The following is a 144,179-nucleotide window of genomic DNA, read 5'->3' on the forward strand; positions in this document are numbered from 1 at the left end:
TCTATCTATCTATTTATATATCGATATATTTATATAGATATATATACACACACAGAGGCAGTCTGTTTTGGCAAAATGTTCATTCAGCTGGGACTCTTCGGTTCCACCTTTCGAAAGTTGTGTGTGTGTGTGTGTGTGTGTGTGTGTGTGTGTGTGTGTGTGTGTGTGTGTGTGTGTGTGTGAGTGACTTAGCATTGGATTAGATCCAGATGAGCAGTTTAGCACCTTGAATGACAGGCTCTGTGATCAGTGTATGAAAGTGAATGTGGTGAAACTCCAGATAACTTAACGAGATAATGTGATACGAGATAACTTGTAAAGTTATTTGTGATATAGTCTCTGTCACCCTAACTTTGGAAGGAAGGATTTTGCCTTTCAAACAACAAATGTCTTTTTATGTTTCATTGTCTGTTGATTGCACTTTCATTTGAACTACATCCAGATATTTTTGGATACTACTGCATGTAAAGGTACATATAACTAATACATTAGTTATCTGTTACTCTGTTGTGTTCATGACATTTGCTCGTATCTTATTTTTCATACTGCAAGCTTTTGTAGCTATCAGTCTGTCCTTGAGCCGTGGGCTTTACTGGGCCAAAAATATGCTAAAATGCTGATGTGAAGTCATTTGACAGGTTTCATTCAGCTGTTTTACAGCTCGCTAGATCTGTCGAGAGGGACATTTTGACTGACCTTGTACCACAGCCGGTAGAGAGCGAAAGCAGAAGCTCCTCTGTCTCTTTCTCATTCTATCACTCACTCCTACTCTCATCTCTGCTAAATGTTATTGTAAGGGACATAATTGAAATACAAAAGGGTAATAACTAAATACCTTGAAAGCACATTGAGGATTACAACTAAAAGGTATCTTAATAACAGCTCCAAAGCCAAATTCCCAGCAAAAAACAAAAGTTGCCACATACTTTGCATTTGAATATCGTCTCTTCTCTTTGATTGTCATGAAAACAAACAACATAATCTGTAGAAAGGCTGAAACTTTTGTTACATATTTAGGACCTAACCTAATTTGCTTAAAAGGATTGTTGTTTGCTCCCCGTTTTAGAGTTTTACAGACAGAACACGTTCAATCAACAACCAGTAAACACTCATTGAACTGTATGATCTGCAGGGTGACCGGTGCAACATTTTTGAGACCATAAACCCAAACATGATAAAAAAAAAACAATGGTTTTGGTTTTCAGCATACTCAGTGTGTCAACACTTGGCCACTTCTGGCAGGAACAGTTCTCCACAGTCCACACAAATTGCGCTCCACGAATGTTCCCTTCTGTCCTGTGGCGGGCCACCATCCAATCTGCCATATCAAACAGGGATCTAGAAAGCAGCTGACTAGGAAGCAAAATAATGGTGTGCTACCACCCAGTGCTTTCGCGGGCCAACCAATTGTTTGTGTTTGTGGTTCTGCTTTGTCATCACCAGCATGGCTTTTCTAATCTCTGGCACAAAGGCAAACAATAACCTGTGGAAGGCCCCAGGCTCGTAATGTGCGCGGTCACAGCTAGAGGGAGGTTTTGGGAGCTATTTCGCCAACAGCCAGTGCTGTGCAGCGTTTAGTCTAGCATGAGACAGCCAAGGGTGAGCACCCAAGTTTTCACCCAATAAAGGTGCGGAAGGGGACCAAGCACTCCGGGGAGACCACCAGCCCACGGGAGGGAAGCGTACCACCATGTACAAGACCAGCTACCTGCACGAGGTGCGCAAGGAAAAGTATGAGCGTTCAGATGTCTTTGATGAGGAACCTGCGGACTTTGAATCCTCTGCCGGCATCTCGGCCATCCAGGGCTGGGAGAGCCTTCAGGAGCTCAACAGCCGCTTTGCCAGGTACATCAACAGGGCACGAGTCCTGGAGCAGCGCAACGCCGTGTTCCGCAAGCAGCTGGAGACGCTGCAGCGGATGGAAGAGGCCAGCGGTCTAGAGGAGGCCTTCACAGAGCAGACTGACGTCAACAGGCGCCGCATCCGAGAGCTGTCCTCTGACCACGCCAAACTGGAGCGAGAGCTGAAAGATGCTTGCCGCATGCTGGATGAATTCACCAGCAAGTAAGAGGGTGGAGTGATTAGACATCTATAGGAATGAAGGGATGCAGAACTGCTATCCTCCAGAAGTGAAGATGCTGGCTTTGAAAAAAAAATCTGATAATCGATAGTTTTCAGCAAATCATATCGACCAATACAATCAATATACAGAATGGATGCAATCTTGAAGGTCAAATTTTAATTTACTGCCCTAAAAGCAGGTAATCATGCAACTTGTTAAAAATGTATTTATTCTGTAAACAGTTTGGTCGTCATAAAACAAGACCCTAAAGAAATAATGCTGAAATTAAGGTTCCGTTCAAACAAACAAAGCAAAAAACACATTTCCCCACTCACACTAGCATATCCAAGCCTCAACTAAGTAAGTGTAATGGAGGTACATGGGATCTAATGAATAAAGCTCATAATAATAATAATAATAAGGTTGCGGTTTTAAAAACATAGCCAATGTTGTGATTTGAAACCAAACCACTTGGTTAGATTTTTTCTTAAAGATCACGGTTTCCATTCAGTTGAGAATATGTTTGGTTTCATAAGGGACACAAGTAGCTGCCTTCTGAGTGAAAGTCCAACATTTATTTAGTTGACTAACTTGCTATCTAGATAGACTTTGATTAGAAACAATTTTTTTTAAAACAAACGTACCTCAGGAACAAATAAGGTTCCTTTGATATAATTGACAGGACAATTTTGTGGAAAAATCCTTTTTAGGGAACATGTCCGCAGAACTCGCTTTTTTAATTTTTTAATTCCTTAGTTGCATTGATGTGGTAAAAGGAATCTGGGTTTCTTAAAACTTGAGCAATAATATAACATCTGCAAGGATACCATTTGATGGAGGGTTTATCTGTCCTGTCTCACTGCGATGATACCTTCTCCTGCTTTTATATAAGACTAACACATAATCCAGATGTTTTATGTTCCAGATATAGAAATGAATGTGATTATCAAGAAGAGCTGCGCGGCACACTGGAACAATTGAACAAGGTACTGTATCAAATAAACTGGATTGATCAAATAAAGTGTTCCTTATAAAAACTAATCTTAGTAGTATTTTATTGTACTTCATCATAATTCTCCAACATTTAAACATAGAAAACCCTGCGCATGTGAAAGAGACAGTGTACATGATATAAAGTCAGGATTTTACATGGTCAGGATGACACTGAAGCGTTTTGTAAGACTGCAGTTTGGCTCTTGATGAACTAAATACACTTGGGTTCAGACACTGAACCCTCCACAGTTTGGTTCCTATTGTTGTTTGTTTTTCTCTCTTCCGGCAGGAGGCCGACAGTTCTCTGCTGAGAAACCTGGAATACCAGATCCAGTCGCAGTTCCTGCAGGACGACATCAACTCCACCAAAGATAGACACAAGAAGGTCAGTGGCGCAACTGGTAAATGTTCAATAGGAAACTACTGTGCAACTCCTTGGCCTCAAATAACCCGTACAATACAATACAGATGTTGAAGAGGAATCCAATACGATCTCAATGAGACCTCAGTATTGCCATGTTCAAAAGACTAGTTTTGATTACATCAACATAAATACATTTCTGTAATTGTCTACTTTTTTAATAAAATCTCCTTCAAATAAGAAATTCTTCTTTAACGTTAACAGACATGTAGTTATGGATTGTCCAGGCTCCTCCTAAAGATTTGATCTACTTTAATGGCATCTGTATTGTATTTTACGTTCATAATGTGTGTTTTATTTCATAACTGCAGATGTATTTTCATTGGACAGTCCACCTGTTTCATTTATAAAAGCCCCAGAAAAACTCTGCATCCCAGAAATTATGTTTCTTTTTGTTGTTTGTTAGTTTTGGCAAATACATTTTGAGGGAAACATTATTGCTGCCAGTGTAGTCCTGCTATTGGTTAGTCAACAACAACACCAACCATGTGGTTAAATTATAGGAAAGAAAGTATGTCCTGTCTCATAATTCTATTACTCAATTAATACCAAAACACTTCTAGTTGTATCACAAAAGGGTCCGACAACTAAGAATGTAATTTACATTTCAGTAGGTTGGAGTTGCACTGAGACAGTACTGCAAATAATCTTAAAAATACAGCAGTAAATGCGAAAATGATGTGCTATTTGTCTATTCTGTGATCGTTCTAAGCTTATTCACAGTAAACAAATTAAATATTTAAAAGGTTAGCATGAATAAATATGTTTCGTCAGTGACCAAAGAGTGTTAATCAGTATATAAATGAATATGTTTTGATGTTGGAGTGAAGACAATGTAAAAATGACACAATCGTTTGATGCTCACATCATTGAAGTCCTTATCGATGGCTTGCAGAAACAAGACCCATATGAACCACTCACTGAGCAATGGCTTTAATAGTTTATATTTATTGTTCATTGCAGTTTATATCGCTGACATGTTGCTCTTTAAAGGGCAATCGTAGCTGGAAATGTGTTCCCATATTGTTCTTTTTGACAGTATCTTTAATCTCTGGTTGGCTATATTTTACATGGATTTATTGGATAACTCACAGTGACTCGAGAAAATGAATCCACATCAAAGAATATTAGTTTAAAATAGTATTTAGGACTCCGGCTTGTGTTTTCCTTTCAATTGTGTTTGAACACTCCTGGCTTCAGGCCGCTACTCCTCAAATGACAAGGTGTTATGATGTATCTGAGGCTTTCACAACAATATACCTTCTGTGATGTGAGTGAGGAAAGCGTTACAGAGAAAATGTAACACTGGTCTTCACATGCTTTGACACGTGGCAGGAAGGCAAACAGGAAACACAGAAACACTGAAATATTATCGTCTTTAGTGGCTTTAAGGTGCAACACAGTGGCCCCACACACACCGAGACAAATGACAACTGTTACATTATGCATCAGGCATACTTATAGACTTTCTTTTCCAAGCAATTTAGCCCTTTTTCATTTCCACCCAGCACTGTACTTTAAATGATGAATTAAACCCAGACTCTGCAATATTGAGATAGCATATCAAAGGGCACTGCTGTCACTGTATTATGTCGAAGAGAATAGGGAGTCTCACATGAATATTAGGCTTGTGGTCCTGAGCTTTGAAGTATCCCTCTGGAAAGGGGAAATATGTCTCTTCTTCTAAGAGTCTAAGAGTTTAAGATCACACTTGTACAAATGGAAATTTAGAAGAAACTCCCTTTGCTGTAAGGAAATTAGAGCGCCATTTATAAATATATTTCAGCTAAGTGAAAGCCTTTTATTGGATATTTTATTTTTCTCCGCCGAGTGCGAAGTAAATATGCAAGAGGTTTGCGTGCAGAGGAGATAAAATGCTTCAACATAGGGCTTAGGGATGCCTATCCTTTTGCTGGGTTGTATGTTGTATTTTATGTTTTCCTTTTATGTCGTCTCCCTGCACAGAATCTTGCTGAGATCCAGACCTATGTAAACATTTTACAGCAAATCAACCAGACACTTCCCCTTGCTCCTAATGTGTCAGTGGGCATCTCCGAGGTAAGGTCATTCATGTTGGCACTGTGTGTGTGTGTGTGTGTGTGCGTGTGCGTGTGTGTGTGTGTGTGTGTGTGTGTGTGTGTGCGTGTGTGTGTGCTGCAGTCCCTGCAGGAAGAGGATGCTGTTTGCATGTGTGTCAGCACTGGCCACGCTTCTGGGGTTGATGAGGTTACCATTCTCTCAGTTGGTCGCCTGTGCATGCGTTAGTTTGTGTTTTGTTGTGTATACGCGTGTGTGTGTGTGTGTGTGTGTGTGTGTGTGTGTGCATTTGCAGACAGTCAAGCAGTCCATCGGCCACACAGACAGGCCTGCAGGTTGAGAGCGTCAGGACACATATTGAAGCAAATAGCAGGAAAAAATGCTGTGCACGCTAATTTTTTAGCAACCTTGTCAGAGTGACAGGCATTTGTGGAGGAGATTGGGGTTTTATTCATACAAACATTTCTTAGAGGCAGAGCAGCTCTGGATGCAGAAATTGTTTAATTGCTTGAGCTAAATCTCAACAGGCAGAGCTAAAGAGCCACATTTCTTAGCTGCTGTTTTGAGCTCAAATTCAATGAAAATATGACAAAGGTAAACAAGAAGAGACATAGCATTATGAAGCTACTTAATAATCCAGTTGTATGTATAGAGATTAAAATAAATGGGTGTAAATCAGAATCAAATCAGCTTTAATGGCCACGTACATTCACACATATATGGAATTTGATGCTGGATTCTGTGCTTCAGACTTCTTTTCAAGCGAGATATAAAAGATAAATATGAAGCGAGACCAGCAAAATAAGACATTGGGAAACAGTTAACAGTAGTCCAGAGAGTGCAGGTAGTGCAGGTGTAAGTTGGTGATCATAACGATCCTTTGTTTTTGTTTTTTTTGTTTGTTTTTTTACCACATACCACAATGAATACATGTAAACACACCGTTTTTGGCTTTTGTGCATTCATCAGGGCAGCAAAGTCTGCGCTGGTGTTACTAATGACATTAATGCTCATCAAGTTTACATAGAATATGGAATGCAACATTTCACAACCTTAATATTTAGTTTAATTACTTGTTTTTCAACATAGCAGTCTTATGCATCGAAGAGAAAAATTCAGAAGATAATTTGCAGTAGAGATGCATCTCAGTCTTGTATTATGATTTTTAATGAATGCAAAACTTAATATTGTTGCTTCATACAAAAGCCCCCTGCTGCCAATGTATGTTTAAATACTGGAAACTCTGTGCATTAAGACTACTGAGAACTATGACTACCTCCAATAGATCTAGCAGGTGTACAGAGTAAAGCTCTAAAAACAGCCACTCACGTCATTTGCATATTATTAATTCAGTTCCTGGATAGTGGACACTACACACTCAAGAGGTTCATTTTAAGACTGGATGAAACATAAAACATCACTGCTGTAGGCAATGCAATTGTTAAAGACACATTACATTTATGAAAAAATCAATCATTCAAGCTTTTAATAGAAATAGACTTCAGGAAGAGCCATGACTGATGGCTGTGTGAGTCTGTGTGTAACATTCACGCGTCCAGGCAAAGTGTGCGTGTCTGCATGTCATAATTGATTTGTGCTCCATGTTTAAAGGAGCAGGAGAAGCTGCTGGCCCAGAGGAAAGTGCCGGGGCTGCAGAGTCAGCTGGAGGAATATAAGAGTGCCCTCTGTCAGCTGCAGGCCCAGAAGCATCGCCTCCACACCGAGGTGGGTCACACGGTCACCATGACAACAGGTTACATGTTCGGGTTTTATTGTACCACCAAGACAATATTAAAAGAGTGGCACATTAAACAGGATTTCCATTATTCCGTCAGTCCAAGGGTTGGGCAAAGATTAATCGCATGATTTGGAAAATTATTTTTCTATAATTTTTCTATTATTAATTGCATTAAATCGCATCCTGTGAGGGACAAGGCACTCCTTCTTGTGTCCATGTTCAGTCTGTTGCTTACCTTAAAGATGTATGTGAAAGACCAGCAATTGATTCACTTCATACAAAAGCAATATGTGCTTTTCATGTTTTAGTTCAATTCAGTTTTTCTTCCTCAGTGAGAAAAGTCCAGCCTGTGTTGGCTTGAACAAGTGCACTGAACATCGTCTGAGCATGCCTCCTCATGTGTGGAGATTTCGTCTGGGAGAGATTTAAAGTGCAGCTGTGTGCGGCAGTGATAAGACCAACCCAATGGAAAAAAATGCAGTTAACACCAAGACATTTCACTTTGAGTTCAAACTAATAATGGAACCCTGCAGCCTCTGTACCGAGATGCTCATAGCTAGATTCTGCAAATGCACCACTAGATGTCAGCCATGACCACCTTATGACAGACGGCGAAGACTGATTTGACTTTTAACTCAAGGGGGTTTGCAATTTTAAACAAAAATCCCAATTCCTTAATTAACATTGCCTCTGTCGTGTCTTTTAGACTACAGTGTTGGAGCAATCCATCAAAAACACACAGGAGAGTTATGACGATGAGATTCAAATGTACAACGAGCAAATTGAATCTCTACGGAAGGAGATCGAGGAAGCTGAGCGGTCCCTCGAGAAGTTCACCAGTGAATGTCGCCACCTGGCCATGTACCAGACATCCCTTGAGAATGAGCTAGAGAGGTACAAGAGGATCATCGAGAACGAAGACAACAGGTAGACAACCTTCACCTTGCTGACACACACAGAAAACACACATGAACAAGGATGCAATGCCTGACTGAAAAGGGCCAAAATGGCACAGAGCTCTCAACTGAAGGTTCTTAATAATAGCTGAGAAATCATTTTGACCTCAATTGAATTAAATATACATGTAAAGGCGACGCAAACTGCTTTTTACATGATCACATTATGGATACATGGGTTAAATCAAGTTAGACATAGATCAAAGGCTGCAAAAAAATTGTTGGAAGATTTACATTCTTTCTAAATTATCTCTCGAAAGAAAGAAAGAAAAACATTTGTAATCCCAAATGTTTAGTCATCGTGGTATGATTTTTACATTCAATTAAATGAGATTTTTTCTAAATTTGATCACCCTGCATGAAGGTCATGCTGTTTACTGACCTCCGCACATCCAAAAAGGTAGAATAGGGAAAAAGTGTTTTCTCACTTCTTTGTGAGAAAACAGAAAAGCTTAAAGCTATAACTCTCAAGAATATCAGGACTAGCCTTTGAACAACATCATGGGTAATTTGAGTGTAATTGTAAAATGTCCATTCACATGCTGTTGTAACTGGGTTAGTGTAGAGTGCAGAATCCGCCAACAGATGGCACTGGGTGACACCAAACGGTTTTCTCTTATAAAAGATGAGCTATATTTGCTTCTTATTGAAAGTTACCAGTTGTTTCCTGTTTTTGAAAAATAGGAATTACCAATGCAGATTTCTATGCATAGCTGCGCTGTTGAGTTCATGGCTGTTTCATTGCTGACATTTCACTGCTTTCTTTCCTGTAGGTTGAATTCAGCGATAATTGGCACTCCTATTACCCTGTTCACCGCTAATTACCGCTACACTCACACACCCACTGCACCAAGCAGGGGGAGAGGTGAGGGCTCCATGAGCACATCACAGCTGGTTTACATTGAGATTCACTTTTGAATGCACAAGCAATCAGCTGCCATTGCTGCTATGTTGGTCTTTTCTTAGTTCACCAGTTACATCTTGTTGACTTCTGGCCTCATCTGTGTCCAGATATCACCCAGGTTATCCAAGATATCACCAGCATCAAGCCCCGCCAGAAGATCCTGGCCAAGAAAGTCCTGAAGAAAAAAGAACTGACTCCGAAAGACGTGATGGACAGTGGACAGGAGGATAGAAATCGAGGAGCTGCTGGAGAGGCGCCAGATGAAGAACCGAAGGAGGTCCTGTCTGTGGACGTGCAGGAGGAGAGGGTGAAGAGGCCTGTGTTCACCGGAGTGTCTCCACAGGATGTCCCAGACGGAGCTCAGATCAGCAAGGCCTTTGACACTCTGTGTAACATCGTCAGAGACAGAATGAGGAAGTACAAGAAGCCCGAGCCAATCGCTGACTTCTACACCAAGGGTCGTTATGTCCTTGTCACTGGCGACGGAAGCTACCCAGACCCATGCTTCTACACGTCCACGCCATCAGCCGGCCACATCTTCGTTACAATCAGAGATGGAATGATGCCTCCCTATGATCCTTACGCACCCATCATACCCATCACACCTTCTCCTCCACCTCCACCTCAACCTCTACCTTCACCTCAACCTCCTCAGCCCATAGTAGATCCCAGGCCTCCTAAGCCCCCTACGCCCTCCAAGGGAGGAGGAGGAAAAGACGATGATAAAGGTGGAAAAGGTAAGGACAACGGCGGTAAAGGTAAGAATAAGAACGGAGATCCTCAACCGGAAGATCCAAGCCCACTCCCATCACCCTTTCGCCCAAAAGATCCCACCCCAGCTGCCGATCATCCCAAGAAAAGCCAGGATGACATTGGGCCCATTCCAAAGCCTGCGCCTCGTGGTGCCAGCAGCAGTTCCAGCTCCAGCTCCAGCACCAGCACCAGCAACAGCTCAAGCAGCTTTACCCCAGACGCAAGGAGCTACGAGAAGCTGGAGGTGGTGGAGTCTGTGGAGAAGTTCTCCAACGGCCGCAAAGTTAAAGGTTACGAGGAGACTTCAATGGTGGTGGAGACCATGATCGAGAAGTCCAGCAAGAAGAAGCATTGAAACCACGTAACCTGACATGAAGAGTCAGTCAACTCCATTTGGGTCCTAGATGGTTCAGGTTCAAGAAGACAATACTGATAAATACCACTGTTCCTCAAACTACCATAATACATCTAATATGTTTTGTCTCTGAAGGAAACCAACCAAGCTTAAAGACCAACCAAACATTCCTGTTTTGATATTCAATGCTCTTCCATTTGCTTGCAGTCTCTGGTCTTGCTACAAGAATACGTACTGCTGGTTCCATAAGTACGGCTGTTGTTGTTCGACCCTAACACTCATGGTCATGCCATGAGTCCTTTACTGTCTGAAAACTTGGGACAATGAAAAAACGAAGCTCCATGCCACCGATACAATTTAATAAGAAAAAAAGAGAAGTTGTGCCACCCCTCTGAAATCTGTCTTAGAACTTTGACTTTCCCCTTTGAGCTGATTTGTTCAATTCGATGCCACTGCCTGCCCTCAGCATTATTTTGCTGTGTATTAATTTGCTTTGATATATTGAATAATAAAAAAGATTCAACAATCAATTAACACCCTGGTCTGCTTTTTAGACGGACGCAATGCACCAAGCACCACACACACATAATTAAAGGGTCCTAAAACCACTTGTGCATGTGCATGTGTGGACATGTACATGTACATGTCCACACATGTACATTTACAATACTCCTTAGCATTTAAAGATGCACCCTTATTTTTGATGTACAGAACAGATACAGATGTTGATCAAAGTATTTTCACTTATTGGTTAAGAATTCTGCTGCAGCATCCACAGGACATTGAAGTAAAGTCAGGAAAGTGACCTTGAGTAGTTCGCAATGTCCCTTCATTCATTTTGACTATTCACTCTGACTCCTAAAAGAATAGATTAGTGAGAGGAAAAGAACAACTAATACGATCTCATATATGAAAGACCAAATGAGTAAAAGGTGTGAGAGAAGATTTTTGAGGAAAATAAGACATCTTTGACCCAATAAAGCAGCGTTGTTGTTTGTCACCTTAAAGAGAATACAACTAATGCATGAAAAGAAGAAAACAGCAGGGGTGGTTACTCTCCTTACCGTAACAAAGTATTTTATGTGTGCTTATAAGGTACTTTTTTGAGTATGTTTTTTTCCCCGTAATTTTGCTCTTATTTTTGTGCTTTTTAATCACAGCAATGGTGTGTTCGTCACTGACTTTACACAAAAGTGTCACGAAAAGGCCTTAACAAATGAGCCAAATCAGCAGCAGAGGAAAACACTGCTGGTGATTTTGTGGCCACAACAGGTCAAAGGTCTAAAGAGGAAACACTGCATTCTGCTTATGTTGGCAAAATACATGATGATATATGATGATTGTTCACGTTCCGAGAGGCCGGGTGTGTGAAGCTCTTCTGGATTTTTACTTGATGTAATTCTGCCAAAGCGGCGATACAATTGAAAACCAGGTTCTTTTGAGGTACGGTTATGGTTAGGGTAATTGTAGCAGTTAAAAAAAGGTTGCATCTTCCTTAATAAATCACTGATTTATTGTTGCACCGACATGCTACGTGATCCAAATCAGACACACCTGCCATATTGCGTCACCGAGAGGTGTATCCTGGGTAGCTAACGTTCTAAAGGTCTTCTGCTGCGGTGTTCATTTTCTACTTTCCTCATTTGGCTGCAGTCGCTGATGTGGCATTTGTTGTCATCTGTGGTTTGTATGTCACTGTTGTGTTTTATTCTGCTGTTGATTAATATTGCTTTCACCTGCTGACGGTTTCCATAATGGTTTGTATTTACTGGGGGGCCTTTTTGAATTGTAAATTTAATATATAATTTGATGCAAAGTGGCTGCAAAGTGTCTTCTCAAGAAACATAATTTAATGTTGGTTTGGACATTAGGACTTGATGATGTTGTTCTTCTCAAGCTTTAATATTTACAAAATAAAATAAATAAAAAGTAAAGCACTAATGTTTACTTAGAGTACATTATAACTACCTGTTTTTCACTTTTATCTCAGTAGAACTTTACACCAGTCGGCCTGCCTTTACTTTTGACCAAGTAAAATATATTTTAAGTAACAGTACTTTTATTTGAGCATGATTATAAGCCACAGGAAAAACAATCCCCTGAAATATGATCACCTTTTTAGTAGATATGGTAAACGATTGCTTTTCACACATCCAGCGATGCACAGCAACGTTGTCATTCATTGTTTTGTTCAGCAACAGTTTGTTAAATGTTTGGTGCTGCCCACAGTGCGTCAAGTGTATTTGTTTATGAAATCTATTGATTGATTTTACTGCAAAATCCAGACAAGCAATAGCATATATTCTTTAGATGCAGTGAAACAGCGTCTTCTATACATTCTTTAGAGATTTATAGTTAATGTATTGTAAATTGTTGTGAAAGTGATTTTATTGATGCTACATGCAGCACCATTATCAACAACTATATAAGTGTAAAATAAAGTCAGAATTACTTTGGCAAAAGTAGCTCAGGCTCTGCTTCCTAAGGAGCATCCTTTTATATATATATATATATATATATATATATATATATATATATATATATATATATATATATATATATATATTTCAGAGACTTAAAAACTAGGTAGAAAATGGTTATGGCAGATGTTTTTGTTCCACTCTAAGACTTTACGTTTTTCAGAGAACGTTATTTAGGCTTTATCATATTCTTTGTTGTTGTCTATATAAGTTTTGGCCTCTGAAATGACAGAAAAGAGCATTCTTCGTTTACTCACTATATTTGGTAGTGTGTTGCAAATCACTCAAGTGCTTAAATAAACAGCTAAATAGATTTATTATAGCATACGTCAAAGATTATGAAATATGAACTGAGAACCACAGGCTGCAAAATAAATCACATATTCCTTTCCTTGTTTATATAAACAGTGCATGTCACATAAAAATATAAACAGAAAGAAGTATCACTGCTCTGTTTGCAAGATATTAAACTTTAAGTAGAATGACACAGAAAATCATTTACAGTCACAAACTGTACAACAGTTGGCAGAATAGAGGTGCTGAGCAGATAAAGCAAGATCAATGGAGAGTGGATTATATTTGGTTCAATGTACAATTCTGTAAAGTGTAAAAATTCTGGTGATATAGTTTGCTTTCTCTATGTAGAACAGATTAATAAAGGTTTCACTTTTATCATGATTGATTACAAGAAACATTCATTGAAGGTTGGGGGCCTAATTGAAACACTTGATAACAAAAAGCAGAGTGAAGAGAGGTAGACAAAAGGGAGGACGACGAGACAGTGGGAGGAGATGTGGTGAAGGATGGAGCAGGATAGAGGGAGGAAGAGAAGAGAAAGTGATGGGGTTGGCAACATGCAAATGCAACTTTAGTTGTTTTTTCTCAACAAGCTCTTTAGGCTTCTCTCTACAGCCTCATCCAGCTCCTCCTCTAGCTCCTCCTTTTTGGACATGGCGAGTTTGGACTGATAATCACGTACTATCTGGTCTATATAAGGGGCACTTTGTGTTCCATGCAGCATGAGAGTCCACTCCTTCAGGGCGCCGCGCTGTGGCTCCTCGCCCTGAAAGCCCACCTCCATGACCCAGGTCCCGCGGGGGTCCTCTCCCCAGGTGTGTGTGGTCATGAAGGGCCACTTGTCGAAGCCCACCTTGGAGTCGTCGTCACGGGGCCTTCTGCTCAGCAGGATGGACTTCGTCCCCATGGGCGAAGTCATGTTGATGTTGAGGTCGCCGCGGCGGGTGGAGTTGACAGTGACAACCGCCTGAACGTGCTCCAGGTAGCGGACAAAGTTGTCCTTCCCCTGACAGGCTTCAGTGGTGATGGTCAGCACCACTTTGTTGCCAGACTGGACTTTACTGGAGGAGAAACAGGTAGAGGAAGTAAAAGAGAGAAAAGAAAGTTAGGTATCGGTGTTAAAAATGAGCAAAAGTCAAATAAAAAGACACCAATTAAATGGACAGATCACAGAGAGGTCATTTGGGCATCCGTGTATACAGTTTAGACTGTGAGAGCAGGTGAAAAACATATTTTGGTCTTGCAGTCAACATCCTGCAGCGCTCCTTTAAATGTCTCTTTAAAGAAAGAACTTGACCTGGTTTTCCTCTCGCATCATCCCACTCTAATGCAGAATCAAGCCACTTTTTGAACATTCTCCCTGATTGCACAAGAATAGGGGGAATAACTTACTATTTGGTCTACAATACATGGCCACATTTTATATTTGGTGCCACATGTTTGTCACATAATGCTGCCTGTTTGAAGTGCTTTGAAAACAAAATGCTTTTTTATCAAATGTCTTATGGTTTCATTCAAAATGTATATTTTCTAATTGACTTCAATACAAGTGACAGAAATCTAAGTAGAATAAGGTCTCAGGACCTCAGTTTTCATAAAAATCCACCAATTTCCATTTTTGTAGAATGTGTTTAATATACAGCCAACCGTAAAGGCCGTTTGTCAATAAAATACATCTGTTGCATGCTGTGTGCATTGGACCACTTCGGATGAGGTGCATGAGGAGATCCGGTCTCTTTTTGTCATGTTGCATTGATTTCTGAGTGTAAAAGCAGGCTGGTCTAGGTATTGTTGTTGCTTCGTGCTAGAGAAGACATACTGCTGTTCCCATCTCGTTGGGTGATGGAAAAAGAGAGTGAGAACACAGCAGGGCCAGGGTGGGGACCAAAGGCTATGAGGAGGCTTAATAACATTATTAGAGGCCGGGGCTGTGCAGCAGGCGGTGGGAAATGGGGGCGGCTGGAAGGAGAAAAGGCAACAGCGACAACACACAGAAACTGAGCGAGAGAGACGTATAGAAACAGCAGTTTGAAAAATGATTAATACAGCACTATGCTGAGCACAGAGAGGTGAGTGCAGCAGTGATCTGCAAGGCTGATGAAGCAAATTACTATTCCCAGAAAAATAGAACGATTCACAGTGGGGTGTTTCACAGGAAGTTACACCCTACAATGCATGTTGAGTAATTGGAAGTAACCAGATATTGAGCAGTTATTCTACTAACAGCATAGATGCAAAAAAGGTGGATGTAGTTACGGCAATGTCACACATTGGTTTGTGGACAGACGTTTGGAGCCTCATGTTCGGCGTTTTGGTCGAAAGTGTCTTGTTTTTTTTTTGCAACAAGAAATGAAACTAGAGGGTGGAGCTAAGAACAACCGACTAAGACATTTTTAGGCAACCAAAAAGGTTATGCTTTACTCTCGTGAACTGAAAACACAGTGAAAGGTTTCAAATTTTAAGATGAAAACACAGACAACTTCCATGCCGGACAAAGCTGTCAATCACAAGATAGCCACGGCCTGAATCATATCCTGCTTTAACGTCTATTTTACTGACCATAATTGACTAAATAACCATCATGCTGTATTGAAGAAAATTTAAAACTAGCGATTGACACCGTTAACTCAAGTTTGCAATGTTTACTGAGGTAATAAATCAATTGAAAGGTAAGGTCATTCCTTATAGACTTCTACACAACCACACTACGTTTTGCAAAGTCGTTGCTCCAGTGAATTCCAAAAAAAACGATAATTGTTCTCCATCTTCATTATCATTAAATTGTTGGTCTTTTGGGCCATTGTTGGTCTTGTATAATTACCATTATTAGTTTATTATCATGTATGACTGTTCCTATTTCTAAGTCTGGGAATGAGAATCAGATCTCACTTTTGACCCCCAAAACGATTTTATGCGCAGCAGGCACACGGTTCCCATCAGATAATACGCGAGAGTGATAACAGCAGTCGGTCATAGAGCAGGGAGAAGGAGGGATGCCTCGTGAAGGGCAGCGTAGATTAAAAATAACCCCACCAGCTCCACTGATGATGAGACGTTCTCCTCCAGCTCAGTAAGCCAGAGCCAGCGAGAGCAGCTATCAGATCAATGCCGAGCAGTGTGTATGCGAGCATGACTATGTTGTTGTTTATTGCTTTTTTCTGGTGATGCAGTATCACAGAGGTGGGCTTGTTGTGATTATATCTCTGCAACAATAGAGGCAGTGGAAGTCCTGTGGTGCTGCTGTGGAGACAGTGAACTGATGAAAAAGACGAGAAATTAGTATTTCACTCTCATAAATACTACCTTTACAATCGTTTAATCGCTCTTTAACATATTTAAGGTTTATCTAATGCCACTTTCTGCAATGGAACGTCTAAAGGCACAACCACGCTGCAATAATGATAGCTGGGTAAGTCGTCAGAGATGCAATAAAACCTGGGGATGCTCTTCTTTTATCTGGTATTGTTCTCAAAGGAGGCGTGCACACACACTCACACACACACACACACACACACACACTTTCACACCATGTTGTCGTGACTGCGTCGTCTGTGTAGCACTGATTAGAGACTAAAATAGGGTATAACAAGTGTTTATGGTTGCAAAAAAACACAGATGCACCGCATTCAGTCTTCTTTTTTGTATCCTCACCCACACATTGACACTTTCACAATGTATATGAAAGCTTTGTGTTCAGTCTCACACAGCTAGAGTACACAGTTGATCACCTCCACCTGGAATCCCTTCCCGGCTGTCAGTCAATCTGATTGACATTGTTTCCAAGGCACGCCATACTGGGGCGTTTGCGGTGCTCTAATTAGAGTGAATAAGAGGGTTAGCCACAGGAAATCAGGCATCGCACATTGGGGGGGCTCAAGGCACCAGGATGTGAGGAAGAAGAGGTGGGGGTGGAAAGCAAAGGATGACAGGGAGCAGAGAGGAGGAAGTGAAAGTAAGGCTGTGGACGGAGGAGACGCAGGAAAGAGGATCTGGTGATGCAAGGGGAGATAACATGTAATGTGACTGAGTGAAAGAAAGAAAGATGGGGGCAGAGCCTGACCACTCCACCCAGAGGTCTGACAGCAGGAGTTACCAATACAGGATGTGAGAGATATCTTGTGTTTGAAATCTAAAAGTAATTTTAAAGGAATCCACATCCAATACAGAACGCGGAAAACTCTAAATCAGTGCAGTGCTTCAGAATCCTTTGAACCAAATCTCATGTTTAATAGGGACAGTTGCAGAATATGTGCCTACGTAATATGTGCTCATGTAATATGCAGTGTACCAATAAACACGTAGAAATATGACTCACTGGGCATCCTGAATGGATCCGGCAACACAGTGGAAACGCTCAGGCACAGTTTTCCAGTCCTTGGACATTTTCACCATGCCCCCGGCGTCCAGCACACCGTAGCCAAACAGGTGGTTGAACTCGAGGCCCACGCCATTCCTCCTCCACTGGTGAACCTCGTCATGGAGCTGGTTCCTCTTGGAGGTCAGGACGGACAGGTGCTGCATGTCTCTCCACGTCAGGTTAGGGCTGGGGCGGACAAACAGACGCAGGATGATAAAGACAGGATGGAGTGATGGAGGAGAGACAATATTGTAATTCAGAACCAGCAGGCAAGCCAGAAGGAAAACAAATAACATTTAATAATGAATATAAAAGGGATCTGATTCATAGATTTGCATTCATGACATGCTTTAAATGGTTCAATATCATAGTGTCAGTCCTGTGAGGCAGATGGTTGCCTTTGTCTGTGTCTCCCTCCATTATTTCTGCTGTGTGTAGTGACAGCTTTGTTCTGGCTGACTCACTGACTCCTGCCGTTGGTTCAAGTGTGTTTGGGCAGTGAAAAGGCGAAACAGCCTTGTGGGATATTTGCCGCCGGACAGGGTGAGCATCCGCTCCTCCCAACAGCAACATCATTACTGTGTGTGCTGAGCAAACACTGTTTCTTTACTCAACTCCACTAACTGGTGTCAGTTAATGGCAGCAGAATGGTGTCAGCCTTTAATGTGAGAAATGGAGCGTCTGAGAGATAGGAAAGGCTCCCCTCTTGGATATGAAAAGCAGCAATTCTCCAGGTTTTATATTTGTCATACCCATTTAATTATATGTGGGCGGATGTGCTTAAGTCACGTGTGTTTCCAATTTATAGAAGGGACAATCTGCTCTGAATTCACAAGGATTTAAAGAAAAAATTCCAACTTGTACCACAGTGTTAATATGACACAAATAACACTTTCTTGTACACATTTAAAATATAAGCTCTCACCTCCAGCCTGCATACAGTTTACTACAGTGTGTTTAATCATCCCAGTCTATCTGCTGCATGCATATATGAAGTAATAAATAAAACATAAGAGCTGGGCCCATCTTATCAGCTTATGAACTTTATCTTTCTAGCCTTGTACCGAGATAGAGAGCACTGATCCAAATATGATTTGTGTCATTGACATAGTCTGTACTTTGTGGCCGACAGAATACGTGCTGTTTTGCTTTCCACTTAGCTTACAGATGTGATAAACAAGCAACTCTGTGAAAAGTGGAGGAATTATTTCTGCTTCTATGGAGTATGATTAAAATTATAATAACGGTTATGTGCTCTGATGAAGATTGAGACATTATCGCAGTGTAAAAGCTCAAGGTTGAACTTAGAACAACTCACAAATAAATAGAATAACTATTATTTCAAATGAAACATTACACAGATTTAGTGGTTGAAACCATGTTATTGTGTAATTATGCCTTCTGACCAGTATTTTCTTCAGCAGAGAGAAAATGAATGAGTTACGTATTAATGTTTTATACGAGCAGACCATCTAAATCAATAATCACAAATACGTCAGGCGTGCGGATGGGGCCGTAGAGTGCATACTTAGCCTCGATTGCCAGAGCAAAGACACCAGCAGCCTCTGGAGCTGCTGCTGATGTTCCAGAGTGACGCAGCGTGCAATTCCCATACAAGTCCGTGGTGGCCTGTAATAAGTAAATCACAGAATCCTTCAGTCTTGAAATACTAGTTGTTGCGCGTCCCGAAGCTACTAACTCAGACATTCAATATATAATTATCTGGGAAAGCGTTTTCAATTAAAGGACGTGTGTGTAATCACAATACTCCTTTTGCTTTACAAGTTTGAGAGAAAAGACAGAAAAGGACACAATGGAGGGCCGAGTGTATGTCGGCTGTACTGTTAGATACACACATCAGCAGACAAGTTTCTATTTACTGAATGAGCATTTCATTATTTAATTTAGGGCTTAATTAGAAGTGATAACAGATTGACTGAAATTAGAGGGGAAACCCTAGGGAAGATCTGTGGCTCTGTAAACAGCCAAAGGTGATTTGCATAATCGCAAACACAAACACTGCTGCCTTCGTACACTGGGAAATTATTTTACACACATGGTATACAGTGCCGGTCTGTATTCTCAGATGTGTGCTGTGCAAGCTAACCAACAAAAGCATTCCTTTTCCTAAAAGTAAGCATCAAGGTCAGGGAAGTAAGCGTCCCCTGTCACGCTTCAGCTGTCTCTCTTTTCAAAGACGGTATGCTGTAGGTTTTTCTGATTCTGGAGACTCATCCATTCCCTCTGTTTAATGATTGCACACTGGTGACGTAGTACTCCAGGTCCATGTTTCAGTTATAGCCCATTTGTGTATGCTAAGGGTCAGTCACGAGATCAACTTTGGTGTCTCACTTGTTCGCTTGGTTACTTTTCTTTCCATTTATACAGAAAAACACAGTAAAGCCACTTTGGAAAACACACACACACACACATGCACACACACACGCACGCACGCACACGCACACACACACACACACACTTTCTTTTCTTTCAGGAGGTTCAGAGAGCAGGATGAGACACGTCAGACGTTGGAACCGAACAAAGGCGACAGACATATTTTGTTTGGATAAAACAGATTTTCTCACAACGAGAACTAATACAAGGGATTATTTCTCTTAATAAACTCCATGAATGCTCTGACTACCTACAGTATAAATATACATCTTGATGTCCAGGAAGGAAATCAAAGAAGATCTATTCCTCCACCTGAACCTTTAACAAATTACAACATAACAGCTTCTTAGGCTTTATCCCTGGTTTCATTCAATCTCCTGAAAGGCCAAGGACACAGCGCCTGCTGGACCAACTGAAAGAAGCTATTTACAGTTCAGTCCATGAATGAGGACACAAACAGTATTGAGTTGCCTTTTGAATGCTAAAAGTGCTTGTACTTATTGGTAAAAGGCAAGTTCAGTGACAATGAAATGTCAAAAAACATTTAACTTTAGTCCCACGAAAACATCCGTGGACACAAACACACTCACAACGCCAGCCTCTGGGTTCCTCTTGCGGCCGTTGCTGAACGTTGATGCCAGGGTGGAGGAGCAGCTCTCGTCGTACAGGGCGGTGCGTCCATCATTGATGGCTGAGTTGATGGAGATCGTCCACATGCTCGAGGCATAACCGTCGCAGTTGCAGTCGTCGTAGCTACCGCCATCTCCTGATGCCCACACGTAGATGCTGCCTTTTCCTCCGCGGCCCTGAAACAACATCGTCATCACAGTTCTGTTGGGGATGTTGGAAATGTTGGGAACTGTAACTCTGCTATAATTATCAGTGTACGCCAGTTTACTAAGAAGAAGAATAACATTGTATTATTGATAATTATGAATTATTTTATTCTATTTTACTGTATTAACGTTTACTTCGAACACAAGTTTGGTCAATCAACTGCAACACTTTGACGTGCTTCATTTACCTTATGTTCAAATATTTCACAGCAAATTTGTAGCAAAAAGATTAAGAGCTCAAATATATCTTTTTCTGTGTCAAGAAAATAAAAAAAAATGTATATATGACATGTTCTTGTTGTCTTTAAAGTACTTTTAATAATAAAATATATAATAATTGGGCTTTTCCAGTACACGTGCTCACTGACCTCTCAAGTCATCTGCTGTTTGTTAAATCAAATAAAATCAAGATGGTGAGGTGAACCTATCGTGTGTACGTGTGTCTGTCAGCGGGAATTGTGTTTATTGTTAAATATATGGAATATTGATATTGGCATACAACAAACAAAACAAGTTTAGGATCATTATAAACCTACAAAGTTCATTTAACGGAGAAATGATGATACTGATTGAATTAGTTTCTCAGGTAATTATGTAGTTGAAAGGAACTTTACCATCTATCATATGTAACCAAGATACAGAGAAGATTAACTTATGGTTGTGGTCAAGTAAAGGCCAAAAGATAGACACAACAAATAGACACATGTGGTCCTCCATGCAGCCTTCTGAGCATATCGGAGGTATAATATGTCTTTTAGCCAAGGAATAATAAAACAAAAGCATTTATGTCCATTTTGTACAACATGTTTGCAATGGAGCATAATGTTGTGTGTGCATTTAAACACAGTAAAATGTCATGTTCGTTGCCGATAGAGGGCCTTGAAACATGAAACAACTGCCCGTGGCTCCACACAGAGAGCATCCTCTTCACCAAACGCTGCACCTGTTTCTACAAAAGGCCGACGGTTTCCCTAGAACAAAAGATCAAGTGGAGTAAGAGCGGCATGTCCTCCCCTCCGCGATGCTTATTCATGTTGCGCTCTGTTTGATTTGCAAAGACAGGTTTGAGCATTGTCGAGCTTCTCGCCATCTGCCTTGTGTCTCCTGCGCGATCCAAACATACTGCTTTAATTTTGTGCGCAGTGTCATTCATTTCCATTATCGTTATCAATTTGCAAAACCACACGGTTATGTTTAAGATGCCGACTTAAAGCCACTCTGTCTGACGCGGTTGTTAATACAACATAAGAATTACATTTTTGATGATTTCCTTTTCATGCACGGTGAACATAATGTTCAACCCACACAGAAGCTTGTGTAAGACATTATTTGAATCTAAGAGGCATTACGTTTGAGTGGCTGCTTGATTAGTTGTGTTTACATGATCAGAGATTACAGTTAGCGTTGCTCCTACACAGCTCCCCTGCCTGAGACGGGGTCACTTCAAAGCAACCCACATTAATCATCATGCACTTTGTGCACAATGAATAATCAAGTAAGAAATTGGCAGTACGAAATTGGCAGTTGGATTGTTGGCATGTTACCTCTGTGTGTGTGTCTGTGTGCATGTGTGTGTGTGTGTGTGTTTCTGTCAAAGACTGCCCTTCAACCAGAAAGACGTAAATCTACATTTAAGATTCAAGCCTTGAGAGAAATTCCCCCCTGCGGAATTGTCCTTGAGCAAGACAACAATGCCTAATCAGCTCCAGAAGACCTGAATCTCCACTTTTTTTGGGGACAATAGTTAATCAATGAAAAAGAACATCTGGTTTACAGCCTTCAATCAAACGAAAAAATACAAATCTAAACAAGCAGATTTTATTTAGTGAAGGGTGACTTGAAACAAGTGGAAAAGAGCATTATAATTTAATTCCACCCTTGCTTTTTCTTTTTGAAACCCTTTGCACAGCGCGCATGACGTTGCCCCACCTTGTTGACGCCATCAGCCATAGCCTGCAGCGTGAGCTCCCGCGGTCCATCCACCGTCTTTCCGTCATCGGTTGGTCCCCAGCTGGCACTGTAGATGTCAATAACCTGGGGCATGTGGCTGATGGATGATGCCTCGATAATGTCAGTCATAAAGGGCTGATCCAACATCCTGATACCTGAAAGAGCAACATCTCCATTAAAATCTGACATAAAAATGTTGTCTAATGGTTTACTGTATTGTTACTGTTACAGGAACACAGTAGAGTTTAGGGAGATATACATGGTTGATATATAAAAAACATTTGAAATGGTCAGGTTTACAATATCTAGACTGTGAAGTTTAGTTGTGTATTTTCTTGTATGTGTGTTGATAACCTCTAAAAGTGAAAGTATCTGCAAGTACACACACAGCTATAGCTCTGCTATGTGGCCAGACATCTTGGTTGAGCTTGTGTTTAAGTTTGAATGCAATGTGTTTCATGATCTATTGGTGTCTAGACAGGGAGTTAGCCAATTGTGGGAACTACTGAGTGTGTTTATACTACTGTGTTACTCCCAGAGCAAATGTCATGAAAAGTCTATGAAAACGGAACATGGACTGACCTCTGCAGTCATTTGTGTTTTGTTCCATTTGAGGTACAGTTTATATACGCTTCAATACCAAACAATGCTAAATTGTTCCTTCACATTCATTTATATGTCACACTTAAATCATACCGAAATGTTATTTGCTGGCATTGCTGACTGTTTATTGTCATTCACCTCACTGTCCAAACTGTAGCTCAAATATGACACAAACCTGCTACTTTGGAGTTGTAGGCAACTCCCACACCGCAGATGTCGTTGTTTGCTGCTGCAGACACCTCTCCAGCACATCGGGTGCCGTGACTGGTGACAGCAAAAAGCAGAGAAGACACCTCGGAGGATTTGCATGAATTTACAAAGGATATCTCGTGGGTAAAAGTTGGAGATAAGATTCATTAGATTAGATGCAACTCTTTTGACTTTGTGCAAGACTAGAATGAGGCAATCGTTCATGGAAGAGGTTGAGCATTAGTGCCATGAATCAAGTAAAATGAACAAACACTCTGTGACATGTAGAACATTACTCGTGGAGAGACAACAATATTAACCCATCCATTTATCCATCATCCATCTGAGTCCCCCTGAATATGTTTGCACATATCAGTGTATTGTGTGCACCGTGTAATGTGTCTATCTCTCCATCCCTCCGCTTTCCACAGGGACACTGCAGAGAGTCAACCTCTCTCTCTCCCAGCATGCTTTGCTACAGACAGCTATTTATAACAACCAGCTGATTAGCCAGCGAGTTGCGCCCGACAGTCAGCAACTGCTACACTGGCGAACCCAAATACTCCCCTCTTACTCCCACACACAGACACACTGGTACATCTGAGCAGATGGAGGCACGGTGGAGGAGGAGAAAGAACATATTCCTCTTTGTTCCTTTTTTCCCCGACATGTGTTGCAGTGGATCACCCAGAGTGATTGGGAGACTACAGGCAGATAAGGCTTTATCAGACAGGAGGTCGCCACTGTGAACACTGCCACTCTGAAAGGAGACCCGTCTTGTGCAAGTCCTCCTTTTGTCTCGCTTATCCCCTCCAAGTGAGCGTGTAAAAATAGGTATCATGTGTTCTATTGTGTTGTGTTGGACGCCAGCTCTGTTTATACTGCAACATTATGTCCTAATGGAACTATGTGAAGAGAAAATCAATAAAGGCGAGCTGCCAGACTCCAGGGAGAGCACACACAGAGTATGCGTGTGGGGTCAGCAGGGTGAGCTTTACCTGTTGAACCAGTCGTCTGTGTAGCGTGGAAATGGGTACGGGTCGTTGCTGCTGAAGTCATAGCTGGCGTCGGCATTCTGAAAGGACCAATTGGACGCTTTTACAATAACAACAACAGCATCAAGGTAGAAAAACAAAAGGAGAGAAAGCAGAGAGGAACATTTCCCCGGTGATGTGGTGACCTTATCACCGCCTGCTCTGTCATCTAGATGTGCTTTTGCTTAGGTACACCCCGACTAACTATAACTTGTCTGGGAACAACACACATCTGTGAGCTCATTTATTTATTTGACTGTCCCTCGGATGTCTGTTGAATCTTGAATCCAACTGTTCCTGTGTTGTGCTGTGTTTGAGACAAAGGCCGTAAAAAGAAGCCCTGGTGAGTCATTATTTTAAATTATATTATTATTATAATACACTAGCTCATGGCCCTTGTGTATATAAACCCCAAGTAAAAACACACTGTTATATTGTTTGTTTATCATATTCTATTGCAAATGTTCATTTTCCTTTTTAATTATGTCTTATACTATTGCACAATTTATTGCCATCCATCAATCACCAATTTATTGTATTTGCAAACATACTGAAGCATTTATTATTATGATTAGGCTGCGCTAAGTTAACCAGATGTCGGTGGTAGCATCAACTTTGACATGAGAATATTATTGATCACTTATTACCAGGGAATATGTGTATTTTGCAAAATGTCAAGTTATTTCTTTTTTCAATCAACTTCAGATGTTTTTATTAAGTAAGGTTGATTGAAACAAACTACAAAATCTTTCCTCTGCGGTGATACTAGAATAATGTGTGGTCACAGCGGGGATTTCAAGCCGAGAAAATAATGGCCCAATCACTGCCAGCATTTAATTCCACATGGCCAAAAGTAATAGGATCAGAATGAACGGCAATTGAAAAGCAGGAGAAACAAGACGCAAGAGACACACATCGGCCGGAGAGACATTAATGCAGTCAACGTAATTACCAGAATAGCCATGTCTGCAGGATCGAAAACACACACACACACACACACACACACACAGTTGGATTCAAGATTCAACCGACATCCAAAGGAAAGTTTAGCACGCGTTGCTCTAGTCTACACTCTTCCAAAGCTCATTCAGGCGACTGCAATGATCTCTCCTTTCCCCGCCACTCAAGCCCCTTGTTGTGGTATCCATTTTACCCTGTAACAAAGTAACAGGTGCTTCATGTGGTCACGAGCATGGAGAGGCCACAGCCGTGTTCATAGAACTGAACACATCACATCCATCTGGGGGCTGTTTCCACGCACAGGCCTGACAGCTCTGCTGGCTGACATTTTGAAGCGATGACTCAGTCAGCGACAAAGAGAAAGCTAAGCGGCAAAAGCTTCCTGATCCAATGAAGAAACACGGCAATTATCACGACGTGGACCAGGTGACTCGAGGAAAGTAGCGCCGCGTACGGTGACTGGCGTGCACCAGGAAGTGTCGCTAAAGGGAGGTTCACACCTCTGTGGTTGCATAAGAAGTTGTGTTGATGAATACAAAGGTTAATGTCACCCGAACCGTTTCTCTCATTTGTGATTCATTCTACTTCTCTCTCTCTTTTTTTATTGTACATGCATGTCAAATAAACAATAAAAAACAAAAATGTATATATATATAATATAAAAAGTGGCTTGTAATTGTTATCATTATTCACAGAAAAATATTTTTCAAAGGAGAACATGCAGGTTGTGTGCTCACGTCACGAGCAGGAGTGTGTGTGTTTTTTGTTCATTAAATGGAGTGAAAAGTGCTGAGTCCCAGTAATAAATGACCTAGAGGCCTGTCCATGAATCACTTGTTGTGCTTCTCAAGCTCATATCTCCTGCCATCAATCAGACTCTGTTCTTCCTCTGGTGTCTTGTGAGCGACCGTGGTCAGAATAATGGATCGTGTCGAGGCTCAGCCACCTCACCTTTCCCCGGCAACCCTTGTCTGTTCACCTTCCTCGGAGCAAATGGCACTTGAAAGAGCAATGACTCAAAGCTGCTCTAGCGGAGGCCGTATGACCTGTTTTCCTCGAGATAATGTAAAAGAAAAAGTTTTTGGAATGGAATAAACTAAGTACTGTGCTTAAGTGTAACTTCTGAAATATTGTACTTTACTTTAATATTTCCATGTATGTTTCTGACACTTTCAACTTCGAATTCACTACATTTCAGAGGGAAATATTGACCCTTTTACTCCACTACATTCACCTGAAATCTGCAATTACTGGTTCATTTTCTTATTTAGGTTTTACATGAAAGTAATATGATGTTAATAATATATTCCGTCGATAAAACCTTTTGGTTTATGACCCTTATATAATAACAGTGTCTAGTCGATGTCTATGAGTTGCTCACAGTTCCACCACATCAAAGATGAAAGAAAAGTAATACAAATTTCGACAGCAAGTCTTTGCTTTTATCATCTCACAAAAAAAAACAGGATGAAACACCGTAATGGAAACCAAAACAGGATCTCTCGCACATGCTCATACAAACACGCCCTATGGATCTATGCACAGCGTGGTGCTCCGTTATCACCAGCTGAGACTGAGTGTTATTTTTGGGCCAAAGCTCATCTCTGTTCATAGGCAAGAAACAGGCAAACATAGTGGTAAGTTGCCTGAGAAAAAAAACCAACACTTATGCAAGCCACTTTGTGCACAAGAGCTGATGCGGAAAAACAAAACAGAGATCACACTGTGCCGGTGTAATCTTTATTACGTCTGCAAATCAGTGAGAAGGGTACACAAACTGCCGGCATTGATAAATAAAATTAACATTAAAAAGCATGGATATAATGGTCGAAAGGGGTTACTTTATAAAAAAAACTTCAAGGGCTACTCTTTCACAGCGCCTCCGTTTGTCTGGAAGGTTTATTTGAACGTCCTGGATTCAAGACAACGTGACAATGTGCAGTTCCACTGACGGAACTGCAAATTATGTAGTCAAATGAAACTAAGCCTTCTGCATTTCCTTGTTCCATTTAGCAATCCCTCTTGTCCTTTAAGGTTGTTTTTTTTTATCAGTATTCTGAGGATAGAGCGTCACATTATGCAGCGCCAACTACCCTGGCATTATCTCTGCTTGTGACAGATCGGCCTGCCATTGTGCCTGCCACAGTGCAGTGTGCATTAACATTAAACAGCTTGGCTAGCCGTCTGCCTGTCTCTGCGTCCTCCGGGAATACAAGGATACTCAGCAGCCATGAAGGCAACGTGGAAAGCACCTGTCACCGCCGATTGCACACCACACATGAAAGCCCATGAAATCCACCACCTGAACCCCTGCTTTACTCGTTAATAGCACTTCATGCAAACGAAGAAAAGTATGGAAAGTAAGGAAAGTTCAATAACACTGGAGTACTCACATAATTTGATGCCAGGTCTGGATGCAGATAGTCGATGCCTGAAATGTGATGTTGACAGTTATCAGAGGGTGTGCTTTACAGAGGATAATGTGACCTCTAACGTCGCGTTGCTGTTTCACCACCGTTTTATATTTATTTGGGTTGGTTCTCGATGACATGACAAAGGAATAACAGATAGCGGAAACAATTAGTTGAATAAAGCGGGTGTTGTATCATGCAATGTGATAGGTGCAAAAGAAAAATGGAAGTCAAACTTACTGTTTATATTAAGGATTATTTTACTTTTATAATTATACTTTGTTCTACATATACATATTAATGAATTGTTATGTACTATCTATTTAAACACATTATTCCTAAATATACTTTTGTACTTATACTGCCAATACCTTTGCTGCCAATAGTTAATGTCATAAATGTACCATTTTAAAAGAAAGCATTAAAGACAGGAAGTAGGTGCAGGCCTTGCATTCACAAGTGTGTAACATCTGGTTGAAACTCTGAGACATTTTACCCGCCGTACAGTAACACAAGTTCTGCAGAGTAAAAGCTGACAAAAAAATTCAGCAAAATTTGGTTTTACTTCACTGCATATTTGGTGATGTTCATTTACAGACAATAGAAATAATTAAATGCTTCTGTAGGAGTTGAAGAAATCCCACTACTTCTTAAGCTTGAGAAGTGAAAAATGATGGAGATACATCCTTTTCATTGCACAGTAGCATGTCGCTTTGTGTTTGGTCCTATGCCTTACATCACAACTTCTAACTTACCTTCAACAGAGAATGGCAAATCAATCTGAACAGTTACATATTCTTCAAAACAAAGTATCAGTGACCAACGTTCCTAATTTTAAAAAAAAGCTAACATTTCAGACTATATTACTGTATATAAAACCGATGTAAACAAAGAAATGAATCAAATCAGCGCAGCAGATATATGCGTGCAGGTATCACTGTATGTTTCCATCACACTCACCGTCGTCCATGATTGCGATGGTAACTCCTTTGCCCGTGTAGCCCAGTTGCCAAGCTTCAGCCACATTAAGATCCAACCCAGGGGTCCCGTCTGCCTGGCCTGTGTTTACCTAATCACTCAGACAATATGGAGAACATCCGTGACTCACAGCACCCGGTGAGTCGCCATTAGAAAATGAGTAAACATGTAGGATATGTGTGTGTGTGTGTGTGTGTGTGTGTGTGTGTGTGTGTGTGTGTGTGTGTGTGTGTGTGTGTGTGTGTTGGGAGGTGTATGAATAAAGACTACTTGGGGAGGGGAGAGTGAAGGTGAGAAGAAGGGAAAGTAAATGTCAGCGATACGACACGCCAGATGACTGACAGCAGGCTTGCCGCGGCATAAAAGTCACGCTTGCCAGTTAGGGTAAACAAGAGGGGAGGAAACTAAGCGGCATGAATGCAGCGATGAGATGGCTTGGACAGTATTGGCAAGGCAAATTACAGAATGAACAACAACGTTGATTCGGAAAGTAGTGGGGAATATGCCTGGCCTGAGTAATTAAGGTGTGATGGTGCTGAAGGTCAGGCGGCGTACAGGCTGCCGCTTGGCTTATTACTCACCAGATACCACTGTTTCGAGAACAGAGGGTCACTCATGTTGACTTCAATATCATTGATATCTCTGTAGCCTCGCTTTTGACGACTGAAACCCTCTTGCTCAAAGACATTCTTCACCTGGGGACAAAGGCAAAAGAAGTACCAGGTCAGGATCTATTTAAAAGCGACACATTACCTCACAAATCCTCTTCTTAAAGAATCCAAAGAGCAAAATGAAAGTGCACACAAGTGAAATTAGAAATGGGATTTAATATGATGGGTGAGATATAGGCGTGTACTGCACTGTGCACTGGAAATCAGCAGACCCAGCTGTACTCTACTGTACCATGAAGGCAGAACATCATGTAAATGTTGTAAATCAAAAGGACTATTCTTTTCCTCTTAATCGGGCTACAGCTGGATCCACGGCTTCCAAACTCACCTACTATGCAAGCGATAGTTTTTTTTGTTCTCTTCTTAGTACATTTTCAACAAAACGTGACGGCTATAACACTCATAAATACAGTTGTGTTACTTTGAATTGTCAAAGAGGCAGCAGGCGGTTGAACAGCTGTGTTTTAGATTACAAATACTCACTGAAAGCTGCCACGCCAACATTTATCAAGCAGTAAATGATAACATAGGACAGAGGACATAGATGATGGGGATTAATGTTGGGAAATGTGGGTTCTCAATTGCCTGGTTGCTGACATCAAAAATGATTGGATGTCTTTGACAATGGTGCATTTTCATTTCTGTTGCATTTAGAAATTAAGCCAAGAAGAAGACCAATATTTCACTGTGTTCATCTCCATCTGCAGTTGTTACGACGACAGCAATCAACGGTAACCAATCGATTCAACCGTACTAATTTGAAATCACATCCCGTTTCCTGTGAGGTTTCATCAAATAGGCACCTTCACACATTTGGAAAAACTGAAGAGGTGGAGGAAGCACAAGTCATTTGGTCTGTAACAGTCTGGTAATACCTAAACCAAGCCTGAGGTGAAGTTCTCCATTGGAAATGTAATAATGTATATTATATTTATATTAAGACCATGATTTCATTTGAAGGTTTGGGTCCTTTTCTGTTGCTTGACATAAACATTGCAGAAAAAACATACGTAATGTAAATGTGTTTTCATACATAAATTGGGGATGCTAAGGCTGAAAAAAAATAAATCATTTCCACGGTGTCAAAGCTATATTTTGAAAACAAGTCACTACATGGTCCTTTTTGTGTTACCTTTAGCATATTCCCGAGTGTGACGTGAGAGAAACACATATTGTCCGCTGTGTTTACCACCACAGATAAGAGAGCAGAGCACTTAAGATGATCTTTTAAAATGGCCGAAGCCCATTCATTCAGATCTGTCTTTTATGGCATACTCTAGGCAATCAGGAGGCCCACACACTGTAAATCAACACAGGTTATTGAAATGACACGTCGGTTATGAGGAGAATATGATCACTACATTTGCATATGTCCTTTTTCAATTGGCCTCATGTTACGTTTGTCCTCAAAGACTTTCATTCGCATTCAGAGGGAAACTACCAGCACTTTCTGCATTATCCCCCCTCCCCGCCCCAACCCTTCTCTCCATCCATCATCAATTTATTCCATCACTTGGCAGGAAAGCTGGAATTTCCTCTGAGACAGCATGTCATACTGCCCACTCACAACATCAAACAGTGCCCATGCACTCTCGTTGCCTTTGTCCGCTGCCTGCTCACAACTCACAATGCTCCAGTTCACTTCAAATAAAAGAGCTGTGCCGGCTATCTCCTCGTCCTCAATTTCCTCCAGGCTTTCCCGGGCATGTGTCTCTCTGGGTCAGGGGATGCTGCTCATTCACAAAGATGTATTATATTTCCCACCTGTATTTATTTCTCACCTCCTTCCCCGTAGGACTTAAATAGATTTGAATGTATTTGTGTAGTAAAATAAAAACATGGGAGGGTCTGGAGGAACCAGGGATGGATGATTTGGGTGAAGGCACGGATGTGTGGATGAATAGACGTCTCATTTGAATCAATGTGGGACATGAGATGTAAAAGGACAAGGGAGGACAGGGAAGCATAGAGAAAGATGCAGAGGAATATAAGGAAAAGCTAGTGGGTGACTTAGAAGTGGGTCAATGTGGTCCACTAATGGAGTCCAACAAATTCCAGGGCTTCTGGGACGCCACGAAATCCATCCCATACACTAAACACTGCATTCAGTGCTGCTGCTGAATTAGAGTTTCAGTATTAAATCAGTGTGTATGGACACCTTTAAATAAAGAAACAATTAACAGACTACTACAAAGGCCAAATATGTTTTTCCTTCTACGTCTACGTTAGTGTGCAACAGAATATTTCCTTTCTTTTTACCAGAACTGCATGTGTGATACTGAGATATGTCCTCTGTACCGGTTTGAAACATGGGAGGAAGACGGTTCAGAATGATAAACAGGCAACATAAAATCAGATGAGCTGACCTCATCCTTTCTGGAGATGCACAGAAATCAATAACTGCAGTGTTGCACATGAGCATGTCAAGCATCTGATTAAAACCCAGCATCTGGAACGTAGACCTGCCCATGTCCGTGCTGTCTCACTTTCATTAAATGTGTTAGCTCGGTGGAGTGGCTCGCATTTATTTTCATTAGCACCTCTCACAGCTGCAATTAGAGAGGTTAGTTAATTGTCTGCAGCAAGACCTCCATTGTCACCGACTCCAACTGTGGACAGAACTAAACACACAGAGCCTTTTTTAAAAGGCTTGGAGACACGGCGGGTCTTTGTCTTTTTATATTATGATATATATTAACATAATTATATCGAAATAGCATGCAAATACAGTACCACTGCTACTCCGGGGTCAGGTCCCAGGGGCTAAGCTAAGGTATTCCAGACATCCCTCTCCTCAAAATCATTTCCCTGCTCATCCTTAAGGACCCAGAGGCATTCCCACGCCAGACGAGAGAGTCTCTCCAGTATAGGTCGATCCTTGAGCCTCTCAACTAGTCCTATTTTATGTGTGCCATGTCAACACCCTTCATTTGGAAATTTCTATGAAAAAAATGGAACATTATATGAAAACATATTCAAAGCATTAGCTCTTCCAAAAATCTAAAACCATCACCAAAAGGCACAGTTATAAAAGGCAGTTTAAGTTAGTGAGTTAGAGTCGGGTATTGAATAAGTGGCGTTCCACACTTGACAGTTTCTATAAAAAGCGCTCATCATCATTGTCATCTGTACACCACAACATTTTCTAAAAACAGATAATACTTCACACTCCAAATGAAAGTATCATTACTGTGCATCAATATTAGCATTATAAAGCAATACTCCCTTCATTACAGATATTCCCTGCTTTTGCATTTCAATCACACCGTCCTCATGCTATGTTTATTTTTTCATTAGTTTCAAAAAGAACCATTGTCATGCACAATAAATGGGGAGCCATGCTCTCCTCAGCAGATGCAAGCATGCTTTTCTCACTGTGTGTGTGCGTGTGTGCGCGTGTGTGTGTGTGTGTGTGTGTGTGTGTGTGTGTGTGTGTGTGTGTGTGCGTGTGTGTGTGTGTGTGCTTACCCTGCGGTCTTTTTGGAGCCACTGTCTGCTGTGGGCACTGCGTTTGCTCCGCCTCTTTGAAGTGTCCTGAGGATAGAAGTGAAAGAGCCCCTCTCCAAAGGAAAGCTGGATAAAAAAATAATAATAAAACAAGAGATGGAAAAATTATTAAGATAAGAAGCAGAGATAAGAACAGAGGCAGCAAACTACAAATATATTCAACAATATATGCTACATAAATGGAGGAGAAAGAGAGCTTCCACTGATTCCCTGTCTTTTTTTTAACAATGATCTATTTTAAGGCATTGGGGAACAGTGCTGGAATCAACCATAATAAATCACATGGGCAGGGAAATGAGATGCATCATCCAGAGCTTTCCCTCCAGCACAGTGCACAGATTAAAGACTCCCTTATGCTCGTAACAGCCAGGGTCAATCCTCAGAATAAACGCTTTCAGATGCGCCTGTCAGACCTAATGTGAAAAAGAAATTATCATGGAAGGATGAGGATTATCTTTCTTCCACTGCTCTTGAATTATATCGCTGTTGCCCCAAAACATGTATGCTGATGTAAGATCTCGTCCTCTCTCTTTTATCCCTCTTTGTGCTCACATTTGTGCGTCTCAGTTCCGGGTCCTGGTCTAGTTAATTAAGCAACAATAGAAGATAATTCAAACGACACAGACATTGTTTAATGATGCACATCCTATTAAGATAAATATAGCTGCAGATTACATAACCTGGGAGGCAGAGAGGCAGCGAATGGGTTGGGGGGTGATCTAGAGCAACAAGGAATGGTACTGGTGATGCTGCGCAACCACCACATAGAGATTAATTTAAGATTGAAACATGTTTTTTTGTTATTGTGGAGGTAAAAAAAAGAAAGATTCCCATTCAGAGCGGCGCAGACAGCCCTCTGTTCACTGCTACGCCTCACTGGCTATGGCTCCGGCCAATTTCACCCACACATTTATTTTGACATGTGACAAGACACACACACTGTCAAGGAATTATTTCCATTGGTCTGCCATAAATGGGTTGTTATGCGTCTTTTGACATGTTGTGATGTGTGATGTGTGCTGCATTTGACAAGCTATACTTAAAACAGACATATTGTTTCAGGTGTCTGCAGTGAAGGCAATGTATATTGTCTTATGCAATCTGAATACACTATGTGTGTGAGTGATATAAAATGATGTCTTTTTAGAAATGTAATAATTCAATGTTAAAATGGTGACTGCCTTAAATGAACCAGACACGAAGATACGTGTGATGTTAATAAAGGTAAAACAATTATCCTCATCCATTAATGGTGTTTAAGGACTTAACATTCAAAGATTGGAATTCATAACATTCTCAACTCTATGTTGTCCTGGATGTAATGTAAAAAAAGAAGCCTATTTTACCAAAGATATTCACACAAATGTTATATTTCACACAAAAGAAATCCAAGCTTCATTTTCTTCATTTTTTTTATAGGACACTGACGTTGGATGTTTGGCAACTTTGAGTCCCCAGGGCAATAAGCCAATGGGCAACCTAACCAGGGCGTGCGATAGAGTGTGAATGACGTCATCAAATTAGCCAAAAGTGGAATGAAGTCAAACAAAAATATAACCATGAGGAACCTCAGTATTGTTCTATAAGCTGCTGGACTGCTAGTGTTGCAAAATACGGTCTAGGCTATGTTTGACCATTTCAAACATCTATATCTATTTTATGGATAGAAACCTTGCCAATATTGCCACAATGTACATTGTAGCATTAAATGATACATCATTATGTTGTTGTTTTTTTAATTTAAAATGATAAATCATATTTTCTTTCTTTCTTTATTTTTTAAAGTTTTTCCTCGTGCAAGCAATGCGTGACAATTCCCTCCGCGCATCCCTACCTTTCGGGCACTCTGGAACCCATGTTGTGTTGCAAGTTGGTGCGCCTCATCCTGTGCGTCCTCGTGCAACTGAACCAGCAGATGGTCCGTGAACGCTCTCTCTGCAGCCTGTGTCGCAAGCAGCAGCGCGTTCAGCAGCACTATACATCCCACCGCTGTCCCATGTCGGGGAGATCCACGCATCGTGTCTGGCTTGTGTCAATCCGCCTGCCTGGCCGTCGAGGTGGAATCAGTGTGCTGGGCTGCTCCTCGCTAAAGATGGGAGGAGGAGGAGGAGGAGGACGTGAAGAGGGTCGAATCAAAGCTTTTGCGGACGCATCTCCTCGTCGTCAGCTGAAGAGACTAGTGGAAGTTGTCTTTCGCCGAGGTGGAGCCGCTCCTGCTGCGTGCTGAGAGTCGGGGGCTTGTGTGTTTTGGACCAAACCTGCATCCTCGGCTTTGTATCTCTCTTCTTCTCTTCCTCCTCCTCTTTCTCATCGGTAATTCATGTACCTTACTCGCTCGGGTAGTTTCTGCTCGTGACGTCGTACCAATGGGCTCCGGCGGGTGTGCCCCGTTCTTTCCTCCCCCCCGGATGAGCTTTTCAGCACCTTGGAGAATTCCTCCCAGCACCCTCGAATTTACTAGGGATTTGTATTGATTAGTATCTGTTGCTGGAATTATTGGAATGGACACGTGTTTACATTTCATCCCAACTAGGGACTAGTGTACCATACAGCTCACGGTGACCTTTTTGAAGGGAATATCCCTTTAATGAAATACAATTCCTATAGGCACAATTCTACAACATAACCTACTACTTAGCCTGCAATCCTCTCCCTGTTTTTAAACGACACACCTCTATTATGACCAGCCTGACCTTTTTCTTTTTGGAATGTAAGAACAGTCCCATTTGACTATAATTGGTCATTTGGATGTGGACAGCAGGTTGTTGGAAGGAACCCTGCGGAAATACTTTTCTTACAAAGGCTGCTCATTATAGGACTCCTGCTCTCAGGTTTTCAACCTGCTTGCCTGCTGCTCTATGCTACATGCATGGGTTAGAGGGCTGCTGCAGACTGATATAACAGCGATGCGCAGAAGTGAAAAAGTAGAGAGCGAGAGGGAGAAATGTGTTCCTGTGAATGTGATGCGGCACACCTCATGCAGACAAGGTTCAGTGCAAAGGGGCATATTTGATGACTGCTGCACAGCTGGTCTTTTTAGTTCAGCCATAAGGACTTGACAAGTGACAGGTCATTGCGCTCGTTTAAATAAAGGTGCCATCTGAGCCCATTTTAGAATCAGCAGCTTCTCCAGTGAACAGAACTCTAAATGTGTTTTACATATGCATATTTACCAGGAGGTTTTTGTTTTTCTACTTTTGATTTAACACCGCTGTTATTATGTCGGAATTCATCCTGTCAGCGCCTAAAACTCACAGTGTCTTGTTGCATAACTGCAGGGTTTAAGTATCCCAGCTATCTCAACTAAATGGACTAAATTAAAGCAAGATTTACAAGAAACAGTCCTCCTCATCAAGTATTTAGCATTGCATACATTTCAAGACACAGCTTCATTAAAACTAAATTCCATTTTGAATTCACTGGAGAAATGATTAGTTGCCATCGTTTCACTTGTTCAGTGAGATGAAATATCGCATGGAGAGAATAATAAAATCCTCATAAAATCTGCATGTGTTATGACCGGTGTTTTGTTTTTAAAGTGTTTATATCTGTTCAGACAGTGTGGACCTCTTTTAAAGATGCTAATCCATCATCTGGCGTACTGTCACTATTGCATAATGTTGTTAGAAAGGTGTGGTAACAAAAGAGCGTGTGGATCAGTTCTCATAGAAGTCAATAATGAAGGTGGATTTTCTAAGTGGTTCTGCTTTTAATAATCACTGTTTCCATGCTCCCTGCAGACCTCCTCCCACACTCCTGAGATTCTAGCCCAGAGATTATTTATTTTGTTCATGCGAGCCAGCAACCTCCCCATTCTACGCTGAGTACTGCTGATTCACACGCAAAGTGTTCCCTTCATCGTAGAAGTCTGGGGAACCTGTAAAGAAAAGCTTCAACATCCTCTGCATTTTTTTTCTCTCAGAAAAAAAATCACTAAGAATTGATGTTGTGAGAGGTGTGGGCGTTTGTATGCTTTTAAAGCGCTCCATCTCCCACTGTGTGAAGTTATACTCAAAGACTATACCTCCTGTGCTTAGTAGAGGACAAGCCTGTAATTTCGACAGCAGAAAATGGAGTTAATTTGACACAGTGGAAATCTTGTCACTCATGTGTGCACTGTGAAGTAGATCATCAAGTTGTTTAAATTGATGATGTTACTCAGTGCAAGTTGTTACTGGTGTACAAAGAAAAAGCTAAAGAACTAACTATAATACAACATGTTCTAGTTATAATACCTGGTAATTCTGGATGTATATTCCATATTTAGGTCTTTTCTGAAGCAGCAGCTTCCGGGCCTGAAAAGTGAAGCCGATAGGAGGGAACTTCAACTTGCATTCTTTCTCAGAGCCTCTGGTTGCAAAAGATGTCTGTGAAATTAACCTTGAACCACACATTATGTATTACATCTGTAAACATAAGTCTGAATCGCGATAGTTTCAAGTCTTTTTTAATATACAGCAGGATGTTCATTTAATAAATGGTGGTCCCATTTAGAGTAAATTAGATTATAAAGGAAGGGTTTGCTTTAGGGCTTTGCTACCTGGTGATTTGCTCGTCGCTATCGCGGTATTGTTTAGTTTTGAGGTTATCTGTTTTTTTGTCTGACAACTTTGACCCTTTCACTGCATGTTTTTAGTCCATGAAAGTGAATTGTAACCATTTTGGTTATGATAATTGGTTAAACATAGTATTTTTTAACTGACCACATGAGGTTTCAGAGAGCTGCTTCAGGAAATAAGTAATTACTTTGGTTTGGGGTCTCAGCTGAGGTTAAATGCGTTCTGTCTTGATGCACAAAAGGCAAATATGTCTCATTTCGTACATAAGGTGTATTGTTTAATGGACACAACTAATATTAATGGTTTGCACAGTTTGTATTTATAGCAGGAAAAAAAGGTATAGAGTATACAGAATATTTAAACATGTATATGCTTGAGCCTACAGATTAATGCCTACAAAACAGGCCTTTGACTAAACAATTCTGAACAGTCTAACTTGTGTGTTGTTTCTGAAGCGTTAAATCCAGTGGTCTGCAGTGGATTGTTTGAAAAAAAAGAAGTCGGATTTTTAGATATTCCACGTAAGTACAGGTCTCCCTGGGAAATACGAATAAAGTTCCTAAAGCAATTATCCAGATTATATTTAATAACCAAATGTTGCGTGATTCTACGAAACCGTATTATGAGTATTTTGATAGTTTCTAAAGTGATATATGAGACGATATCTTCATCGAAACAGAATATTACATTTGTATTTTCAAACTTGAAATACATATTTCAAGGATAACTGCACAATAGGAGTTGAGACAAAGGGTTCAAAAGTCTTGTGCTCTCTAAACCCTCTCCTTACATTTATAAAATGCATAAAGATATGTGTTCAATGCTTTCCTGATAGCACTGAGAATACTTTCACTGCATTAGAAATGTTTCTGTCCTCCTCATCTCTCATTTTTCCCAATGGCTTTGGGACCTTGTTTTTCAAAAAGAGGCTTCACAACACATTCAAGATGGAACTGTTAGTAAGCTTTCGTTTTGCAGACTTCATTGGAAACAGAACAGTCCATAATAATAGTAATAATATATTTGCATGGCAGCACTTACTGTTTGTTGTACTTTGTTCCAGATACACATATAATATAAAACCACTATGGGTTGATTGTTTATTTAAAGCTCTAGAGACTTTTGGAAATGAGATATTTACAGTGCTTGTTTCACACCTCATCATTCGAAAACCCTATATCACAGGGTGTGCAGAGTTGACATTACATTAATGGAGTTGTTAGAATCTGTTGATGTGTATCTGCGGCAGTGTCAGAGGAGGAGTAGAAAAACATGGATCTTTAATTTTTCATACTCGCCCGAGGCTGGAGTGGATGCAGGCTGTATGTCAGTATTTCTGCTGCGAGTTTCTGTGAAAACAGGAGAGATTAGACCGGCAACCACAAGCTGCGTGCTGCGTTCCTACAAGCTGATAAGCAATTGCACACACCAAAACACAAGGCTCACAAAACCATGACAAAGCCTCTGCAACCTCTGCCACCAAACCAGACTGGAACTGTTCGCTAGCTGTCAAGAGACAGGAGTATGGATCTTTTACTCCTGCGCTGTGTTTTCAATGCTTAAGTAAATCTAGAAACACTCAATACATAAGCAACAGTGCGCTTTTTAAATGCATTTTTATATGCAATGTTTATGAATAATGTCTGATTAAAGATAGATCTCATTCCTCTGCTCTCATTTTCGATGCTGAGTTAACCAACACTCTTTAAATGCAAACAATCACTGATGGAGAAAGTGAGGGTAAACTTAATTCCTTATTCATAATGGTAAAGACCTCCAAATGGACTCATCTTTTTTCAGTGTCCCTCTGTTGCATAAATTAAGAGCGGTGCAGAGGAAGGCACAGATTAAAAAAATTAAAAAAATAAAAATAAAAAGACAAACGCAAAAGGCCTTTCATCCCTCCCTGTAGTTAAGCTGTCATTTCAGAGAGGCAGCTCTATACTCTACTGCTCCAGTGCCAGCCTGCCAGCCAGTGATGTGGGACGGGATGTCTCTGACTGAGTGGGGGATTGTGGGTACTATATCCGCATTGATTGCAGTGCGGATAGTGCCGGTAGCTGCTCCTCTAATGGTCTATCTTTTTCTCTGTGTCTCTTTGCTGCACTTTCTCTATGTCATAGGACGCTACCGCCTGCCTCTGGTTTTGTGAGATAAGAGGCCAGCCTTCACAGGTAGACAGATATTAAAACCCCCAGACTTCCTTGCTCCTCATAATGGCAGAGTGATGACATGATCACTACTCCGGTGTCATTCAATCATTCAATTTGGCTTCAACGATGGACTTCTGGACACAAGAGCAGACTGTTGAAGGATTCTTGGTTCAGTCACCTGTTTTATTGTGGCAATCTGGATCCAAACGATATGCTATGTGGAAGTTTGCACAAAATATGAAAAGTCTCCTGGATCTGATGTTAATGAGTAATCTCAATGTGGAAGTAGGATTAATTTGCAGCTACCCCTACAAGCACTTTTGTCCATAACACTGCACAGACCTATTGCTTCCATCAGGCCAGCTGGAGAAGAAGCAGGGAGCAGAGAAACAACACGAGGTGATGTTGGGTCTGATGTGCTGTGAGCCGTGGCAGACAGCAAGGCCAACTCAGGTGGAAACACCGGCTCGATTTTTCATGGACCAGAAGAAGATTAAATTGAACTCATCACTCACCCCAACTCTTCTCTCTCTCTCTCTCTCTCTCTCTCTCTCTCTCTCTCTCTCTCTCTCTCTCTCTCTCTCTCTCTTTCTCTCTTTATCTCTCTCTCTTTATCTCTCTCTCTTTATCTCTCTCTCTCTCTATCCTTCTGAAAATCTTTATATTACCTAAAGTTTCCTCTTCCCTCTATCTCCTAAAATGGTCATGTTTGGGTTCTTCTGGGCTAAACATGTTTCATTGTGAGTGTTTCATGTATTTAGTGCAGGCCCAACAAGTCATTCAGCTTACACAAACATACTTAATGCTACAGCATTCTGGCACAATGAACACATGTATTCAATCAACTGTGGCTATTTTATTTACATCAGAATTGGAATCAGCTTTAATGGCCATGTAAATTTTCACGTACATGGAATTTTCTTTGAGAAATATAAAAGACAAAAAAAAAGGCATTAAGAAAACAGAAAACAGTAAAACAGAGATCTCATGTTTTAAAACTACAGTCATTTCTTGCTACTTGGGCCCAGCAGAAACAAGTGAACACCTTTAAGTAGATTTGGGGAAATCCTGGGAGATCTGGCACTTCAGCTGGCTGCTAAATGCTCCGCCGGCGAGTTACCAACTGTTCACTTAATGCCCCCCAAACTATTTCTCACTGCCCTGCAGCTGTTTGATGCTCAGCAGGTACACTGGAGTTTTAAAGCTTTTTCTGCCTGCTCCAACAACAACAACAACAACAAACACCAAAAGAGTGGTATGAGTGGACCAAAACATTCAAGTTGAAAACACTGTTTTGATTGATTCTATGTTAATTATACACCTCTTGCCCATGCAGCAGGGAACAGACAGATCAATGCAAAATATGATACTGCAGACCTTCAAAGTCTGATTGCTGTTTTGTCTGGGACAATAAACACAGTGTATGATACTGCAAAACTTGCTTTAATAATTGTGTCATAGTCACCATTCCCTCTAATTTAAGCTACAATTCCAGCTCTTTTAGCTATATCTGTATCTGCATGATGAGATCACAATAGGTGCACAGCTGCAGCTGGTATGATTAGAAGAAGCCGGCAGTAGCGTTGTGCTCATGTTGTCGCTGATACAAAATGCAGAGCACCAATGTTGCAGCAGCCACTCGCTGCGCAACAAATCAGAGGTAAGCTCTACGACGAGAAATGAGTGTAATATAATATATATTTTATTCTGAAAATGGTGAACACACATCCAACTCAGCATAATGTTATTTCACCAGCTACAGTATGTTTTATTCACCAACTGGGGATATAGAGCATGCAATTGTTTTTGTCTCCAGAAAAACTCTGTCAATAAATCCCTGTACAGATGAAACATGAACTTGCTGGTTTCGTGCCAAGACTCAGCACCAGTATGGGGGAAAATGTCCTATATTATTAATGCTCTTTGGAAAAACAATCCACCATCGCAGCCTGTAGCATTTGCAGTTCTCACACAGCTTTCCTCGCAAACAGCAGTGGTGGTTGAGCACGAGCAATGGTAGCACCTGCTTTGTTATTCAATGCCTATTCTGAATATACATTTAGTTTAATTGGAAAAGAAAAACAACTGTGCGGGCAAAGATTATGCATAATCACAATAATTATTTCCCTCTGTGTATTACTTATTTCGAGGTGAGTGTTCTGTGCTGCCTAATGAATGCACCACCTAGGAGGGAATAAAAGGATCATGCAAATTAACGTCAGAGATGAATCACATTCATCAAGAGACAGGATGAAAAAACATTCTGATTTGACGAATTAGCAAACTTATGCACACTTTGAAGCAAAATAGCATATTTAACCAGAATAACCTTCAAGAAAATATCAATATAATGTGTAGATCTACAGCAACTTACTGCAGCAATTTGTTCCCAAATTATGAAAATAATTTTGCTCATTTTGGAACATTTGGTGAATCTGTGAAACTGAACCTGATCCTATTATGCTGTTATCTTTCCACACATGCTGTACAGTCATTCCTTTGAAATGTCCTTGGGTCGCCGCTTTGCTGCTGATGAAACACGTCAGTGCACCAAGCTGCATTCATGTGATTGCTGTCAGTGTTTTGTCATAAAGCAGTTTGGAAAATGGGTTTTGATCTTTCATTTTTAGGTGGAAAAGCACAACATGGTTTGGGTTGTATTTTGAGCACAGCCCATTTACCAAGAGCTGCTACTCGATGTCCCATAATCAGCTAAATGATGTCAGTGGGCACTTTAGACGCCACAGCAAGTTTGTGAATGAGCAATTCTCATCTGGGAGGCAAACATTCGTGCCCAGCCTGTATTCAGAAATGATGTTGATGTCACGTCTGCAGCGGTTTGATTGCCATTAGTGTATCATGCAGAGTGCCCCACAACATGCCAGAATTCACATCAAACACATTTGCTGCTGCTGATTTTTGATTGGACATTGTGGAAAACATTACCTCAAAGTACATTTTCCTAATCAAGCCTCCAGAGCTGGACCTGGTCCTCAGCCGTTCACAGCACTGCCAACTTCCCCGTTTCCTTTCAAATGCTCATTAAGTCGTCAGCCACCTCCAATCGGATGTCTGAGCAATTATCACCTTGTGCTGCGCTGTGACGTTTGACGGTGAAGTGTTTAACATTGCATGCCTTTTTAGTCGGATGAGACAGCCTGACCTTTGCGGCACAACAGGAAATAATCACCATGTTAACTAATGTCACTGTCATAAACCCTGCCGAGGGTCCATGTCCTCATTTAAAACATACGAAAAAGAGAAGAAAAAAACCTGACTCACTCTGAAATGGTATAGTTTTCTTAAAATAGGCTGTGCTTTCCATTTGTTAGGTCAGAGTCGTTAGGAGCTGTATGTGTGAGACTGTGTGTGAAAAATCTAAACATTTAACAACAATATATCATGACTGCACAGCTAGAAATAGCTAAATGAACACCATTTAGAGAAAAGTGCCTGTTTTGGGGCATATGTGACTTCAGGAAAGGGACAGACCAAGTGACCTTGGCTAGCAGGATATGATGACAATGAGACTGTACTACGCAAACAGCATCAACAGCGTGCACAGCAGTCTCTGTGCGTGAGCTCTGATGCTCTTTCCATTTTAAAAGAACATTAGGTCTAATGGTAATGGTATCTTAGGTTTCCAAGCCCCTTTCCAGTACTGCCCTATAGAGTAGCTGCCAAAGAGCACAGTCCATTAAGAAAGCAAACAACAGATATATTTCATAAACTACACAGGGTAAACATGCCACAAACAGTTAGCAACATAATATGTGCTTTAACTATTTTAGAAATGTTTAAAGTTCCGACATTATTTGATAACGCAAACAAATGGCCGGGAAGAAATGAATGAAAGGGGAGATCTTTGGAGGAAAGTCGAGATGAGGAGTAAACATTTCCGGGAATTCAGACACAAAATCATTAGCACAACAGCTTTAAGTTTGAGCGTCAGTTACTGAGAACAAAGGTTAGTTACATTGGCCAAAGAGAAATGCTGTGTAAAAAAAACAAAAAGAGAAAAAACATCTATTGTGTGTGTGTGCATAATGTGGATGAGCATGTTTTTCTATGCAACGCAGCTGAGAAGGCTCTTTCCGATTACGCCCTTTGTGTGAGAACGGTGCACACTTAATCTGCAGCTGTGACTCTCATGGAAACGTGGATGCTGACACCTTTCATCAGACTCTTAACACAGATGTGAGAACCGGCATTGTTTGATCCAGCCTGGGCTTAGTGATGGCCACACTCTCCTTATGGCTCAGTAACTGCACCGAGTTGACAGCAGCTACGCGATAAAGCTGCCATTCTGCCCACTGACTGTGAAGTCAGTGCAGCTAATTAGCAGTTTGGTCCTGCATGGACTGATTCATTTGTTCAGCGCAGCCTCATTTACTCAATCGCTAAAAAAAATAACGTTATCAACGTGCTTTTATTGTTTTCACTTCCCAACTTTACAAGCCAGAGCCGCTTTATTTTAAATATGATTTCAAGCTTTTCACTTCATTATGACTAGTCAACTGTGATGATGAACAATACCTCAACACCTTCTTCAGATCCATCGAGCCATTGTAAAAATAGGCTGCAACCAAAGTGTGTAAATAAACCGTGCCCCGGCCGCAGCAGGAGGGTCAATAAAACTACGAGCTGAAATGCATTTAGAGATCCTCAATGAGGATCTCATCGTTCATTCTACCCCTGCGATTTGCGAGGATACCCCAGCCAATCAATACAAGGACCATTAGGCTTAACAAACCTGGTTTGGCAATAAACTGCCCGCAGGCTCTGTAAAGCAACAACATGCTTACTGGCACAGCCTGCCTACCTGCAAGGGCTCACAGGTGCTCACAAAGTGGTTTGTTCACAGAAGGATGCCATTTTATTCTGACCCAATGCATTCTAACAGTCATTTGTCATGCTCACATTAATGTACACATGGTAAGTAACAACCCTAACTAAATGCAATAATTCCTCCAGTGTATAAGTGTGCATGTGCTCTGTTTATACCGTATACTGTTTGCTGTGATTTGACATTTAGCAGTTTGGGTACATGACCATTTTGTTCCATAATGATACATGAAATTACAGGAGGTTTTATTAAACACTGTCAGTCATGTCACACTCTCTGGCAACAAGCTTCAGGTGGCTGCAAGAGTGAGATATGGAACTTGAAAGAACCGGGACGAAAACCTAATGAACGAGCCGCAGCCTCATGCAGCGTGCTGACACAGTACACCAAGAACGAGAGCTGTGCTTCAACAAACCTGCAGCAAATAATAATTCAGTGATCAAAAGCAACTTTGGAGGAATAGAGTAGTTTGAAGTATATGTATTCTATTTGGATGGACACATCATCATCTCAAAGTATGAATCATGTAGGGCCATTCTTCCCACTCTTTGTGCACAATGCCCATTGACTATATATATATATATTTGTCTGATTGTTACTTCTGAAATAGAAAATAAAACATGTTAAATTGATGTAAGCAGCAGACAGTTTGCTTATGAAACATGCAACTCTATAAAACATCACACTGGAACATTCCGCTGTGTGCTCACCCACATACCTATGTGAGCGGAAGAACACTGAGAAATCCTGCAACACGCAATTTAGTTTCACCACTTAATTGCGTTACTTTGCCTCATTGCTTTTGTAATGGGTAATTGGTTGTCATGACAAACACTCAGTCTATTTATAGCTCAGAGGATTGTGCAAAAACTTCTGGAGAAAAAAAAACAGTTAAAGACGAGACGTAGAAGATTTCGAATCAAAGCTTTCCACGACTCCAAAAGGTTTGGATAATCCGTCAGCCTGATTCCCTGAGACATGCTCGGGACAACTTGGACTTCAGCTTTTCGTCAGAGAACAGAGAACATTATGTCTCTGTTGGTGTTTGAATACCAAAAGAAAATGTTTCAAGGAAGTGAACAGGCAATGCAAGGCCGGATCTGTATTGCATGACTATAAAACAAAACTGGAAACCATTGAGGTAACCTCTCAGTCACAATCTTGCATTAAGGAATGAATGGAGGATGTATTTTGCTGACAGCTTCCTTGATTAGTTTGTTCAACAAGGTTAGTGGATATGTTCTTAAAGGAACTTTTCAAAGCTTCGTAAGACTCCGGGCAATATGTTCATACTGAATAAACCCCACAGAGATTTATTTCATGTATCTAAGTCGGTCTCCGTAGGTTTTTATTGGTATAATAAGAAAAATAAGATAATTTAGACTTCAGTCTTCTGGAACTGGACTGTTTGTTAGCTTACCAAACAACACCAACAAGTGGCAGAAGATTTTATTTAGATTTTTATTGTCTTGTGTTTAACATGTATATCTGCTGAACACTTTTGAGCCACATGAGGGAGTCTGATTGCTCATAATGTTCTGATAATTGTGGGCTACTTTTAATGTTGAATCTAAAACAAAAAGCTAGTGTTCAGTTTCTTTAATGGAATAACAGTTGGGGAAACACTGGTTTACAGTATGATCACTGTTACTAAAGCAGTAGTAATTGAATTGAACTAAATCTTAAGGGTCCTGGAACAAGCTTTAAAAACAACATTATCATCTCAGGTTGCGTAGTGAGCATGTTGACCAACAGTTGTTTTTTTACGCATCCAAGACACATATCACAACAGCTGGAGTACTTTGGATGGCAGTGCCGCTCAAATGCTGCACGTCTTATTTTTGCCCTGACGGGCTCTGATTGTTGTTATAAGTCTGTGACATTATGAAAAGATTCTCAACAAGGAGAAGTTCAAGTTTGCTTGAGTTTTAAAATACAGCGTGTGGAAAACACAGCAAACCAGTTTGTTAGGGGACACAATGTATAGGACCTCTGAGAGTTTAAAGTATTTTTTTAACAGTTTGGTCCCTTTTTTAATGTCTTTTATTTTGAAGTTGTGTTGCCGCAGTCGGTGCTTTTCCAGTGGCACTCTTATTTTGAAAGTACAAAACCAGAAGTTGAAAGTATGAAACAGGACGTAATAAAAAGTTGTTCGTTTTAGCGCCTGGACGATTTGGGCACAAGCTTAGTATCTGTTCAAGTTCATTTTTGAGAAAATATTGTTATAAATTGTTACGTTTTTTGTTTGTGTCAGAGCTTAAGCTAACCAACTGCTATTTCCGTTTGTTTTTTTTTAGTTCTTACGGTGAATTCAATAAACATTTATGAACCATCAGTTACAGACTCCAGACCATAATTCAGCCGGGGATGCTACACTGAAAGCTTTGCTTACTGCTACCTAACAATGTTATGACTGAATATTCAAATGATTTCAAGAATGTGGATGGGATGTTTGCATTAAACACCAAGACTTTCCACTTTCCCTATGTATGTATCTTTACCTATATCTGTAACTTATACAGCATGTCAAACCAGGTCTCTTGTTTTTTCCTTTGTATCAACAGGCTAATGGCTTAGCCTAATATCCTTATGGTATTATTCATTTCCTGTATTTTTCTTCTAGCTCTATTACCTTTTGATCAACATCTTTATTAACAAAATAAAGATTTACACACAGTGTCTTTTGGATCATGCATTATACACGACTAAGCCCCCAAACACGCACACACGCACGCACACACACACACACACACACACACACACACACACACACACACACACACACACACACACACACACGCACACACACACACACACACACACACACACACACACACATGGAAGCCTTTCCCTGAATCTTTTTGGTAACCACAGTGACAGGCAAAACAGACGGGGGGGAAGAATGGAAGGAAGTGGATTTCCTTGTGTGTGGAAGGGGACAGAGGGTTTATTCAGGTGTGATGGAAATGTAGGCGACTGTAACGAGGAAGAGGAAAATCGGAGCAACAAGAAAATGATCAATACCTCACTCACTTACACTCTGGAATGATGTTATTTGACTTTGTCTTACAGTTTCCCTCTTCTTCATCCCCAGTCCTCCTCCACACACACTTTTTAGGAATGAATATGCTGTTTCTTTTATTCCAAAATACAGGTTCAAATGGCTTCTCGAAAACAAATTTTTACTCTAATACAGCAGTAACCCTCAAGTAGTAGATAGGGTTGAACACACAAGACATGAAATGAATGGTTTCTTTGTGCGGTTCTGTGCCAGAGAAAATTGGTTGAATTACACTAGTTTGTGCAATTACATGAGTCAGTTAGATAACAGAGACAGAAAGAGAAAGAGAACAAGAGAGTAAGATCGTAAAGCAAAGAGAATATAATTGAAGCTGCACTTTCTCCTCGAATAAACATGGCTCTTGTCATCATATTATCCTTGGCATATCTCAGCAATATAGTCTAAACATGATCGTGACTAGTTGTTGGCCACACATCCTCGACAGCAAACCGGACGCACAAATACACTTTTAAATGTAAAGGATATTAAGCAAGTGAGACGGACGGCGCTGATCCTCAGGGTGTAGCGGTGATTGATTCCTCCTGACTGATTGATTGATTTAGTTCAAACAAGCATCGAGCTGGCATTTTCTGACAAACTTGAGGAGAATCTGGAGCGACAAACCCCATTATTCAAGACCCGCGAAAGCACTGATCTTTAAGTCAGTCACTACAGGCCACGCGTCCATGCTTTTTCCTCTTGTCATGCATGACGCAAAGTCTTTCATCCCATAGTGGTGAATGAATCCAGAGTAAACATCTCCTCTCAGAGGGACAAAGCCTCTTGTTCGGAAAAAAATTAGCTGTTTTATGAAAAACATTTACCCAGTCATGCTGCGTTCAGGGACCAATTTGTTTGTGCTTCCAATGTTCTTTTAACCTTAACTTTTTTTTTTATCCCCCATTCGTTCATGAATTCTGCTCAATCAAAGGCTGCTTTTCTTCCAGCACACTGCTCTGGAGTGCTTTGTTTATCCAGGAACTTCTGTTTGTATAATTATCTTTCGCTGAAATATTTCTTTTGCTTTCTCTTTAACAAAGAATCCACAACAAGTGTTGGAATGAAGAAGACATTTGAGTATTCAGATTAAGCGCCAGTTGGACTACATTTTTTTGTTCTGCTGTAAGTTTTTGGGATGTCAACAAAAAAAGCCTCATGTTTCCTTCGTCTTAAATGTCACGCTCAGAGATGCTAACCAGAGCTGAAGCTTTCTCAGCTTTACAGGGCTCTGTGCTGCTGGGCTTAGAGGTGTGGGTGTGACACCGGATGGAAAAAGCAAAATGCATCTACTGTGGCCTGCGTTTGGCAGCTGCTCCTCTAAGCGCGCACACACACACACACACACACACACACACACACACACACACACACGCACACAAACATGCACACGCATCATTTTCTTCCGTCACGATATCCCTGCCAGTCGCCATGGTAACACCCTAAAACTACAGCTGTCTGACGGGGGATTGATGGTAGACATAAGTAACTTACTGTGATTTGTGTATTTTGAGGAGAAACTACAAAAGATGCTGAGCTTTGGGACAATTGTTAGTAATAACCATTGAATTCCACATTCAGTTGCAAACTGTGTAATGATGCCAATTTTATTTCAATACCACCACAAATTGAGACAGATGCTGTTTTTCTGAACTGAAATGACTTCCAGAAATGCTGAATGAAATATTCAGTCTTCTCTTATCCTCCCTGGTCTAACAGACCCCACAGACGTGCCCCGGGTATGTTTTTGCTGGGTGACATTTTGTGGTAGATGTCACCATCCGAGACAGGTTTATATTGATCTGGGCTGAGAAGGGGCAGGGAGATTGATCGTAATGTGTGACAGCCCTATTTCCTAAACTCGTAAGCCTGCCTCTAAAAATGTCTCAGGTCAAACAGAAATAAACTAATGAAAATGACCCTGCAAATGAATGCATGCTGCAGTTATGTAAGACTTCCTCACATGGCATACATTTCTTGAAATAATCTTTGGATCTGATAGATGGAGAACATTTGATTGCGATGTTACATGCACCACTGTCTCTGGGTGGGTGCTATGACGCATAAAGAAAAGATACTAATGATTCAAAACCAATCATAAAGAGATTTGAATCATCCTTTGGAAAGAGTATTAACTGTGACAATATGTCAGGCCATATTTAATCACAATAGTTCTCTGGAGGTTGCGTGTGTCAGAGACAGACTGGCAGACATAGATTTACAGGGATTTAGAAGGATGTTATGTACAAAATAACAATCACACTTACTTGAATGTACTGTCATGAAACTTTACCATGACATATCTTCATCACAACTAAAAGCAAAGTTACGGAGGTCATATAACTCTGAGTGGCAGATTGAAGCCTTTGTGAGCTTTTAAGGAGGTCTGGCATGAGGAACTGCCATTTCAAAGCAACATGAGACATCTCCCAGAGCTTTAAACTAAACTGCAGGTGCAATGGTCTAAATTAATACTAAATGTGTGCTGCTGTGTGATCCAACACAGGACACCTCAACAAGAAACAGTTATCATAAATTGTAAATACGCCAATGAGGATGACATACAGTATATATCTACTGTTTATAAACTGCTTGTAGTGATGCAACGTAACAGGGGTCCACTTTTGTAACAGAATTGGCACAGAATGCTGATTTGGATACTTCAATATAAATAACCTGTAATAAAGTGTTTATGGTATTGTATGTAGTCCACCCAACAAACCCTCCCCATGTCTGGTAATGAGCATCACTATATACAACAAATGGTTTCAGTGTTTTTTATTTCGTGATGCATCTTTCCCCTGATTACTGTCATTTACCTTTGATTGATATGGTCATCATACCATTAAGAAAGAGAGAGAGAAGTGACGGCATACGTTGTACGGTACAATAAGATGCTCCGGTTGCCTTTGAATGGGTCTGTTGCAGAGGGGATTGTAGCACATTACTGGGCTATGAGAACGTAAGACATATTATCATGTGTTTACTAAGAGCTATATGACTAATTGGGTATAGATAAAGAAAAGATTTTATGATTGCCGATGTGCAATTATTTCTCCGAACGACTGCATGTCTTTTGAAAAAAGAGAAGTACTTTTCAGACAGCATGTATCAACAAACTTTGAAAATGCATTACAACGTTCTTTGACATTGCAAATTGAATTTGTTGGCAACAGGAGAATATGTCACAGCAAATCAAAATAAGAAACTAGATGTGTCAGCAGAAATGTACTATGTAAGTCAAAGTGGCAATCGGCAAAACAAACACAAATTAGTGTCTTTTCAAATCATTAACATTTTGGATTGACATGCATGAAAAATAGTTTATTGTGTCTCATTAAGTGTATTGTAAAAAAGCAATACAGTCAGGCTGGAGAGGTTGGAGAGGACGAAGCAGGATGTACTGGGACATGGCCTGAAACGCTGGCTCAAGAATAATCTCCTTTTTAAAAGCCAGAAACTAAAAGCAAGACTTGAAAAGAAAGAGGCTTCAATTTGGCACGTCTTATTCACAGAAGAAGTCCATGTTCTGAAAAAAACAAAAGACAAAACAAAATGTAATAACGTGAGAGAAATGTTGACAACAACCTATTTTTGTTTAATTTCAGATATGATACTCACAGTTGTGGGAATCTTCACTTTTTCTTTTGTAAACTTCTGTGTCTCTTTCACCATAGTTGCAGGAAAGTATCCAATGATGCCCATCTGGTGCACATACTGCTCACTGTAAACCTGCCATTGACAAACAATGTAACATTTACAATATCATATAATACTCTTTATACATGTAACCTTCCTTACTAAACTTCATGTATATTCTTGTTCATTTTAGCTACAAACATTGCTTAACCAAATGTCTTTCTTGACATTTTGCTCTTTTCAAAAAGGCCAGAAAGTTCTCATTTGTATGTCATAGCTGCAGCTTATCCTGCTTTGCATTTGTAACTGATTTGTGAGCTGCACTCACAAATCAGTGACTGTTGATAAAAACATGTTGAATAGTCACATACGCTGCCTGACCAGAAGACTCCGGCGCCCTCCTCTGGAACGAGTTTAGAATACACATAGACAATCTGACCCCTCTTGATGTTGATGAATCTGCAGTCAGAAGCTGTGAAGTCACCCAGGGCTGTGGCCATGGAGAGAACATCTAAAAAAACACAGAAAACAAAACAGGAAAGTCTATTTGAGTCTGTTATCAAATGAGTCTATTTGATAAAAAGGTAAGCAGTACATGCATTGCATTGTATTGCATTTTTTTATATATGTTACAGTTTTCAGGATACATACTGTGTCATGCTTCTCCTTTGCTGTGACTTACTTGAGCATTCTGCATCTCCACATATCTTGTTGTCTGCTAGTTTATCCATACTGACGGCACTCACAGTCTGGTGCAGAAGTCCCACACAAAGCAGAATCCCCAATGAATAACTCATGCTGACGGAAAGAGCAGAAGCAACAGAGTGTTGTGTGTGCATATGGATGTGAATTGGGGCGTTTAAAGGAACTTCAGGTTATACAAATCCCAAAACAGTCCTCTCAGCCAGGAGTGAAGGGGCTGAGCCTCTACATCAGAGGTTGCCTGACCAATCAGAGTTGAGTTTCATAAATGCCAGACTGTAGAAGTATTCATTTCCTGTGAGGGAGTTGGCTGACTTTTCTCAAATATCAGTCTCTTTGCAGAAACAAGCAGTTACAGTTCATGTCAACTGTTTGTCTTGAGCTTTGTAAAAAATAAAATTTGTTGAAATAATTCATGTCGTTCTAGAGATGGGTCTTTGAATATGCTCCATTTTTTTTCTTCGAAATAACTAAATGTCCTACTCCTATGCAGAACAATAAGCATATTATTAACAATAATAAGCAGAACAATAACTTTTAAGATATTTATGGAATTGGAAGTACAGCCTAAAGTGCATAAAAACAAGTAATCTAAAATAAGTTTGAAAAAAGTTGAGATTGATTAGTTATTTAGTCACTGCACAGGTTGTGATGATGTTATACCAACTAACTACATCCACCTTAGTTATAACAACAGGAGCAAAAGGAATGGAAGCTTGCTGGCATCAACAGATATTTGAAAAACAAATGTGTTAACAAATTGACCGAGCTCAGTCAAAGTTACATTTTTAAATAGTCTACCCAATAAGGAAATGGTTGAACAGAGGAATCAAGTGATACACAGACACTGTCGAACGGTGTTAAAAACTATGGTTAACATCGTCATCTTCACTTCTTCTAAAATAGTAAAATGTTGCATTGAAACCATCTGTGTCCTCTCACTTTGTCTCTTTAAATTATTAATTTTGTACAGAAGAAAAAATGATTGCCTTGCAAAACCAAATCTGTGGACTCAATACTCCTCTGTAATGCTACTTGTAGATGATAATGCTTGTTAACCGAAAGGCTGAGGAACAGGCCTTCAGCTTTGAAAGTGAAAGCATTTCAGTCACGTCAAACTGATCACAGCAAAACATTGATATGACAAAAAAACAAAACAACAACAACAAATAATAATTTTTAATCGTTTTGAGCTCGTATTTTTGAGCTCGTGTGAATACCATATGGTGTAATCCCACGGGGTAATTCAATATAAATATAGGCACTGAATGCTACCCAAGTCACATTTTGTAATATGTCCAAATTGATTACACGTCTATTTATTTTGTGGCATCATCCTTTGCAAGAAACGTTACACAGGCCGAAGAAGTAACTGATGTAATAATAATTTCCTTTTTCGGCTGACGCAAAGCTCTGCAAAACGGTGCTCGTGTGTGTGCGCGCGCTTTTCTGACATGGACAGCTAAGCGGGCGGAGTTTAAGCTTGTGCGAATCAGAAATAAAATAGAACCGCCCACTTACGCTCTCCAGTTCAACAAATCAGGCACACCCCTTGACATTCAGGGGTGTGACGTGGGCACTGTAAACTCAGAAAGAAGACGGGCTCGGACGGCGCTGTTATTGTTCGGTTTGAAGAGTCGGCGCTTTGTTTTTTTATTTTGGGGGCCGTGAGTTACCACGAGCAGGCCAATTCCACTCAAATACCCGCATGCCTGGGCGGAGGTTTAATTTAATAGCAGAGTGTCGTTTGTATCCGGGGTAGTGGTAGGCGAGCAAGTTAGGTCACAAAGTAGCCGATGGATGCGCGGGCATCGGAGTTATTTGGCTCAGGAAATGGACACTGCTCCGGATCTCAAGGTCTCGCGTCCAACCTCAAGCCGGGGAATGGCTTCGGGGTGGCCCCCAAAAAAGCGTGCGTGAAGAACAACAAGAAAGCCAAGACTCGGTTCTCTCGCAACTTAAAACCGAGCAATAACATCCCGTATCTACCTCCGGAGGTAAGGCTGACATTACGCGCTAACGTCGCCAAGCTAATATTCTTCAAGAGCCTTAACACAGTCTGCTAATGTCACGATGTGGGCGTTTGTGTGTGTGCATGCTGGGATATGTAAACATAACCCCCCCTCCCCCTCCCTCCTATTTCCCCTTCTCCGGCTCGAGCATACTCTGACGCGTTGAACACCACAAACACGTCACAAGGGGAACAACAAAACGAGAAGGATATGATCAGCTAGCATTGCTACTAACTTACAAATCGGTCACCTGCTTAGTTTTACAGCTGTCATGTAGTGTGTGTGTGTGTGTGTGTGTGTGTGTGTGTGTGTGTGTGTGTGTGTGTGTGTGTGTGTGTGTTTACGAAAAGCAGCTCGCCTTAGCGGACTGGTAATTTTCTGGACCAGACGATCTGGCCACTAGAGGAACAGCTGTGTTTGTAAATATCCATTAGGGGTGTGTGTGTGTGTGTGTGTGTGTGTGTGTGTGTGTGTGTGTGTGTGTGTGTGTGTGTGTGTGTGTGTGTGTGTGTGTGTGTAGTGTGTCAACCTATATCTAGCTCTACTTTCATTACTTATCGTGTTCCTAACTCGAACTTAAACTCACTCAACAAGTTGACGTGACCCTTATTTATTGTCTATGGAAACGTGACACAGACTCACAGCACTGTGGTTATAAAACCCTCCACGTCAATTGGGCAAGTCTCAACATGATCCATGGCTGTAGTTCCAGCTGATCCCCTGCATGCAAGCAGCTCCATTGTCTCAATTGTTAGTAAACAATTAAGACAGTTGTGGAGAGATATTGACCAGTCTAGCTTGAATGTATATTTATACATATACTGTGTGTTAAGGCCCACAGCTGACCGTGAGTCAGTTTGTGTAGCTTTCAATGATCATCTATTCACAGTATTGCACTGACCGCCCATTCAGTAGGATTGCTTTTCTTTGTGCCTTTTTGGAAATCAATAGCCTGTTGTCTCACAGTCTCTACAGTCTAACGTCTGTTGTTCATTCTCTCTCTCTCTCTTTCTTTCTTTCTTTTTTCTCTCTCTCTCTCTCTCTCTCTCTCTCTCTCTCTCTCTCTCTCTCTCTCTCTCTCTCTCTCTCTCTCTCTTTGTTTTTCTCCCTGTCTCTTAGGCTGAAGAGGGAAACATAGAGTACAAGGTAAGCAAATTAACTGCACAGACTGTGCTATGTTCAATATAGATAGATAGATAGATAGATAGATAGATAGATAGATAGATAGATAGATAGATAGATAGATAGATAGACACGCACAGCATTTTAAATGGGCTAGTTGACGTATACCACTACAACAATGAACAGCTCATGGGTAGGTCAGCCTCTAAATGGCAAAAGCACAGAGGTTATAAGTATAAGTTCATCATCAATACAATAAGCAATATGCAGGTAATATTTCAGAACATATAAGGGCATATTGTTTACCAGGGAAAACCCTAACCCTAACACTGCAGTGGTTCAGCAAGATCATTTTCATAATCTGGACAGCTGCCTCCCCGGCTACATCAACTGAACATGCAGCACTTATTTCAGATTTGTATTGCCTCAGCCCTACAGTGATCCTTTGTAATGCTTCTTAATTGCACTTTAATTGTTTGTGACTGATTTAACTTTCTAAATTCAGGTTTAATCTTGACACTGATTAACATATTATTTCCCATTCCTAGCTGAAGCTGGTGAACACCACCCAATACCGCTTTGAGCATCTGGCCACACAAATGAAATGGCGACTGCAGGAGGGTCGAGGCGAAGCTGTCTATCAAATCGGGGTCGAGGACAATGGAATGCTGGCGGGACTTTCAGAGGAAGATTTGAGGACATCACTGAATACGCTCCATAAACTGGCGGAGAAGTAAGTCAAGATATCAAATACACATTTTATTTTAACCTTATTTTATTGTCAATGTTAAACATTGTTATCGTGTACAATTATTGGAAGCCTGGTGTAGCCTCCAGAAGAATTCAGTTCGACAACTTCTCTCGTTCTCGTAATTTATTTCCTCAATCACAGGTAAAGTACCAAGCTCTGCAGTTGCAAAAGCAGGGAGTCGTCCAGTCAACGCGCAAGTTAACCGTCTAAAACAACACCCCGAATAGCCGGAAGTTCGGCTCTTTAATACACGGTTGTCCGTCATCAACATATCATAAGCAAAGTAACATTTAATTGTCTCGAATCTGTTAAGAGGAGGAGAATCCATGTTCTCATCTTTTCTCACAGAAAAGGACGTGCAATGTCCAGTTTGCTTCTCTAGTGTCAACATACTGATAAACAGGTGCGTGTGTTGAAGAGTGCAGGTGTGTGACTCAAGTTCCCTTGAGAACTAGACATTTCTAGACACATCTACAGCTGCATAGCTGTGTTGTACCTTGCTAACTTACCCTGAACTTTACTAGACATGAATATGAAAAGCATCTACAGAAATTTTAGATTTATATCATCAACATCACCCTGTAATGGTGAATGTGGCTTTACAATCAACGCCTTTGTCCAATTTGCATGTGCCTGCTCTCAACAACAGGTAATTATTTTGTAATTGTGAGAGAAAATAAACGCCACATTTAACTTGTGTTTCTTTTGTCTAACAGGGTTGGCGCCGACATCACTATTCTCAGAGAAAGAGAGGTCGACTTTGACTCTGATTTGCCCCGAAAGATTGCGGAAGTTCTCATTCGCAAAGTGCCGGATGACCAGCAGGTTGGAGGAGTTATTTTTTGGTCATGTTGTTCTTTCGTTGTTGTCGTTCGTATTTTAATTATACTCTGCTTATTCTTTGTGTCGTTCCTGCAGTTCTTGGACTTGCGAGTAGCTGTACTGGGTAATGTGGACTCTGGCAAGTCCACTCTGCTGGGGGTTTTGACACAGGGCGAGCTGGACAATGGACGGGGAAGAACAAGGCTCAACCTCTTCAGGCACCTACATGAGATCCAGACTGGACGCACTTCAAGCATTAGCTTTGAAATCCTTGGCTTTAATAGTAAAGGAGAGGTAAGAACAGATCTAAAGCTATAGCATAAAAAATGTGTACCCTATTTATATACTTTTACATAATCTGTTCAAAATAGCAGCACAAGTTTAAATCATTACATCATAGCTCTCACAGACTTTCCTAATAAAGATGTTCAATTAAATCAGACAAGACAACATTGGTTTTGGTAATAGTGGTTTATGGAGGGAAAAACAGGTTTATACAAGTTTTATACAATGTTGTGTATCAGCTAGTAATGTTAATGACTGATGTCTAACATGACCTATACTTTCAAAATATCTGAATCGCATGACAACATATTCCTCAGTTGATGACACTCCAAATATTATTGCTTCTTTTCCAAGGTTGTGAATTACAGTGATTCTCGGACAGCAGAGGAGATTTGTGAGAGCGCCTCCAAAATGATCACATTCATTGATCTGGCGGGTCACCACAAGTACCTTAAGACCACCATTTTTGGCCTCACCAGCTACTGCCCGGATTTCGCTATGCTGGTCGTCAGCGCAAATACTGGCATTGGTGAGTGTGGTTTGATTAGTTTACATTTTCTATAATTTTGTAAACGTTTGAGCATTATCATCATAGGTCAGTTAAAATGCCCTGGCGTCTGTCTGTGGACACTTTGTCCGGTCGCTTTACGATTCAGATAAGACGAGCGGAAAGCGGATCTGTCACAGGCTCACACGCTGGTAATAGACACTTGTGGGGCCGGTCTGACGGAGAGTCTTGGTTTGTATACACATACAGCGGTTATGGCCAGCTAGGACTTTGCAAACATGTGATATTCAAGCTTATGTAATGGGCCACCATTCTCACCTCACCACAGCCGCTTTACCCTCACTTTTTGTCCTGGCTTGCCACTGCTCAGACATCTCAAATACCATCCATTCTGAATTCAGATTCCTCCAAGCCACTGAATGGAGCTTTATTCACCTTCCTCAGTGCAAAAAGTTGAACATTTTTCATATTTTGACCCTTTCTGTTTTGTATAACTGGTTTGTCTCGAGTCGCCTGGAATCCCACAAAGCTTCGCCACCTGTAATGGGTTTCTATCCCCATTTTGACATTACATTTGAGCAATTATTACATCTGTAGATTCTGTATTAGCACATGATATTCTTTCACCAAACCAGACCTTTTTTTTTAATTATCATAACCACAAATGAATCTTGAGTGCAATAAACATGTACGATACTCAGGTCACCTTAGACCTCCCAGTCATTCTGACATACTCTCAAGAAGTCACCTCCGTGGTATGGCTGGAATGGGAAAGGCTTTGACAGGCACCGCAAATTGGCTCAGATATATGAGCATGTTGTTAAAAGCTTGTGACCCCTGTAAAGAATAGATGTGCTGTAAGCAATAACCTTAAATGACATAATGTTGTTGAAAAATCTGAAGTTGTGTTATATTTTTGCAAATGGCAAGGAGAAAAGTGGATATAATCAGAGCCTTGGATGCATTACCCATTACAAATAACTCCAGCTCTTAGTATGCTTGAGTAATTAGGTAAACTATATTCAGCTGCAGTGAATCTTTAGGCCATTTTGAATGTGATTTTATTGATTTGGCAAATGCTGTAAACAAAAGTCAGACCCAACTCTTGTGTCAGATTTATGTTTGAGACCTTTGTTTCATTCTGAACAAAGTTAACTAACAAATGGTTATTTGACATTTGTAGTGATGAACAATTAAACAAACGGGATGTCGCCTGCCTCGTAGTGGAATAACACCCTATAGGCGTTGCTGCGTTTGTGTGGGTGTCTGTTCTTAAATTGGGCATGCTGGGAGAATTGGGGTCAAGGATGAAGACCACCTTAGCTATGAAGGAGACATTAAAGGGTACACAGCGTGTCTGCAACCCAAGAGCAACTACTTTAATTATAAAACAGGGTAATGGATCTGTGTAATGCATAGGGCCTGCTTAAGTTGTGTCTGTGACGAGCCAAAAAGCCAACGAGCGGGTCATCATCTTGTATCATTCTGTGACACTTCTCCAAATATCTTGGCACCTTCATGAGGGATGATAGGCTTTCGTTTTCCTATGGACCTTAACCTTGGATGCACTGAAAATAACACACAGCAGGCAAAACAACCCGCTGCTCAGCTGACGAGAGGACACGTGTATTTTAAGTCTGTGTCAACATGTAAACGTGCGTTAGAGGTCAGCGCCCTTAAACTACTTCGCGACGTCGGCCGATTTCAGACATATATCCAAACCAAGAGATCGTCAACTATCAACCACAAAAATCATGCATACACATATGGCTTTTTTTTCTCCACGTCAGCATTGTTTACAAAGAAAGACAATCTACCAGACACTGCCGTGATGATAAGAGATTAGTGTGCTTGTAAAAGTTGCCTTTGACATTCTGGACAGCCTGTGACATTGATTACATAAATGACTGTATACTATATGGTCCTATCTTGTTTCTCAGATGGCATAAGCATATGTCATGGTAAATTCTACTTGGTCTTATCAGTTTGTGTGCATGCTCTCTTTACCCTCAGACTTGCAGTAAGTGTCGGCTGATAAGCAGAGTTATCTTAGGTCACAGCAGTCTTTTCACAAAAAGGATGTGGAATTCTTTTTTCCAAATAAATGTTTTCTGAGGATGCTGGATCCATTTCTGTTCCTTCAATGCAAATGTTTATGTAAGAACTTCATGCACAACACCTGAAGTGTGACCTGCTATTGTTATTCCTTTTAGAAGCTCTTTAATGAATCTACTCATTCAAATGCAGAGTGACCTGCATCTGAATGAGTAGATTCAAATGTCATGAAACCCTCTGACTCAACCTTCTTTTCCCTCCATCCTGTTTTCCAGCTGGAACGACACGGGAGCATCTTGGACTGGCCATGGCCCTGAAGGTGCCCATCTTCATCGTCATCAGTAAAGTGGACCTCTGTACGCGTGCCACAGTGGAGCGCACTGTGCGGCAGTTGGAGCGCGTCCTAAAGCAGCCGGGCTGTAACAAGGTGCCTATGGTTGTCAGCGGTACAGACGATGCCGTCACAGCAGCACAGCAGTTCGCCCAGTCGCCAAAGTATGGAAAAAAACTACAAATACATTATTAAATGTGAATTGTTTAATATTTTGTACCTGTTTAAGATTAAAAACCCTTCCAAGTATAATACAAGCCAATGTTGTCTGTGTGTCCTGGTTGTCCTGACATGCTTGTGCTCTCCATGGCAGCATCACGCCCATCTTCACCTTGTCCAGTGTGTCTGGTGAGAGTCTAGACTTGCTCAAGGTCTTCTTCAACATCCTCCCTCCTCTCAGCAACAGCAAGGAGCAGGAGGAGCTTATGCAACAGCTTACTGAGTTCCAGGTATGTCTGCATTAGCTGTCACATACACTAAAGTATTAAAATTCAACCCACAAGGGATTCATCTCCAGAGCACATTGACATCAGTATGGGTCATTACAGGTGGATGAGATCTACACAGTGCCGGAGGTGGGGACTGTGGTGGGAGGGACTCTGTACAGGTCAGTGTGGGAATTGCTTCCTTCATGTTCATCTTGGTAAACTTGCATTGTTTTCTGTTTGGCATGGACTCTCTCTGACCCACTGTTTCCTTTTGAATGTGCAGTGGTATTTGCCGTGAGGGGGATGATCTCGTAGTAGGGCCCGCAGACTCGGGCCATTTTTACAAGTTGACCATTGGGAGCATCCAAAGGAACCGCTCGGCATGCAGGGTACTCAGAGCCGGCCAGGCTGCCACACTCGCCCTGGGAAACTTTGACCGCTCACTACTACGCAGGGTCAGACATGTTTGACTCTTTATTTCTCCGAATACTGTCTCAGTGTGTGTTGTCCGTATTTACACGAAACAAAAATGTCATATATGTATATATATATATATATATATATATATATATATATATATATATATATATATATATATATATATATATATATATATATATATATATATATATATACATATATATACATATATATATATATATATATACATATATATATATATATATATATATATATATATATATATATATATATATATATATATATATATATATATATATATAATTTTTTTTTTTTTTTTTTTTTTTTCTGTGTTTTCTGCTCACAGGGCATGGTGATAGTGAGTCCGGAGATTGATCCTGTCATCTGCTGGATGTTTGAAGCTGAGATTGTGCTACTTTTCCACGCCAAGACCTTCCACAAGGGCTTCCAGGTGACTGTGCACATTGGCAATGTGAGACAGACCGCCACTGTGGAAGCTGTATATGGCAAGGTTAGTCCATCCACTGAGCTACAACTGTTCCTGTCGGAAAGATGTCCTCTTCATCCAAAACCTGTGCTTATTATATATCCTAATGTGTTACATGAATAGGACTAAATCCAACATTTGGTTTATTCCTAATGCTGTCACTTTCCTTTCTGACGATACATCCCTGAACCACAGGACGAGCTGAGGACAGGGGAGAAAGCAGTGGTTCTCTTCAAGTTCATCAAGCACCCAGAATACTTGAAGGTAGGAGCTAAAGTGCTCTTCAGAGAGAGCGTGACTAAAGGTATCGGCCACGTCACCAAGTTGCAGCCTATCGCCCAGTACCGGCTATCCCACAGCGAGGATGACGAAGCCTAAAGTCTCTTGGTGAAAACAACAGAAAACACCGTCCCGCCCCAAAAGCAGGTTCTTTGAAAACCTCCTGTTTCCCCCGAAGGCCACTCTGTCCTGTTCCCCTGCATAGTAAATCCCTGTTACAGAAGATTGTTGTTTTATCAACCTTTTCCAAAGCCTATCCTTCTATTTGGTCCCTTATGCCTTTTTAAATAACTGCATTTTTTTTTGTCTGCCTTCTGATATTGAGGTCTTACGAGTGTTGCTTTACAAGGCACTGATAAGAAGACCCTTCAGCCACCTCTGTAACACATTCACCCAGCAACATCCACCAAAGTGATATTGAGTGTCAAGAACACTTGCAAGTGGCAAATTTCCTGCACACGGCTATGTTGACGGTCTGCTTGCAGTTCAGGCCTAAACGCACTCCTAACACACTCACTTGCACTGCAACGTACCAACATGCCAGTGTTGATATACCTTTGGCGGATAATAGTTTCCGAACAGTTGCAAGCGTGCGATTTTTGGACATGAAGGTGTATCGCCATTGTCATTGTTTTCGTCGCTCCACACCAGCTCGTCTGTGTGACCACCGACCAGCATAGTGCCTCACTGGTATGGATAAGCCTCGCTGTATTTTAATACTCTACCCTAATAGTACATTGTGGTTCTCAGACACAGCTTGTCAGCTGTATATAAGCTAAACCACCTCGCTTTAAGCTATTATGTATCTGACAAGCGCACTTTATTAACGTAAAAAGGAGTGTTGCGATGTATGCAAGTTTGAACTTGACCCAGTTTGTCTGTCAGCCTGCCAACATAACTCAGATTGGAAATCACGTTGTACGTGGTCTTGTTATGTCTCAGATATTTGTGATTATAATGTTTTTTTATTCACAAAAATGCCTCACGATAGTGCAGTAAGATGGTAATGATCTTGCTGCCTGTCTTTTCAAGTGCTTTAGTTACTCAGGTCAGTTTAGGCATCGTGACAGACAGCAGTCTTCTCTCTCAGAACCACTTCAGTGGAGGTCTCTGGGGCCGACTTGTGGGTGAAGGAGGTTCAAGGTTAAAAAAAAAAAAAAAAAGCAATGGTGTGGCTCCTAAAGAGATGTTCAATTACGGATTATATAGTATAAAGCTGCTGACAGATGCAGTTTTGTTTTTTAAAAAAAAAATGGTTGAGGTTTGAAGTTATTGATGTCACTAAATCAGTGCCTAATGGAACTACCGTTTGAGTGGCCTAATTACACCCCACCGTTCTACCACTTAGTAAATAAATGTAATTAAGTTGCTGGGTGCTATTCCTCCAAACGGCTTTTGATATTTAGAAGACAACCGGGAAAATTAATGCTAATCGCTACTCTATGCTCATGTCTTACTCGAGCATGTTTGTATGACATCATGTTGTCTCACTGACATCAACGAGGACAACTGAAATGTATGGCATGTTTTGTTTCACCCACATTATTGATTCGCACATTTAGTGTAAACTCAGAGGAAAACTAAGAACGCATTTCAACCAAAATTTGTATAGCCTTTATGAAGAGTATCAGGTGTTCGTATTTTATAGATTTCTAGTGGTTTCAGATTTTACAATATATTCAAACATGTTTTTCACTGTTCTCGCATTCTTAATAGCACCAAAACGCTTTCACATTTTTATAATCACCTTTAAAACCTTTTCCTTTTTAAAAAAAAAAAAAGTGTAACATTTTGATCATTGTTTGAGTGAAATGCAATCTTTATGTACAGATCTAATTTGTGTATCATGTTGTACATGGATTAAAGTTGTATTATCTCTTTAGCAGGTATTGAGTTGTGTTGTCCTTCAAGTAAACAACATGATTGCTCCAAGTTTTCAACCATATCATCATACACCCAGCGTTTGCTCTATCGGCTCAGATGTCACAAAGCCATGACTCACGACACAAAATTGAGTTGGGAGTTGTTATTTAATTTCACTGTTCTTCTAAATCAGAATCCGAGCTGATGCAAGCTCATGTCATTACAATTACCTCATTCACAGTTTCAACGCACTCCCAGAACAATGGGTTCACCATGGTAGTACAGGATCAACCCAGTAGTGGCGCAATTGCTCTGATTCTGCTAACAATCGCACATTTCATAAGTTTTTCAGATACATACTCTCTGATTCTTGAGCTAATAAGAAAACTTGATCGTGACACTCGAGTGAGGATTCCTGCTCTTTATTCAACTCATTAGTGGCATCTGCTGGCACATCAGAATACTGCAACATAAAATATGCTACTACAAAATATAAAAAGGATCTTTAATATGTGCTGTTCTGCCATTCCCTTTGTAATAAAAGGTTATGTGACAATGTGTGTAAAAAATACACTGTTTTGTACACTTTTCTTTCATAGTAACACAGTAAAACATGTCTTTCCATTCTTTCACTAATACATTAACTTTGTTTGTGATATACTGTATATGTATTATCAGTAGACTCTATTACATTCTCCTTAAAAATACAGCTTGACAGCGCACCATCATGTCCTCTTGAAAAAAGAATCCAGAGGTCCTGTGCTGCCACCTTGGGAGCGCTGCTTTTTCGGTTGAGGTCCAGACTGGCCTCCGGATTTTGTCTTTCCGCGTAAGGACTGAGCTCTAAGAGGAGTTAGAGAGACATTGGAAGAAGCCGAAACGGTGAAGGAAGAGGAAGCGATGGGTTCTGGGCCTGTGGATGAAGAGAGTGAATTCTGGAGGTCCAGGGCAAAGTGATAGTCATTGTGTTCAGGCATTTCCCAGACCAACACTTCCTGGCCACAGCGTTCACAGTTTAACAGGTCTTCTCTGGCCACACTAGAAGGATGGGGATTTATTTCTGGATTAATGCCCAGTTCAACCTTTAATTCTTCACATAGTGACTGCAGAGATGAGCTTTGTTTTGACTGTAGCCCTGACACAGAACCAACAGCGTCTTCTCCTATATCGTCAGGACCGGGGTCATGTCCTGAGGCTGAGGCCTGTGAGTTTCTTTCAATACTCTTCTTGTGGAAGAAAGAAGAAATGCCATAACAGGGGCTGGCTGTCCCACCTCTAGAGTGAGAATTAAGTGTAAGGGAAGAAACGGGGCAATTGGTATCTACCTCCAACTGACTTTCAGTACCAGGGGTTCTCTGAGAAGAGAAAGACGGGGGAATCCCTGTGGAGCCGATATCGTAGTCCTCCTCGTCGCCGTCTTTTGTAACTTTCTGTCTTTGTTTCTCAGCTGCCTTTTGAAAGAACGACTGGATGGTGCCAGGCTGTTTGCATGCCGAGTCATTTTTCATTTCTGAGGGTGTCTGGGTGGAGGGCTGAGTGACGGAGAAAAGACTCTGGGTTGAAGTGACATCACTGGAAAGAAAGCCAGCAATGCCCCCTGCTGACGGAACGTCGCTGAATTTGCTCGCCGAGAGGTGCAGCAGGGTTAGGGGTGGAGTCCTGGGGACATGAAGCAAGACGGGAGTATAATCAGTCACACGGCCTCCCTCACCCGACTTAATATATTTCACAGTGTTATTACCATGCTGCCTGGTGGTTTCCTGCTGTGTTGAGACTCTTTATAATGGCGAAGCTGTCATCAGATAGTTTGGTCGCTTCGTAACGCACTAAAGCACAACAGCGAGAGAAGCCGCTCTGCCTCTTGTCCCCAAGCTGACGGACACCAACCGTCAACGACTTAGCCACACGACCATTCTGCAAGATGAGAGATGAGAGGCACCGATGTGAACTCATGATACATTTACTGTATTTAACATCCACATGAAATCCAGTTGAGGAAGTAGGTCTGTTGTAAGATGGGAAAGTAATAAATTACTCAACCACAGTTATCTCACCACTTCTCTGTCCTTCGTTAATCTTTCTTCCAGCTCAAGTGCCAATTGATGAAGCCAATACTGGACCTACAAAGAGGTTGTAAAAGTAATAATGCAAATGTTTCATGAAAGGGTAATTATGGAAAAGACGGCATATTTGTGAACAATATTACAAGAAAGTGTCTCACGTCATCTTCCTTGCACATCTTGATGGATCAACATTTTCTCAAAGTTTACACAATACCTGTTTTGACACAGGGGAAGCCCGAGACTGATGGGGCGTACCTGCTCTTTTGTAGCTAGTGAAGTCTTCCCAGAGAAGTTTTTACTGCAGCCGATGGATTTAGGAAGCTGTCTGGGTTTCACCGTGTCAAATTCGATCCCCCGACACAAGTCATACAGCCACTGGCTGAAAGCAGAGAGGTGGCAGATGTGGTTGGTAAAACTCATAGTTCAAGTTATTTGCTGGAGCGCTTTCATCAAACAGTTTTGTCTTTGTGGGAGAAATCTTTGCCAGAATGATTTTGTTCAACAGGAACACCAGGTAAAGTAAAAGAGTGAAACAAGAAGGCCATGTAATGACTATGCTAAACATAACGTCCCTTCCACTTGATGGTTTGACCTAAAAAATGCTAATACTAAGGAAGCCTGGTGTTCAGTCATCTTATGACAAGACCTTTAAAGGAATTGGTGGCTTGTCTTACCCCGTCTTTTCTCCAAAGTGCTGACCCAGTTGAGCCTGAGAGAAGCGGGTCAGATCTCCCATATTCTCTATTCCCAGAGTTTCAGCAATGGAGGCACCCAGCTTACCCCCAAGATTACGGCTGCACAGGTGAAATAAGAAGTGAACAGTATTGTTAGTCAGCTTTTGTTTGACACTTCTACGTTTGAACACGAGTGTAGTTTGTGATTCGTAAATCATTTATGACAAAGTAGTACTCTGAACTCACATCTTGCTGATGCGAAGAGAGCTAAAAAGTTCTGTCACAGAGTCCAAAGGCAGAACAGTTTGTCGGTTCGGTTTGTTCAGACCACAGGCTAATTTGGACAAGACCTGAAAGAGGTGGTTGGTAAACTATGACCCATGGTAAAGATAAATGCTACTCTTTAACGTGTCACACCAGCATTTTGTTGGAATAAAACTCAGAATTGTTCCTACCTTATTGTGCGATATCCCTGCTGAACATTGGTAACCTGTGTCTTTTTCCACAGCTGCCCTCATTTCCTCGATGATTACTGCCCCCACGGTTAGCTGCAGTTCTGCAGGGCTCTGTTCCCCAAGTAGAGCGACAGGGACGGATGCTAGCCACTGCTGGAGACCTCTGGACCTCAGCTCCTCTAGGGATAAACTGCTGTTAAGGGCATACATCCTACCAGAGTCTTTGAGGATTTGTATCACATAAATAACTACAAAATATAAAATCTTCCTGTGTCCAGTGTTGAGGCAAACAGTTGAAAAATCAATTAGTAAAATTTTGATCATAGCCTACCTTTATTCAAGGCAGCGTCCTCTGCAAAGGCTTCCTGTTCAGGTGACGTTTGTGGGTACCCCTGGATGTAGGTCGCCCCCAGCAGCCGAGGCTCGATTTGTTTGTCTGCCATGTCTTTCAGACGCTGCTGGACCGCAGCGGTCAGATCCATGTAGGCCTCATCAATGCTGGCTCTCTCAATCACAGCGAAGCGAGACATCACCTCAATCACCTTCACACTTGCATCCCTATAACTACACAGGGGGTGAGCAGGTTACTTACTTTACTGGTCACAGGATTGGTGGAGGTATTAAAGTAACATTTTCTATTCACCACACCAAAACGATAATTGTTTTATGGCACAATACCAACTGTGAAAAGGTCTAGAGGATGTGCAGTGGCTTGCACACACACACACACACACACACACACACACACACACACTTACTGTGTCAGGTCTGCCTTGCCATGTGACTCACGCACTCGTGCCACTTGGAGATCTGGGCAAAGTGTCTTTGCATCGTCCACCCACATGTTCTTGGTGACACCATGGGCCCTGGCCTCGTAGCTCACAGCTATGATACTAACAAAGATTGGTATTAAGTTGAGAACAACATGTTAACAAACCTTTAGATCACGTCAATAGTGAGCTCGAGGTGATCATCTGTGGGAGATGAAAGCGGATGAGTTGCCAACACAGAGACAGGAATCAAAAATGATCCATGCAACTGAACGGACACATTCTTCACAGTCACAGCGCTGACTGGGGAGCACAGCCTGAGAATGCTCAAGAAACATCTTTGAACAGAGCGAACGAGGGTAAAGATCTCCTGTCAGCTGCATACTTAGGTCACGTGACGGCAACAGCTACTGGAGAAGACTTTTTAAGATAACTGAAAGGCCTGAAAACTGTAGCAGGTGGTATTTAGATGTTTAATTAGTCCAAAGTTCTGCTATTTCTAGGTGAACGAATGGACACACATCAGGTCATTGTAGTGAATTATGCAGTGTCTTTTATCTCATTATGTAGCTCTTACTTTGAGTATTATATGCTGATGAATTGTACATTTATTTGTCGGATAATAGCTGACTTCATCTATATTTATTTAAGCTCCGACCACTTTTCAATATAACCAAGTAGCGTTGGCAATATGGAGTCGCTCTGCCTATGTTTTATAACAGTAAAACTGAGTTTTTTGAGAGAGAAAGAAGTTGTGTATTTTGCATCACTATCTGACAACAAAGACGAGGCGATTTTACTTTCTGACGTCATCCGACAGGCGAAACAACCCCGATTCAGTTGCGTTGATCATGAAAATAAATGTCTCTGTGTCAGAAACTCACCTGCCTCCTTTCCACGTCTTGTACTGTGCCACCACACATGGCGTGTTCCTCAGAGCTGGGTTGAGTTTCTGTTCCACCTGGACGTAAAAGCAGTCCATGTCCACTAAAGCCACCACTCTCTCCTTTCCGTACTCCATCGGAGGAGAGACGACAACCTGCACAAGTCACAGAGCTCTCGAGCTGGCTAAAGGTAAACCTGGCGGATGTCGCTTAGTATTTCGCGCGGTGTGATCTGAAGTTGCATAACTACGTCATCAAAAGTCGACGTAAACCGAACAGCGGATGTCCAATGAGAGCTACTGCGGTCAAGCGAGACCTCATCCGCTGAGTGAGCAGCACGTATCAAAATAAATGACCGTCTATTCCTGGTGTTACAATATGATGATATTCATAACTTCACAATTTCCAATATTCAAACTGCTATAAATACAGATCCTTATATTTGTGAAGTAGAATTACAACGCAGTCTTGTTCAGGTGGAGCTCTGCTATGCAAATGTACATGGCCTTGATATTTTACTGTACAGTATTGGAGAACAGTGACTTCAAAGTCAGCTTCAATGACATAATGATATTCTTAACTTCACAATTTCCAATATTAGGCTATAAAAGGCTATAAAAAGGCTATAAAAACAGATCGTTAAACTTGTAAAGTAAAATTACAACGTGGTCTTGTACAGACTGGCCCATATGTGCAAGTGTATAGCTTTGAGATTCTACTGTACAGTTTTGGAGAAATGTGACTTCAAAGTCAGCTTCAATTACATCATGATATTCATAATTTCACAATTTCCAATAATTAAACTGCTATAAAAACAGATCCTTACATTTGTAAAGTAGAATTACAACGCAGTCCGGTTCAGAGGGGCCTCTGCTGTGCACATTTACATTACTGTACAGTTTTGGAGAAAAGGGAATTCAAATTCAGCTTCAATGACATAGTGATATTCATAATGTCACAATTTCCAATATTCAAACAGCTATAAAAACAGATCCTTAAATTTGGAAAGTAAAATTACAAGGCAGTCTTGTTCAGGCTTTACTTCCCTTACTACAAGGCTTCACTACAAGTTTAACAAGTTAGTTAGATGCATTGTTTTGTAGGGCCAGCACTGGTCTGCCACACAGGTGCAACTATCACTGTCGGATAATGCAGCTCAATTTTCATTTAATTTGATTTTTTAAGGTGCTAGGTCTCATACGAAAAAAATCAAAAAATACATTTTGGGTGTTAAACACTGTATACTGTTGTTTTAAACCAGTTTGTAATGGAAATGTATTCGTTTTTGGAAAGGAAAACACATGATACACATGCCCAATAACTTTTCAAAATATCAAATTATAATCCCGTATTACTTTCAAATATTGATTCTCCTGTCGATCAACTTCTTTGATTTAAATTTATACGTGCTGAGTCAACACAGGTGTGAGCATGGTTTTCTCTTCCCTTTTTCATGTCTTTCATTTATGGAAGTAACCTTTCTTGTAGAGTGTAGAAGTGGCCTACTTCCCAACATGATAATATTTAAAACAAATATGATCAAGGTGGAGGACATAACATATAAAAAATGAGGAAGCAGCAGAGTTAGAAATAGCCACCACTGTTTCACTCAGGACATTGATGCAGACATCATTGATGCAGACATGATTTTCTATGTTTCTCTCCTGATACTCGCTGGACTCATGGGTAAGTGCTAAGCTTTATTTAGAATGCCATGCATAGATGATAGTCAGAGTTTATAAGTAATAGAATGTTACGGATGTTATATAACTATGTCACTGACTCAGTTGTAACTAATGGTCATTGAAAAAAAATGCATTTGATCCCACCACTGTGACATACTACTTTGGTGTTGTTTTGTCAGGAATTCACAGTCAAATTGTGGCAGTAAGTAAAGTGTCAGTCAAGGCCGGAGGCTCCATCTCCATCCTCTCTATGAGCTGTAGTACAAAAAAAGTGAAATACTACAGTTTGTTTTCTTTTGCTCTGTAAGGGTTATTACAACAAACCAAACAAACATAAATTCAGGAAGGTCATCAATCTGTCAGATTATGATGGAATGAGTAATTAAACACACTCTGTAATTCTTCAAAAGTCACACATAAGAGTAATACTGAATTATTTGAATGTTTTTTTTCTACATGCAGTAAAATGTTGTATCTTTTCTTGTTGCAGGAATTCACAGCATAACTACAGTCAGCAAAGTGTCAGTGAAAGCTGGAGATTCAATCTCTATCCCATGTCTCTATGGCTCACAATATGTAAACCATGTGAAATACTTGTGTAAAGGATTTTATTGGTCGTCTTGCTCAATCAAAGTTCAAACTAGACCACAAGGTCGATCAACAAAGTTTTCAATCTCTGATGACAAAATCCAAAGAGTCTTCACTGTGACTGTAAATAACCTGATGGATAAAGACACTGGTTATTACTGGTGTGCTGTGGAGAAGGATGGGTCAGACGTCAAAGAGTATTTTCACCTATCAGTCACCAAAAGTAAGAAACGCACATTCAAACACATTTCCAATCCTTTAGGAACACTTAGGAGTTGTTTTTTTCCTGCAAATACTACGTTAATATAATAGGTCAATATGTAAAATCCATTGACAGTTTCAAGCACAGCTCAAGTCATGCTTCTCACACATCTGATATCTCACATAATAAAATCAGACTGTGCCTCATTTTGTATTGCTCTTTTTTCAAGGTATGCCAAGTCTATATGTGGACCAACAGGAAATCATAGCATTTGTTGGAGAAAGCGTGGCTATCAGATGCTACGGTGACGATCTAGAAGTAGCAAAGTGGTGCAGGCTGGGCGGCTCATGTGTGACTAGATTGATTGATAGTACAACAGTGACCATCAACTCAAGTGTCCCAAATGTTTTCATTGTGACTGTGAGTGAACTGAGAACAGAGAGCAGCGGCTGGTATTCATGTGACAATGGAGACTTTCAGATGCCAGTGAATGTAACTGTTCGTGAGTTACCCTCAATCACTTCAACTACAACCACCACCAATACAGCAAGTAAGATATTATCCATTTTATAATATCGTAAATTAGCGACTTCTTTTAAAATATGAAGGCAGTAAGTGGACACGACAGACGTAACAACTGTCAAAGGCTAAAACAATTTAAAAATAAATTGACTCTGACTTTACAGAACCGTCTCCAGCCGCAACCCAGCATTCCTCTCTGCCTACCAGTGCAGAGCCATATACAGCTCATCCCACAAACCCCACCATAAATGGAACAGGCGAAGAGAGCCTGCAGGAACACAGTAGGTCTGTACATTTTACTCCATTGTTGCTGAACCATTTCTTCAACACATAAACGCACCTGAGTGTGGTAGTCATTTTTTTTTTTTAATTTTAAAGTATTTTCCTCAGTGTTTACAAACTCTATGTACCACAGATGCAATGTGTTTGCATGTATAGATAAAGAAATAAACCTATGATCAAAGAATGTTTGCATGCGCTAATTTCAGAAAATATTAACCTGTTTAATTAGTTAAATGTAAATCTGATCTAGATTTATCTTCTAGTTCCACGAAGGTGACAATTATCACCACCGCCCTCGTTATACTGCTGTTGGTTGGTCCCGCTGTCTTTTTTGGATGGAGAATGATGATGAGATGTAGTAAGTCTGTTGTGATCTCTGCTAAAACCAATTCAGGAATAAAATATCAGTTATTTTAATTGTTCTTTTTTGTTATTAGATAAGTCCAAGCCTGATGGGTCTAACATCACTGAGGTAAGATACAGCCATGCCTTTCCTATGATTAGTAAGCTAATACATGCTGCGTTTGGTCATCTTCTACAATGTCATATTTCCTCTTTACCATGTAAATTTAATATTCTACTGTAGGTTCAAATGTACATACACTATCGTTCAAAAGTGTGGGGTCATCAGGACACATTTTCAGTTTCTTCGCAAGTTCTATTCTTGTTCTAAAAACAAAATTAGATCAGCGAGTTTCACATGAAAGTTCTCTTTTTATGGCCATTTGACAGTATAATCTACTGACAAATGTGATGTTCCAGATACTCAACTAGTTTAAAGGAAGGCCAGTTTTATAGCTTCTCTCACCAGCAGAACTGTTTTCAGCTGTGCTAACATAATTGCATAAGGTTTGTCAAAGGTTTTCTAATCATCCATTAGTCTTCTCAGACGATTAGCAAACACAATGTACCATTAGAACACTGGAGTGATATTTGCTGGTTATGGCCTCTATACGCCTATGTAGATATTTTATTAAAAACCAGACGTTTCCACCTAGAATAGTCATTTACAATGTATAGAGTGTATTGCCAAACAGCAGTGTGAGTTGACTATAAATGACTAGATTTACATAAGCATGGCATATGATAATACACTGCACTATTTAAACCAAATGGATCTATGAACATTTAATAACTATCACCTTTTCAGCTCAAAACATCAACAATGGAAAACCTGGCAAAAAATGTGTCTTGATATTTTAAACTTTGATAAAATTGAAACAACAAAGTATTTTTACAACGAGAACAATACTTTTGACTCAGCAGCAACCTTACATTCTGATCAAACATTTAAATATTTTTTCTTTGTTTGCTTTGGATCAATATGGCTTGAGAGGTGAAACATAGTGCCAACATTGTTTTTCATTGTTTAGTACATATTGAGTTACTCAAAGCAACTGCAACACTGTACTATAAAAGCTGTGAGCTGCCCAATTCTGTCATCAATGGAAGTTTTGCATACTCTGCAGCACTGTCGTGCACTGTGTAAAGTAGGATAACCAAAACCCCTATGTGAAAAACAACTGTGAACTTTTGAAGCCATGGTGGAAATACCATAATCTCTCTATGTATACTCTACACATAAGCAAAATCTCCAGATCATATCAATCTATTTAGGTTTACTTTCATTTAAACAGGGTTTGGAAGAGATTAATGGCACTCCATGTTGCTAAAACAACAAACCTCTGACATCCAAAGTGACTCGTCCAGTTGAATCCAAATGAACCACACAATGTGCTGTCAGACAGGAAAGCAAATAATTCTAACATAACATATTATGCGATGGGCTTATTGTCAAATTTCAATTTTATGCCTTACAGGGCTCACAAATTGGGAGTGATCCTGATGAGCACTACGCCACCGTGGTTCATACTCAAGACGCAGCAGCGCAGCCGCCGGTAAACCAGACAGGAACTTCTTAATTAGTGTCACACAATATAAAAGAGAGCATGCACCTGAAAAGATATATGCCTACATTTATGTCATCCAGCGGAAAAATACACCCGAAGAGAGTGTGACGTACAGTACCTTTGCAATAAAGGACAGCGTCCGACAAATGGTATGTTATTCATTGAAATACATTTTGATAACGCAAATCAATTAGTATTGTGGTTATGATTAGTCAATAAACAGTTAGCATTCTCTTCTCTGTGCTTGTTTTCTCTCCTTAGACTGAACCAGAAGCTGGAAGTGTGATCTACAGCATACTACACATTAAAACAGAATAAGGGCCAATTATCAGAAAAGATGGGAAGACATTAATCCTGCAAGCACGGCAACTTTGATAAAGTTCTGACGTGTACATCATTAAGAGTATCAACACAGAAATCTGTATAATAGCAATGTAAGGTACAAAAATAAAACAAAAAACACATGTTCCACTTACCTGTACTGCTATTCATTTATCTAGATAGTTTTGGTGTGAGTTGCTAAGTGTTGGTGATATCCTCCGTAGAGATGTCTATAATGGAACTAGATGGCACTCAGCTTGTCGTGCTCAAATTGCCAAAATCAAACACATCAGAAAACCTCAGCAGCAATGTCTCTTTGCAGAAATCCTGATGTGCAGGTGAACCGTCCTTTTTATTCATTGTCATGCCCAAACCTCCTCCGCATACCCGCTTCTATACGACTCTCTACACACTTCTACAATATCTGATTATCTAATTGTATGAATAATTTCCAGTAAATCTAGATTTCAAGTTAGTGGAATAACTTTGTGGTGTGAAGTAATATTGTGCAATACTAAGAAACGGAAATGAAAATAAACAAAAGTGACAAAAGTCTCACTCTTTAATATTATCCAAATACGAAAAAATTGAAAATAAAAGCATAATTTCTGTAATTTTTAGCTCAAGTGTTTTATTGTTGTTGTTTTTTTACTTGTTATTTTCTTCATTCATGTAAACCACGTCACTACAGATCTTTAAAAAAGGAAGATATTTTAACAGTTGCAATTACATGTTTCGAAAGATCAGGAAGTGGCATTTTTGTAAGATTAGAATTAGTCCGTCAGCGCATCAGCCCAAGATATTTTCTGTTTGGCTCTGCTCTCTCACCGACATGGATGTTCCTCTCAGAGTTCTTCTCATCCTCACCGGACTCACAGGTCAGTCACAAAGGTCATTGTATTTGTATGTTAAGTCATGCTTGAGCTGGTTGTCAGATTATGATGGAATGATGGAATTAAATACACTCTGTAATGCTTCAACTCACACAGAAGAGTAGCTCACAGAATTGTCCCTTAATTAAAGAGACAATTAGGTATAAGACAATTTTTTTTTCTATACATAAAATGTTGTATCTGTTCTTGTTGCAGGAATTCACAGCATAACTACAGTCAGGAAAGTGTCAGTGAAAGCTGGAGATTCAATCTCTATCCCATGTCTCTATGGCTCACAATATGTAAACCATGTGAAATACTTGTGTAAAGGATTTTATTGGTCGTCTTGCTCAATCAAAGTTCAAACTAGACCACAAGGTCGATCAACAAAGTTTTCAATCTCTGATGACAAAATCCAAAAAGTCTTCACTGTGACTGTAAATAACCTGATGGATAAAGACACTGGTTATTACTGGTGTGCTGTGGAGAAGGATGGGTCAGACGTCAAAGAGTATTTTCACCTGTCAGTCACCAGAGGTAAGAGTCCTTAAAGCACATTTCAGCACATTTCCAATCCTTTGTGAAATTGTAACACTTTGGAGGAAACAACATAAGCAGGGTCTCATTGTTGTCTTTAATTTAAAACTGATTATTATGAGGCTACCCACAATGTTCTATTGATTTCCCTAAAGGTCTCTACACGGATCATCAGAAGAAAACAGGATTTAAAGGAGATAAAATAACCATCAATTGCCACTTTCGTAACTCTGGTGAAATGAGCTGGTGCAGGCTGGGTGGCTCCTGTGTGACGACTAGATCTTCTGGTTCAATAGATGGAACAAGAGTTACAATCAATGCAAGTGTCCGCAATGTCTTCACTGTGACTATGAGTGGACTGAAGACGGAGAGCAGCGGCTGGTATCAGTGTGTTAAAGGAGACTTACACATGCCTGTGCATGTAACTGTTACTGAGCCACCTACCACAAGTAAGTGTGACAAGTATAAAAGTAAAACATGTTTTAAAGTCATTTGTAAGTTATTTCGTTTAATTTAACATAGAAGAGATTCAAGGAAATAATATTGTCAATATATCTTATCATTTTCTTGTTTTGGGTCGTAGCAACACGCAGCACCTTATCACCCACTCCTGAGCCTGTGAAACTCACCTCTGTTGTTCCAGAAAGAACACCGACCACAGTTCAGGGGGAACAGCGAAGGTCAGACGGCTTTGAATTGACATGTAGTATTTTGACAACTGTGAAATACAACAGTATTTGTATGTATTCTTGAAAAATAAGACTGGTCATACAACTAAAACAATAAGATGGTTTAGAGTTGTGTGTAATACGGTTAATTAATTATGTTTAATTGCTTTGCATTTTGTGCTTTTATATATTTATGTTGCAGGGTTTTAGTTGACCTCAAGAATATCCTCATCCCTTTGAGCGTGTTGATCTTCATTGTCATGGTGACCTTGTTCATCTGGTTCATGTTGAAAAGACACGGTAAATTGCTGAATTCTTATTAATCGAATTCATTCTCATATATGTATATATATATATATATATATATATATATATATATATATATATATATATATATATATATATATATATATATATATATTCTTCACCTTATATATTTGCATTGAGTGTGTAATCAGAGTATTTATTGTTTCAAATTTAGAGAAGACCAAATCAGAATCATCACTCATGGCAGAGGTATGGGTCACTTTTTTATTTCCCGACTTTTTTCCAATGAAGGCTATCAGGAGCCACAGGATACTGGCAGTAGTTTGAGACTGGTCATTGGTTTCGGTTTACAACACAGTGGTAGGGTGATCATTTTAGTGCAAACAATTTCAGCGAATATCCTATCACTTTGCAGAGGTTCAACAGAACAACACTGCACCATTGCAGATGTGTAACTTAAATGTCAATGAGGAAAATTAGAGATCACATAATTAGACAGACTTAACTAAGCAGTGTCCCAATTATGGTAATTCCTCTTATTATGATTTTTTTTTATGTTAATATTTGAGCAAGCATGATAATTGTCTGAGCTATGATTGTTTGTTCTTAAAACTGTGTGAAACTAATTTGAAAGGGCATTGGTGAACATGTAAAGGACAATTTCTTTTGGTTTGCTCCCACAACACAGCCTGAAGTAATATACAGTACTGTTCAGCAGAAAAGGACAACTTCAAACCAGGTAATCAAAAACTGCAGAGATGATAAAGAAAATGTACTTTTTTTCTGAGAATCTATACCAGGAGTCTTCAACTAATGTTTAACAAGGTCCAGTTTGAGAAAATGTCGTCATGCAAAGGTACGGTAGTTCACAATAATGTCCAACTTGGGCTATGATTTAGTCCCATGTGTATTGAAGTAGCCAGCAGTTCTTTTAACATCTGTATGAAGTCAACAACTGTCTAATCAAATAAAGAAAAAATGAAATAAAATCTCAACAATATGTATTATAAGTTTTAAAATTTAACTGGATGAATTAGAAATAGTTTAATGAAAAAGAAATATTCTTCTCTTATTTTAATTACAATAAGGGATGAATAGAAAAAATACCTTCCTGAAAGGTTTTGGGAAAAAAAAGATCTTTAAATAAAGTACTAATTTTACAAAATGAACTTAATTGACTTTGCCCTGTATGTCCTGAGAACAAAGAACAAAGACCAAAGAACAAGTTCATAGCTTCTTAATTTTAAATCCTTTTTTATTGACGATTCGCTAATTTTTCACCAGTTAAACACAGTCAAACCACTATGTGGATCCTGCAAATGTATCTGTATATTTATCTTAGTTTCATTTAGGTTTGTTTTTTTAAATCCTTTTTTTTTGTTAAACTCAATGCATTAGATGTATTTAAAAAAAAAAAAACATGGATAAAAAAAATAAACAAGAGTGGAAAAAGAGAGAAAGAGTAAAGGGGAAAAAAAATTGAAAAAAAAGAAATTGAAAAGTTGACAGATCCTATGCATTAGTGACCATGCATTAACTAAATATATATGTCCACGTTTCTCTTTTTGGAAAACGCCATGTGGAGTAACTTCTCTCACTCAAGCCGCGACGCTGACCCACATTCGCGTATTTGATGGTCAGAGTAGCATCACGTGATGTGATTAAATGCACGTGATTGATCGGTGTGTTTCCTGGTCCGTTAAACGTTAAACGAGGCTGGAAAAGCTGGTAAAATATTAGCCCTATATCAACTTTTAATAATTCTTAACTATCAATCGGTTATAGGTCAAGGGTCCGGATACAAGGGCGTCTGGGTCCGGATCCGGACCGCGGTCCGCGGTCTGCGGTCCGCCTCTAGTAGTGAACCGTGACCTAGACCATAGCATACAATTATTTTATATTCCACATTTTGTGTTAATAAAGGAAAGCAGCTAACAATTGCTATTAGAACCCACTTAACATCTCTATGATCCATCAAGGCCATGACTTGTGTCGCAAAATGCATAAATACTTAAAGATGTATTAGTACACTTAAAATAATATCTTATTATACCATTCCCAATTGAAACTGAATCAAACAATTCATAAAAAACATCTTTCATATGTGTCACGTCTCTTACCCAGAGGTCAAATGCTGAGAGAGATGCGGACGTGACGTATAGTTCTGTGGTTACCACGAGGCAGAAAAGTGTCCAAAGGGTAAATATTAAGAACATCGAAACTCACATGGACTGTCATATACAGTTCAGTTTTTTTTCCTCCTTTTTTTGTGCATTTTGTTGTTGGTCTCACTTTCTTTTCCAGACTGAGAAAAATCATATTGTTCTTTTACTTCTTTTTTTTCCAACAGGTTGAAGCGAATGATGAGAATGTCACATACAGCACAGTGGCTTACCACTAGTGCTTCTGAGCACCCATGTTTCTGTTTATTACATCTTTGACTACTTTATCCTGTTCAGCATACATTTCAAAGAAGCTTTTCCCTGTTTGTTTGTCTTGGGTCTTACTGTTGTATTATCTAGTAGCCCAAAAGCTCAAGTACGTTATTCTGACACATAGTACAGGGTTTCCATGTGTTCAAACATCTCAAATTCATATTGATAAAGATATTTTACTTATCCATGTGTCAAATTTCAATGTGTCAAGCTCCCTTACTGTACAATAACTCGTAAAAATAAAGTCCTTCTTAATTATGACCTTTCCTTTATCTATACTTTTGCTGCAGACATATCTGGTGGCGATCTGTTCTCTTTTGTAATTTGATGTGTTCCTGTTTGTATTACTTCAGGATGAGTTGTTCTATTATAAACCTCCAGAATGAACTTCTGCTATTATATTGTTCTCACGGTATAGCTTACACTTTTAGAACCTCCCCTCACCTCCACCGTGACACAGACACATGGTCATAGCGTACTTTACATCATTTCAAAATGTTCCGCTTGTATTCATTGTTGTATCAACTTGTAAACTTACAGCCAGCCATTTAACCTTCCTCTTGTGTTTGCTTTCTGTTACCATCTCTTGTGTCAACGGGTGGGTTTGACCCATATCTTAAATCAGCTGTAAAATACACTAAAAACAATTATCTATCATCCAATTTGTTTCTCATCTCTTGGTTACTTTGTTAGGCTTTCTCCATGAAAATATTGTTGTATGTTTTAATATTTTTGGTGTGGGCCTTTTCTTTGTCAGTACACCCCTCAATTTCAATTTAAAAAATGGTAAAAATTAACCTCAAGAGAATCATATAAATAAATAAAAGGTTGTTGTGTTACCTGACTATTACTGAGGGCTATTAGCACAGATCTCTTAAATACATTTGTTTTATTTATTGTTCCATTGTAAGATTATTGACTATAGTAATATAACAGCCATATAACTTTAATACAAACACAACATGACAGGTCATAACACAAAATATAGATTTGCAAGGTCAAAAAAACAACAACAAATTAAGCAAATCATATTTTTATAACACAAAGGTCATCATTTTAATTTAGTGAAATTTTTAGTTTTTGTTTTATTTTATCGAAATTAAACTAAAAAGTCAAAAAAGCCTTGATGCAATAAACACATGTATGTGGTTATTCTAGGCATTTAATAACCTAAAACTGGTTTACTAATCTAAAAGACAAATTAACGTAAAAGATGATCTTTTTTGCAATGATATGACAAAAACATAGGGCTGTAACTAGCCATCAAAGCCTTGTACAACCCAACGGTAAAAACCTGGAAGTGTTCAAATAGGCCTGTACTGCCACCTTTAGTTTGTTTCTCACTATCATGATTGAACTTGCACACATTTAAAGAATTTTTAACTTTTAAACGATCTGTTTTTTTGTGCTGCTGGTGTTTTCCATTTAGTCGCTTCCGTTTTCAGGTTGTAGTATTGAGTTTGTTAGCTCACACTGTCATAGCTAACTGGGCACTTGAATCAAATAGTACTGTTGTTAATGTTTATATTAAGACCTATGCTTCTTCGGTCAAAATGTCTGCTTTGAAAAATGTTTAAAATTAATCCATTCTAAGTCCCATAAACTTAGTGATTCTGAAGTGTTCTCCGTCACCATTGTTCCAAATCAACATATTGCAGACTGAGCGCAAACCAGATTGAAAAATGGGGATGTGGTGTGGGGAAATTTATTTGCAGGACATGTTGAGTGAGAGGAAGTAGCTTTCTTTGTAAACCACATGTCTGCACACCACCCTTACGAAGTTGTTTTACCCCGTGTCCCTCTCCACTCGACAATCCACCCCAGTGCCTCTGTTTCAAAAAAGAGGTTGCCAGATATTATGGAGAATATCCACCCACCAAATGATAGATGAATTACTTATTGTGTGCAATGCTTACTAATATTAACAATAACTAAATATCATGTGACTACATGCAATATCTACTTCATCAGCCAACTTATGTGATGCAACTGCCTTGCTACGGAAGAGGCACGGTTGTAATAGCAGCTGTTGCATATTGAGTAAGATGTAAGAGGAAGAGTGCTGTACAGAAGTCTGACGGTAATTTGGTTGATGTTGTTTTATCTGCTCCCTCACTAACATGGCTGTTTATCTTAATTTTCTTCTCATCCTCACTGGACTCACAGGTCAGTAACGGGTCATTCTAGAATGGTTCAGTCTATTTTCTGTTTGGTGTGTTTCTCATGTCAGCCGATGATACATTTGGGCTGGAAGTTAATCCTTGCTATACATTTTATTTGATCAATTCGGCACACATAATTTAAAATACAAAACAGTTTGTATGAATAGCTAAAACACAAAGATCACTGGAAGGAAATGATGAAATGCATTTCTTCATGTTTCAGGACTTTACAGCATAACTACAGTCAGCAAAGTGTCGGTGAAGGCTGGAGATTCAATCTCTATCCCATGTCGCTATCGCTCACAATATGTAAACCATGTGAAATACTTGTGTAAAGGATTTTATTGGTCGTCTTGCTCAACGGAAGTTCAAACTGAAACCCAACATACATCAACAAAGTTTTCCATCTCTGATGATAAAATCCAAAGAGTCTTCACAGTGACTGTAAATAACCTGATGGATAAAGACACTGGTTATTACTGGTGTGCTGTGGAGAAGGATGGGTCAGACGTCAAAGAGTATTTTCACCTGTCAGTCACCAGAGGTAAGAGTCCTTAAAGCACATTTCAGCACATTTCCAATCCTTTGTGAAATTGTAACACTTTGGAGGAAACAACATAAGCAGGGTCATGATCTGGTGGATGAAGACACTGGTTATTACTGGTGTGCTGTGGAGCTTATTGACCGATCAGATGTCAGAGATTATTTTTCTCTGTCAGTCATCGGAGGTAAGAGTCCTTGAAGCACTTTCATTCACATTTAGAATCCTTTGTGACATTTTAACAATTTGGTGGAAAAACACTCAGTAGGGCTTTTATTTTTTTGTGACATTTCATAGAAATACCTTATCAGTCGAAAGTAGTGATACCTGAAGGAATCATTTATCCATCAGATTTAACTCCTATATATGTAACACATATCTTGGAAGCATCACCTATATCAACCATCCATCCATCCATCCATTATCTTAACCGCTTATCCTCATTAGGGTCGCGGGGCGCTGGAGCCGATCCCAGCTGTCAAGGGGCGAAGGCAGGGTACACCCTGGACAGGTCGCCAGTTCATCACAGGGCCCTATATCAACCAGTAATTAATATTTTTTTCTTTCTTAAGGTACACCCAGTCTTTATGTGAATCGTCAGGAGATTTCAGGATTTTATGGAGAGACAATAACTATCAATTGTCACGGTCGCCGGCGTAGAGGAATGAAGTGGTGCAAGCTGGGCAGATCCTGTGTGATGTCATCAGGATCAATAGATGGAACAAGCGTGACCATCAATTGGAGGAAGGATGTGTCCATAGTGACTATGAGTGGACTGAGGACAGAGAGCAGCGGCTGGTATCACTGCGCTAAAGGAGAATTACAGATGCCTGTGCATGTAACTGTTACTAAGAGACATACCACCAGTAAGTACCATAAGTGACTATAAATTATAAATCTTTGTCAAGTAGAACCATTTGCAAACATTTTAGTTGTATCCTAATTACTGCCTTGTTTCGAATTATAGCCACACTTGCAACAACACAACATTTAACCACCTTATCCAGGTCTGCCAGGTTAGTCTTTGCATTTAAATACATGTTTAGAGAAGTTATGGTCAAATAAAAAGAAAGAAAGAAATTTCTATAACTAAGAACAAAACAATTAATTATATTGTATTAAAAGCTATATGATTAATACATTGTACATTGTTGCATACAATAACATGCTATTTATCTGAACTATTTTTACTGTGTGCTCTAAATGTATGCTGCAGTGCGTCAATTGACCTAAAGAGCCTCAGCATCAGTCTGAGTTTGCTGATCTCCATTGTATTGGTGGTTTTGTTCATCTGGTTTATGTTGAAAAAGAACAGTAAGTCAACGTCTAAAGTTCTATCAATCCAATTCAAATATGTTTGGAATGCTCAGACGTTAATTAAATCCCTTTTTTCCACAAGTTTGTCGTTGCTCATTGAATCAGTAACAGGTGTTTTCATTGTTTAACTTTAAGAACGGACCAAAGCAGAATCATCAGCCACAACAAAGGTAAGATATGTAGATCATTTTGCCCATAAACATTAATGAATGTGTATTCACAAAGTCTCTGCAGAAGAGTGTAAGCTTCTATATTTCTTTGTATTGAATAAAATATATCGTCAGTAGTTACATTGTGCTTGTGGATTTGTATCAAAATAATACAGTAACTGTATGAAATGCTAAATATGTTAACATAGCTGGACTTAAAAAAAACTCTAAATCAACTGTTTAGGTTTTCTGTAGTTCACATTTGATTTGCTCCTTCAACAAAGGTAGAAGAGGAGGTCATTTACTGCAATGTTGGGTACATGAGAAAAATATCAACCCAGGTAACCCAAACACACAAAAATCATAATTTGTATTGAACAATACAAGTTCAATTTAGTCACACAAGGACACTTACAATAACTTCTTATTTTACCAAGGGCAGCTAAATAAAACAGTTTGAAATCCATTAAAATCCATCTGTTTCATTATGTCCCTTCCCAGAAGTCATACCCCGAAGGTGATGTGGACGTGATGTACAGCTCTTTGGTTACCACAAAGAAAAAGACTGTCAAAAGAGTAAATATATAAATGTTTTGCTTTGCTTCCTGTATTGCAGTAATTTCAAATATGTTAATTCAATACTGTTTTAAACATTTAGTTCTAATTGAATGTACCTGATTGTCATTTTTGCTGGTCGATAGGTTGAAAGAGAAGATGAGCATGTTCTATACAGCACGTTGGCTCAGCACCACCACCAACAAATATAACTAAATGTCTGTCTGTCCTATAATCTCAATTACTGGATTCTGAGTGTTGTAAGATGTTGCCTCTGTTATTGTTTTGTTATGCAGTAACTATTATTTTGTATTGTTATATATTATTTTATAAACAGTTGATATTTTTATAATTAAACATAGATATGTAAGGATACTTTTTTAATCAGTTGTCATTCAGTTGTTGCTATTCTGTCATGTTTCTAAATAAATTAACATAATCCACAAGGAGTACTCAATATTTTTTTCTTATGTTGTATTTACTGGACTTTATACCCAGTATTCTGTAAACTGTTTTTGTTCTTTTTGTAGGAATTCACAGCATAACAGTCAACAAAGTGTTAGTGAAGTGTTGAAGAAATGCAAACAATAAGTAGTTGTTTTGCTGCAAATACTTTAATATAATAATAATGTATTTTTTTGTATTACTGTCTCTCAAAAATAATGAGAATAAATGTAAAGGTTCATGACAATAATTATCCATCAGTTCTAATTTACGAAAAGCCAAGAGTCCAGCCTCTGCAGCCTCCAGGAATGTCACACACCTTCTTATTTACAGTTTACAGTTCATACTAAATCAAACACATATCCCCGCTTTGACGCCACCATGCCGTGACGTGAAACCATTTCTAGGCAGGCACTTCGTTGGCCGCCGCCACGGGTCCTGAGCCGGGCTGCAATAGGTCTGGATATCATTGCAGTGCAGTCTCCTTCAGCTCGCCCTTCTACCGGTGACGCCTGCTTTGGCCGTTCGGTGTGAGGAACATTTCTGTTAAAGTCACTTTACTAAACCACTCGCCCCATCCTCTACCGGTAAGAGAGCTAAATATTCCGCCTGACACAGTTACTCAACTTCATAACAAACAAGAAGCAGTGTTCAAGCTTTATGCACACCGGCACTCTGCAGGCTAGCAGGTTAGCTAAGCTAGCTGGACTCGGCATGCTGCGTCTGACACATGATAAGTTAAAGCAGCGTGTTGCGTCTCAGTTTGACTTTCTACTAATGTCTCATGCTGTGGATACATTGGTTGGTGTTCTGCATAGCTATTTTATCTGATAACGTGTTGACAACGTACTTCTTAAACCTAAGCAATCATTTATTTAACTCCCGGGGGCCTAGTTAGCAGCAGGGAGTTATCGCTCGCTGGCAGATAACTCAGTTAATTACCCTATCCCACTAATTGGCACCGACACGTGCTTTGACACGCCTCGCTGCCTCTGCCCGATGAACGTGCAGGAGTAGCGTTAGTTTGATGAGAGCCAGGCCTGAACTGGGCTTTCCAGTGCGGCAAAATGGCTCCTCTCTCCCTCAGTAACCTTGTCCATCGGCTGTCAAACACTCGCACTGCTGTGAGTACCTGTAGCACTGTGCCGCTGTCACTGTGCCAGACGCATGGAATGTGAAGCGTAACCAACATTGTGATAGTGAAAGTATAGCTAACGTTACATGTCAGCGCTGACACGCTCAACTGAGCAACTTACACTTAACTTTTAATGACATCCAGACCCGTACAGTATATGCTGCCATCCTGTGCGTAAAGGAAGACTCATCTTGTTAACAGCATGGCAGTAAGATGTTGGTTATGAATGCACACTAATTCAAAGCTAATTTTCCACTCAACGAGTGTAGCAACCCCAGGAAGGGTGGATATGATAGCGCTTTACATCTTCATGTCAATCAGGCTTGTTAACTTCAGTTTTTAGAAAAATTGCATCGTCTATACCGGACCATGTTATTGTGTAAAACCCTAAGTGTAAGTACCCTGTATAGCCTGAAAACTTTAAAACCAACATTTATATACTGTAACTTTTCAATGCATATATGTGGGCATGAGTGTTACATTCATTAGATGGCAATGCCTGCCCTTAATGCCACATATGTATGCCGTTTATTTCATTTTCCTGGCAGCTTTCTACAGCTTAGTTTACACAATTTGCATTTGTAGCTGTCAAAGCATTAGGTCACTCCTTAATGCACATGAATGTAAAATGCTTAATAAATTGTGAGGTTATAGACTATTTACAATTGCCTTTTTGTAGTTTTGGTGTACAAAAGATGGTGGGTACACCTGTACTTAATGTTAAAAGAATACTTTGAACAATATGTTGCTTTTGTCTACAGATACAATGGCCGTGCCTCCCTGCTATGCTGACCTGGGCAAGTCTGCCAAGGATATCTTCAACAAAGGCTATGGTATGGTTTCTTACATCTGACCAAGTAGCCCTGATGTGAAAATGTACAGTCATAGATAAGCTTTGAAATTAATTGAACAAACAATTGTTTTTATCAGGATTTGGCTTGGTGAAGCTGGATGTCAAGACAAAGTCAGACAGTGGAGTGGTAAGCTTATTTCTTTTTGGGTTGAGAATAGAAAACTAGAATATACTTCATAGTAACCAAAGTGATTTAATGGCACAGGACATTTGCATAGAATTAAATAAATTTTGCTATTTTAAAGTTATTACACTTCATTGCTCTGTTTTAAAGAAGACGTTATTAGCATTGTCATCCATAAAGGTGCCAAAGTATGTAATGGTTGATCAATTCATTTATTTTCATTAATAGGTTTTTTTTTACCCAATGTGTTGCTTATGAATGTCTCAAATTGTTGCTTGCAGGAATTCAAAACATCAGGTTCCTCCAACACTGATACCAGCAAAGTTGCGGGCAGCCTGGAAACTAAATACAAGAGGTCAGAATACGGTCTGACCTTCACTGAGAAGTGGAACACCGACAACACCTTGGGAACAGAAATCACTGTTGAAGATCAGGTCCGGAAAATATTCAAACATTTTATGCACCTGTTATTTAACAATCGAAGTCAAAGGGTGTCTACCCACGAAGCGTAGCAGAACAACATCCATTTATTTTAATGTCAAATGTTTTTTGTATTATTTCTCACAGATTGCTAAGGGACTAAAGGTGACTTTCGATACAACCTTCTCGCCAAACACTGGGTAAGATGATGGATTTTGCTTCTCAACAGGAGTCATTTCGGCAACCTGATCTGCGCCGTACATGCTTCTGACAAGTGTAGTTGTCGTCCATGTGACCCCATTCCAAATATGGCACTCGTCTATTGTATCACATTACTGTGACTGGCTTTTTGCGCCTACGCAATGTTTAACCCGTCTGCCCAGCTGCTCTTCAAGCCTTGTGTGTTTGTGTCAATTGAGGACAGACCCAAGGGTGCTACAATATTTTTTGAAGCACCACTATTGTATATTGCTTCTTCAAACATATCAAATTAGGACAAGGCAAATGTCAAAATCAGATTCAACATATATTTCCTAAAAAGCTAAAAAACATTTTTTATTAAATCAGTCACAAGACTGATTGTCTAAACAATCAACGATCTTGCTCTTGAACGATCAGGATTTCTGGCATATCATACATTTTGGTCGGCTGTCTTGTAGTTTTACCATGGTGTGATTTACCACATGGCTGCAGTCACAAGATCGGTTATTAACTGCAGCAAGATTGTTTTAATATTGCTGTATTTTAGTGTGGTTCATACTGTTGTGAAATAACGACAGACCATATTGTCTACATCTTCTAGCCCTCTGCAGCTGCTTTTCTTTTTTCTTTCTGTTCATAGTAGTCAACTCAACAAGAACATCCATCTTTAGACTCTTGTTTTACACTTACTGAATTGCAAGCAGGTGATGACAGGTATATTCTTTGTATCATAATCACTTGATTTAAATTCAAGTTGTGTTTTTCATCAACAGCAAGAAAAGTGGCAAAGTTAAGACCGCTTACAAACGCGAGTTTGTTAACATGGGCTGCGACGTCGACTTTGACTTCGCTGGTCCCACCATCCACGGAGCTGCTGTCATTGGCTACGAAGGATGGCTCGCCGGTTACCAGATGAGCTTCGACACAGCCAAATCCAAGATGACCCAGAACAACTTTGCTATTGGCTACAAGACTGGAGACTTCCAGTTGCACACCAATGTGTAAGTATAGTGTATTTACATGAAGGCTGGAATTGTATCATCTGTAAACTGTCGATTCAAGATGATCCTTGATTACAGAATTCTAAATTAAGTGATTAACTGAAAATTTACCTACGTTTCAACAATTGATTGGTCGATGGCGGGAGAAAAGAAGAAAACTGCATTCATTATTATATACTTGATGATAACAGATTCAAAGACAACCAGTGCCGAAGTGCCTGTATTTCTATATTCCAAAAATAAAATTAGTTTTGGCTAGTGGGTGCAGTCTGCAGTTATATTTCATCTCAAAACGACTTTGCTATTATCAAATCTCTCGTATGCTTTTGATCTTTAAAGCAATGACGGTGCTGAGTTTGGAGGCTCCATCTACCAGAAGGTGAGCGACAAACTGGAGACGGGAGTCAACCTGGCCTGGACCGCTGGCAGCAACAGCACACGCTTCGGAATTGCAGCCAAATTCCAGCTGGATAAGGATGCCTCTGTCAGCGTAAGTGGTTCAGCAGAGGCTTTTTGAATGGGCTGGATGAGGCAAAATATTTACATTGTCACCCGCTGACTCTTATGTTGGTTTGTTTTCTCTCTCCATAGGCTAAAGTGAATAATAATAGCCTTGTTGGTGTTGGTTACACCCAGACTCTTAGACCAGGTAAGGTTGTTTCCTACAGGGTTCATAGACGGCTGGAAAATGTTTACAAAAAATGTTTATCGATGAAGAATACCTCTAATTTGAGTCCTCTCACACAGCACTTCAGTTTTGAGCAAAATCACTTTGAATATCTTGCGCTCGAAATGTCATTTATAGCGACTCTTGACAGCCCGCGTTTTCCTGTCAGCCCTCATTCTTAGAATGGAGAACTTTTCTTGTGAATACTAATGTTGGTTTTCTGTCCTGTGCAGGTGTGAAACTCACCCTGTCTGGTCTGGTCGATGGCAAGAACATCAACGCAGGAGGCCACAAGCTGGGTCTGGGCTTGGAACTGGAAGCCTAAGCTTTCGACATACTGCAAGGGACTCGGGAATATCAGAAGAATCTGGCCTTAAATGTATGTCCAACTCTAACCAGCAAAAGGATATCAAGGAGAGATTGGTTCAAAGGCTACGACAACAAACTCTAACTTGTTAAGTACCCCTTCAAGTTGGTGCTTCTGTCATTGGTATATTTTACCTTGGTGGCTTTTTTTCTTTGTAGTTTCATCTATTCAGGAGACAGTTGGTGGCATATTATTTATAAATCATGTCATTTTTTTCTGTCCAGCATTGCCATAATGATGAAGTCCGATACAATCCCTTTGCCTGTCATCTACTGTGTGGCTCTGTGATAATTCCCAGACAGTCGACATCAGTTGACAGTTTTGTGCGGTGAGCGTTGTCATACCTTCTTTCTGATTTTACAATCATGACCATCTGATATTCCTTTGTCGTCTTCAGTTTTATTTTACAAACCTTGTTAAGTACACTATAGTCGTTTCCTGCTATTTAAATACTGCTGCACCCTTCCTGATCATGCATACAAAGACAAACTGAAGCTCTAATGTTTTGTGTCGGCCATCAGGGTTTGTGGTGGTCTGTTAAAGCTGCACATGTGACCTTCCCTTAAACTGGGCAGTTTTTGGGTTGCTTAAATGTCAGGTCTGTAAGTTTGAAAGAAACCTGTACACTTGGCCGAACAAGCAGAATTAGTTTTTTCTTTTTCTTTTCCATTCTGTACCTACAGACAGCTAGGGGTACATTAATGTTCACAGTAATGCCAAACTATCGTTGTCCGGAAGAGGTGTAACTCAAAGGTGCACTCTTGGAAAGTGCTTTCCTGTACTGGGCAGTGACGAAACCCGCAGGAAGTCTTGGAGGTCCTTATGTGTATCTATACATTTTCAATAAAGTCTTTGAACTCCACAAATGCATTTTCTTTTATGTGACATTACTAAGGACTCATGACATGTTGGGTTAATGTTCACTTTTCAGAGACCTGTATCACAGTGGGATGAGAGAGGTTGTGGTATATGCTATTAGGCAGGACTCAATTCCCTTTACCAGCGTATCCGACATGTGTATTGTAAGTATAAGCAGCTGCGAAGTTTCACATTGTTGTACACTTGATTTCAAGTTTTTGTTTTGACATTACTCACTCGACCAAAAGGAAAATGAAGAGGCATGTTTAGATAATGCAGCTATTGCTTAAAAAGGCTAGTCATCCTGTATAATCAGACGGTCCCGTCCTTTCAGGAGGATCTATAGTCAACGTCTGTATTTAGTTGAACAATCCTAATATTTAGTTCAAATTGGCAAAAGCTGTCAAATTGAACGGGCTCTGTCAAATTTTTAAATATGGTTGAAGTTCTGTGTTTTGTGTAAAGTACATTCAGGAACTCTCCTTGAAACTAAGGTCCAGCCTGTGCGTTTTGTTAAGGGAGTGTTAAGTCATATTTAACACACTCGTCACAAAGTACGTGGATGTATAATTTCATTACAAACTCCACTTTGTTTAAGAATATTTGTCTCGCCATGGGTAGATGGAGGTGCCTGCACTCCAAAGTCCCCTGTGAAGGCTCAACACTTTTCCAGAGGAAACAACTTCAAGCAAAATTAAAGCTACAAAAGAAACGAAGCCAAAAGGACCCAGCTGAGACATTTCAAAATTCTTACAAAGAAGCAAAAGACTGAGTTATGAAATGACAGTAAAAATGTTATGTAGTTATTAGCAGCGCCTGTGTAAAATTATGATTGTTGCTATTAATTCCATGGTCTGTTATTGAGCTACATTAACCTTTGGCAGTTGGTCTCAACTTCAGATTAATGGAGGTTTCAATGGCAAAGGAGCAACACTGCAGTAAGTGAAGCGGTTTATTGCCAGAGAGGAGAAAGCAAACGACTGTCGGCGATGAATACAGTGGATCAATCAGAAACATGTCGTAAGCACACACTTTGTCGATGGCAGGCAGACAAGAGGTTGAGGAGGCCAGCAAAAATATTCAGTAAATTGATATTGCATTTATTTTTAAGCACATACCAAAGCAAATTAAAGTCACTTTGTATCTTTTACATTCATGATTGAGTTATTGAACTGGAAAGTCAAAAATATTTCAATCACAATTCAAGTCCAAAGAATCATGCTTCCTCCTTTCACCATGGCCGTTCAGAGGAGGAACACAGCCGGCTCCTCTCTCTGGTGCTCAGCTTATACCTTGAATTAGCATCTGCAGTTAAGCCATTCTCTAGCTTTAGCTTCGCTGTCCTTGATATTTGCTCTCAACTGCTGTCTTGTTAAGTTTGAGGTGGAAATGCCTTATGCTCGCTTCCCAGCAGATGTTCGGCTTTTAGTTGCACTTATTTCTCTGTCTTACTCTCCGCCACCTCAGTCTTACTGTGAGGATCCTTTATTTTCTCTGAACTTTCAGACAGCTCTGATGTCTGAGCCTGGCTTCCTTTCAGTGCCCCCTGATGCAACTCTTTGATTTCTAAATTGACGGTTGTGTTTTCCTCCTGCAGCACCTTCTGGGTTCCATCCTCCACTTCAGGAAGACTTTTGAATTCAGATTGAAGAGAAGACTCTTTATTTCTAGCATCTTCAATGCATTTTGCTACTTCATCCGCCTTTGCAGCTTCAAATTTACTGATTCCTTTTGTGTCTTTAACACTATTTTCTTTCTCCTCACTCGTGGATGTTGTACTTACAGATACTTGAGCTTTTTCCAAGAGCTGCTCTTGTTTTACGGACACAGTGCTCTTTGTCTCTGCTACAAAATCTGCTGTTTCTGTATCTTGCACTTGAGTACTGCCTTGCTCTTGAGTCGTGTCTTGGACGGGGGTCTCATCAATAAGCTTATTCACTTGAGCTGGTATAAAACTCTCTTTCTCGGCATCTCCTTTTTGACCATCATCAGCTTTTTCCAGATGTTCATCCTCCTCAGAGACCTCTGGCTTTAAATCTACTGGGTTTGAAAAGAGCTCTTTCTCAACTGTTACCATTGCCACCACAGCTTCTTTCTCTTCTTTTGTGTGTTCAGCTACTTTTCGATATTGCTCATTTTCTTCCCCATGGAGGCACTCATGTAACACAACTTTGCTTTGAGTATTTGTATCTGTATCACAATGATGTGGGCCCTCATTGTCAACTGCTTCATTCTCCTCTGACTCTACTTTACTTGTTTGATCTTTTTCACAATCATCCACCTCGTCATCATCATCTCCGTGCACTAAATTCACCACTGATGCTACTAGATTCTGCACACTATCAGGCATCTGCTCACCGTCTTCCTCTCCACTGTCTTTATTATCCTTCTCTTCCTCGCTGCCTCCTTTATCTCTTTTGGTACAATACTGCTCATCTTTTTCCATCTCTGTCTCCTCCGATCCCGTGTCTTCAAATTCTGACATCTCAATTTCCCTGGTGGTCTCCGTTATGATCTCCTCTACGAACTTGTACTGGGGCTCGGCTCGTCTGTGCGGGCCTCCCGGTCGGCTGAGGCGGGGCAGGGTGTAGACGGGCGACTGATGGTAGATGTAGGGCAGAGACATGTGGGGGTCTGACATCGTGGAGAGCCGAGCCTCCTCACCACAGAGAAGCTTCCTGCAAGATATAGACACCGTTTTTAATCTGCAATCAATGCACATGCACTGTTGGTACTGAGACTAAGATTTTGAGACACTAGCTAAAGTCAACTACTAAAGGGTGTGGCCTAATAATGTGAAATACAGTGTGTTGAAGAAGAGTTATTTGCCTTTTTGTCACTTTAAAAAAAACCTAATTAAATCTAATGGGCAAGCAAGTGAACATTATTGACCATCTCTGTGATGTGACTGTTTGATTAATTGTTAAATGTCACATTCTTAATAGAAGATGACAGATGGAGATTAATAAGGGACATTATGGAAAACTGTGAAATCTTGTGACTCTTTAGGTAAATCCACATAGACTCGTATGCCTCACCTGTAAGACAGTATTTCAACATCCAGAGCCATCTTCACATTCAACAGGTCTTGGTATTCCCGCAGGTAACCAGACATGTCAAATTTGCAATTGATGAGCTCATTCTCAAGTTCTTTGATTGTGTTCTGCAACGAGAGAGGAAAGAACATGGGAACACTGATGGCTTTATTATGTCGTGCCCTTACAACAACAACTAAACAGTCTAACCTGGTAATGAATCATGTCTTTCCTGTGGTGCTCCTCGACGTCATGGAGTTGCGTCTCCAGCGCTTCCCTGGTGCCTTCAGCGCAGTCCAGTTCGATGCTCTTGGCCTGCAGGCTCCTCCTGTACTCCTGCATCTCTCGCTGGGTCGCTTTTAGCGCCTCTCTCTTGCGCTCAGCTGCCTCTGTTAATCTTGCGAATTGAGATCGGAAAGTTTCCTCAATCTGCTGGACGTCGGACACGGTTTGGCCTTCAAGCTGAGCCCTGATGTCGCGCAGTGCCGCAGTGACGCCAGGGTTGCCAAATTCTCGCGCCTTGATAGTCACTTGCGCCTTCTGGATTTGGTCAAACATCTCGGAAATCTCGGCCTTGTGGTGTTCCTTCAGGAAGTGGATCTCCTCCACGAGAGCCTGCGCTTTCTGGTCCAGCTGGAGTTTAGCCTGATACGCGTCGCTGACGTCCCTCTTGAGGAGCACAATGTTGCTCTCGGCATCCGCTCTGCCACGCGCCTCCTGCTCATGTTGTCCTCTCAGGTTGGACAGCTCTTCCTCCAAATGCTGATGCTCGAGTTCAATCTGGTGCTTCTGATGAGTGATATCCTGAACCAGCTGTCTCAGTTTCCTGAGCTCTGGTCCGTACTCCTCCTTTAAAATACATGCGGTTTTGGCTTTCCCCCGAATCTCCCCAATGTCTCTCTCCAGCAGATGATTCTGGTACTCCAGATGGTGCACCTTCTCTATGAATCCCGCCAGACGATCATTCAAGCTATGCATCAATTCGTTCTCGTTCAACATCCCAGATTGCGGGTTGCTCGAAATCATGCCCGAGGACACGACGCTGGCGTCACTTTCCGGACGCTTTGACTTGTATAAATACTCATCTCGAGTGGTCCTGTGCGCCGAGAGGGATCTGTACGCCATGACTGTGACTGTCGTGGTGAATCTCCGGTGCAGGGATGCGGGCTTTTTATAACCGTCGCCATCTGCTCGATATGCAGAACGGAGCTGACCGCGGTGCTGAAAAGGTGTAGCATCAGCTGACGGTGGAAGGAGCGCTTACACTACGTTTTGTCGCAGACGGCAGTCACGTGGGCTGTGGATGTCAGCCCCAAAATGACGAACCCTCTGTGCATTATGGTTACTAGTATTATTTTACATCCAATATATTACTATTATTACTAGTATACTACTAATAATAATATGTTGCATTATAATACGAATTAGTATGTGTTGAAGCGTTAGAGTTGATTTTAAAATCCTTCATTGATATCAATCCACGTTACGTTTTTGTTTAAACGCCACATGCCCCCATCCTTTCGAAGAACTTCTTATGGTTCATTCACACCTTTTATAGTATGGTGTTGAAATCTCAACGGCATCTAAAGTCAGAAGAAAAGCCTGGAATCAAGTAATTGGGTTGCTGTCATTTTATGTCAGTGGTGGAATGTAACTCAGTACTTGAGAACAATGTTGGTTCTTCAGTGTTCACATCTGATGCTATTACACCTGTATTTTATACATGTTGAAAGAGAAATATTCATATTTTTCCCCACTGCCTCTAATCAGACCTACATTACAGGAAGCTCAACTCTCTCCCTACGCTCCCATTCCCTGCTCTCTTTTAGTATCCTATATGTCTGACTGCTGCTATACAAAATGTTTGTTTTCCTTAATATATATGTTGTCTAAATGTTTTTTTTTAATCTATTTGCACTTTATTATTATTTTCTGTATGCACTTTATATATGTTGGACAGGAGAAAAACTCTGTATATTTGTCACATACTGAGAAATCAACAATAAAGCTGACTTCAACATCACATTGCATGTTCTATGAAAGCATAACATTATGTTTTTTATTTTCTCCTTGTTGCTATTTTGCTGGTAAATCATATAAAAACACCATATTTGTCCATAAATATCTCAGGCTTTTGTAGACTCAAATAATGCCCTCCATGTTTGTGCTCTGCAGCCATCTTTACTTGTTCTTAGAGAGAGTCCTGTCTGCCTTCAGCTAATGCTAGAGCAACAATGCTTTACCTTTGAACTGCATTCACACTTTCTATACCCACAAGAAAGTGTCATGTATATACAAACTGCAATTCAAGACACTTATTAGTGAAACAACATACAAGACTACAGGTTGGTAAGTTAATCTCACTATAAGGAGTTTTTCTGTAGCTTCTTTAAAATGTTTATTTTGGCTTTGTAATATATTTTGATGTGTCAGCTCTTATGGTCACAATGTAATGTAAGTAGAGCCGTTTATATCAGCCTGGTGGAGTTGCATGTTCTGTTACAAAGAAATCCACTTTTGAATGTTTATTTGATCTTGAGCTGTTGCAATATGGTATATATAGATTTTAGAATTATGCCATTTTGATGAAACTATATATATATATTTGTTTTATTTATAGCTCTTTCATGATTGCTGTCCGAGTAAAGACATTAAACATACAGATCAAGTTGTAATGTTTCATATGCGGTAGAAATGACATTTAGTCGATAATTGTAGCCAGATAAAGAATACAGAAAGCAATGTACTCATTTGTATTTAATAGAAAAGCTAAAGCATACAAGCCATAAGACAAATGCATGATTTTAGCGTTTAATGACAATGGACAGCCCGTCGCCCACAGTGAGCATGCTCAGATCGATCCTCTGGTCGTTGTGTAGCTTCTTATTGAGAGCATCCAGGGACCGGGAGGTGAGGTCATTGGGCGCAGGATTCACAACCTTTCCGCTCCACAGCACCTTTTAAATTAAACAACAACAGTGCTGTTTTATTCTGTTCAGTCCACCTGTACTGTCGACCTCTCAATACCAGAACATGACAGTGAACTTACGTTGTCAATCGCAATGATGCCCCCTGTTCGTATGAGCTCAAGGGACTTCTCATAGTATCTGCCGTAGTTGAACTTATCAGCATCGATGAACACAAAGTCATATGTTCCAGCTTCCCCGGCTGCTATCAATTCATCTGATGAAACAGAGATGAAAATCAAAATGCAAAAATAACAACATTTTTATAATTTCTTAAGATAAGATCTTCCTCTTCGCTAGTGTTTTGGTACATTTTGTAAAGACAAAAAAAAAACATGTTCAATGAAACATTAAGTGAAGAGGTAAAAATGAAACACCAATGTATGGTTTAAATTTTGCCTGCATCATTTCAAGTGTTGATTGTAATATATATATATATATATATATATATATATATATATATATATATATATATATATATATATATATATATATGTTATTTCTCATGAGATTTATGAAAGCACTTACTCAGTGTCTTCATGGCTATTTGATGGCGTACATCTATCTTATGTTCAACTCCAGCCTAGAGAAAAGGTTTAACAGTATGAGAGGTGTGCAGGGATCTTTATTTGTCTTTTAAAGAGACTGATAGGGAAGGCTAACAGGAATTGATTTTGCATCTCAATTTGAAACAGTTCCCTACACCGACACTTTTTTTTTTTACTCTCCAGCCAGCAGCACCTTGTGAAGTCTTACTGACAGAAGGATGAACAGTGTGCTGCCTGCTGCACAATCTTTCTCTGACCGAAGCAAAAATAGACCTTACTGAACTCGCAGAACAAATTCCAATGTTACACAAGTGCCAAGTTGTGTAATGGCACATGTACTGAGTCAAGATACAAGAACAAATCCTACGTTTTACCTACTTTTACAGTATCTTCTTTTATCTTGCCGACAACTAAGACATTTTCTCACCTCTTTAAAAAACGGTGTGGCAATGTCCACATAGGTGTCTTCAATTTCACAAGCTACCACAGTGCCATTCTCTGACATGGCCAAAGCCATGCTCAGTGCATTGTACCCTGTGTACATCCCTGCAGAAAAAACAGGGAACAAAATAATAAAATTTCCCAGGAAGCAATTTCCGGTTGTGTAATTTCAAAAGCTGTTAAATACATATTTATTGACAGAAAAACAAAGAGAGAGAGAGAGAGAGAGAGAGAGAGAGAGAGAGAGAGAGAGAGAGAGAGAGAGAGAGAGAGAGAGAGAGAGAGAGAGAAAGAGAGGAGCTTAGGATATACTGAGCTCCTCTCTTTTCTCTTCTCATCTTTTTTCTCTCTCCTCTTCTTTCTCTCCTTCTGGATAAACTGTTGTCTCTTTAATGCACATTACTAACTCTACGTCTTCCCGTGAGCCTCTCTGCTTCCTCGCTAGTTTCCATCCATCATAGCTGTCTGGAGGCGGTCCTGTCTTTTGCCATGACGGCCCAGCTGATGTCCCCCCTCTCTACCTCCTTCTGCTGACAAGGATCGTGGTTATCTGGATCGTGGTCCATGCTTACTACTTATTACAGGGATCCACCTCTGTTGCTCTCCTGAAGCTTTATTCCCTTCTTTTTTTTACCTGTGAAAGGTTTTTTACTATCTTTATTTGGGGGAGTTTTTCCTGATCTGATGTGAGGTCCTGGGACAGGAATGTTATGTGTATAGATTGTAAAGCCCTACGAGGCAAATTTTGTATTTGGGATTTTGGGCTATACAAAATAAACTGAATTGAATTGACTTACATTAAAGTTGATCAAATTCAACTGCTCATTTTCAAAAACCCCAATGAATTTGATCAAATTGGAACGGTTAAAATTTTAAAAAGAGGATAAAAATTTAAACATCAAGTGAGCCTAAATGGAATTGATCACATTTCTGTCCTGTCAGGTTATGTTGTGTCAGCTATGATCAGATTGATGTCTTTTAGAGTAAAACAACATCGTGCTATAATGTAAGCAGTGTTTTCATTTGTAACAATATGTATTCCACTAGGGTTTAAGTTCGCAGTATCATGGTACTCTTTGCTTAGCCTTTTATCTATTTGATCTCACATATCTCACCGATTTCAAGAGCTTTAGTTGCATTTATCAGTCTAATGAGATTGGCCATGAACTGGGCTTGTTCACTGGCAACCATCATGATATTCCATGGGTCTTCAAGAGTTCTCTGAAATGACAATATCAAAAAAGAAATCACACATCGTGAATGACATGTCCGATTTAATAAATACAAAACAAGAGGTACTCATCACATGTGCAATATTTGAAAATGTATTGTTTAATAGAAAGATAAATTAATAAAATTAAATGGGACAGAAAATATAACAGAAAATATGTAATTCTAAACAAGTGTGTCTTTAGCTACTTTTAAAAAGTACCCAATTCCAAAGTTTGATCCAAAGTTTTTGAAAGTACAACTTCAAAGCCACAATCATCTTTAGTTTTTAGCCTGGAGCTAAAGATGACCAACCGGTCTTCATCTGACCTAAATAAGCTGCTGGTGGCTCTTCAGCATGTCGATACATGTTGGCGGGCGCCTGCCCATGCTAAAAGAATCCTAAGAATCCTGCCCCAAATTTCAAATATCAACTTGGATGTAACAAGAGGGTTTGACCCTGAGGCCCCAGCATCATTATACTGAAACACATAACCAATGCAGCAGCGCCTCACTAAAACAACCAACAAAAGAATGACAATAAAAGTTATGAAATTAGTGCTGGATTTATCATCTCCATCCCCGCATGAGACACAAGCGTATGAGGACTTGTTGCTTCTCTTACCAGTCTGAGTTTGGTGAGAACAGGGTGCTCCCTCAGAGAGTTGTTGACAACGTACTGCAGCACAGGGTCGTCCTTCCCTCCGGCGTGGCTCTTCCCGATGAAGGCAGACTTTCCCACACCTGACCGACGGCACACACAACAGAAACTCTGCTACCGATTCAAGAAATCTCTGTTACCTGCCAGATTATACACCGAACCGTCATATCATACCTGTTAGTACAAGCGCAAGTCCAATGCAACACATCACTTTGACACCTGCCATTGTTTTTGGGCTCTGGCGTTTAAAGCAAGGTTGAACAGTTGTAGAGTAAATCCACTGAACCTCTCAGTACCAGTCCTGTTTGTACAGTGATGTCTGTTTGTTTTGCTTGACCTTTGAGCGGGTTTTTCAGGTTTATTGCAAAAGTGGAAAGTTTCTGTAGGATAGATAACAATATGTTTATATCAAAAGGTTAGTCTTAATGTATTACTTATACAAGATTTAATCTCTACAAAGGTCTCCTTTTATAAAAAGGTACCAACAATGACCCTTTTAGCCAACTTTGTTCTTTTTATATCCCGAAGCTGTGAAACTCAAAATACTGCAGATCAATCCGTTGGTTTTGTAAGCATACTTTTGACTGTTGGTATCAACGTTTGTTGTTCTAACTGTCTGCCTGAATGTGTACAATTACTCAGAAGTGTATGTCACTACAATTTGTTTGTAAAAGGATGACTTTTGTATATTTCACATGTCCTCACTCTGTGAGTATATTTCAAGTTGTTATCAGCTGAAGGAATCAAGGCTCTCTTTCAGCGTCCATAAAAGCGTTAGCGTATCCAAACAAAGTTCTAATGGCAACGTGTTCAGGGTCCCGTCAGAACAATGTCACATTTATATTCAACGCTTTACAGTCCATTGCTGAGGTTATGCCACTTAACAGTTGTATATCACTGTCGTACAATACTGCCACTTAGTGGTATGATGGGTTATTCCTTTATTTTCTGGTCCGGTCCTCTTGCAGTGGTTCTTAAGTGGGTATGCGAGATTTTAAAAAATATATATATTTAAAATTAGCATCTGTTAAAAATCCTTTAAAATGTGTTATTTCATAAATATTCAATACAATAAAAGTGTACGCTCATAAACAGAATTGTGTATATTCAATGATAAATCAGACACTGACGGCACAGCGCTGTATATTACATACACATTACAGAAAGACTTTGCACTGGTCAGGGGTCCTCGGCTGAAAAACATATTTCACGGTGGGGTACATCACTAAAAAAAAGGTTGAGAACCACTGTTCAATGACTGAAGTGAATTTACAGTAGTTTTTTTTCCAGCATTTTTCTGAACTCTGTAATTAAACATGCTTGCACAAAGAGCTCTTTACTCTGAAATGTTGTGGCGTTCAACAGCAAAGCTGCACGGCAATAAAGAAGAAAGCAATCCGTTTCAGAGCTCATATGATCGCAGTGCTCACAGGCATTACAGTTATTGTCTGTGAGTGATCCAGAAGCGAAGAGAAACATGTTTTTTTAAACAAGCTAACAGTGTTTGATTCAACCAAATTTAGTGTAGTTTATAGGGGGATTTAAATTGTATACATGTATTCTCACCATCTACCCAATATCTTCCTCATCACCAGTATGTTTTGGTACGACTGTGCCATTCAATAGTTCTTTCTTTATTTGAACTGTTAACTGAGAAAATTAATTTGTCAAAATGCAAAAGCGGCCTTACAGGGAGGCTATGACTGCTAGCGTGACATGGCTAACGTTAGCTACGGTTAGTAGGCTTTAGAGAAGTTGCTGTGAGACTGACATCCACGAGTTAGCTGTCTTTATGAGTCCCTGCTTGTGATTACTGTTAGATGCTTTCATGGTACCTTTTATGGTGCCAACAATGCTTTCATAGACACTGCTTATGTTTGATATAGAAACTGGACACACAGCTGCAGAGGCAGAGGTCAATGGGTACTTTATCCAGTCAAATTACCGGTAACAGTGGCAATGAAGAGCCAGAGAAGTGAGTGGAGTAGCCATACTGACTTACTGTAAAAGCAGGGCTGAGCAACTCAAATAAGAGTGTTAAGAACGTTTAAGAAGTGACACTTGTTTTTATGTGCTTTACAATAACTATGTATCCACTTCCTTCTTTCAAAAGTGCTTTTTTTTTACTTTCTTGGAGCTTATCTGTAAAGTAAGCAAAGTTTAATGAGCACAATGTTTTGCAGAGCAAGTCTGGTGTTTTCATGAGCCACACTTTAGATCATGTCGTTTCTCAACTTCAAAACGGGGAAAGGGAAAGACGGTAGCCAGGAATGTTCAAAAAGGGATTTTGGGGATGTGAGTGGGATGCGAGGTCTCTCCAAGGACACCGAGCTTCCTCTGTCTTTTCCATAATTAAGAATGCACGGATAGAAACAAAAACATGCCGCCAACAAGAACACATCAAATAAATGAGCTTTGACATGAACTGTCTTTAAAAAAAAAAAAAAGTAGGTTGTGACGAGAAAAGAAGGGCATCTCTCAGAGTCTGCACACGGTTACACAGTTCTGCACACAGTTCTGCAAAGGTCCTCGCGGTGAAAATGAGATGCCGTGTTTTCCCACCACCCTTCTCTCTCTCTCTCTCTTTCTCTCTCTACAGCTGCTTCAGGCCTCTGCTTATGTGACGCTAATTGTTTCTGCTACTTGTGCCAAGTACCTACTCTTCCCCAGCACATTCTACAGACAGGCCCTGGTCCCTCAGCTGCTTTTTGTGTCTGTTTAAGGAATGAAAAAATGTGTGCTGCCATCTGCAGCGAGCACACAACTGTTCCTCCCCCCTGGCCGTGACTGTCAGAGTGCCACAATGATACACATTCACACACTCTCTCGGAGGTAGAAAAAAGTATGTGGTAGAGAAACAAGAAAACAAAACTGACACATACAACTGCTAATATGAAACAAAATAATTCACGAGGTTCCTGTTTTGATGCATTTAGCGCATGGGAGGAAAGACCCTGTACGTTGTAAAAAAAAAAAGGGCTTTTAAATTTTGCAAACCATGCAGAGAATAAATATATATGATTTAAAACCAGGCTCGTCTATGTGCTGATTTATATTTTGTTTTCGAGCATTATCTGGAAAGACAAAACTCTTGATAAGCCTACACAAATACATCTGAAAGTTTTTCGGCCTTTCAGCACACTTTGAGTTCATTCAAACTGCATCCCAATTTACTGTGTTGTTTAGTACCCACACGTGAACAGCAAGTGGCAGTGTTGTTTAGCTAATCCACCGTCTTTCCTACGCACACACAGGCTCGTGGCACAAAGAGAGTCAGGTCTTCACTCTGCTGTCTGGGAAGTAATATCACTTTCCTCTTGTTGAATTGACCTGTGACACCGTCGCAGAGTACAGAGAGCGGCACATATTGACACGCTTGTAATGCCACATGGCTGTTACATCCTCCATTTGTTTACGAGTGGGGAGGCTGCTTGTGATGCACTCTAATACCAGCAGTCAGTTTGGCACCGTCTCAGCAGACGGATAAGCACGCATGAATATTAAGTGATGCTAATCACAATAGAGAGACCGACGTCAAAACGACTGACAGACATTTCTCGGCATTCAATTGACGTCCTCAGATTTGTCCTCGGTTTGACAGCAGCGTCTCCCAACATGACAAGCCTGTTTAAAGCTTCCGGAGGAGGCTCGCACAACGTGCACACGCACCAGCTCACACCATTAGAGATGCATTGACACTGATTTTACTCAAACTGGGCCACTGTGCTGCTGTGCTAGACCCGAACGACTGTTTCTCCACACACACAGACACACACACAAGCACACAAAAAGCATCAGTTTATGTAGGCCACTTGGAGAATTGCAGAATGTAGATGAGGATATAGCAAAATATTCCCCCCAAACTGCTTTTCAATCATGGAAATCTGGATTTATTGCTGCAGTATTCAAATACAATGTATTTTGGAGCACGACTGTTGAGGATAAGTCATTCAATTCATTATTATCCTCTCTTTGTGTATTCAAGCCGTACAGAACAAAACAGAGGATCTGCTCCGGTAAGAAAAAACAGAAATGAATGGCAGGTGTGGTTGTTTGACTTTCAAATCACCTAGGCATCTTTTCTATTAACCTGGCGTGTAAATAAATACATAATTCAATTTCCGTGGAGTCACACAATAAGTTGACAGTTCTCAAAAAGATCAAACAGGATGCTTCAGGGCACGTGAGCCACGGTGAAAAAAATCTTGGCTATATGAAAGGTGTTGACACTGTGAGCAAGCCACGAGAAGAGACAAATGTCATATCCTCAGAAACAATTACTGGGTGAACCACTGGTTCTTAAGCCAGCAGGTCTGCCAGCTATATCACTGTGTACACATAGAGCTGCTCCCAGAACAGCTCCCAGTGGTTGCCAGTCAGTTTCACAGGAAAAAATGCTCTGTCTTTGTAGCAGCACTGAATACTTACATATTTAACTGCCCTTTTTTCCCTTTAACCATGTGCTTTCTCCAGTGTTTCATGTGTAGAAAGTCACATTTTTATTTGCTCATCTTCTCTGCAAAGACAAACCCAATCTCTGCCTCCGTTCGTGTCCAGAGTCACTTCATCCTCCCTTCCTATTAGTCTCACTCTCATCTGACTGCCGTGTCCCATTGTGATCGCACTTCAGGCGTTAATGATAATGTTATAACCCAGACCAATTTGCCATGGCAATCAGACTCGCTTAATTGAGTTGATTAGAAGCCCCTCTGTCTGAGATGACCCCTCCGGACTTGGAAAAAAAAAAAGAATAGAGAGAGAGAGAGAGAGAGAGAGAGAGAGAGAGAGAGAGAGAGAGAGAGAGAGAGAGAGACGAAGGATGCGGTTGAAGGGATGGCCGGTTTCTTCAGGCATCCCATCATTGTGCAGAAGACACATGGGATATGACTGTTTGGAGGCATGAGCAAACATATGTGTCTGTGTGTGTGTGTGTGTGTGTGTGTGTGTGTGTGTGTGTGTGTGTGTGTGTGTGTGTGTGTGTGTGTGTGTGTGTGTGTGTGTGTGAGAGAGACACAATTCTTCATGTGTGGAGTGTTGGGAGATGGCGTGTTGGGAGAACAGGCCTTCGGGGGAGTGTAAAGGAGGAGAGGGGTGGGACAGCGGCGCTGACGAAGGGGTGGGGGTCTCGGGCTTCGGAATCACAACACTGCCTCTGTAATAGACCCAGACACAGACCACATCTGAAGTTAATCCAATCAGGGAGAAGCATGGCGCTCCCATCCGCTCAAGACACACAAACATAAGGTCAAGAGCAGCTTGTATTAGCGCGATGATGTCAGGGAGAAGTGGTGTAGTTAATTGACTTTCAGCATGTTTAAAAGGCTAAGAGAGATGGAGAGACGGCGGAAAAGCAGAGGGTTTGCAGCAGGTCCATGAAAGACAAATGTAAAATGAAGGCCACATGAGTCAATGCTTTATTAGTTGCTTGAAATCAACCTTTCAGAGTCATTTGGATCATTTTACTGTTTGGCTTGGCAGGTTATTTAGAGCAGTCGGTTACTCTTTGGCTCGTGACCCCTTAATGCAAAACGATGCTGTCTACTTCCAAGCCTTCATCACTAGTGTTGTGCATCAAATCTCAATATTATTGCTACTGAACAGTTTTGTCTGTCTACTTATTTATTTTTATTTTTAATGTCCGGGCATTTTTGTTATAATTTTTACTTACTTTGGTAATGTAGTTCTTTTAGTTAGTTTTAAATAAATACAGTTATTGTATAGCTGCTTGTAAACCTTTGACCTTTGACCTTTGGCTTTTGTTCAATGAAACATATTTGTATTCCTCAAAGTGTAGTACAGGTTTGGTATTAGTACCAAAACGTAGGTATTGTATTGGAACTTACTCATCACCATATCTCGAAAGACAATCAAATATTAAAAAATAAAAAAATAAAAATGAAAGATCATTTTGTGAAGGAAAATTATTTTTCTTGCACATCCTGACAGTCAACTTATGATGTGTGTGTTTGTGGAAGTTAGTAACCGCTGATTTAGAGAATATGACGATACAGAGAGACAGGAAACTGTTGTATGCTTGGTCCCCTGTCTTACCGTATTTTCTTTACATGATTGAAAATCAACATAATAATTCAGCATATAACTAAGAGCTGCATCCATCTCTTCAATGTCATTTCGCTAAGAGTCCTTTGGTTCATTCAGTTCTGTATAATCCTCATACATGCCCTCATGACATATTGCTTTCGCGCCAACACTAGAATGTACACAGAGTTACCCATCTAAATGTGGAAATGAGTATAACAAAGGGGGACAACCGTAGCCGGGCTTCACTGAGAATTGTACCGTTTCATTTACAGTAAAACGAGACACACTAATAAGGGACACAGAGCACAGTGCCATAATATCTGGGGTATGGAAAGCAAATGTGCTTTTGAGAGCAAAGTATACTGGTCCCTTTCATAGGCGACTTGGTTCCGCCCATGATCGAATGCAACATTCTAAAAGGACTATTTACTCTTTTCATTTCCTCTTGTGTATTACAGACGAAGGAGCGTGTGGCTTGCTGTATGAAAACAGGGCCGGGCCTAATGTTGCATGAAGACCATGGTGAATTCATATTGATGGGAAAGCAGCCTCTGAAGCCCAGCAGCCATGATTTTTTCATAAGCCACCGGGAACAAGAAGTCAGTCAGCTGACAGGTGCTAACGCCGCCAATTGTGCCGTGGATAAGAGATGGGACACGGAGAAAAGAGGGAGGGAGAGAGAGAGAGAGAGAGAGAGAGAGAGAGAGAAAGCAAAGGCAACAACTGGCTCCTCTTTTCTAAGCACTTCTGTGTGTGTACGTGCTGCGTTGTGTGTGCTCCCTGCACCCTGTTCCCTTCTATAGCTGGAGAGGATTTTACGGAGCAGACTGTGTAAACACCAGAATGCATGTCAAATATGATGAGTCTTGATAGCTGTAAAACATACCCAAGGACTGCACCTCACTTATTATCTACAACCAGAGCCCCGGAGCTATGTCTGCATCCTCCTGCCTTCCCTCCACGCATGTCGCGCCACAAGTCCCTCTCTGGAAAGCATTGATTATTTTGGCATGAGCCAGGGAGAAAGAGAGGTGTGATTTCTTTTGTGTTTCCTCACAAAAAAAAAATCAGCAAAAATAAATATTTTTGTGAGCACGGAACAGCCACAAGAAAAATATGAGCACATTGGGGAAGAAATAAAGATGATGGATTTGCTAGGTGACGTGTGCTTGTGTGTGTGTGTGTGTGTGTGTGTGTGTGTGTGTGTGTGTGTGTGTGTGTGTGTGTGTTACGGCTCTGCAGAGTTTTTGGCTGCTACATTTGGTGCATTGTTGTTGTTCATGTGCATGTCGTTTCCTGAATCGACAATAGTATTATCTGTATGTAATTGTGCGTATCTGTTCGTGTGTGTGTGTGTGTGTGTGTGTGTGTGTGTGTGTGCGTGTGTTTGGGTGTGTGTGTAGGGAGCAGAATGAGCGCGTGCTAGAGAAAGCGACCGAAGCTGCAGGCAGTGTGAGGCTCCAGGGATCCACTTGAGATTGCAGGCAGAGGGACTGATAAGGTAGCGAACCATTCATCAAGCCAAATGAAGGCAGTAAAGTTGACTGGAGGAACCCAGGCATCGCCCCGGGATAGCAGTCGGCCTCTCAGTGGAGACCTGTGACTAACACATGTGAGCAGGCATGCATGCACATACATACACACACACACAAATAGCTAAAGAATGGGGAAAGACGGCAGGATGAATGGACTGGGAGGAGGTGTTGTATTCAGGAGAGGAGTGGGATGCAAGTAAATCGGACCTCCAGGAGCACAGGCCCCATCTCCTCAGAGCTATACACCCAGCGACTGAGGCTTCTGTCTGGGGTATGCGTGGCCCGCTCAACTCAGAAAACATCCATCAGACAGATATTACTGTAATCCAGAGGTGATACATTAGCCTGGGTGCCAGGGGGACAGTGTGTGCTGGTGATGGATACCTCTAGAGCTCCCTGCTGTTGTCACAGGGGCCTCTCAGAGAGAGAACCGCTGCAGCTCAGCCGGGCTAACGCTTTCCTGCTTTATGTCACTGTTTGAATTTATTCCAAAGTAATGCTCTTTGTATTTTATTCTTAATCACACTACCCAGAGGATGGAGACATATTTCCACCAAAGAAAGTGCCACGAAGTTGCACACTTATGAAAGCAATACATTACTTAAGCACTTAGGCCAGCCAAAGAGGAGCGATGAAGCTACTTTAGAGTGTTGCTGGTGTGTTTATAAGACTAAATTAGTGTCTCACTGGTGCTTTGATAGAGCTTGTAGCATCAATTTGCACAAAGACTCTATCTTTGCTTACATAAATCCCGCCTCAGGGTTATTATGAATCAGATTTATTTGCTCCGCTTATGTTTATTATTGTGTTTTATGGTTTATATTCTGTGTTAAACGCCATCAATAGGACTGCAGAGCATGTGAGTCTCATCCTGCAAGGGATGAAAATGGTTTATGGAACTGTGAGTGCCAATAAACAGGCAGCCGCAGCCTTTCGGATGCACATCTTTAATGTTTTATGCATGATGAACTCAATAGTTTAGCGCAGGTTCAAGGCCAAATGGTAAGCGCTGACAGGACTTCTTGAAGGCAGCTCCACACTACAGGCACAGGACGGAGATTGAGCTGGGTGCTTGAGCCGGGATCCTGCCATACTGTGTTGATCTGTCTGTGTGTGTAGCTGCCAAATGGACTGAGTGAAGCAACCCACAAAAGAGAGGCCAACAACTCCTCCACCTTCTGTGTCCATTTGTGATTCGGTCATCTGGACACCATCATCCTGATGTCTTCTTGGGGTAATAAAGAGATGTAGTGTGGGAACAAAACAAGATGAAAAGTAGACAGGCCACCAAGGACAGTCGGATAGATTGATGTTTTCACCAAAGCAGCGTTTATAGTCACATGATCTCTTCAAAATGTTCTGTCGCAGTCAACAAATAGAAAAAATAAAGGCAACCAGTGTGGGACTTTCTTTAAATAGATCACTGATCAATCGTCCATGATATCGACCATTTGAAATAAGTGATTGTGCTGCTTTCTATGGAAATGCTTCCCCAGCTGTTATGCTGGATGCATAGCTCACTGGTCAAATGTGTACAGTAACATAATTTGTCACAAATTGACCAAAGGAAAGCAAACAAAGCAGATCAGTAACCATTGTCTGGTTTTATTGCATCGTTTTTCCTCCACCAATCTCACAATTACCGTGTCCACATGTGTAATATATGAAAAAAATTATAATAATAATATTGATTAATGCTTTGTTTTTGTATTTTGTTAAGACCACCACCTCGCTTTGGATACAATTTGTATAACTATATTTACTTTTAATACCTTTTAGAACTTTAGAATTTAAATTTCCTTAATTTGTTTAAATATTTGATTAAACCATTACGAGCATATTGTTGTAATAGACGCATCATTTTTACATGTATACATTTTTATCTACAGACATACTGGCTAATTATTTAGGGATTATATAGAACTTTGTGTCTCTTAGATAACGAGTAATTTACTAATAACTCATCTAGATTAATCAATGAGCTAAAAGGACAAAACTGCAGAAAGAGAATATGCATCAATCAAAAGGCAAAGCACTTTTTATTGTTCTACAAAGCATTACAACTTAATACAAGTGTTTTTAACCATCAATCATGCCATTAGTTACAACTCATTCATACTTAATTAAGCATGCTTTATAAAAAAAACACCGCACCATGGAACCAAAAGCACTAAAATATAAAAGACGATTCTTAGAATCTCAGTCAAAATCTCTTTCCAAACATTTACTAACAATCACATGCCATGCACTAATGGGACTTACATACAACTTCAAGATGTTTATTGCTTCAAGGCCAGGTGAGAACGATCAGCTCCACGATTCGCAGACCCAGATTTCACAAAGTTTATGTGCCAGGTGTAAATGAGAGAATGTGTGGATATCCTCGTGTTTCCACCCTAGCGCCTGTCTCTGCTGTGAGTGAGTCTTTGATAACTGTTACACTGTGAGACAGACAGGCCTGTGCCGAGACGATGGCATCAAAAAGCCGACGATTGACAGCTACTGACAGCCATCTTCCTCCTAAACACACTTCAGGTCCCCGGCGCTCCCTCTCTCTCCCCCCTCTCTGTGTCTTTTTTTCTCTCTGTCGGGGGAAATTGAGGAGACTCAGAGATAAAGAGAGGGATGTCGTAAACTGGCACCTGTCATCATGTTTTGTTTTGGTCAGGGCACAGAGAACATTCTTAAAGTTTTAAAAGACATTTTGAAGGATTTAGTACTTTCACAGCTACAATTTGAATCTCCAGGTGATGCACGCAGTCCCTCACATAGTTTTTTTGGGCATACGCCTAAGCATAAGGTGATGGTTAAACAGATTTTTATTTTTTTTAAATCAAAGGCTGACAATTTTCCATGTGAGCAATCAAACAGTAATGTATTTGTAACATACATTTGGCTAATTCTGCTATGACAAAGTATTTACTGGAGATATTTAGACCTCTTAGTGTTGTTTTCCAATACATGCCACCACAATGTGAAATGCTGTCACCGAGAGGCCGGACATGAAACACAAAGAAAGTGAGATATTTGGCAGATATGCACATGCATGCACACGCCACTCACACACATAAAACATGCATTCGTCTGAGCATGCGTATACGAACGCACATTCATATTCACACACAATTGCATGCAAACACACAGATATACATGCACGCACGCACCTGGATTTCTCAGGTTGTTGCTGTGTTTCATCAGCTTCAGTCGGAGCCAGTGTTTCTCCGCCATATCCAACCTGTGAAGCCATTATCTCCTGACACGCTTATCCTTCTCTAAATGATTTTTTTTCATCTTCTGCAAGTCACCTAATCAAAGTTGAAAGCTTAATGCCATTCAGACATCCCACTGCTTTCAACCGCATTCACTGTCATTATGAAAATGAATGGAGGCAGCTGAGAACTCAGATGTTCTTTCACATCATGACGGAGTGTCTCTTAATGTGTCTTGTGATCTTTGCCGTTGCTGCCTTTGACTGAAGGCCTCGGCTGGGGACTCGGCTAATCACGTTACACATCTTACACATTACATTTGGTTTCTATATCTGGTCTGTGTCTCCCTTTTTCACCCCGTTCTCCATCTCACTAGCCAACGTGTTGCTCATCGAGATCATTAGTAAATGTTGAAAAGAGCACAGACAGAAGGGAGGTATACAGTTTCACTCAACTTGAAGCCAGTGGTCTCTTTGTGTAATGACAGAACATTGGCTCCATGGAGTCTAATAAGGCGGGAATTGTCAGGTTCCTCAGAGGAGGAGGAGGAGGAGGACTTGGGCTAAATATCTTTCTACGCTGGAAACCCGGCATGGATGTTCACAAATGTTTCTGTATTGTTATGTGTCAGCTCGGCAAAAACAAAAACAATCCACACTAGCTAAAAATGAAAAGAAAAAAAAAGACTTTCCCTGTTTCTAGAGTGTTCCATAAATAAAATTATATTATACTGAAGCAAGTAATCTCAATATAAACTCAGTGTGACACCTAATTAGTTTTTGAGGTCGACATTTTTTTGTTGGGTAGAGGTGTTGACGTTCCTCAGCACAGCTCTGTGAGTTTGTCTTTGGGTTGTCACTGCCGTAGTAACTTCTGCACCGGGGAAATTTATTTAGAGACTTTTTATTGAAAGAACCTATCACCAGCTGTATTTTCCAGAGTTATCTTCCAGATGTGCCATCGTGAGGACGGGATGACATCTCCATTTCACCCCTAATCCGCAGCCGTCTGCTGTGTGTATTTGCTTAGGTTTTATGTGTTTACAGAGAATGTAATTACCTCTTTTAGACATGCAGCTGTTAGAAAAACAGATTTTATGGATCATGGCCATTGCCAAAAAAATGTAAGCTCCCTGGGCTTAATTTGTCAATTATTAAATCATAATTACATTTCCTTTAAAGCTATTAGCAACATGGGGTTTAGCAATCATTTTGTGTTGGGCCACTAACTTTTTTTATGTCCTTTTCACAAAGAAAAATCATTTAAACCTCAATGATGTGTCTGGAATCTTTCCCCTAATTTAGATAACAAAGTGCAGAAATGATTCATGGCAGATGAGGGCATATTTCATAATTAGATTACAGCCTGATGGACTAGAATGTATTCATTATGAAGACACATACACAGAGCTTTTAATGCAATTTTTCTCCACACTTCCTCTTTGCCCTCCGACCTCATTGGCACATTGCTCACTCATCTGTAGTCAGCTGCTGGGTCGAGTTACCAAGTTGTCGTAACACATTGTTACATCAAATTACGCACAAGCACAGACAGACTATCCGCTAAGTGATGGCCACAATATGCATTTGCCTTTAAAACTTAAGGGGGAGTTTAATTTATCGAGGGTGTCACATGGCAGGAGTGAGTAATTATCCCCAACACCCCTGTGGACCTCAGTGGTTAATGTATTCCAGGGCCCAAGGGGGAGCTGTCAGGAAGAGGACACCCTCGCTGCTGCTCTGCTCGAGGGCCATGTTGGAATGGGGCAGGATTCAAGCTTCTCAATACGCAACCACAATTCACTCTCTGAGGACATGTAATTGTGCTTCATCTATTCCCTGGTTTTTCATTTCAGCAGCTCTGCATCATTAGGGTGCAAGATTTAGTTCTCACTGAAGTTTCCCCTACTCGAGAGGCACAACAATTCAATTGCTTGATGGTTTTATGCCCCAAAATTATAAATAAACTGTTGGAAAAGTTCAAGTAGGTTAGTTCTTCCAGAAAGGAAAGCTGTTATAGATTTGCTGTTGGTTTAGAAGTCTGAGCCATAAAACATGTGTGTATAGGACCATTGTATCGCTGACTTCCTGTCTGCTGTTCAGTGTGAGCGTCTGGTAGATAGTAATTTCTTGTCTAAGCAGTTGTTGACAATAACTTATCAAGCAGGAGAACACAACCTCTCCCTTTGATGTTGCACAGTGTGGAGAGACGGTCATTAGCTGGGTCAAACTGTACTAACCAACAGGTCGAAAAAAAAGAGGAGACTCTGCAGTTGAACAATGCGCGGGCTACACATGTAAAAAATAAGTTACAAAGCCAGCATTTCACTCACCACATTTCCGTAATCCTCTGTGTGAAAGGCGTCATCAGTACACAAGCAAGTCATAATCCACCAGCAAGCTAGCTTTTTGACTCTAGGTTGAAGCTAAAAGTTTCTAGCCTTTCCTGAAACGTCCTCCATGAGAAAGACGTTGCAAGTAAATCCACCACCAAGTCTACTCCTTCAGCCAAAGAGTATAAAAAAAATACATCAAGCAAAACTATAAAAATGTGATTGCTTCTCTAAATATGTTTCAACAACTTACTCCTTCCTTCTTACTGAGTTCAGCCAGCTAGTTTTCTGGTAGACAGAAGGCAAGGTGCCCCATTGACCAATCACAGCGCATGTTATTGGTCACGCGGGCCCTGTGACCAATCACACGTCTAGAGTCTCCAGAAGGCCCTTCCATGTATTTTAACCAGACTGCTCTTACATAGAGGAAGACAGGTGAAATGTGATTGGATAAAAAAAATGCTGTTAAATAAGTCCCAAGAAGCCATACGAGAAGCCTGAAGGAGCAGAGGAACAGATGAAGGCAGCTGTGACATGAGAGAATAAGCTAATAAAATAGTTCTAACTTTTAATTATTTAAAAAAATATATATATCTTAATTATTTTTTTTCGTTATAAAATATTTATAAATTTGTGATTCTGTTAAGGCCCGCCACTGAATGAAAGTAACATGCACATGATTTATTTTTACTCAAGTAAGTACATTAGGAAAAATAACATGAACAAATTGCTTTCCATGGCTTCACACAAATTTGTACTGAAATTCCTTGGAAAGGTTTTGTGATATCCTGCTCACTGAAAAGTTCAACCCCTTTTGTGAAGCTGAGGATAATATTGATACAAAAGAAACCACACGTCAATCAAGATCCTACTGCACAAGAGCTCCTTTTGAATCAAACAGTAAGAATGAGGTTTTGTTCATTAAGTTACAGAACGATCAGTCGTCATGACTTGACAGAGTTTAGGACATGTTGTCGGGGCATTTATCTGGAAACACTGCGGAACTGCTTTCACAGGGTTCAAGTAAAGTGTGACTTTAATTTCCAGACTTCACACTCCCTATGAGTGTAGCTCGAAGACAAATAAGAGGCCTTGCTCTTTTAAACAGCACTGATAACAACGGTGCCTTTTGCATTCATGAGAACTCTCCCATTATCTAGTGACTGGGTCTCACCCTGTGTCTCGGTGACTTACGCCTTCCTCTAATTCCCATTACTGGGAACACTGTACCCTTATTAAGAGAAACAATAAGCCACTTGTCAGCGCGGCAAGAAAATATGAGGAAGCATCTGCCCGGACCAGAGGAACTCATGACTCGTGGTGAAAAAGCTCTCCATCTCCCTCAGCCTTCCCTAGCCTCACCCCTCCCTCTGTGTCAGTCCTCCCTGTGACCTCCAGGAAGGCGTGGTGGCAGCGATGGTGTGGAGGCAACTAAACAACTGAGTAAATCTGATCATCAGGGGATAAGTCAGAAATGTAATTTAGCTTCCTCCACAGGGGGCAGGATTTTCACATGCTGCAGTTTGGGGATCTGTGTGAGATGCACAGTTGGGAGTTAAGAGAAAGGTGGAAGGGGGACCCCTCCCCTCCTCTTTCTTGTCTTCCACCCCCAAATAGAAGCTCTGCTCCTGAGCCGTAAACCTGTCACAGAGCTACGTCTCTGTCGATGATGGCATCCGAATTTCTTTTTTTTCTTCCCCAACCGCCCCTGCGCTGGGCTGTTATCTCCTTCCTCCCTGCTATGTCTCCCTGCTCTTTAAGACAAAGGGTAATAAAGCTATAAATTGTGTGGTCTGCGGAAGGTATGGACATTCTGTCTGGGAGACGCTGTAAGAACTGCCATAAAGCACCCTCAAAGTCATAGCTGAAGATTTACAGTTATTTAACATCCTCCTCTTCCCCTAAATCACAGTGATAAGAGAATTAAGTGATGGCTATAGGTTCTTTGTCCTTAGTCTATTGATTTTCTTCGCCCCTCAGAAGGATCCTGAACATTATAATTATTGAGCCCTGCAGTTTGATGCAGGTTTACGGAGTGGGAGAGGCGCCCTCAGTTCGATTCTAACACAGTTAAAACAAAATGCACCCGTTTTTCAATTTGGTAATGGGCTTCCAATTATGCTTCATTTACCTTGTTTGGCCAGAAAATGGTTTATCCGAGGCCTCTGTGCTATAAACAGCTTATTTGTGCTGTGACAAAACCTCAGTAACAGCTCTATTTTTCTTTAGGGCAGAGCTGTGCTTCTTCAGCTATTCTTCAGCCATGTGAAGAGAAGGACTTTTTGTCACACATATCTTTCATTAAAGCATGTCTCCTGTTGTTAGTCATTTTCTCAATACAGTGACCTGTGACGTCTCGAAAACATCTCTGTTAGATACATATCAAGATCTACTGATATGTGCCACTGTTCATCCCGACATTATAAAAGCTTTAACCTCTTTTGAAACTGTTGGCCTGAAGACAGTACGTAATCGTGTCGTTCTGCCTGTGTGTGCGTTTTTCAGATACTTTGTCACCAAGAACATGTCTGTCATCTCCTGAGGTGTTGACTCTGTGGTTGTGAAGGCAAGTGTCATTTGCCTTTCCAGTAGAAATGCTCTCATCACCATGAACAAGCGTCTGAAACAGTAGGTCACACACATGTGCCTTCTAGATTGATCTTTGGGCAGAATCGGGCTGCTGAAATTTGTCTCCTGCAGTTATGAGAAATAACAACAACAAAAAGCACTATAGCACTTAAACGGCACTCACTATAGCTCTTTGTTCTTTCATTTTTAGATTTAGATTCATTATGTTTGACAGTTTGACAGTATGTGTACTGTAAATCAAAGTTCAGTACAGAAATGTCACAGCAATGCTGTCTTTTTGGCAGTGATGGCAGTTGACCAAAACAGGGCTTAAACTTGGAGAAAAGTGTCCAAATGTATGCTAATGTTGTGTGTAGGCAACCGAGGGTTTTGTAAAATTGTATAATGTAAATGTTGTTGACATTGCTCTGCCATGCAAAGGTGGCTGAACAAAATTCATTTAATGCAGGTTTAAAATCTGGTGAAGTTGATGCAACTGAAACGACTTGATTATGGTTAGAGAAAGACTGTTGCATGTCATAGTTGGACCAGGTGCAACCTCCTGCTCTGAAAAGCAAAGACAATGCAGAAGTGCTGTAAACTTGCTTTTAGCCATCAGGGGGCGACTCCTCTGTTTTGTGAATAGAAGTCAAATAGTATAGAAGTCTATGAGTAAATCTTTAGCTGCATTTATTACCTCAGCAAATAGTGTAAACATGGGGTTTATGGGCTCAACTGACAGTTTCAATTATTCTTCAATAGACTTGGTTGTTCATTTAGTAAATTATGGGTATTATTTGATCATTTGTCTATGAGTCAGATCCTTACACCAAAACTCCACCCAAGAGGCTCAGCGCTATAACAATGCTGCTTCTGCCTGACAGATAACAGTCTCTACAAGTGGTTACTTGACAAGAAAACATGAACACGGGCAGTTTTAAATACTTGAAGAAGTGGTGAATTTTGTAGTTTTTCTGGTAAGGACAAGGTCAGGTCTAAAACTAGCCAAAACACTGCTGTCTTCTATGATCTATAATGCACACATGGATACACTCTCCCTTTCTTTTTCCCACACACGCTGCAACGCAAACATACAAACACACCCACACTTACCTACACACATTCACACGAGCCCCTCGGGCGCCACAGAGGGCCACAGCCCCACTTACCACTGCCTGACAGTTGGCTTCTTAACAAAGACGCAGGGAATATAATTAAATCATTTACCTTTGATACCCAGCCAGCTTTGTAATTAATTAATCCACACAGGGTGTGCTGGAATTACATTCACCAAGAGACAAAAGAAGAAAAAAACTTGTTTTGGGATTCTTTGTGGACAAAACCCAACGCTGTGCCCTCCCCTTCTCTCTACTGCATCCACCTTGCTGCAGCAGTGTCCTCAGAGGCGCGGAGTAAAGAAGTTAAGTGCTTCTCCAGTTGAAATAATGACCCTGTGTTGATGTTAAGGCCTCATCAGCCAGAGTGCCTGAGGCCAGATCAGTCTGAGGCAGGAGGACAAGCTTTGCTTACACATCCCTCTCATTTGGTTTGACCTTTGCAGTGGCTGTGATGTGGGAAGGCGATTGCTGTCAACATCATCAATGGCACACGGCACCAGAAATAGCTTGTGTGTAGATCAGCTACCTTTGGAAGAGCAGGGCATAATGAAGACTTACACAGATGTTATGATGTAAAATCCTCATATCATGTCAAAATGTTGCAAGTCCTTCCAGAGAGCATACCGTAGGAATCAGACTTTGACACAAGCACTACAGTGGCACTCTCTGCATGGTACTGCAATCAGTAAAATATATCAGTATCATTAATTCATCATAAATACCATGGAATACCATTGTGTGCTTGTGTTATTGTCTTTTAATGACGCAAATGGTGCTTTGTTGGTATGAATAAGCCAGCGTACTTTGTGCTGTCTCTTAGTTGTTTGCCATGGGAGTGTTTTTGCTGAAATTATTATCACCTATTTGCTCTGGATCTGACTCAGAGTACCTCTGTAGCAAGATGCTCAGAAGGCAGCCTGAAGCAAATTTTTCAGTGTCATCTTTTTTGCCTCTCCAAGAACATCAAGCATTTGAATCAATGAGACTTCATCAACAATCTCATTTTTTACCTTTCCATATCGCTTAACTACACTGCACTGCCAGTCAAGTAGAAGAAAAAAAAACAGCAGTGTTGTTTTCTTTTCTTTTTTTCGTCTGGATTAGTAAATTACTGCCACTGCAAAGTTAAAAGCATCTGAAAACCACTTCTGTAAATTATTGACGATAAATTGTAATGAATCATACAGACCTGTGAGATGTTTGATTTATAATTTGGAGCTGACAGCAAGAGGATATATTGCCCCAAGAGCTGCTGGGAGGATTTGTTTGGCTCCATAGTCACATTCATCATTCTTTGCTGAAGCCATTTTTTTATGTGTACCACTATTACGTCTTGTACTGTTCTACATATAATAGGACCATATACTGCGTATTGACTGTCAGCCTTTCAGTCCGCTAGTTTTTATAGGTTAGATTCTTTTCTAAAGTGGTTCTTTCAGGGAACTCAATGTTCTTTCTTCAGATACATTGTGTGCCTATAATGTGTGGCAAAGTTTGCCTTATTGTATAATACATTTATTTATCATCAACCAAAAATATAAGTTACATCAATGCCTATCATTCAGGCCACTCACTAGCTTTTCCCAGAGTTTATTTTTCTTCATCAGCAAAATCTCTACAAACAGCAAAATATAAACAAGAATGAATTATCTGATAACCTACAGAACAAGTTAGTAAGGTATTTAATAATAAATAAATGTGAACACTATTTTGAACCTCCTTTTTAACAGTGTATATACTCGAATTTTTGCTTCTTTTTTAAATAATGGATTATTTTAACTCTTTGGGTCTAAAAGAGTTTTCTTTAATTAAATCTTGTTAGCGATTTAGATTTAGGTGAAGCTGCTAACCACTCATAGACATCTGAAACATGACAAAGAACCTCAACTACTCACTGTTTTGTGGTTTTTTGGTTGGGAGCCACTTAATCCTTCACAATGGATTTTATCGTCTTATTTTCAATTGAATCCTAGCGTATAATCCTTTAATCTAAAATTGTGATTTAAAAATTCATCTTTATCCGTCAAAGTAGTGGAACAAAAAGTACAATATTTCACTCTGAAATATAAAGTGGATGTACTGAGTTGCATAAAATGGAAATGGAAATAACTAACTCACATAAGGACATAATGCACGTAGTTCTATGATCTATATGCTACTTTAAACCTTCCCACCAATGAGTAATTTGTCTTTGCCATGAGATAGTACCATGCCAGCGTGACAGGCAACAACCTGGAGATCTCCACACAAGATGCTTTTGAAAACATTTTATGTTCTCTGTTTGATTGCAGTTGAACTTTAATAGCTACATATAGAAGTACACGCTCCTCCACCCAAGCCTCCATTTCAAAATATTGCATTTATCAGATGGTTAAGAACTAGAGCTTTCATGTCCTGTGGCCATGAAGCGGACTAAGGAAAGTCATGTGGTGACAGTATTTACATCCCTCTAAGATCTAAAGAGCATTTACCCAAACCATATGCTGCCTTGATAATGGTTAGTGATATTTGTGTGAACCCACCCAACAATTAACGAGGGAGAAATGGGTCTGGCGTTAACCTCCGGGTATCCCTCGGATGTCAACACCCGTCATCTGAGCCTCTTCTCTCCCTCTGCCTACCCTTCTCTCTGCTGCCTTCATCCAACTCTCCCCATCCTTGCATCCCCCACCTCCATCCCTCTCCTTTCCTGTGCTTGGGGTCCAGTTGAAGTGATTTATCTCAGCGTGAGAAGACTTGTGATGACGCCGAGACAGGAGGCCCCGGGCCCTTGGCATTGAACGCTTCAATGGCGTTTGCATGAAGTTCACGGCCCCGGAGCCACGATAAATGTCAAGTGCAACAAACGTCCTGTAAATAAGATAGAGCTCTGCCAAAGCCGCAGTCTGCTTATTGACTACCAGAGCAGAATGTGGTGTCTGTGTGTGCGAGAGTAAGCACATGTGTGTGCGTCAATGTATAAACCCAACCATATCCTCTCTCAAAATGAAAAGCAACAAATCTTGTATTTCATAGACACAGGCTATACTGTATTATTGGTTACGAGCTTTCCTCTGCAGGGTTTTATTCGACAGCTATGTAAAAGTGAGGAAATGTTGAAGGTGAAGGCCATTATAGATATGTCATTACACGTGTGTTGTGCACATTTGTCTACACAAAATCTGGCTTGCTTCAATACACAGGGTGGCGATGCATTTTGCATCACATAGGACAGAAAACTGCTGAAAGACATGTTTTCTTATTGTCAGAGATCACTAGTCGCTACTTCAAATCTTAATGTTCTACCTTTCACTTGATATGTAAAAACTATATATTTTTTTAAAGAAACAACTCCAATTTGTGGTCATGCTAAGTGCCGCCACCCAAGGGATCCCAGTTGGATTACATGTAAAATTAGATCGTTATAAAAAGGGATTTCCTCTGAACTCATCCAGTCATGCATTACGATGACAACAGCATAGTGTTGTAAATGAAGACGCATCTCAGCTGCGCTATTTGTTGAACTATGGCATGAGAAATCCAGTCCAGAACATAGTGTACATACAGTAGGAGCTGCATCGGCCTCCGTATAGTTTAGGACACACATACTTGGGCCACATGCTCATCCTTTCTATAGCAGCACTCATGGCCCGGGGCCAACAGACACATGTTGTTTCTATAACACACACCATGGCTGTTATTAAATAACGTCTGTCCACACTTCCCCAGCTTGTGTGTGTGTGTGTGTGTGTGTGTGTGTGTGTGTGTGGTAAGTATCCCTTCATGGATGAAATTTAATAGTATATGAAAAAAAAATGAAGGAAAAAAAGACACCGACCAGAGATAGAGACTGCACCCCCCCTTTTCTTTTTCATTTTCTCTTTTTTTTTTAAACTCAGATGACAAGGTGCCTTTATTTAATTCTGAAATGACATTTGAGGACTTGGCGAAGTCATCATGGGACTCATGTGTATACTTCAAAGTATAATTTTATTTGATCAACCTCTCCTATACTTCAGGAATTTCCCTGTTGGATGAAAATAAGGAGCAAAGCAGGAACAGGGCTCCACCTTATTAGAGTTATCTGGGGAAGTACGGTCCTGCATATATCTCCTGCGCTAGTGTCATCCCCAGTTGATAAACTGCATTTCCTGTCAGTGGAGGACACTGAAGGTTACAGCTGAGATTAAAAAGAACAAAACAACCTTCCAACAGGAATGGTGACACATTCCACCTACTGGAGCGCTTCAGTTAATTCTGATGGTTCAGAAGAGCATATGAACCCTTCATGAATCCTCCAGAGGTCCCTAAATATGGATGTAATGACAGATTTTAACATATTTGATATTTTTTACTGTACATGAGTGAGAGCATCCAAGCATGGGGACATGTGCTCACGCACTTACAGCTGACATAAAACATGCAGCAATATGCAAACATTTGCCTACATGCACTCAACTGATTAAACAGGCGCATAAATTATTGTACCCTGTCATTTTTTATTTTTTTTTAATATAAAGGGACTGGGTTGTTCCTCCATCTATTGAAATGACTCACAAACATCACTAGCAGCGCTCAGAGTTGCTCCAGCACAGAGAGCATGGCCTGCTGTATATCCAACCCTCAGCAGTGACCATAAGCTGCGTTTGTTCACCAGCTCCAGACACACTGAGGCAATTTATGAGCCTCTGGCTGCTGGCTGATTAGAGCAGTGCTTGTAAAATGTATTTTGGCATGTATGCAGGGCTTTACTGGAGCTTCCTCTGTCACACATCAACCATTCATCAGTATGAAAACGAGAGAGGTGAAACAAGAGCCGCAGAGGGTGGCGGTGTCAGTGTGGAGGGAGGGCATTGTTTTATCCTCAAAAGCCTCCATTTTGGAAATGCTTTCTCTTAGACTGTCAGCACCTCAGATGAAGTTTGAATAATTATTTCCCATTAACTTCACTGTCCTTCTTTTTCAGTTTAAAAAAATGTGGATATGTTTTACAGCCCGCCATATCAAGGTTTCCCACTCTCAATAAATCCTCTCTTTAAAATCACGTCGCTTCCTCTCCCACAACAAATACTATCCCGTTCTTGATTTTCTTTTCAACCAGAGCGCACAACATCTGCAGCCATTTCCTGGCCTCTATAGAAGAAAAAAAAAACATGTCTGAGCTTCACAGGAAGTATCCATGAGTTCTGCTGTCACCCAACTTTCAACATGATTTGTGACATCACCGTCTGACCATAACAATTGCATTAACAAGTGCCGGAAGGCCCTGCTTGTCAGGCTACGCTGATACCATGTGAGATCTTTATTAAATTACAATTACAAGACGGCAAATCCTCTCTTTGTTCCACCTTATGGACTGCTCTTGGACACGTGCCACTGTCACATGAACACAGGGTGAGTCATTTCCCAGGACCGGGTCTTTACCCATCTGGAGTCCTGTCCTCTGTTGCATTAAACCTGCTGGGAGAAGGAGTACACGCTGTGTCAAAAGCAATTTGATTAGTAAGTGAAGCAAATTATTTTTCTCAGACTAAACCATATCTCTGTGATACATTTTGTCTTGTAAGATACTAATTTTCACGGATAGTTTCACTTTTGGCCACCTTCACTGGTTAGTTAGGTAAATGTGAATGCGACAAGACACAGCAGACGTTCTGACTTATTATAGCAGGAAGAAACACCGGTGTAATTAGGAACATTAATGATGGCTGCGTTCTATTTAGGTGAGGTAGTTCCAGGGTACTGGTATTGTACGAGCTGGCTCACTGGGACACTTGATGGAACCAAGGTGTCATTAATGTTATTAGTAACACCTGTGCATTTCTTGCTGACAAGTCCAAGTGTCTGCTGTGAAAAATGTTTATTTCATAAGGCTACCAGCATGCGTCCACGCCCGGTCTTTCCAAAGAGTAAATTTGTGCATATCGCACAGACATAGGGAGGATAAATAAACCTGTGTTGTGATGAGAACCAATTAAATGTGGGCAAAATCCAGCTCTCACGATCTCCTGCTGATTAAATTATTGAACATAAGTGAAAATATGGGGTATCTGGTGCCTTTAGACCAGTTGCTTAAAGCTAGCTAGCGACTTATCATCTTTGGGCCTTTGAAACCAAAAGATGCAATGAAATGGTTATATGAATAATGCAAGATTTTACCTGTAGTATATAAGGTTATAGGTGATTGTTTTGTTAAATTGGGGTGTGTGTAGCAGGAGATTGGTGAGTCACTGACATAACGCTGGAGGAGGCTTAATGTGCTTAATCCTGCCCCTTGAACACAAACTGGCCGATCACCGGCTCCACTCTACAGACTCTCGTTCAATAGTTTCAGATTTTTTTTAATTTTTGAGCTAATTTGGTGAACTTCAAGCTAATCGTTGAACGTTGTGTAATGGTAATACTTCTTATGCCGAGAGGTTTGACTGAGATGTACATCTCTAAAATGCTATATTTCCACTTAAAAACCTGTGACGCTAACATTCACAGAGTACATGAGCAGATTACTAACGATCATTAGCATTTATATGCTACGCTAGCTACTGGAAGTATACTGAATGTACACGCCTGTTGTTTTTGTTTTATGATTATAACAGTGAATAAAAAAGACCTATCCGTCTTTACAGGAACAGTGTTGTTTCTTTATTTCATAGTCTTCTGTCTCAATTAACCATGTGACACGTGGTTCACTTTTACACTGTGATCTGTCAAGCTTTAGCTTCAATCTTTATCTTTTTAATCTGTTTTTGCTGCTGAATCAGTTTGACATTCTGGATACATCCTTAAAAGTCTGGGGCTATTGTGGCCTCTATGATAGCTTCACAGACTACCAGCGGGGGGGCGGGGCTTAGCAAAGGGTAATTTAGCCACTGATGCAATGCATCTGTAAGGCAAACAAGACACACTCATTAGGGATAAACAGGTACATCCACATTACAATTTTTAAGCACAGGGGAAAGCTCTTGGGTTGTGGAGATGTTAAATATAAGGTAGTGCATGTTTTAAAATGTCCCACAGTAGTGTAATATCTCGAAGCATAACAGAAGTGTAAATGTGTTTTACTTTGTTTACAAAATTTCCCCTTGCAAGATTAATAAAGTAACTCCTTAAATAAACTAGCCTTGAAATAGCTAGCTTAGAGTTTCAATATTCCTGACATATTAACCTTGCTTATATTTTCTAAATGTAATTTTGAATAGCTGATTTGTTTCACACAAATTGATAAAGAATTTTTAAAAAAAAAACATAATTAAAACATGATCTCACTCGTCTGGTCTCTTAAAAAGGATGTTCCCATACAGAGAAACACAACATATTTGAGAATGCAGACACAACAGAGTCACTCTTCTGAGCCAGACTTTGAAATGTTCCCTCGCAATAATGTCAAGCAAGTTCACTAGGAAGCAAATAAACAATTACTCTGACCAAACTACCTTGGTGCATTAGCGTTATTTATGACTCTAGTGTAAATATAAATTTAGGTGAATAGGAAATGAAGCCCTCTCTAGGGTGTCATTCTAGTCATGCTGGCAAGCAGTAATTCTCGGATGCTGAAAACAATACAGTCTGCATATGATAATGCGTCGGGTTGATAAAATATGCCTTACACTCGGCATGTGTGTGGGCTGAGGCAATCACATATGCAGAGAAGCAGAAAGCGCTCCGGAAGGATCAATAAAGTGCATGGGATTTGGGATTTATGATGACGTATCGATCAATTAGGAGCTGACGGTTTAAAGCACTCAGAGGTGCCAATGGGTATTATAACTATATCAGAGCTTAGACAGAATTACTGTAGAACAGAAGATAAACTACAGTATTTCACTTTGACAATTACTGTCGCACCTTTTCAGAGGCTGATTAGTGTAGACAAAGACAAAGTGAGTGTGATGCGGCTCAGTCTGCTGATGGAGAAACTCGCTTTGTTTTCAGAAAATGTGATTATATGTAGCTTAGCAAAAATTTGTTCAAATGTTATTAGCCCATAAAAGTGGAAACGAAAAATCTGTCTCGCTTCGGTACTCATGTATGTCAAGTTTGTAATAATAGGCTTATGTTGCGTAATATGCTTACCTTGATTTCTGCTCTGTGGTGCTTTGTACATTCCCACTCATCTTCAAGAACATACCTACAAATGTCTGAGAGAAGGCCAGAATGAGATAGACAAAGATAAAAAACCCTCGTCCTGTGACTTCTCAGGGGGAATGGAGTCATTTAGTAGATTTCTCTCCATGCGCCCATCACTCAAACCGAGCTGCTTTCACCACACCGCTGATAATCATACATATTCTATGCGCCCGAGCGCCATAAATCTCTGTCCCTGTTTCATCCCTCCGTCATTCATCAATCACGCAGGGAGCAGGATGAAACACCGCCTGCTCGAAAATATATCATATTAGTACCTGGGATGTTTACCAAGATAATGTGAGACAACAGTCGAGGGTGAAATATAGCACCACTGCATTCCTTAAATTAAAACCACTCCTCCTCCCCTTCAGACCACCCTCTGCTATGGGAGACTCTGCCCATGTGTCCTTCCCTTTCTCTCACCTTGATACATAACTAACTTTTGAGACAAGATACTTAAACCTAAAACAGAAGTGTCTACTGTTGTGTATGGTTCCACACAGGGCACAGTATGCAAGCGATGTGCTGTGTTGAGTGTGCAGTGATGTATTGCCAACAAGTGTTTTTATAACCTGTGCAGTATATAAAGATGAGATGATATGAAATCAAACCTTTAAATCTCTAGAGACCATTAGATGTGTACTCGAAGCAACAGTAACTATCTTGGTGGTAGATGCATGACAGTGTTTGAAGCTTTGAAAAAATTCTGTCTTCGAAGCACAGTCAACTTCTCCAAATGTCTTTTGCTCCATGGCATAGACTCCAGAGAATGATGTGCGACAATAAACTAAGGATCAGAAATTAATTGAGCTTCATAAAGCCAGTATTGATCAATGATAGAAAGTCCATTTCATTTTCTTTATTGCTCCCTTCTTTTAAATAATTGTTTAGTCAATCTTGCCGTCAGTGGCCACTCGCGATATTGAAACACTTGAAAACGACCGAGATCGCTGTGTCGACACGACACCTTGATGACATACAAAGACAAATACTTTTTGGATATGAAAAAGACTTCAATTTGCATAAAGGTGCCACTATTCAGTCACTGTATTGTATTGGTCTGGTCGGGGTGCTCACAATATGCTCACATGACAAGAAGCAACATTAAGGGAAAGGAAAACCCCTGCCCTTAAGTTTCTTCACTAAGTTGGCTTTTGATGCCTTAATGAGTATTTGTACATCGGTATATATGGGCCCTGTAGTCAGTTAATCTGGTATATAATGAAGTGAAAATGCAGTTTCAATGGACATGGGCACCATGTTCACAGTAGTTTTCTATCGACTTCAGTTGACAAACAAGTCAATAAAACTGACATTACTCTGTATCTTCCCTCACATAAACAACACTTATACTATTGAATTTCAATTGGCATATGCTGATGGCATGTATCATTCTGAAAATCATTAGCGGCAATTACCTCTGGCCAATCTCTCTTTATATTATATTATATATTATTTATCAATAGGGAAAAAGAGAAATATAACAGCACTGTGCAAATTTAAAATGTATAAGCCACATATGGTATTTACCAAAATTTGTGCTAACAATTTATTCATGATTTATGTATGCAAATATAACATACATTACAGTACTTCATTTCATTGATTCTTTTGATTTACTTTTTTTTATTATTTAAATCTTTAGGTTTTAGGTTTGTCTGCACTAAAGCTCTTCCCCAGGGCGGTAAACTACAGGCTGTGTATAATACTGAAGGTGTTTCCCTTCTCTAGTATATCCCTTCTTAGATTAGAAATGTAATTTGGGGAGATGAATGCATTCTATTCCAGTTTGCTGTGATCAGGAGTACTGCTGTTCGGAAAACAGCATTGCTTCCCGATTATTGAATTTTTATGGCCAGGTAATTAATTGCAGATTCCCTGTTTTGTTCTATTTCTTCCTCTCTGACATTTTAATTTCGACAAAAAGCCACGGTCTCCACACGGCCCTTCTCTGGAGATCCTAATGGCCTATAAAACATGATGACTTATAGATATGGCAGGGAGTTCACGTTGCCAATGATTGTTTGAAACCTTGCTGATCACACAGAATTTAGTCCCCCTCATGTTTCCTCCCTCCCGCCATCTCATCCCTGCCTCTCCTTCCCAACCTGCTGAATTCATTTCTTGTCAATTAAACTGCAGCTACAGTGTCCCATCTGAAGAATAGGAATCTATCAATGTGTCATTGACCGAGAATTCATTATTGGATGCGGCCTGGTAACTTTTCAAAAGCAGCGTTCAGCCCATTATTCCTCAAAGACGATTGTCATTACTTGACCAGGCAGGCGAGTGTCCTTGGCTTGCATGCAAGCACTGCATTTAAGGCCAAGGGGGAATCAATCGTAGCGGAGGTTGACAGACGCCATATCTCAAGGTAGACAGGTTTGAATGCTTACATCAAATCAGAATCCTTTGCTGGCACAGGGAACATTAGTTACCCTGGTGTCAGGAGCACATGTAGGCCACAACCAGCGATCCAGGAAGAAAGAGGGGGAAGACGGTTTGTTATTTTATGCAGGTCTGCTAAAATGTCTCGAGATATTGATGAGCTACTATAAAACATCATTCTCATCTTTGCGTAATGAATGCATATGCAATACAATGCAATTTTCCTTTTATTCTTGAATAACAAAGATGTGGTTTCATTTGTATTTATTTTTACAGATAAATTGCTAGAACTGCCTTGCAAATTAAAACATCTTTAATGATAAATTGGTTAAATGCTGCATGTGATAATGCCAATTCAGCAAGATTATGCGAAGACTTGGGATCATTACATTGGCACTGAACAGACTGTATTAGCATTTCACAATAGACTCCCTATTATAGTTAGATACAAAAGAAGGTCAATACAAATAGGTCTAGTTCTTGGCCCAACCACAAACCGTGCTTGTGTCCCCCGCTACTCTAACACATGTCCACACAATATCTATCCACGTGTTTATTTATCATCCCTCCTTAGCTTATTTCTTCTTTTCTGCTGTCCCCTCGTCATGGTGCTTTTTTTCTGCTGTGTAAGCATAAGTCCGCTCCGCATATCACTCCTGAAGCATACCCCCTCCTAACCTTCAAGAGTTCTCCCTGCACACTCTCCACGGCTTTGTAATGGCTGATGCAGTTACCATATTTCAGCCCTAATTGGGTCGAAGCTACAGAGCCAATTTGGGAGGGCAGTTCGGAAGAGAGTTCCTCTGCGACATTGTTAGGCGTTGAGTCCTCTGTGTTGCCAGGTGTGGATTGTAATTGCCACTGAATGAAAAGAGCGCCTCAGAAGTGGAGGGCCATTGTGGTTTCATTGGGGGGTATGTGGGTGCGCTTTCCACAACAGTGTTTTCCTCTGTTTTTGCTCAATATGTCAAGAAAGACAAGATGAGATTGGGTGACTTGTCTTGTTTACATCTTTTAAGTTTCTACTGTTACCCCGTGAGAACAGCATTTGTTCCATGCAACTAAGTTGTGCACTCATCAAAAATTATATATTACGCACCAAGCACCCACCGTATTCCATTTTCTGCCTTCATTCTATTTTCTTGTGTAGCAAATGTGCAATCTCGTCAAAGAAGCATTGCTCGGAGACGAAGATGCGTCTCACTGTCTGACCTTAGCTGCCGCTCCTCAGAGCCAGGATCTATGGCAGCCATTTTCTCTCTAGCCAGTCATGAAGAAGCAAGAGATGTAAATGTCAGTCTGTGTCTCCTTAACACTCAATATAAGGGCTGCGATTGGGCCCTCCACTCCGCCAGTCGATTGGCCATCTAATGAGGAGAGGCCTTACCATAACTCTACAAGATTCACTACTGTGTGTGTTTCACCAGAGGCCCTAGCACAGTAATAATTCCAAGTGGATAAATGTTTTCCCGATAACAAGCTGAAATAACCTGTCGGGTTGAAGTTGATGTAGAAAAGAAGAATCACACAATTAGTGATCAGTGGAGATTTATCCGGGTTGCAGGAGACAGAAGGCTTAGTCCTGTTCTCGGTCTGGAAAATATCAAGGCTACCTCGCCCGGATGTGCTCTTTCTTCTGTTTTTCCTGCGTGTCATCAGTCACTGACTTTACCTTTTGTAGCAGACCTCCGTGTTTTTACCTCTAAATGCCCCCTCACACTGGCATTTAGCTTGTTAATGTAATTGAAGTCACTCTGAGGGAAGATGTTATGGATGATGCTCATGCAATGAGACAATGCTCCCTAATCTCTGTTTATCTAGAGGCTACTTCCCATCTTGAAAAACAAAGGTAACACGGAAATCCATTTAGATTTGTTGAAAAGATAATAATAAAGAAGGTTTTAAATTAAAGACATCAGTTACTTCAAATCATGTTAATGGCTCAATCTACCACCACTTTTAACTGCATCGATTATTCAAAAGCAGAGAAAATTGTCTTTTATAGCAGACTATTTGAAATTTTGATTTCGTTTGTTAATTGGCACTTTCTCTGCAATAATTTTCAAATAAAGGGCTTATTTAAATATCCTAAAAAGATAGCGATTACATTGTGTCAGACTATTACGCCTTTCCACACCTTATAATGTTACAAGGCACTCTAAAGTTGATTAATCACAACCAATTTCGTCATAAAGAGGTAGGACTACTGTAGCTATTGTAATTAACCTTTAAGTGTGATGGACTTTACCGTATATTGCCCATTTCTATTACTGACCCACATATATCACACCAGAATACGGAGCCGGTCCGTGCATTCGAGGCCTCCCAGGAGCCTCAGCATATACTCTGTATGAGATGACATCATGTCCCCACGGGAGTGTGAATTATCTTGTTTTTGCCAGATCTTTCATATGTATTTTCTCTGCTGTTCCTGCACAAATGTATCATTTAAACCATTAGTAGCACCCAGCTCTTTCATTAGAATGAACTATATCATCCTCTCCCCAGAGGCCCCCGCAAGCCACCGGACTGTGAGAATACATTTTACTGAGAAGTAATATTGAAGGCGGCAAAATGCCTAGGTAAAGTATTACTTAATTTATACTGCTAATGTATAACATTGATTCTCTGTAGGGAAAATAAAGGACAACATATTTTCAGAGCCCACATCATTAAGGTTTAATAATTTAGACCCAGTTAGCGTGATAATAAATATACTGAGGGAACTTAAGTGAGGGTTTTGGTGATGAATGCAATTAGAAAACGTTGCACTTACATAGAAGAGTAATATGAATGGGGTGTAGAAATTAATTGGAGTTGGAGCAATGATGTGGCCTGCGGTGTTTCACGGGAGGGATAAAAACAGCCTATTTTTCCAGGAGCCCTATCCAGAATACTAACTATCCTTTGCACGCTGAGTTTCCTTATCGATATCTACACAACTAACAAATGACTGGCCTAAAAAATGGGCTCTTGCTGCTTCTCCTTTCCAAATGCAGGTTTGCACTCTGGAATTAAAAGATGGGGATAATGTGTATTGGAGATTCTTGTGAAGTGTTTTATTTCATTGCTGTTTCGTCGCATTGCTCTGTGCAAGACCATCACAGTTCTATATCATTAGCATTGGAAAAATGGGATATGCAGTTATCACTGCACATGATTCATCCGCTTCATACAATATGTATTAGCAGTGTGATGTGTGATTGTTCCTGAAAACAATTCATTATATTGCACAATTTCAACTATTTGTAACCGAGGGATGCATCAAAAATGTAAATCAGTGATCAAAGACTAAATGAAAGCAGGGTTTAACTTGTGTCCTTTTTGAAAAACAGTCAATACCTCTCTGTCTATATTTATTTTAATCCATAACATTACTACCAACAACTACTTACAGGGCTGTAAATTACACATCCAATCATTTCATTCACGGAGTCACCGGAGTCCTCCACAAACTGCTAGCTTGACAGCTGTCAGTACGAACAATAGCCATGTATTTGGTTTACTTTCATTATGATGGTTTAATCCACAATAATAATTCCGAAGGAGTGGCTTTGAGAGGAGGCCTGAAGTGACGGGCTGTCGACACCTTTCTTGCTAGCTTTAGCCATTTTTTTTAAAGCTAGTGCTACTAGCTACTTTGGAAAAAAGTTGCCAATATTAGGAAAATTAACTGCTGTTTCATATTATAAACCCAAAAATGTGTGCAAACATTCCTATTGCTACTATCTTTGTATTTATTTATAATCCTTTATTTATCTGACAGAGGGGAAATTCAACTGGGATTCAGTGTCTTTTTCAGGAACACTTTGACATGGAAACTATGAGGAGAAAAGGGATTGAACGAGCTAACTTCTCTTGTCATGACGACCACTCTCTCCATGAGCTACAGTCCACCCTATTAGCACAACGTGGTCCAAGACCTAACATTTAAGGTCACATATAATGTTCAACATTTTGTAGGTACTACACTATTTGTTTGGTGTGGTGGTAACAATTTCAGCATTGCAGATTATTACTAAGCATAAGGTTGTCATATATCGTCTGATTTAATCAAATGCATAAAGCTGCATTCCAGTTCCTTAAATTATGTGTTTACTCACTGACTAGTTCAAATCAAATAAGCTCTTCCAAGGACACTGAAGTATCAGGAGTACTATGCATTTTATAACATTGATAATGTTACAGTCAAAAGACCTCTTCTGAAGAAAATGGTGGAGGTTTTCGAACAGCTTTCCCAGAGCTAGATTTTGCACCCCACCAAAAGATTAATAGTACGCCGCCCTTGAAAAATGAAATTCAAAGGTATCAAAAAGCTCCTAGGGATTAGAGCCGGGTATTCTGATATCAAGCCCAGTTTACTCTTTATGATGTCATTTTCTTTTTATGGAGGAAGCAGGGGGTGAAAGCTCAAGGCAGATATGGGATCCAGGTTTGGGGGTAATCTCCCATATACCACAGTGCATAAATCTGCTCCATTGATCTCTGGAATCATGCTTTATTGACAAGAGCGAGTCTCTCCTTTTGAAAAGTGATAACTGCGCAAGGCAGTCCCACTAAACATTTATGGATGTCTTTTCTGCCTTGGTCTGGGCCCCTGCTCTATAATAGCTTTTAGCGTCATGTAACACTCCTACGTGTGAGTGAATGCACAAATGTGTCTGAGACCCTGCTGAGTAAGTTTACGTTAGCCGTTAATCATTGTCCGGGCCAGCTGGCTGTAGCCACTGGGCAGGTGGGCCTGTCAGGTTGGCAGCCTCAATCATGCGGCACTGAAACCGGAGACCTCGGGGACGTCCATGTCCCTGGGGTCTTTCATGTCCCACGTCAACTGGTGCTTACCAAGTGCTATTTTGAATGATACTTTAGATATGGTCCAGTGTGTTGAACTTGCCCAAGAATACTAATTAAATTCCAATAAACCGACACATAAAATTAAAAAGGAAGACATGATGTTTATGTTTTGCTTCTGGTTTCGTAACAGTGAAACTTTAGTTGTTATTATTTACTGGCCCGTGGATTTAGATATCTCATCGCCTATACTTTGAATACAGTCTTGACAGAGTGCGTTTCCGGTATTCCTCAACTTGGCTTTTGCTCTTGTGTTTTTGTCTACGACTACTTGTCATTAAAACATTTTTATCCCGTTATAGAGATTTTAAAAACACAAAATCAAAGCACAGTCTTACGGCTTTCCAAACATAAACTGCATACAACTTCAGTTTGTAAAAACAAGTCAACGAATAAACGAGAAAATATGAAACTCCTGTAGCTGTTGTAGCGATACATACAAGTAAAAAAGTGTTCATTGACTGTGACTCAACAATAAAGGTGTGTCTAGTTGCCAAACCATCCAACTGTTGTGCAGTTTGCTGCTGACTTTAAATCACCAACCCAGCAAGATTCCTCATCTAAAGGTCTTGTTGCCAAACCAGCCTGACATCTAACTAGCTCATTGATGGACAGAGGGTTCAGAGGTGTTTAGCATTTTCCACTGTAAGTTAACACTGACCAGAGGGAGAGCACTATGCAGCCTGTTCTTCCATCCATCGTGCTGAAGTGGCTCTGACAGGCAAGCATCTGCACCCCCAGGAGCTGACAAGTCTCCTGTGAACCAAACAGGAATGCTGGGACCCCGGATTAGCAATGTGGCCCACAACGAGGACAGTCTGTGAGCTGTTTGGAGCATTCAGGACTGGGTTCAGTGACTAGGTTTTGTCTTTTATATAGTAAGTCACAAACAAGGAGTTAATACACATCAGTCAAACTGATGATGTTTAGTTGTTGACTGTGTGGATTAGCTACTGCTTGTGTGGATGCTAATTTATGTTTCCCAAAGTTTCAAAATCTGTGCTACTTAAAGGTCACGGTACAATAATTGTCTTTGTCTGGTAGCTCATTAGTAGCACTTCTGTCTATAAAGTATAAAGGATTATCTGGGTTGTGTAACTTCAGTCATTAGAAGCTCTGTGAAATCAAGCCAGTGAGAAGAAGCAAGTGCCAAAGTCCGGGGGCCAAATGCATAAAACTTTGTCTTCGCACAAAAACAGAAATATGAACTATTTTTTTCGTCAGATGTATAAAGCCACACAAACACCTAGTTCTGTTTTATGAAACTCAATCATTGTGTAACTCTGCACCATGAAGGTCTATATACGCACGCCTGTGGCTATTTACAGCCTCAATACCAATAATTAATTGCATATACCTATAAATTTCTCATTGGGGGTGTTAACTCATGGTTGTTTTCTGTCTTTGCGCTCACGAATTAACACTTTTTTTTTTATCTTTAGTTGTTTAAACAAGTCAGGGTTTTATGTGGGGTTACATGCTGACACTATATGCACAGTTAATTTCTGGAGCCTTATCTTTGTGAGATTACAAGGCAACCAGCAGAAAAGTACCTACTTTTTTTTGCGAATAAAGGAATCAATAAGGTTGTGCGGACCGGACATATTCAAAAAGTACAATATTGCGTGGCCGAGGGTTACGATGACAGAGAGGCTCTGAGGTCCGAACCACGACAGCAAACTCTTATTAAGTTTGACAAAGGCAGCGTAGACCAGATCAACTTATTCCATTCTATCATTTCACAATAAAAGCCCAAGCAATATGCATTGTCGTACTGTTTATATAGACAAATTCACTCAGAACATTTCACAACAATTGTAATAAACAACATAGTTTACGGTGGCTTATGCTGTACAACAGTTTACCTCCAACATATTGCCAGACATCAATAGGATCCCAGTAGTTGGTCTTTTGCTAGCGTGAATATATCCAAACCTTTTATTGAAATAGTGTTGCAATGCTGTCACGAATTTGCATTTCTGCTGGTATGAATATAGCTTTGATGCAAGTTTTTTGTGCTGTTTATTTGTCATGCCCCCAGTGTGTAAAAGCTTAAAGTGGGCAGCTGTAAAACACCGGAAAACTCCTTGTGTTGTGTTGTGAGCGACCACAAGATGAGTGATTAAAGTCAGCAATGAATTAGCAGCTCCAGTGCGCTGGGAGCATGTTGGTACAGTTTATAAACGGCTTGAAAACAAACCAGCTTGGCCTTTCTTGAGTTTCACACGGCCATCAAACTGTCAGATCCAGGAACGGGCGTCTACCCTTTAATGTCTCCTCATCCCTTGCTGTGCCAGTAAATTCTCTAAAGAGCAAAGACCTCTTTACCGCAATCTTTTTGCTTTACACTGACAGCTATCACAGCGCTCCTCTTTCTCTCAACTTACATGCATGTAACAGCTGCTCGTGTAAATCGTTCAGAGACATTATAATTAAACAGTCAGAGATGATGTGACACTTACATTAAGTGTATTTTGGTTGAGGATATTCTAAAAGAATCCAGGGTATGGACACGTAGTAGTGCATATTTATCTGCACAGAGCTTGTTTCTTCACCCGCATTAGAGCATGAGTTTTCTGCAACTCATAACAGTGATAAGTCATCCTGGTCTTGATATTTTCTTCTGAGCTCATTTTTCCTCTGAATGTTGAAATTTGTGATATTATGTAGTGAGAGTTGAGGGTGCCACAAGAAATCACAGTCACAGAGCTGGGCCGTGAGGATTATATTGACAGCATACACACAAGCACATTGCACACATATTCACAGCTCTGTTTCCAGTTTCCTGTTTAGAGCTACGTTTCTGTTGGTAAGATTTAAGAAAACAAAAAAACAAAAAAAACTGGCGAAAACACGTCCTACTTGGCCTTAAGACCTACTTAAGTGGTGCTGTGCCGAGGCCAGCTGGGTATTAATAGTTGGCATGTGAAAATGTAAATTATTGCTCTCATATCCAAAAAGTCATTCCATCCTTGTCAACCTTGTCCTCTTGAACTGCTTAGTAAATCAAACCATGTGTTCTACCCCAGGAAGTATTCCTGTTCGACAGGCTCAGCAATAACCAAATCAACAGTATCAATCACACCTCATGCCAATCAATTTGAGGAGGAGAGTAATTGTTTCTCTGAAGTGGCCCGTGTCCTCCACACCGGCCACCATTCTGTAATTGACATCCCTTTTTCCTACTGTTTAAGACAATTTGCCTCTCTAAGGCATTCACAAGCTGCTACTTCCTGTTGTTCAGTCTGTCAGAACATAGGTTATAAAAAGACATACTGGGGCCTATTTTGAGCCGAGACGACCTCGGGGTGAGTTGAGGATGAGGGCAAAGTGAGAAGGAAGGGGCTGGCATTGTGTGAACACAATATCACCATGCAATTAGCATGGCCTTAGCTGCAGTGCACACAGTCAGAGCTACAGCGATCACAGTGGACAAACTCTCAAAGTTGAAGGTATATTTCAACTTAACGAAGCAAATTTGTAGGTTTTTATGAAACCAAACTTGAATTAGTTATGACGATCCTTTGGATACAGATATGCAGTTAACCATGAAGCAAATGTCTGGTGCCACGAGAAAAGTAGCACATACTTTACATTACATTTATTCATGTGGCATTTCCTCCAAACATTTTATGATGCAAATGATTTGAAAGTTGTTTTGTTTATTTTTACTAATTTATAGAAATTTTCAAATCGTCAGATCACCTAAATTACCAAAGCTGTCCTCACTTACCACAAGTTGAAGCACACTGTATCACATGGTATTCTATTATTATTATTTTTATTAAAGTACCAATTTAAAGTCAAGCTAAGTAAAATTCTACACTTTTGATACATTTTGAAGGTGACATGTTTTTGACATTATTGATGAAAAGATGTTCATTTCCTAATGCACCATAAAGAGTTATGGTCGGGCCCCAACCCGACATAAAGACGCATAGTGTCTTCAAACCGAACCAAGTCTGAACCACGGCAGCAGTTGTGGTTCAAAAGCAAAATCTAAAAGCTAAGGTCAATTATTAGGTCAAGTCTTATTTTGTGCGGTGACATTCCTGGCGGGTCAGGTCGGGCCCAATCGGGTCAGGGCAGAGAATCAATGCTCTATTCTAGTACAATAGGTAAGATATTAGGGGACAGTAAGTATGTAAAGTACTCAGTTATATAGAATCAACGTCGACACTGAGAAAGAAAAAACAGAGAAAGCAAACCCTTTATAAAATAAATTATTCCATTATAATCTTTACTCTCAAGGGAGAGGAAATTAAGCATAGGTTGCATTATTAGCCTTAGTCTAAAACTGGAGCTGTGTCTTGGATTAGGCATGAAACACTTTTTTTTCTGAACTTAAAAATAACATTTTAAAAATACATGGAAAACAGCCTTTGATATCTCCATTATGATCTTGTTGCACTCTAACTAAAATAATTACACACAACTACAATGAGATCACAAAGGTTAATATCTGGATCCCAAAGGAGTTTCTGTTTCCTCCAACTGCTTTAAAGAAGCCAAACATGATCCGGTTCATGGGGAATGAGGGGTCGTTTTAAATGCAGTTAGCACTGATGACACCCAGAGGAATTGTTTACCTAAATATCATTTAGTGATAAATGAACTCAAACATGTCGCTGTCCTCCGCTCCGTGTGTAAATCCTCTCGGCATCACTGCTGAAGCGGTCACGAGGACGGGAACGGATTCCCTCGCTGGTCTGTGAACATCTGCTGCGCCATTTAGCCAGTTAATAGATCAGACTGGAAAGAGAAAGAGAGAGAGAGAGTAGAGTAGGTGCAGGTGTTCCTGGCCAGAGCCAGAAGACATCAAACCAAACGCCAAGGCCAAATCCACAAGAGCACAAGCTGAATGACTCACAGCATCTCACAGATAATAAAACAAGTATAAAGTTTGCGTAAGGTGCAGGTGGGGGTGTTTTGCGCCGTACTCAAGAGAGACCAGGCACCGGCCTGATAGGTAATTGGATGCATATGCAAGGAGGTAAATGAAAGGATTTGTAGAATATCTCTGTGGAATACCAAATGGGGACAGGACAGAAAGGAAATTAAAAATTATTCGAAGCAGATGGACCGTTCTTTGAGTTTTGGGGAAATTTATTAGTTAAAAGAAATGTGTCTGTTTATTTTGTGCTGCCATGAAATGAATGACCTGCTGAGTTGTGCTTGTGTTAGTTTATGTCTGCCTTGCCATTATTCATAATTTAGAATGCATTTGTTATCGATTCATGATTTAGTGTGATTTATTGGTGCTTGTCAGATTTCATTCAAAACTCCACCCGTTTTATTTCAGCAGCAGACCCAGAGTTTATGAAAACAATAAACAAAATTGTGGAATATGCAGATGCTGTTCCATTTGTCCCGTACGCATAACAGGCTTGGTTTTATTTAAATGATGCCTTGCTTTAATTAATTTGTTCCTGTTTTTCCTTATTGACAAAGAACACTTTTTTTATGGGAATGTTGATTGGAACATTTTAATATACCTCCAACTTCAGACACTATTTAAAGTTCAGTGTGGTCAGGTAGGAACATTATATTAACAATTGATCAGGAACAGCAGTTATGCATTATTAGCCTCTTCCAAGAGGATTTGTTAGGTAGCTGTTTTGTTCCTTCAGCAAAGCATCATTAAATCTACTGGCTCAGGACGTCTGGGAACATAAAGGCTTGCACTAATATTAACCCAACATATGCTTCAAATTTGGAAGAAATATCTGAAGATTAAAAGACTCACAATATAACTTGGTCGGCTCAATCTGTTACAATCGTATACATTCTGTTATGAATTTAGCTGGTTTTAAATTATGTTTGTGATTTCTTAAACACGCTCTGTCTTTTATAAATGTGCCTCTAAAGTTTTTAGACCCTTATTTTGGTGTAAACTGCAAATACATTTTAAGGAATTCAAGATTTTAAAAAGTTATTTGTGCTTTTATGTGAAACTTTTACTTGGCCTGGACTGGACGTTTTAAATCTCAATGGGACTATCTTTGTACAATAAAAAAATAAAGACACATTTTAAAAAAAAGAAGCTATACTCTAAGCTAAAGATTATAGCTAGAATTCAGGGAAAGTGTTGAGCCAAACAGATACTATTCACCTTTGGTAGCTCGAGATGTACCATTGGCGGTTCTGAGACTCCCAAAGACTTTTCATTTCTTTACAGATACCAAAAAATGCAGGCTCATAAAATAAACAAGAGACAGAGAGAGATGTCTCAGTCTGAATCATTCGCCTCCTCTTCAGTGCCCCTCAGAGCTGCAGGCCAAGAAGGAAGACATGTTGTGAGAATTGTGAGAACAAAAACAATTCTCACCTTGAGATAAACAAGAGGCCTGCTCCCTTCCTGCGAACAGTTCCATCCAGGACAATGAGGAATTCAACCAACAATGGAGTTCACCCATTCTCGGTATACAAAACTAAATCTAATGATATCTGACAAAGTAGTGCGTAATGGGATTTGATGTCTGTGGGCGTAGATGAGGAGACAAAGTTGGACTCAGCAGAACAAATAAAACAGATAGTTGAAGCAAAATCAAACAAAGAAAGAAATCATAAACTTGTTTGCATAGTTGAAGAAAAGCTTTGTTCTCTTGAAACACAACAAAATCATCCAGGCATTATTTTCTTTGCCGAAGCCCTAAATGTCACGCAGCCTAAAATAGTTATGCACTTCACCTAACTAATCCAATCAAAACCAAATTAATCCAGATAAACGTAAGAGCAGGTACAGCTTGTGCAGACACACCCTTACATCACTTGACTGTGCCTGTTTCATCCGGATCCAAACCGAGCTGTACCTTTCAAGTCTCAGATCCGCACAACTGAGGGAAACAAACAAAACCCCTCCTGACAGCTCAAAAGCCTTTCTGTGTCTGTCTGAGGTTAGTGACGCTCCACGAGCTGACACATAGTACAGGAAACAATTGCTTCATTAGTAAGAGGTGAAATAGTTTCAAAAAGACCTTGTTCGCGGCGCTGAGAGGGAATTAATAGTCTCCAGATTGCTGCTTCAAGTGAAGTAAATTAAGTTCATGGCTGACAAAATCATTTGGTGATAGAGCTGCTTCTCTGTATTTTATAGTTCTTTGGCATTGCTGATGAAGAGGGCAGCGGCTGTTATGTGTGGATTGACCCCCATTAGAATGGAAAATGAGGAAAATTAGTTTAATCGTGGGTAAAGCACTGGGGAAGTCAAGAAGTATAAATCAAACCAAATATTACTAAACTGACCGTGGAAAAATTGGAATAATGTTATATTTGCTATCTGTAACTAATGTGAAACTATCATAATAGATGTAACCAAAAGAATGTGAATTATACTATGAAATTCAAGTTATAATCCTTGTAATTTCCATCACAATAGCCAGCTTGTTGTCAAATTGTATAGAGATAGTATGTGTGCATACTCTATCATCGCCTCTTTATTGAAGCTGCTTCACAAGGTTGACAAAAAGTTGGTGCATTCACAAGTTTGATGTCATGGAAAATAGAAGCCTCAAATCATTGAGTTCAGTAGTCAAGAGTTGGATTGGATATTTGACGGTGTTCTTTAGTCTTTTTTATTCAAGCACCGTGACGTGATGAATCCTCTCAACCCACGATGTGTTTGGGTGCACTGTAATCAGATCCAGGAGTTGCTCCTCTTCTGCGGCATGTCCGCCAGAGCAGCTGCTCAAGGCGTGTTTATGGTCTCCAGTGGTCGATGCATTTCTCATTTTGAACGGGCCTCTGGGATCGGTATTATTGAAACACTCTTTTCATTGCCATCAGTAACCACCAGTGGAGGTACTGGACTTACCTTGGACTCGAATGAGCGCCAATGTTGCTCCATATCTGTAAGCGTGTTTGCGAACAAAAACCACAAAAAAGTGATAATATGTAGGTGTATTATCTATTGCAATACATCCTCCCATTGGTCTATAATTACATTGATCACTTGACAATGAGCTGTCATTCATTATTTTCAAACTTGCAACTTGAGCTAATGCAGAAATCCTACTTTGAGGATACCAAGCATCAATTTAAGAGTTTCCATTCCATCAGAAAGGTTGCAATTAGTGACAGAATGTAAAAACCCTGATGCACCAACACAACCATCTCTACCCAACCCTCCCACTATCCCATAATGAATGAGAGGCTTGCTTGAATTGAATTGGTATGTCAGCGGGAGAGCAGGGCTTTGCCGTTGCAATGGATGCCAACATACTTAACCCCACCATTTTAGACATTAGCTTCCACCACTGGAACTCCTGAGAGGGCTACTTCTGGAAACACTTTTCGTACCCACTCAGCTTATAGCCTCTCCCGCTCTCTATCCCCCAGAACGTTTGGCAGAGAGGAAGATCTTATGATTATACTAGCTTTTGTTTTCATCCTCACCGTGCCTGGATGGGTTTGGATTTCTAAGAAGTTCAAGATGTGGCAGACAGATGGGGGGGAGATAGAGTTAAGGTGAGAGAGAGAGAGAAAAGCAGAGTAGAGAACACGAGTGTTTGAACTGAGAGTGTAATGTAGTCAGGGTGGAATCTGTCACTCAGCTTATTGCATGTTGATGACTCAGGGTAGTTTCAGCTGTAAGCAGCTCCTGATTTATGGACAGTCAGTGAACTCCTGCGGGCAGCGAGGGGGGGAGATCACAGCCCCCAAACCGCAACAGGGCCAGAGAGGAAGAGAGAGAGAGAGAGAGAGAGAGAGAGAGAGAGAGAGAGAGAGAGAGAGAGAGAGAGAGAGAGAGAGAGAGAGAATTTTTCCCCATCATGCCAGACTGCTTTGCACGGCAATTAGCTGTGTCCTCATTTAGTTTGCCCTGTCCCAAAGGGTAATGAAAGTCATACATCATCTTCAGGGCCTGCTAATTATCCAGCTCAGTTGCAGGTAGGCTTTGTAACCATGAGAAGGCCCTGTCGCACAGATATTTATTGCTCTTCCAATAAGCGGGTAAAAAAATACTCTCTTGAAAGGTTGCCTGCATCAGGCACCTCACATCCTTGACATACCTTTTCGCGAATGTGCTAGTCAAAGGGGAAATGTCTTCATTCCACATAAATCATCTCTTTTGGTGTGGCAACAAAGTTTTTGGCCACGGAAGTGCACAAGTGCCTGAAACCGAAGAACATAAACATTTTGGGGGTCAGCTTGTCTGTGTTGATTTACATGGGGATGGCTAATAGAGGAAAGGCAAGTGAAATATGGTGCTCAATAATGGTATGGCTGGGGGATTTGGCTAGGCCTGCTGTTTCATTACCTATTATTGAAAGGATTGTGTTGCTCAGCTCTGAAGTGAATTACAATTTCCTTGTCACATTAAATATACTTATTTGGATAACACAACCAAAGCATTTGTAAGTAATCTTGCTGTGATTCTAATGAAGATGAAACACTTTCAAATATATTCAATTCCAACCCAATTTAGTTTGAAGGAATTAGATTTACAAATACATTTTTGCATAATCACTTTGGATATCTTTTCTCCAATTGTATTCAAAAGCAGTTCTGTAATATTGTAATTTTTTTTAAGAAAGACAAGCATCAAGTAGCAGTGGCAGAAGGCACAGTGGTCACTGCCATCTTGGCTGTGATGAGACAAGATGGCAATATGTAGCCAACCACATCCGCTGTCACCTACAAATGGAGAATCCGTCTTGATCGACTGATTGTGGCCCTCATTCCTTTCTGCCTTCCTGCTGTCATCTTCACCTCGCCATCCTTTCCGCCTTGAGCCTGGCAGCTAGTGCAGTCTGGGTATTGGAGTCTGGAGAGCGCAGGGTGAGAGCTGGAGGCAGAGAGGAGACTAATTGTCAAGGTTATGCCTCGGAAGATGATTGATGTCAGGCTGGGCTTTCCTGTCAGCCTGTCAGGAGGCAGGAATGTTTAATGTTCTCATTATTGGTTACGCTGTTGTGTATATTTCTCTGTCAGCGCCGCCGAGCCATCTGAACTGCCAAAGCACTTCAAAGGCCTGCAGGTCATTTATCTTCCCCTGACGCTCCCAATGCTCAGCCTCAGCTGAGTGCCAGTGATTTGTTATGACTTGAGAGCTGGCTGACAGACAGGTCCTCTGTAAGGAGGGGGAAAAAAGGATTCCTTTTTGTCACACTGTGAAAACATCAATGTTCCCGTAATGGGCTACAACTGTCAGTGGAGGCCAGCACCTGACAGTTGTGTGGCCTCACTAATTTGCAGTGCCGGTGACTTGCACTCTTCTCGGTTTAGAATTGGTGGTGGTGTCACATACAAACAGGCCGCCATCTGTTGTTCGCCGCCATAGGGAGGGCAGAGGAGAAGAGGAAAGGCTATGCTAATTGAAGACACGTCGCCATTTCATATTAATCATCGAAGCCTACGTATCTTTTCTTTTGAAGTCAGGGCAGAGCGATGAAGGGAAAAATAACTCTGTCTCACACGAAGACAGGGAGGAAGATATGGCTTTGGAACGCTGTCCAGAAACATGGGTGGAAATAGAGCGAAGGGGAGCAGAGGATAAGAGATACAGGAGGGAGGTTGGGAGGAGGGAGGTCTCACAGAAGAGACTAACGGAGGCTGGAGGGGAAGAAAAAGAAGAGGTGAGGAAAGGGGAGGGGCATGGGTGCAGCAAGAGAGAGGGAAGAGAAGAAAATCAGATCTTTGTTTCCTTTCCCAGGCCATGACATGATTAATCGTTTTCTTCTGATCTAATTTTGGAACATGAAAAACAGCACATTTGTCTTGAAGAAAAATGATGTGCCGCACAGTGCAGATGGAAATTTCAAGCCCTAAAAAAGATTAAAGTGAAATTCCACTCCTTAGACCTAATCATGAGTTGTAGATTATCCTGTCGTCTTAACCAGATGGTGGGTTTGATTCCCCGGACCCTTCCTCATATTAATGAATGCTAGACTGTTATATTTGACTTTGGTAAGTGAAATGTCTATCAGGCCTAATGGACTGCCAGCCAAACTAACACACGCTGCACCGCTCTCTGCTCTTCCTGCATTTTTCATACCTTCGACTGGCGCTCTATGTAGAACACTGTGCTTCCCCTTCCATTTCTCACAGTGTTGTCGCCCGCCCTGCCTGCTAAATATTTTCACATAGAGGGTGGAGAACAAGAGCAAACTTGTGTCTACAGCTAATTTCCTCCCATAGGTTAGGGCCATAACTCTGGACTTACGAGTGTCACCTGGGGCAAGCAGGGACGGGAACTCAATACTAATATGATTAAGCGTCCAGTCAATATGACTGCATACACGGCAGTATGTTAACCAACCTAATTATGAGAGGGGTGATAAAAGCAGAGGAGTGGGTGGCCGGGCATTTCATCTCAGCACACATACGGTTGCCCTGTGGCATTGTCCTTTCCCTACCAGAGACACACACACACACACACACACACACACACACACACACACACAAACAATTCTGTATTTAATTTCAAGTCGAGCTCATTTTTCACTTGCCACAGACAAATTGGTTTGCACGATTAGTTGCTGCAAACTATCCAAACTATCCACTGCTCCCATCTTTAATGTAACATTTTCAGAGGAGAAATGGATCCATCTGTTGCATAACATGTTGTTATGACATTATATTCCCATCAGAGCAAGATGATGACAGTGCACAGTATTTATTAAGTGACACTGATACTAATTTCAGTATCTGTGGAACTCTCTAAGCCCAACTGCAAAATAACTGACATCAGCTTTATTTAATGCTGCTATCCATTATTCTTTTGCTCCATCTGTTTACTTTAGGGGAATAGTCCCACCTCGTGAAAATACAGAGACAAGACTTTGGACGCTTGTGTGGGTCGTTTTGGCTGCTGGAATACTTGGAGGCCTTTTCCTATTTTTCATGCCTAAGCTAACTCTGCTTACATTTCGTCTCGTAAGGCAAATCCAGTGTAATGCTGTCCACTTTCTGGCCCAGCTTTAGCTCTCCTGTCTCTTTCTGGACAGCCAGCACTGTAAAATCTGGTAGTTGACGAACTCTCGTGGCAGTCTGCCACTCTTCTTGTTCGCTATTATAGAAAATGCAAATGTTTGGAGGAAAATGTATGAACAGGGAAAAGACCAAGGGGAGCAAAGAGAAGGAGCCAGCACAGAACTTTATTCATGAATCTGCCAGGCGCAGACTCAAAACAACAGCCCCCTGAAACTTGGACGCCATCGAAAACCACGAACATGAACGGGGGGAGACAGAGGGAGCACAATGCCAATATGTCACACGCTAAATAGTTTTAAATTAGAGCCTGTATACGCCTGTTGGAGACTACATTCATCATACTCAACGTTGGTCTGTTTCTTGCAACCCTGGCAGTAAGAGCTTCCACATGCCAGTGTCGGCGCTGGGGAGAAACAGAATCGGGTTATCAGCAGAAGTTTACTTGTCTTTAATCAGCCTGTAGCTAATTACCAGGCTTCCACACAGCGTAGCCATAAGTCATTAATCATAAGGGCGTCTGGGAGCTCTCAGCTTTGTCCCGGACCGCTGCAGCAGACAGGAGCTCCCTTTTCCATGATGGAGCTCTTTCCCCCTCTCTCTCTTTCACTTCCCATCTCCCTCGGAGCGGCGATGCCTCGAGTGGCGATGGCGTCGGCCATTAGGGTGTAAATTACAGACCTTGGCGTAGATACCAAACAAAGGCCGTCTGTTGTACTTCCTGCTTCTATTCCAATCGGCCTTCTTCATGCTTCGCCTATTAAAAGAACTCCCAATGAAATGCATATGCACAGACCAAAATGTGCTGCTTGTCTGTGCGTCATGTATTGTCAGTCAACAAATCCACGCAGGAGGATGACGTTAGCGTTTAAGTGGCAAACTCATTTGTTAGTTAACTTGATGGACGTAAGGTTCAATCAAGTTGCCATTGAGAAAAGTGCTCTGGTAATATGTCGCAGTGAAAGTGGAGGTGAGAAATAAAATTGTCATTTAACCAGACCAGGTGATACATCATTCTGTCTGCGCTGCAATGCCCTCGTTCACCAGTAACTAAATGGGCCTGGACTGTTTTCAAATTACAACACAGAGGCGCTGAGAACTCCACAAGGATCCATCCATGGCGCTATGACGGCAACATTTTTAATCTGCCTCCCATAAAAGGTTCATCTACGTGACAATCGGAGACCGATTATTCTGTTGAAAATTTCAGATGGTTAAATTCAACCAGCTGACGGCATGTGTAAAATAGCAGGACAGCGAGCATGAGGGGAAGAAGGAGACGAAGGACATGGACCGAGAGATAGAGAGAGAGCAGACAGGATGTCTTCTTCCATCACTCTGATCTCTCGGACAGCTCCATTCACCGTCCTCCGTCACTCTTTGACAGGAGGTATTTCCTGCGACCCAACTCTGCTTCCGTGCTAGTCAAATTCCACGCTCAATAGACACATACTAGCATCGTTCCAAGGGAAAACCTCTTTTAGAGGCACTGGCAACTGCAAAGTGAAGCTTTCGGCTGCTTTTCATGTTACTGTATGACAAACGCCCATGGTTGGCTGAACGTCTCCATCGACCCGGTTGAACCAAACATCCCTTTGTACGTCTTGGAGGTCAACCTGTTTCCCATCACGGATAACACACGTGTTACACACAAAATATGTTCTGTTATTAAATGACATTCTTAATGTTGGATGTGCAGACTTTTGTCAGGAAAAAAAGGGAGGTTGCCATTTCCTCCTTACTCTTCAACTATTAGAGCACAAGGTTGTGAAGACAGACGGTGCGTCATGTAAAAGTAAAAGACCGACATCAAATGAAAGATTGTTTAAAGTCAGAACTGCCAAAGCTTTATGCCCATCATTTATCTTGTTACCAATAGATCAAATTCACTTCATGGCAGAGTCATAAAAATGTATGAGAATGTAAATGGCTGAGTGACCCATTCATCTTGTTTAAAGTGGCAAATGTAACATGCTTCTCATCCTGAGTGATAAACTCATACTTCACTCTTTTATGAAGGATTCATTGTTGATGGTGAAACATCCTGAATTTCATTACGGCGGCAGGTAGACAGGCTCTGCCA

At 40.5% G+C, this 144,179-nt stretch overlaps 9 protein-coding genes across 13 annotated transcripts; 4 read left to right on the top strand and 5 right to left on the bottom strand.

Moving 5' to 3' along the window:
* The first annotated feature begins 1,690 nt into the window (after positions 1-1,690).
* LOC137780198 (filensin) lies at positions 1,691-10,219 on the top strand. Its single transcript, XM_068568625.1, has 8 exons — positions 1,691-2,064; positions 2,988-3,048; positions 3,345-3,440; positions 5,442-5,534; positions 7,125-7,238; positions 7,958-8,178; positions 8,981-9,072; positions 9,219-10,219. Exons 1-8 carry the CDS (start codon positions 1,691-1,693, stop codon positions 10,217-10,219), a joined length of 2,052 nt encoding a protein of 683 aa, XP_068424726.1.
* A 2,934-nt stretch (positions 10,220-13,153) lies between these two features.
* On the bottom strand, positions 13,154-35,199 carry pcsk2 (proprotein convertase subtilisin/kexin type 2). Its single transcript, XM_068567799.1, has 12 exons — positions 34,721-35,199; positions 32,848-32,952; positions 29,290-29,403; positions 28,691-28,799; positions 27,713-27,750; positions 24,324-24,400; positions 23,312-23,400; positions 22,513-22,688; positions 20,338-20,553; positions 18,882-18,982; positions 17,312-17,539; positions 13,154-14,057 (listed from the first exon to the last, which is right to left on the bottom strand). Exons 1-12 carry the CDS (start codon positions 34,901-34,903, stop codon positions 13,568-13,570), a joined length of 1,926 nt encoding a protein of 641 aa, XP_068423900.1. The 5' UTR covers positions 34,904-35,199; the 3' UTR covers positions 13,154-13,567.
* Positions 35,200-50,840: 15,641 nt separating this feature from the next.
* On the bottom strand, positions 50,841-51,980 carry LOC137780236 (otoraplin-like). The gene is made up of 4 exons (XM_068568685.1): positions 51,824-51,980; positions 51,513-51,652; positions 51,124-51,234; positions 50,841-51,031 (listed from the first exon to the last, which is right to left on the bottom strand). Exons 1-4 carry the CDS (start codon positions 51,978-51,980, stop codon positions 51,008-51,010), a joined length of 432 nt encoding a protein of 143 aa, XP_068424786.1. The 3' UTR covers positions 50,841-51,007.
* A 1,440-nt stretch (positions 51,981-53,420) lies between these two features.
* Positions 53,421-66,630, top strand: gtpbp2a (GTP binding protein 2a). 3 transcript variants are annotated; one of them, XM_068567805.1, is made up of 13 exons: positions 53,421-53,840; positions 54,975-55,001; positions 55,526-55,710; positions 56,445-56,553; positions 56,647-56,844; positions 57,190-57,364; positions 59,674-59,893; positions 60,043-60,178; positions 60,278-60,336; positions 60,441-60,612; positions 60,945-61,109; positions 61,281-61,349; positions 66,473-66,630. In XM_068567805.1, the coding sequence occupies exons 1-13, from the start codon at positions 53,640-53,642 to the stop codon at positions 66,491-66,493; spliced, it is 1,737 nt and encodes a 578-aa protein (XP_068423906.1). In that variant the 5' UTR covers positions 53,421-53,639; the 3' UTR covers positions 66,494-66,630. The 3 variants fall into 3 exon arrangements, with proteins under 3 accessions (XP_068423906.1, XP_068423905.1, XP_068423907.1); XM_068567804.1 differs by lacking the exon at positions 66,473-66,630 and having other exon boundaries at positions 61,281-61,587; XM_068567806.1 differs by lacking the exons at positions 53,421-53,840; positions 54,975-55,001; positions 66,473-66,630 and adding an exon at positions 55,870-56,131 and having other exon boundaries at positions 55,595-55,710; positions 61,281-61,587.
* On the bottom strand, positions 63,464-68,281 carry polh (polymerase (DNA directed), eta). Of its 3 annotated transcripts, none has more exons than XM_068567803.1 (10): positions 68,074-68,281; positions 67,178-67,312; positions 66,798-66,983; positions 66,420-66,630; positions 66,211-66,314; positions 65,965-66,084; positions 65,546-65,669; positions 65,282-65,347; positions 64,969-65,141; positions 63,464-64,886 (listed from the first exon to the last, which is right to left on the bottom strand). In XM_068567803.1, the coding sequence occupies exons 1-10, from the start codon at positions 68,208-68,210 to the stop codon at positions 63,953-63,955; spliced, it is 2,190 nt and encodes a 729-aa protein (XP_068423904.1). In that variant the 5' UTR covers positions 68,211-68,281; the 3' UTR covers positions 63,464-63,952. The 3 variants fall into 3 exon arrangements, with proteins under 3 accessions (XP_068423904.1, XP_068423902.1, XP_068423903.1); XM_068567801.1 differs by having other exon boundaries at positions 66,420-66,598; positions 66,751-66,983; XM_068567802.1 differs by having other exon boundaries at positions 66,420-66,598; positions 66,751-66,983; positions 67,178-67,304; positions 68,074-68,212.
* Positions 68,282-74,415: 6,134 nt separating this feature from the next.
* Positions 74,416-77,798, top strand: LOC137779790 (polymeric immunoglobulin receptor-like). Its single transcript, XM_068567981.1, has 6 exons — positions 74,416-74,461; positions 74,672-74,992; positions 75,148-75,441; positions 75,576-75,672; positions 75,863-75,960; positions 77,713-77,798. Exons 1-6 carry the CDS (start codon positions 74,416-74,418, stop codon positions 77,796-77,798), a joined length of 942 nt encoding a protein of 313 aa, XP_068424082.1.
* A 6,178-nt stretch (positions 77,799-83,976) lies between these two features.
* Positions 83,977-89,164, top strand: vdac2 (voltage-dependent anion channel 2). The gene is made up of 9 exons (XM_068568144.1): positions 83,977-84,117; positions 85,427-85,498; positions 85,596-85,645; positions 85,924-86,076; positions 86,210-86,262; positions 87,037-87,264; positions 87,604-87,754; positions 87,856-87,913; positions 88,165-89,164. The coding sequence occupies exons 2-9, from the start codon at positions 85,432-85,434 to the stop codon at positions 88,254-88,256; spliced, it is 852 nt and encodes a 283-aa protein (XP_068424245.1). The 5' UTR covers positions 83,977-84,117; positions 85,427-85,431; the 3' UTR covers positions 88,257-89,164.
* Positions 89,165-90,164: 1,000 nt separating this feature from the next.
* Positions 90,165-93,429, bottom strand: LOC137779930 (novel protein similar to vertebrate neurofilament, medium polypeptide (NEFM)). Its single transcript, XM_068568181.1, is given in 5 exon segments — positions 90,165-91,834; positions 92,195-92,319; positions 92,402-93,316; positions 93,318-93,357; positions 93,359-93,429. Coding segments are annotated over 5 exon segments (2,394 nt in total). The 3' UTR covers positions 90,165-90,591.
* A 1,566-nt stretch (positions 93,430-94,995) lies between these two features.
* Positions 94,996-98,242, bottom strand: comtd1 (catechol-O-methyltransferase domain containing 1). Its single transcript, XM_068568534.1, has 7 exons — positions 98,191-98,242; positions 97,981-98,099; positions 97,262-97,367; positions 96,133-96,251; positions 95,686-95,740; positions 95,241-95,374; positions 94,996-95,148 (listed from the first exon to the last, which is right to left on the bottom strand). Exons 1-7 carry the CDS (start codon positions 98,240-98,242, stop codon positions 94,996-94,998), a joined length of 738 nt encoding a protein of 245 aa, XP_068424635.1.
* Positions 98,243-144,179: the final 45,937 nt, after the last annotated feature.

This window comes from Clinocottus analis, unplaced genomic scaffold (assembly GCF_023055335.1).
Source record: "Clinocottus analis isolate CAN_PGR_092001 unplaced genomic scaffold, fCliAna1.0.p SCAF_8, whole genome shotgun sequence".
In the NCBI taxonomy this organism is placed as follows: Eukaryota; Metazoa; Chordata; class Actinopteri; order Perciformes; family Cottidae; genus Clinocottus; species Clinocottus analis.

Coding starts and splice junctions, on each gene's coding strand:
- LOC137779790 (XM_068567981.1), top strand. CDS start 74,416: ATGGATGTTCCTCTCAGAGTTCTTCTCATCCTCACCGGACTCACAG. Junction 74,462..74,671: donor CATCCTCACCGGACTCACAG/GTCAGTCACAAA, acceptor TTCTTGTTGCAG/GAATTCACAGCATAACTACA. Junction 74,993..75,147: donor TCACCTGTCAGTCACCAGAG/GTAAGAGTCCTT, acceptor ATTTCCCTAAAG/GTCTCTACACGGATCATCAG.
- vdac2 (XM_068568144.1), top strand. CDS start 85,432: ATGGCCGTGCCTCCCTGCTATGCTGACCTGGGCAAGTCTGCCAAGGAT. Junction 85,499..85,595: donor TATCTTCAACAAAGGCTATG/GTATGGTTTCTT, acceptor TGTTTTTATCAG/GATTTGGCTTGGTGAAGCTG. Junction 86,263..87,036: donor ACCTTCTCGCCAAACACTGG/GTAAGATGATGG, acceptor TTTCATCAACAG/CAAGAAAAGTGGCAAAGTTA.
- comtd1 (XM_068568534.1), bottom strand. CDS start 98,242: ATGGCAGGTGTCAAAGTGATGTGTTGCATTGGACTTGCGCTTGTACTA. Junction 98,100..98,190: donor ACTTGCGCTTGTACTAACAG/GTATGATATGAC, acceptor GCCGTCGGTCAG/GTGTGGGAAAGTCTGCCTTC. Junction 95,741..96,132: donor CCACACCGTTTTTTAAAGAG/GTGAGAAAATGT, acceptor CCTTTTCTCTAG/GCTGGAGTTGAACATAAGAT.
- LOC137780236 (XM_068568685.1), bottom strand. CDS start 51,980: ATGCACACACAACACTCTGTTGCTTCTGCTCTTTCCGTCAGCATGAGT. Junction 51,653..51,823: donor TGGAGATGCAGAATGCTCAA/GTAAGTCACAGC, acceptor GTGTTTTTTTAG/ATGTTCTCTCCATGGCCACA. Junction 51,032..51,123: donor AAGTGAAGATTCCCACAACT/GTGAGTATCATA, acceptor TGTTTTTTTCAG/AACATGGACTTCTTCTGTGA.
- LOC137780198 (XM_068568625.1), top strand. CDS start 1,691: ATGTACAAGACCAGCTACCTGCACGAGGTGCGCAAGGAAAAGTATGAG. Junction 3,049..3,344: donor CACTGGAACAATTGAACAAG/GTACTGTATCAA, acceptor CTCTTCCGGCAG/GAGGCCGACAGTTCTCTGCT. Junction 9,073..9,218: donor TGCACCAAGCAGGGGGAGAG/GTGAGGGCTCCA, acceptor ATCTGTGTCCAG/ATATCACCCAGGTTATCCAA.
- gtpbp2a (XM_068567804.1), top strand. CDS start 53,640: ATGGATGCGCGGGCATCGGAGTTATTTGGCTCAGGAAATGGACACTGC. Junction 55,711..56,444: donor CTCCATAAACTGGCGGAGAA/GTAAGTCAAGAT, acceptor TTTGTCTAACAG/GGTTGGCGCCGACATCACTA. Junction 57,365..59,673: donor CAGCGCAAATACTGGCATTG/GTGAGTGTGGTT, acceptor CCTGTTTTCCAG/CTGGAACGACACGGGAGCAT.
- polh (XM_068567801.1), bottom strand. CDS start 68,210: ATGGAGTACGGAAAGGAGAGAGTGGTGGCTTTAGTGGACATGGACTGC. Junction 67,313..68,073: donor AAGACGTGGAAAGGAGGCAG/GTGAGTTTCTGA, acceptor AATCTTTGTTAG/TATCATAGCTGTGAGCTACG. Junction 66,599..66,750: donor GGACGCTGCCTTGAATAAAG/GTAGGCTATGAT, acceptor GTTTATCCCTAG/AGGAGCTGAGGTCCAGAGGT.
- pcsk2 (XM_068567799.1), bottom strand. CDS start 34,903: ATGCGTGGATCTCCCCGACATGGGACAGCGGTGGGATGTATAGTGCTG. Junction 29,404..32,847: donor GGCTCCAAAAAGACCGCAGG/GTAAGCACACAC, acceptor CTTTGTCCCCAG/GTGAAGAATGTCTTTGAGCA. Junction 24,401..27,712: donor CAGACCTGGCATCAAATTAT/GTGAGTACTCCA, acceptor TGGTCCTTTCAG/AATGCCGACGCCAGCTATGA.